At 34.2% G+C, this 144,179-nt stretch overlaps 1 protein-coding gene across 1 annotated transcript; it reads right to left on the bottom strand.

Annotated features, from left to right (window-relative positions):
* Positions 1 to 27,134: 27,134 nt before the first annotated feature.
* Positions 27,135 to 87,128, bottom strand: LOC143640992 (A-kinase anchor protein 9-like). The gene is given in 20 exon segments (XM_077108463.1): positions 27,135 to 27,278; positions 27,756 to 27,896; positions 28,947 to 29,150; positions 30,844 to 31,200; positions 31,961 to 32,053; positions 33,201 to 33,300; positions 43,568 to 43,745; positions 45,449 to 45,662; positions 53,280 to 55,598; positions 55,600 to 55,641; positions 60,040 to 60,237; positions 61,010 to 61,165; positions 62,106 to 62,279; positions 62,647 to 62,700; positions 66,124 to 66,168; positions 66,687 to 66,778; positions 66,781 to 66,851; positions 66,853 to 66,908; positions 84,252 to 84,303; positions 86,713 to 87,128. Coding segments are annotated over 20 exon segments (5,106 nt in total).
* Between the last annotated feature and the right edge of the window lie 57,051 nt (positions 87,129 to 144,179).

Here is a 144,179-nt window from a genome sequence, read left to right on the forward strand (position 1 = left end):
AGCTCCCGCAGCTCAGAACAAGAATGTCATGAAGTGAAGGGGCCCCTGCCAGGCCTGGGGCACCCTGACCACAGAGCTGGGGCTTCCTTCTGCAAACAGCCCTGACTGACCCAGCTGAGCGGCCCTGTGTCTGTGAGCCCAAGGGACACTGCGGCCACCCCTCCTGGCCCCCCAGGCCTCTCTTGCCGCCTCTGACTTCATTGGCCCCTTCTTTCCTGTGACCACCCCAGTCCTGTTTCTCTGTCTCTCTTCCCTCTGCTGCTCCTCCTTCTCTCTCTCTCAGCCAGGTTTGCTTTCTGCCTCTTTCTGTCTCGGTTTGGCCATTCTCTCTTGCATGGACCCTTGCTCTTCTCAGGGTCCTGCCTGCTTGCTGGGTCTGTCTACTGAAGCGCCATCTTGCTGACCCACAGGGGTGCCTGCCCGGCGTCTGACTCTTGCTTTCCATCTCTGAACTGCACCATTTCTCTCCAGCTTTGCTGTCCCTTGGGTCTCCTGCACTCTGGGCCTCTGAGTCACCCGTCTCTCCCTCACTCCAGCTCTCTGGCCCTCCCTCAGTCTGTGCTCTGGGAAGTTGGCTGGGCTGGATTAACATGGCCCTAGCAGCAGGATAGGAGGAATCCTGCTGACAGAGCTTTCTTCTGGGGCTGAGGAGGGGCAGTGTGAACAAGCAGCCAGGGGCCCCAAGGAGAGGGCAGTGTTCTTTCCATGCCCGTGTCCCTTGCCCCAGCCAGCTCAGGGAATGTCCCCAGCTGAAGAAAATGAACAGCCTCCAAGGGGCGGCTTCCTACCATTGCTTCTTTACGACTGATGCCCCCCAGAATAGACACAGTGCACACACTCCACCAGCACCTCCAGTCCAGCACCAACGGAATGGAATTCAGGGGTGTGCTGCTCCTGGCCTGGCCTGCCTAGACCTTGAGAGCAGGAGCTCTGGGGAAAGGAAACAACCCAGGGGCCCCTGAAGCAAACCATGGGCTACAAAGAACTCATGGCAGCTGACCCTCCTATCCCAGATGACACCCTGCTCTTCACCACTCTTCTAGATTTAAAGGCTCTGCTCCTGAGGAGGAAAAGTGTGTGATTTCCCCTCTCACCTATCTCTGAGGCCTGATCCTACTGTGGGTCAGCAGGTGCCTAAGCCAAACTGAAATCCTTCCTGCTGAGGTTCAGGTCAACAGGGTGTGTGTGTGTGTGTGTGTGCGTGTGTGTGTGTGTGTGTGTGTGTGTGTGTCTGTGTGTGTGTGTATGTGATGGGGGTGAGTCCATGTGCCTAGATAGAGTGGAAAAGCAATGGTCAATGTGTGGCTGTGTGGCAGGGACACAGGGAACTCAGAGGAGAGATGATGGGTCCTGTGGAAGAGGGACGGAAGGGACAAGGCCTAGAATGGCAGGAACACCTGCATGAGAGGAAGAGGATGGAGAAGAAGATGCCAAGTGACATAAGGCCAGGAAGTTTCCTGAAGATGAATCAGGGAGATTTGTGGGGGGAGTCTTCTAAACCCCAAAACACTGTAGGAGTTATGTGGGGTGAGAGAGAGTCTTCAGAGACACACAGTGGAACCTACTGTTTGCATGACCAGTTTGTCCCAGTTTGCCAGAGACTTCCGGGTTGGAGAATGGAAACTCCATTTCTTAAGAATCCCCTCAGGCCCCAGTGACCTAGCATGAGTGAGTCGCCCAACTCCCTGCCCACCCTGCCCACCAGGCAGTGTGCCCGTGGACAGCTCCTTACACCTCCACACAGCCCTGGGCCACCATCAGAGTAGGCAGGCCCCGTTTTACAAAAGAGACCATGCGGAGAATGGCTGGTATGAAGTCACAGTCTGTTGTCTGTCTGCATTGGACTTTTTATCCTAGTCTCAAGACCTTCAGGGACAAACTTAGGAACCTCCCTCCTCCCACACACATCCCAACCTCAGCAGTTTCCAAGACCTAACATGAGGCACTGTCATCTGGACCCACTGCCCAAGGTCCCCTGGGCTGCGGCTGGGAAGGGGGGTGGGCTGGGACGAGGGGGGCCTGGGTCCCCTTCAGCCTGAGGCCCATCAGGGCTTCATGTTCCTGTAAGTGCACACTGTATGGTATTCCAGCCTCAAAAAATTTCCCCCAGACACAGAACTTCTTCATCTACCATCAGACACCACACAACACACCCTGGCAACTCCATATGTGGAACTTCAAAATAAGAATTCAAGCTTTTATTTCACATCTGATTCTGTTTCTGCTTCTGAAAGGTCAGGAGCCTGCCCCAGGGCTCCCAGCTGATCAGTCAATACCCATCAAGATGCATCTCAGACCTTAATTATGTTGTTTATTTCTGAACAGGGTCACATTAAGTCACTTAGAGCCTGGTGAAATTGCTGAGGCTGGCCTCCAACATGTGATCCTCCTATCTCAGTCTCCAGAGTCACTGAGATGACAGACAGGGGCCACCATCCCTGGTAAGAGCCCACTTCTTTACATACAAGAGCGTAGGCTCCTACTCTCTGGTGCCAAGAGGCCCTTCCAGAGAACAAGCCATGCCCAGACCAGGAGCTCTGGGAAGCCTGAGGATCTAGCCAATCCCCTTGCAGATCCCAACAACCTCCACCATGTGTCCTCCTTTGTCCCCTGGAAAGCCCGACTCTGAAGGGGAATTATCAAACCCTCTGCTCAACTCCAGCATTTAAAATCAGCAGTTTGAAGCTCAGCACTCAACTGAGCCATTTTGTGCCATCAGGTGACTTCCTGGTTCTCTGCCCAGAAAACACTACAAGAAAAAGATGTGGCTCAGTGGTTGAGTGCCCCCAAGTTAAATCACTGGTTAAAAATAAAAAAGAAAAGAAAAGAAAAAGAGATGCATTTCCCAAGCAAAAGAGACTTGAAAGAGTTCAAGGACAATCCCAGTGACCAGACCCCTCTCAGGACTTTCCCTTCTCTCTAGCAAGGATGATTTTCATTCTAGAAGTGTGAGTTTGAGATCAGATTTTTTTCTTAAACACACATATGACCCATGTCACTAAACAAAGACTAGTTAAAATGTATATTCCATTTGGCTTTGACCTGAGGTTCATCCTCTTGGGCAGCAGAAATCAATGAGAACACAAGGACCTTTCCAGTTCCCAGAGGTCCGGCCCACAGCATGGCTCTTCCTGCCATCTTCTTGCTTTTGATGAACTCTTCTATGATGTCACATCCCTGGTCACTATTACAGTGTTTCAGTGGGGAAAAAATGCAGTCCCTGGTCCAAATGATTCACAGACTTGTCCAACCAACCCTGGGTTCCAGCGCCCTCCAGGCACTGCGCTGGATGCCCCAACAGTGGAGGTGAGAGAGAAAAGACTGCCTGGCACAGTGGCCCACACCTGTGATCCCAGGGACACAGGAGGCTGAGGCAGGAGGATGTCAGTTCAAATCCAGCCTCAGCCAAAGTGAGGCCCTGAGCAAAACAGAGAGACCCTGTCTCTAAATAAAATGCAAAATAGGGCTGGGTAGGGGCTCAGGGGTAGAGGGCTCCCAGAGTTCAATCCCTGGCACACCCCACCCTCCAAAAAAAGACATAGACAAGAAACCAGAGACTTTTCTTTGGCCCTTTCTGTTAATAGGAGGTTCTGAGGCCACAGTCACAAGCTCATATAAATTGCAGGTTTTTGTAGCTGCTCAGCCTCCAGGGAGGTCACAGGCCATGACTCTAGAGTCCAGCAGCTTAGAGGCAATGGAGTGAAAACCCCCAGCTGTCATTACTAAACTGGGTGGCCAATGGATGTGCCATTTTCTTTTGCAAAAATAATAATAATAATAAATACCGTAAGTGCTGGGACTTGGTAGAGTTCCCACTTAACAAAAGCAGACCTGACTGGTAAAAGGATGTTTGGTCCGGGTGCAGTGGTGCTGGTCTGTCATCCCAGGGCACCTGGAGGCTGAGGCAGGAGGACTGCAAGGTGGAGACCATCTCAGCAGCTCAGCCAGACCCTGTTTCAGAGTAAACACAAAAAGGGCCGCAGTATGGCTCCGCGGACAGAGCCCCTGGGTCAACTCCGAGGACCAAAGTGACACTCAGTTGGTGCAAACGCGAGGATGGTCTCCACGCCCCCATGCCCCCGTCCCCCATCCCCCCATCCCCCATCCCCCCATCCCCCATCCCCCCATCCCGGCGCCCCCCAGCCCCGCCCACCGCCCCTCTCGCGTGTTCTCCTGGCCAAGGAGCCCCATGGTCGCCTGCTTGGCCAGGGCGCTCTCGTCAAGCCCCAGCCCATTCTTGTGGCTGTGTGAGGTAATACGGGGCATCTTTGTCATGCTCTCCACCTCCTCAATCTTCAAGGAGCCAACTGGAGTGCAACCCACGCAGGAATCACTACCCTGCCCCGGCCCAGGGGTCACCAAGCAGCCATTACTAGGGCGGCTCACAAGAGCCCGCCACAATCGGTGCCCCATTGGAAGATATTGGAACACCCCACTCTCCATTGGCTCAGGCATGTGCTCATCCAACCTGCTGGTAGAGCTCCGCCCACACACTTCCCTCTGTGTCTCTGAATTGACTTCCCTGGCAACAGTACTTTCGGCACTCTGGGGTGTGATTGCCGAAGGATGGAGCCCTGGAGTTTTGCTCCCTGGCTGAGGAGCTGAGCCCAGGCGGTGGGTGGCCGCAATGAGCATTTTTCTGGGTGTTTGTTTGGTACACAGGATTGAATCTAGGGGCTCTAAATCACTGAGCCCCAGCCCCAGCCCATTTTTGTATTTTATTTAGAGATCGGGTCACACTAAGTATCTTACAGCCTTTCTAAGTTGCTAAGGCTGGCCTCCAAATTGCAATCCTCCTGCCTGAGCCACCAAAGCCACTGGAATTAGTGGTGTGTGCCACAATGCCTGGCACCTACTCAGAATCTTAATAAATGAGTAAGACTTTGTCAGAAGCAAATGGCATTCTACCATTTTGCAGATGAAGAAAACCCATCCAGAGGAAAACAGAACTTCCGGAGATAAGCGAGCTCACTGGAGGGAGAAGACACGCCTGAGGTCCAATCCAGCTGTGGGGATTGCTGATGCCCATGCGATTTCTTTGTCCTCTTCAGTCTGACTTTTAAATCTAATTATTTTATTCTGATCATTGACATCATTATTGAGTCGATGTTTGCCTCTTTCCCTCTACTGCTTTACATTATGAAGGTGGAGAACACATATTTACCATTTTAATTTTAATTTTGGAACATGGTACACAGTCTACAAAACAGCTCCTAGATAAGACTTTTTATGAATTCAAAGAAGGTTCTAGAAACACCCCCCCCCCCGCACACTCACACACACTGTTGAATCCATGTTCTTTATTTTTATACTATGGATTGAACCCAGGGGCACTTTACCACTGAGCCCAATCCCCACTTGTTTTTATATTTTCTTTACAGACAAGGCCTCCCTGAGTTGCTTAGGAACTCACTAAGTTGCTGAGTCTGGCCTCCAGCTAGCGATCCTCCTGCCTCAGCCTCTCAAGTCACCAGGATGACAGGCATATGCCACTGTGCCTGGCTTCAATTATATTTTTATCCACTAATAGATACTAAAATGCCAGATCAATGCAATGAAACATACACCAATAATCCTATGGAGAACTACCTTCCAGAACCATGCAATGGACAATCCCATCTCTGCCGCCTCTCAGTTTCTCAGTCCCAGCAACTTTCACCTCTCCATCCCAAGACGGATGCCTTCAGTCACTTAGTTCCCAACTTTTCTGCTCCCTGCCTGCCTTGACCTCTTCCCCATCTGACCTTTGAACACCCAAGCCCGGGGTCAAGCCTGCCTTTTCTTCTGTACTCGTGCTCAGGAGGAGAAAGTCACCCAGTGTTCCCCAGGAGTCCTTGGGTCATCATGGCCCCCGACCTCAGCTGAACACTCACAACTGTGCAAGTGATGATCTAATGTTGTATTAGTTAGAATGTTAGTATAACTGCATTAACAGAGAGACTCAAAACAATAGTGGATAGAGAAAAATAGAAATTATTTATTTTTCTCAGTTGGGCACATTGGCACATGCTTGTAATCACAGAGCTCAGGAGGCTGAGGCAGGAGGATGTCCAGTTGGAGGCTCAGTAACTTAGTGAAACCTAGTCTCAAAATAAAACATTAAAAGGGCTGGAGATGTGGATCAGTAGTTAAGCACACCTGGGTTCAAGCTCCAGTAACAACAAAACAACAACAACAAAAAAGTTATGGATAGCTGCAAGGGATTTCCAAGAAAGAAAAGCAAAGCTCAGGAACTAATGGCTTGACTTGATTGTGAATTCTATGGTATATTTAAAGAATGAACACCAGCCAGGCAAGGTGGTGCACTCCTGTCTTCCCAGCAGCTGGGGAGGCTGAGGCAAGAGGATTACAAATTAGAGGCCAGCCTTAGCAAAATTGAGGTCCTAAGCAACTCAATGAGGCCCTGTCTCTCAATAAAATATAAAAAGTGCTGGGGATGGGGCTCCGTGGATAAGCGCCCCTGGGTTCAAATTCTGGTACCAAAACAAAGAATAAAACCAAATGAATCTCAAACTCTTACTAAATAAATAAAAAATAAATAAATAAATTAATTAATTAATAAAGAAGAAGAAATGTTTTCTAATATGTTCCCATGAAGCAAGTATCATACTGGTAACAGCATCAGGTAAATATTCTACAAGGAAAAACAAAACAAAACAAAAACCCAGGTCAATATCCCTGTGAACATAGACACAAAATTTCTCACAAAAATCTGGTATTAGTAAACCAAATTTAGCAGCAGGTTTGCTCATTGATTTCGGTCTTAGGGAGGGAACCCAGGGATGCTCTACCAGTGTACTGTATCTCTCGCTCTCTTGGTGTTTTTGAGTTACTGTCTTACTAAGCTGTGAAAGCTGGCCTCCTACTTGCTTGCCATCCTCCTCCCTCAGCCTCCCGAGCCACCTGGATGACAAATGAGCACCACTGTGCCCTGCTTGAATGAGATTATGCCACTGCATCAGACTTCCTCCACCTCTGATTCAGTGTGGCATTAGCAGAACTTTTCACTTCTGGGGGTGACAGGGAGCTCAGCTGGAGGCCTGACAGTCTGCTCTGAGGTTGGTGTATGACCCACTAATGAACACACAGGGTTAATGGCAATTGCTGACAAGGTAAGTCCCCTCTGAGAAAAGAGAAATTTCTATTTCACTCCTGAAAGCATCTTTAAAACCCAAATTACAATCAAAGGGGAAAGTCTAATAACTTCCTCTGGGCAAATTTATAATGAATCCAGGATTAATTGGCCTTCATGAAGTTGAATTCATGATTGGCTGTTTGTAAAGAACTCTGAACCACCTTGCTTTCAAAATGGCACTGAAGACACAGAAATAAGCCAGCATCCTATGACCAAGAAGAACAAATTCCAAATCATCCAGTTCTGCGGGCAGTTTTCCACCAGTCATGTCCCCAGGGACTGTGACCAGCAGGGGCTACTGAAGGGGACCTCAGGAGTGTGCTGTAGAGGAAAATGCCTATATAGGCTAGTGTTCTGAGGGTGAGTCCCACTCAAGTTGGGGTCATGCTACATTTACAGGTGTCCATGCAGACTCAGAGCTGGGTATGGTGGTGCATTCTTTCATCTCAACAGCTCAGGAGGCAGAGGCAGGAGGTTCAAAAGTTGGAGGCCAGCCTTAGCAACTTAATGAGGCCCTGATCAACTCAGCGAGACCCTGTCTCTAAATAAAATACAAAATAGGGCTGAGGATGGGGCTTAGGGGTGAAGCATCCCTGGGTTCAGTTCCCAGTACACAGAAAAAAAAAAAAAAAACAGGAAAGAAGACCAGCAGCCCTCAGGACGTGGGTGGCTTCAGGAGGGCTGACCTGTGTTCTAGCCTCCATACTCAGTCCCGAGGCTAGCTTTGAACTCAGGCACGTGGCCCGTGTGGAGGGACATGGGGCCAAGGAGGGTCTTGGGCACATCTGGACGACAGGTGGCTGTAGAGATGTCCTTACGAGCCTGCTATCTCCAAATGACAAGAAGATAGAGAAGTGTTGACAGAGGGCTCCAACTCCAAGTCAACACTTCAACAAGCTGGGAACCATAAATGGTTGCCCTTAGTTTCTAACTCTGTGAACTACAGCCAAGGACAGGAGCAGCCCTGCCTACTGAGAAGTCTGTTGGGTAAATTACAGACTAGAAAGTATGGAAATACTCATGAAGCTTTAAAGGACTGTTCAAATTTGGTGACAGGTAGAGATTCAAAAATGTCTGCCAGGTTTTGCTACTGTGAGTAAAAGATGACAATATATTTTTCCATCTGAGTCAGAGAAGTCTGTTCAGTTTTACTGCCCACCATATTCTGTTGAGATAGGCGCAGAATCTCACACTCATTATTCATGAATATAAATCAAGGTTTCTGAGCATGGGAGGAGCTTATCCAAATTCCCACAGCTCCTCTGTGATGGAAATGATGGCACATTGCACTCTGCCATTGGGGATCTTGTAGGATTTGGTACAAAGTCCTCTCTAAAGAGTCAGATTGACAAAGCTGGGTTAGGAGCAGTCTGGGTGTGATGTCACATGCCAAGAGCCTTGGCTTTAAGTCGATTATTTCCAGTTTCTGAGGCTTGAGTGTCTCCTTTTCCCTTTCCTGTTTACCTGAGATTTACTTGTGTCTTCAGAGCAACATTCTGTGCTCTGCCTTCTCTGCTATTTGGCAATGCTGTCCTTGAATCAGGAATTTCCTCCAGGAAGAAGCCAGGTGGTTTCATGATGCAAAAGATAAACTCTGACTTTAGGGCCAAACAGATGCAGTTGGATTCCCAGCTTCACCTTTTATTAATATGGGAGATTGCACAAGCCATGGTTTCTGAGCCTCAGTTTCCTCATCTGAACTGACTCCTTTGAGGCTCTGAGATGCTTTAAAATTTAATGAATTAACAAACCCAAATGAAAGAGCCCAGCCTGGGGTCCAAAACTGAGCCAATGCTCAAATAGAGGGGGCACCTTTGTCTTTCCCCCACCACGGAAGAAGTTTCTTGGGAATATAAGATCAGTGTGTCCCAGGGAGCAGACAGGCAAGACCTTACTAGCTCTGGCCACCAGGGACCTAAAAAAAAGCAAAGATTCAGTGAGACAAGTCCAGAGAAGGTGGTGTGGAAAAGTTCAGAAACATGTGACTAAGATTTACCTGGGAGAAGAAGGAAAAGTTGCTTATTGAAAAAAATCTACATCAAGAAAAAAATCCAGGGAATCTTAGGAACAAACACTATTATGTGCAGAGTTGATAGGGCCTTGAAGATCATCTTATCCACCTCCTTTGACCCATGTGGAAATTGAGGCACAAAAAGAAGAGGTTAGAATTGGGGTCACAGAAGGCGTTCATGGAAAACTTCCAACTCCATCTAGTGTTCATGACACCTCCCATGCAGCCTGGGTGGGACTGGAAGAGGGCCTACCTGTGTCATGGAAAGGGACATCAACCCTGTTCCTATCTTTTGGTGGTCAGAAGAAGAACAGGAAAGAAGGTGGGTCCATTGGCAGCATCCAAAGCTTGGACCCCAACTTTTCTGTCCATGCCTGGGGGCCTTGCAATGACTCTGATCTGCCAGTGGAAGATTGCTGGCCAGCCCTACCTGTCTAGAATCCTTCCTGGCCCATCCTGCCAAGAAAGAAGTAATTCTGCACTCAAAGTGGGTGCTGGGGCAGGCAGGATGTCCTTGGAGGTCCTCAACACCTCTGGAAGTCTTCACACAGGGTCTCTGGAAAAAATAAGAGGTCATGTGCCTGCAGAAGAACCATTAGAAACTTCTGTGTGATGGTGACACAAACCATTTCTTCTTCCATAATTATCCTTGCTATAGCCCTGGCTCAGGTCAGACAACCTGAAATGCATGCACTCTATTTTAAAATACCTCTTGATTTATCTATATCTATATTTATATATCAATCTCTCTCTCTCTCTCTCTTTCTATCTATCTATCTATCCATCTATATATATATCATCTATCTATCTATATCTATATATCTGTATATCTATATATCATCTATCTATCCCTGTGAATTCCTGAACTCCCTATCAGAAGAAAGCACTCAATTCTCTCTTTGAGTGTGCTGATGGTGATGTGATTTCTCAAACAGAACCCTGTGAGCTCTGCAGCAGAAACAAGCCCCCTCCTGATATAATTTAAAAGAATAGCCTCCCAATTTTCTCATCTCTTTGCTGGATACACCTTATCCAAGGACAGGATAAGACAATGTTTGGTTAAAGAGTTCAGAAGTTAATTCTCAAGAGATGTGAGAATTTTTTCTTACATTCCTCCACTCTTAGAGGGAATCTGGTCAGCTCTTCTTGCTGGATTCACAAGGCTACCTTTGGCCCACGTGTGCCCCACTCTTCAGGCCTTCCCACCTACATTCTATCACTAAAAGATAACAGAACAAAGGACAGGAACACTGACATAAATGCAGGAAAGCTAAAAGAAAACCTTAGCTATAAAAAGAGGAAGACATCGCCCTTCCATGGATACCATCTCTTGGGTCCCCTTCTTCCTCTGGGAGAAGTCTTTTCTGCTGTCCTTTAATAAACTTCTACTTTCCACTCTGACCTTGCCTTGGTGTGCTTCTCTGGTGTTATACTTCAACATTGGAGAATCAAGGACTCATCACTGGTAAACAACGATAACACTGGTGTCCGAAGAAGTGAGGATTTCTGTCTTTTTTGTGTGTTCTAGTCTTCCTTTGTTCTCCTGTCTTTTCTTCTTATTTTTCTCCTTCCTGAATCCTTGACTAGGCCCAGAACTAGGCCAAGAAATTCTTGGTGGGGTGGCCAAAAGGTGGAACACAGGTGAGCTGAAGGGGGAAGGGCAGTGCAGAGAGCCAAAGACAAATGAACCACCTTAAAGCTTCCTGTAAAGAGGGGCAATTCTTGGGACAGATTACCTTGGTTACAGGTGGAGGTGTGAGGTTCTTGAAAAGGGTCAAAGAAGCACTCTGAGAGAGTTAAAATTCTTCTCTTATGGGACACTCTCCAAATGATTGGAATCAGTCAAAAGAGATCTTCTTGATCTTGCCTGACTCAAGTTATGTATCTGTACTGACTGCCTGTCTAATTCTGGCTTCATGAACACATTTGCTTTTCAATTTTCAGTATTTTTTATAGATTATTCAAAAGATTCCTTGTGCCCATTTGCAACCACTCCCACTATCTATATTTTCTCTATATAGATTTGTTTTTTCTAGACATTTCATATGATTTGAAGCATCTAATATGTGATCTTGTGCATATAGTTTCTTTCAGTTAGCATATTTCCTTGTCATAGCATGTATTATGATTTTATTCCTTTTTATCAGTGAATTTACAGTATTACATTGTATGGCTGTCTCATGTTTTATGTGCCTATTCACTCATTAGTTGGTTGACATTTGAATTTTGGTTATTATTAAGAAAACTGCACTGAACAATCATGTGCAATATTTTATGTGGACATATTCTTCATTTTTCTTGAATAGATACCTATAAGTAGAATTGCTGAGTCATATGTTAAGTAGGTAACTTTTTACAGTAGCTGTCAAATTTTCCAAATTGGGTGTACAATTTTATATCTCTATCAGCAGTATGAAGGGGTTTTCTGTTTCTCTGTATAGCAGCATTTATTATTGTCTTTTTGATTGTAGCCATTATCAGTATACTTAACTATAGGTTTAATTTACATTTTTCTAATGACTAATAACGTTGAATGTCTTTTCATATGCTTATTTTTCCCTCTGTAAATCTTGTTTGTGAAATGTCTGTTCAAATCTTTTACCTATTTTTAAATTAAATTTTCTCTTACCTATTGAGTTGTAGATGTTCTTTATGTACTACAGATAAAAGTTCTTTATTTTTACAATATTTCCTCCCAATCTGTTGCCTAATTTTTGAAAACAGAATTATTTTAATTTAGTCTCCTTTATTCTGATTATTAGTATTTATTTATTTTAAAATATTTATTCTTAAGTTTTAGATAAACACAATATCTTTATTTTACATTTATGTGGTGCTGACGATCGAACCCAGTGCCTTGCGCATGCTAGGCGAGCACTCTACCACTGAGCCACAACCCCAGCCCTGATTATTAGAAACTCAAACACAATTTGCTGGAGAGGACTTCTAAAACTTTTGAGATACAAAAGTATAATTGAATCAAGAGACAGTATTCTCTCACAACCAGTATATGGGCAGCTACCTTGGGCTTTGCTACAGAAGTGGTACAATCAGATGGATGTAAGGAGAGGCAACTATGGGTGGGTTCAGAACTGCTCAGATAAACTATGTAGAACGCATTATAGCTTACTAATAGAATAAATACAAAAAAAGGCTTTAGAGGGAAAAATACTGTTGCTTTGAATAAAAAAATAAATCTGCCTTTCCTTGAAAATCTATCTTCCTAGCTGACATCACCTTTATTTAAATGCTACTTTAAAATTAGCAGTTATAGTAACTTCAGCATTGCCTTGTGTCCTGTAGCGGTTGAAAGATACATTCAAAATTGGTGTTTGTGACTTAAATTTTATTTTACATGGTTAAAAATGGCATAAGCTATTATATGGTTTTCCTCTTACACACAGCTGCTGTTTCTGATATTAAATGGAGGCTATGTAGATTGAATTCTTCCTAACGGACTCAAATTCTTTTTGATTCTGAGTCATCTTCAGTAGTTTAGAGATTTTGTTTCACAGAGAATTTGTTTCACACTGAAGCTTTTGCCCCTATTTTGAGAATACTTAGGGGACATAAAAAGAACAATGATATGTTCTAGGTTCCAACAATCCTATTACTTTCTAGAACTTTAAAGAATGGAAGAATATGGTCTAGCAGTAAACAAAAGTACCAGGCTTTTATAATTTTATTTAAATCTTAAACCTCCTAAAATGTACTGTTAAAATTGCTGTAATTAAAATTAGAGCTCTGGAGAGCTAGTTCTTAGAAACATGTTTTAAAGACAGTAGTTACAGATTCAGGACTTGCTTTAATTGATCTTTAAATAAAATATATTTGAGTATCTATAAAAAAAAGTATTTAATTCAGCCCATAGATGCTGATTAAAGACATTATAAGCCTTAGAGTTCCATTCATTCTTTCTCAGAGGATTATACTTTTCTATTTTTTTTATCATATTTCTTGAAAATCAATGGCAAGGTATGGGAAAGAGAAGAGTGTGTGTGTACATTTTTTAAAAGAAATTTCCTTATTTTTTATAGACACAACATACCACCCTATATTTTACTGTTATAATGCAATAATGGCAAAAGCAGTAGAACTTCAGGTCAAACAACTCTTGCTACTAATGTAAACTCATTCTCAGAAAACCATTCTTACATGGACAGTGGTTAGAAAGAAGTACATGAATGTGCTACAAAAATAGAGCCACAAGACTTCTCACAAGTAAAAGAAATTTCTCTGTATAAATCCACAGTTGACCAAGGTCCAGCCTCCTTAACAGTGAGCAACAGGAAATATGCTGCCAAGTCACCATCTTCAGTTCTGAGAGTGAGTTTACATGCTTCCCCAAAAGCACAAAGTCTCATGACAATCCAATGAATCAACAGACACTTGGGAAATATTAATAAACAATTTTTATGAACTATTACAACAAAGAACTTCAGCAAGAAAGAAAATGAAGTTTATGATCTTTTAGTAAACATTTTTAGCATAACAGTCTCTGCGACCAGATATTTAAAGAGAAAAATCAAGCTTATAAAACACCATTTCTCTGTTATCAACTGGAATACACTAAAAATAGGATAATGGAAATACATGTTCTTAAAGCATTTCCACAGGAAATGTCCATAATTATGACATTCTAAATCATTTAGCAATTGTATATGCTACATTAACTAAAACAAAGGTATTCCTTATTGCACATTTTAAAGTTGGAAGGATACTCTAGTTTAACTGGGGGATATTTAGGGGGAAAATATTTTGGCTCCAAATGTATACTGCGCCAAGGCAGCTTCATTCTAAAAACATAAACCATTTAAAATAAACTTTTATATTTTGAAGCCAATAATCCTTCAACACAATGAATAGTTCATAGTCCACTTTCTGACTAAGTGTCAGAGGTTAATTTTATGGGCCCTGTTTTAAGGCCTGTGAACAGCCTTCACTACTCTGAGAATTGGGTGTAGGTGGAGGTTCATTTTTAAAGCCTGAAGACATTAAGTCTTTTGCAGCAGGTGGTGGCCCATAGTCTTGGGGACCATGAGTTGGAGGTGGTAATGAGGCACCAGGAATGAAGTACTCTCTTGGGCCAAATGAGCCTAAAGGTCTAAATGGTGCAGGTCCTGGAATAAAATCACGAGGGTCAAAAGGCAAATCCCGTTGTCCAGGTGGAACACCTGGTGCATATTCTCTGAAGCCTATTGGTGGACGCATACCAGGACCTGGAAAATAAAAAGGAAGTTATGTAAATACCCAGAAATTTCTGAACTTGGGTGATTTCAAGAATGTTAATATAGTCTTTAATTTCTCCCAAGCCTAGAACATCAACTGGTGAACATCCTGACTTGCCAGATGAGGCAAACTGAAATGGAACAAGTTTAGGTTACAGCCTGGCCAACCAGCCATGAAGCAACATATTAAGGATTTAAACATGGCTCTACCTAGCTCCAGGCTTATCTTTTTTCTTTCCCTACTATATAATTGCAGAATTATTTCTATCTCACAAGAGCTCCATTTATATTTGAAAGTACTATATCACCATGACAAGATGATAGATTATGAAATGAACTTTACTACATCAAAGAAATTTTGATAAAAGGAAATCCCACTATTTATTACTGTATCCATTAAAAATTCATGAAGTATTTCAGCATGGCCTTTCACATGCCATCAGAATCAAGGTGCATGCCCTCCTGGAAAAGGCCTTCCACAACCACCTAATTAAATCAGCAACATTTATTAGGTCACTGTTAAATCCTCCTCTTTAACACTTCCCTCTGACTTTTCTCAAGGTAAAGAGGGTTTGACTTTTCCTTTTCTATATTCTATAACCTACTGCTTATGCTTCCATTATGGGTGATTACAAACTTTATGCTATAGGATTTTCATATCTGTGACAAAATTTTAAGTTATGGCATGTGTCTCATCCACCTTTCCATCTATTGCAGTGCATATCAACATATTTTCAACAAACATCTGCAGAAGTAATATTTCTGGCTTTTCTCTATATAGCCCCTTATCCTTGTCTATGAGATAGCTATTGCCTATCTCAGTATAAGATTATATAGTGTCCCATATGTCCCAGAAAACTGGAGGAAAAGTTAAAATGTACTCAGCTGTATCCTTTCATTGTTAAGACCTGAGATAGCAACCAACTGTTTTAGCAAGCAATAGAAATGAAAGATGAATGTGATTTATAAGTCAATCACTATTGTTCAGATCATCATACCAAATGGTGGAGGAATTGGCCGTGGCCCAAAAGGCCCACTGAGCTGAAATGGCGGTCCATACCAAAAGGGAGGTGGTGGAGGCCATCCCATCGGGGGTCCCATAGGGGGGCCCATGAAGGGTACCCTTGAGAAAGGAGGGGGCCCTTTCATAGCCTTATTAACCTACAATTTAAGATTTGAAAGCAGTTAAAAGTTTTAAAATTCCTATGTATTAAGACAAAGTACCAACACCGATAAAAGCTAAAACCCAAAACAGGCACCTGTCCAGAGAACACCATCAGTGCAACAAAACTCTACCCACCCCTCCTGTGTATTCCCACTGACAGCTTACAGAAGTTAGAAGGATTCCACAAGAGGGAGCAGGTTGTTACTGATTATATCTGCACAGAAAAGGGAAAGGCAAGAGGACTGGCAGAGGTTATTAACAGGTGATTTCTGACCAGTATGTCATGCTATATTCACTACAACCTATTTCAAAGGGAGTCCCCCGCCCTCCCCATCACTTCCCTTTCATCACAATAGCTCATTATTCCATATTAAGAATGAACAGAATAAAATGAAAAATTAATTCTCTACCCATGTAATAATAGCTACTATTCAGAGTATCTTCCGTAAGTCTTTCATATATTATTCAACCTCTGAGATCTGTAAGTATACTGTCTTGTTTTAAATAAGAGGGAACAAAAGCAAATGGATTATCATAATTTGTTGAAGGCCACACTGCATATTAAAGGGTCTCAATCCCAGGTTTGCCTCCAAACCATGCTTTTCCCACCTCTACTCCTCTCTAACAACGGGTCTTTGCTCTCTTTTAAATCTTCTACTACAAAGGGGTTTGGGGTTCTTATCTAAGCTGCCCTTAGATTGCTCCAGAGATGTATATTCCTGGAATATGTATACACTGGAACTTGAGAAGTATTTGCCAACACAATGCTATATACACAAATTAGGAAGACAAGGCTTTAATATTTACTTTCATTTACTGTACACCATTTGAGATATTGATTTATCATTTCCTATGAGTAGTGGGTTTGAAACTAAACAATTAAAATTTTTTTTTATTATAGAGCTGCAGAAGACCTACCAGATATAATAGCAACACAGTTACAAGAGAATGCACTTATGTGAACAAATGAGACCATTGCTTGGGACTGGCTCAAGAGGTCATTTCAGATTATCATTGTTGCACTGAAACAGTATTTCACTTTCATAAAATCTGATACCAATCTAATTCAAATCACTCAAAATAGGGTTTGCTCAAATGGAGGAATTCTTAAATAGCATTCTTCCAAACAAAAATAAAAATGATGAATTATATAATTTATAATGAATTTACTTTGCCTTAGAACATTCAACACAAAACACCATATAAAGTTAGAGTGATAACTTTTTACATTCTGTAGTTCATTATAGATGTACACACTTAAGCCACATTTCCAAGTTAAGGAGAAAAGTAAGCTCAATATTGCATGCAGTTTAAAGCAAACAAGATCAGTGTCATGCTCTGAATATCCTTCCCAGAAATGCACAGAATAAAACCCAATTAAGTTCTCAACCTCTAAGTACTTACTCCAACTGGATGCTCAGTCAAAGAAGTAATGGTAGAAACTGAGGGGCTCTCAGGTTCTTGGGGAACAGTTTGCTTTTTAAAAAACAAATGGGATTGTACAAATAGAACACAAAGAAGGATAAAGCAAAGAACAAGTACTGTAGGAAAGCTACATGTTCCTGCACGACCACGTGATTCACAGTAACTACAGAACTTACCTTGCCCTCATCCATCACCTTAGCTGGAGAAAAACTTCTGGAGCTGCTGTTCATGTGAGCTGGACCACATCCTGGGTCTGTTAGAGATCAAAGAATGGAATCAGACTTATTCTAACTTGAAAAGAATAAAAATCCTGCATCCACAATTACAGATTCTTTGAAATTACTTGGTCTCTTTACCACAGGCAACGGGATTCCCAGATGCCTCAGAAGACCATTGAGTACGAGGTAAAAGTCCATCCATTGACCCTTGGGAAAGAAAGATCAGAGCCCTTGTATGTATTTTTCAGAAGAAATAAACCACTGGTGGACAGGTCAGGGTTCAACAATAACTAGAAAGCAACATTAAAAATGGGTTGCCCAGGGGTTGGGGTCGTAGCTCAGTTGTAGAGTGTTTGCCTAGCATGTGTCAGGCACTGGGTTTGATTCTCAGCACCACACCATCTACAATTAAAAATATTTTTTTAAAAATGGGTTGCCCAATACATAAATCACAATTTATGAAGAGACTTAAGTAAAATAAAGAACTGCCTTTGGTTGATAGAACAGCAAATTAATACGTACTGGTCCTAAACTTTAAGCTATAGACTTGAAGTATGTGTAGGTTGGCTTTTATTTAGTCTGTATAACCTGACTTCCAATCTTACCAAGACTACAGTCCTATTTAGAATTGGAAATAAGACTCAGTATTTTATATTGGAAATATGTATGCTACATAAAGTTTAAGGCTACTTTTAAAATATTTGGGAAAGGAACACCATAGAGATTTAATTTAAAGATAAAGGTTTACACTTCACAGTGTAAAATTTAAAAGAAAAAAACAATACAGGGACCTCCAGGAAAAAAAAATGTTTTCTATTCTAGAACAGATTTTACAGAAAACATTCACTAAGATAAAGTAAGAAATTATCTTCTATATATTGTACAGGCCCCAATTCTATGTTTTCATTAGAATATTCAAAAGGGGAAAAAAAAACCAAAACCTTGAAGCAGTTTACTATAAAGCAACATGTGAATGCTCACCAAATCCATTTCTAGGCATATCTCTTTGATTAAGAGTAGCAGAAGGAGGTCTCCCAGCTGGCTCTGCTGTCAGTGGAGGGGAACATTCTCCACCACTCACGGGGGATGGACCAAAAAAGCCATTATGGCTCAGTGGACCTAAAGACAACAATGCCGTGTTACTACTTTAAGGCAGCCTTCTCCCTGACACCAACCCCCACACCTCCCGCTTTAGCAAATCATTCAGATAATTTCATAACCATTACACAGAGAAATAAAAAGTAATTTACATACATTCTGCACCAAGAAATAAAATAGCTTCTTTTACAAAGTGGCCCCTACCTCTCTGAGGAGGATTTTGTAAATTTGGTCTCCCCGGCATTGGTTTTACAATCACAGGTTCATCTTGCCGCATTGCCATCTTTTGGGTCATTTCCAGTAGTCTTGAATATTGAGAAAGAATGGGCTGAATTATGAAACAGCAATCATAGATAATATCTAGCATAACCTTAAAACACTATAAAACATACAGTAAGACACAAAAATCACATACTTCTGTCTCAAATTAGCAGCTTCCCTTTTCTCTTCAGCTATAGCTCTTTCTGCAGAACGAGCTTTGAGCTATTAAAGAGAAAATATTCAAATTCAGTTGCGATAGGCAATGCAAAAAATAAAGAAAAGGGGGAAAAAAATCTTACCCAATTATCATGAGCTTTCTTCTCATGCATAGCAATCTGAAAAAGACAACACATTAAAAAGATGTTTTTAGGGACTCATTATAATAGCCCATAATTGTCTGTATTAGATATCAAAGAATTCTGCAACTACAGGACAGTATTAATTACTACCTGGTTTTTAAATGAGCACTCAGTTTTCTGTAATTCTTCTTCCATCTCTTCAATTCTCCGCCTAAGAATTACAACAATTGAATAAAATTTGAAACATTCTGACCATTTTCCCTTTATTCTATCAGCTATACTTTTAAAGACTTTTATCATACATAAGCAAAACATTTCTATAGTTATATGAATCCAGTGTGATCAAAACTAATACTACAGGCCAGGTGCAATGCCACATGCCAGTAATCCCAATGATTGGGAAGCTGAGGCAGGAGGATCACAAGTTCGAGGTCAGTCTCAGCAATTAAGTGGGAACCTATGCAACTGAGGCCCTGTCTCAAAGTAAAAAAAAAGGTCTAAGGATGTAGCTTAGTAGTAAAGCACCAAAAATAAATAAATAAATAAATAAATAAATAAAAATAAAAACTTAATACTAATAACTTCTTTATCATTTAATTGCTAGAGATTCTGAATTGATAAATTATAATTTCCTTAACTGTTCATCAGTGTGTTCTCAAGTAATTCTGCTGGAAATATCTTCCTCCTTAAACCTTTTTTCCTTTTTTTCAAATTATATCCATAGAAGATTTCCAAGGTCTATCAAATGCCACACTTTTGTGGGTCTTGATATAACACAGCAAACTGATTTCTTAAAGAATTACTACAACATACAAAACCCCCAGAACTGTTTGCATTGACCAAGTTCCCTATGGTCTTGCCCATTGGGTACAAGTAAATTTTTGTTAACATTTTTTATTTGTTAAGTTGAAATTCATTTTTTCTCCTGTGTGAATTGAATGTGTTCATATCCTCTCGTTATTTATACTTCCATGCTATTTTCTTCTATCTACATAATGTAAAAAAAAAGATTAAAAAGAAAGCTAACACTAATTCATTAGACATTGACACCCTCCTTTAGAAACTGAACTCACTTGTAATTTTTAACTTCCTGTACAGTGGAAACCACCTTTTCATCTGCAGCTGACAGCTGATGCACTTTTTCTAGTCTCTCACATTCTTCTTGACTCAGTTTCCTAAAATAAAGCCAGTTATCAAATCAAAAGTTTCTCTTTGTGAATATCACTTCCCACAATTCTATACAATGCTTAGGCACATAAAATAGGAATTCAAAACTGCAATTTCATAAATCAAACTCTGGCAAATCACTTACATTTTCTAACTTCTCCTCTTAATTCTCTACTTACCAGTAAATAAAATAAATGTGAAAACAACATGTGCCCCAAGGGCAAGTCTCCTGTGTGTAAGATAATAAAAACTCACTTTACTTCAATGTGGAAGATCAGGACTGATCAACCTAACATAATTAAACATATTAGGATAAAGCAGGGGATAATTCTTTTCTCGTTTCTGCCAAGGGTAGGACACTAAGTATATCTTTGTCATGGAGAAACTCTTTTCTCAATCCAAGACTGGTACCATAATAAAGATATAGTCAGTCAAAGAAAAAATCTTCTAGAATATGTCTTTTAGCTATGCAATTAACCACAGAACATTTTTCACACTTTAGATATCTATTTTGAAAGAATTGTAAATTAAGCAAAAAGACAAATCTGAGTTTTGATAATGTCTATCAACCAGAAGAAGAAGCCAAACTGACCCACTATCAGAGTATTATCTACTGACAAGTTTTAACTCTGATCATGAAACTCAAGATGTTCATCTACTGACACAAAGGTAGCCACATTTAATGATTTAAAAAATACTATTTTCTGCTATCCTTGTACTACTTTAGCCATAGTTCCAATTCAAAAGATAATTAGCTTGAAACTTAATTCCCCATAAATCAGAAGAACTACAGTAAAAAAGGATTACCGATACCAAATAGAAAATGGGGATTATATATTCTTATATAGCTTCTCATTTAATTCTTCAGAAAGTATTTTATGAGTGGCTATAATATACTAGTTACCTTGTAAGATGCTAAATAATAAAAGAGCTCACTGTTTCAGGTATAAATGATGCCTAAAGGAATATAATAATTTTCCTCACTGGCTTAAGATGGAATATGGAGAAAACTGAATCTTGAAGGACAGAGAGAATTTTGTTTCCAATTATCAAAGAGTTAGTCTGAGAGCACTAAGAACAATCAAAACATCTTTATAAGAATATAAAATTGTGTTTGAAGGGATGCAAGCTAAAAAGTCAGTGAAGATATATGTATGTGGCCAAGATCCATTAGAACAAGGAATCTCAGAATTACAAGTAAGGCTGGCACTTTAAGGTACTTTTCTCCTATTGAAGATAACACAAAGATATGAGTCTGAATCAAGCCTTCATTAAATTCCTGGGCTTAGAGGAAAAAAGAGGCTACCAATAAAGGGACCCTTAATAAAAGCCCTAGCCTTTGAGTTTAGATTAGAAAGTACTGCACACTTAAGTGATGAACAGGCAAAAAATCCAAAAGGAACAATACTGAAACATTAAAAAGACAAGTCATTTTTGAATTATCTTAATTGCTGACTAAGTTTAAAGTGACAATCTTACTCAAGTAACCTCAACACTTTTCTATAAGAAGATAACTTCGTCTTAGTCCTCAAATTTCATCTATAATTATCACAAAAATGTTGGCCAATCAAAACTGACCAGGCTCTCCATAAGACAAAATTCTGTGAGAAAAAATCCCACAGAAAAGGAAACCACCTAATGGGGTTATCCACACGTTTTAAAATCACTGTGGTTTATATAGTCAAAAAAGTAAAGTCAAGATTATGAATTTCAGGGCTGGGAATATAGTTTAGTTGGTAGAGTGCTGCCTTGCATGAACAAGGCTCTGGGTTCAAACCCCAGCACCACAAAAGAGGGAAAAAATTACGAATTTTGTCAAAGGATTAGAAACTAAAATACCAAGAAATAGTTGGGTGTGGTGACCTACCTACAGTCGAAGATACTCAGGAGGAAGAGGCAAAATTATGAGATTAAAGATAGCTTGAAAAGCAGTAAGACCCTAGTCCCTTATGAGAAAGAGCAAGGAGTCTGGGGAGGTAGCTCAATAGTAGAGCACATGGCTCAAGGTCCTGGGTTTGAGCTGTAGTACTGAAATAGGACTGGGGTTGTGGCTCAGTGGTGAAGCACGGGCCCCACATGTGTGGGGCACTGGGATCAGTCCTCAACACCACATAAAATAAATAAAATATTGTGTCGGGCTGGGGATATGGCTCAAGCGGTAGCATGCTCGCCTGGCATGCGTGTGGCCCGGGTTCAATCCTCAGCACCCCATGCAAACAAAGATGTTGTGTCTGCCAAAAACTAAAAAATAAATATTAAAATTCTCTTTCTCTCTCTCTTAAAAAAATCCTATAAAAAATAAAATATTGTGTTCATATACAACTAAAATAATATTTTAAACCCTGAATTTTTTAAAATCCTAAACTCAATGAATGATTTTAGCAGCAGATTTGGGAAGTAAAATAAATCCTAGTGCTTTTAAGACAGGTCAGAAGAAAATATCCAGAAGAAGTAAATCCAGAATGTAGGAGGCAGGGGAAATCAAATTCTAATATGCATTATTATAATCAGAAGAGAGAATGAGGTAAAATCAACATTTAGAAAAAGACTCGAAAATTCAAGAAGTGTTTAATGGTCCCAAGCAACATAACTGCAAGAGGAAAAGTGGGTGGGGTGGGGAAAACTACACCTAGGCACTTCCCAATACAACTGTTAAAAAAACAGAGAAAGGACTACAGAAACTAGGGGAGGGATAAGACCAAACAACAATGATAATGGACTCCTTAAAGAAAAAATTTAAAACAGATGGTAATTAATTGGATATTTTTAAATTGCTAAAACTAAGTAACAGTCAAAATTCAGTAGCCAAAAGAAAGATCCTTTAAAAATGGAAACTGGTTTTAACTCTAATCATGAAGTTCATGTCAACCTAATACAGATTATAAAGGTAACAATATTTAGTGGATAAAATACTATTCTCTGTTTATCCTTGTACTACCTTTGATACACTAATCAAATCTGTCATTAAAGGACAATGTTCAAATAGAATGAAAATAATTTCAAATAAGAAACCAACAGTGTAGAATGCAGAACTACAGAAACTTTAAATATGTGTATAAATTGAATGAATGTCTTGTGGAGTTCACAGTATATGAAGTACTAACATACAATGCCACAACAGTTATCTAATTCAGGAGCTACTTAAAGCCCATAAAAAAATAATAAACCTATTAATCTATGTCAGGTTTTTATTAAATCCAGAATATATACCATGGCCTTTAAATTATGAGAAGATGAATAAAATTATAATTATATAATTATAATTCCATTATAATTTATGATTACATCAAGCTTATAGAGGGGATGAGGAAAATAATTAAAAATATTTAAATTATTAAAAAGATACAAGGAAGAAAAAAGAACACGTCATCAAATAGAAAGCAAATTCTTCATAAACCACAGGCACATATTGACATGGAGAGGCTTATATTTTAGAAAGTCCACTCAAGCGGCTATAGAGAAAACTACTAAGGATTTGAAATAAGTTATATACAAATATAAAAAATGGAGAATGAAGACAGATGATTTAGGTTAGAAACAGAAAAGATGACACAGGCATGAACTAACATAGTACCTGGAGATGAGTAAAAAGAGTACAAACCACAGATGACGACTGAATGAATTTTGGAGGAGTTGAGAAAAATAGTGCTACAATTTAATAGCATTAGAAAGAAAATTAATTGTCATTTAGGTCATTCAGATTACTAGTAGGGACAGAGAAAACAAGTGTTCTTTTTAAAAAATTGATAAAATGAGAAATGTTTCCTTGAAACAGGCCAGGAATTTAGAACTGGCCTGAACAAAAATTTGAGATTCTAAAAAGGTCACTTGGAGATCACAGAATTTTAGAAAAGTTAATGGAAAGGTTTCAATATTTAATGCATTAATTAGGCAACAAAAGTCAAAATACCTAAAAATAGTTAGATCTGTAAGAAGGTCTGTCTTTGCTTTACAAGATATATATATATATATATATATATATATATATACCAAAGAGTAAAATCAGGTGCAAACAAATAAAATCTGACACAACCTATTTTTAGAGAATTCAGGTATTTTTGTGGATTAAAAACTTCAAATGAACTTTCAAAAAATAACTAGCTCCACACTAAGAAGATTAATATATAAATATATTCTACAAACAAGTACTTCTGTAATCATAACTCCTAAGGTCTTTGCCACAGTCAATTTTGTGTGAACATCTGAGATATTCAAGTCCAAAACTTGTACCATCAATAAGTAAATATTATTCCTTTTTGAAGTTTTTATTCTACTAAAACATGTCATTCCAAATCACTCAGTATTTTTAAAGGTCCAGAGTTAGAGATACAAGTTCAAAACATTAGAATTACATAAGTGATCACAATGAAAGGTAATTAACATAAATATGGGGATCATAGAAAGGGTCTAGAACTTTGAGAGGTATTTCCACATCAGTGACTGTTAATACCATTTTACCACTTCCTGCCTTCATATGAATTTGACAATTGGTTACGATGTCCTCACAGCCTTAGTTTATGGTTCCAACTACCTCAGGACTCTTAAGACTGACAATGGAAAGAAAAATGCAACTTATAGGAAACAAAACACAAAGGAAAAAAGACAAATCTCTACTTATTACAACTAGAAGAAATTGTAAATAATCTCAAGAAAAGATAAAATTATCTATTAGTTCACACAGCGATAACAATAACAAACAATGAAAATCTTACTTTTGTAGTGCTATCTCATTTTTCTGATAGAGTTCATTTAAAATCTCCACTTTCTGCCTTAGAGTTTTGCATTCCTCTTCCAGTCCAACTTTAGAAGACTGTAGTGAATTGCAGTCACCTTCTAATTTCTTTATTTGGTCTATAAAGAATAAAACAGCTTATCTCTATATGTGTACATGGACTTAAGAACTTGTTTGAGGGAGTAGTGCCAAGAAAAGTAAGAAGCATGAAAGCAAGAAACCATTCTTTATCTTTCCAATAAAATTTTAAGTCTTTCCAACATGGCAATTTCTTCTCAAGAAGAACCCACCTTCTAGATTACATTTTGTGGACATCGAGGCTCTTAGGTTAAGTTGTAAAAGTTTTAGATCCTCTTCAACTGCTGATATTGTAGTTTGTGTCTAAAAATTGCAAAAAGAGAGGTATTCTTAAAAGTGAGGCACAGGAAGAATTCACAGGCACTATGGGACTCTTACAAAGAACTATACCTGAGAGACATCCATCATCTGCTTAATTTGATCTTTGATCTTCTCATTCTGATCACCTAAAAAACAAAAGACTTTAGCTTCTTCTTTCCTTACTTTTAACTCTATATTCTCCTAACTTCCCCAAACTAAATAATGATTGTGTTCAAACACCAGAAGAAAAAAAATCAATTAAATATCTAAACTGATTAGACTAATGACTTTTTAAGAGAATTGCAAGCTTAGATTTAAAAAAAAAAAAAAGAGAGAGGTGAATTTCAGGCTGGGGTTGTGGCTCAGTGGTAGAGTGCTCACCTAGCATGTGTGAGGCACTGATTTTGATCCTCAGCATAAAAATAAATAAAAGTACTCTGTCTGTCTTAAAAACAAAACAAAAAAAGGTGAATTTCTAGTTTGCACAACTAAAATGTTATCTATGCTATTCTTGTAAGATAAAAGCTTTTCTTCTCTCTCAGATCTATCTTCACCTGGGCAAGTAAGTGTCTTATTTAGAAAGATTCAATCCTCTATTTTCTCCCTGAATCTACTAACAGGTGTGGTTTGAAATACTTGCTATGTAAGCAATATCCAACTTGGGAGAAAACATCTGGAAATATTTTCCTCATCAGTAAACACTGTTACACTCCCTCTCTCTAGCTTTCTGATAGTCTCTAGCCTCTGTTCTCACAGCCTTAGTTTATGGTTCCAACTACCTCCAGACTCTTAAGACTGACTGTGGACCTTAAAACCACAGAGCCATAGAGATGATGAGTATCAAAATCAACTATCATCTGCATAAGTTAAGAAATAAATTTCTCTTACTGTACAATGTTCAATACTTAGAGGTATAGGATGAGACTATTGTAGCTGCAGTGTACTTACTAGTTTTCAATGGGATAGAAAAAGTCAGTGTTCTTCACATGCCTATTGCTACATTATACCCCAGAAACCCACCTCTGCCAATGCAACAGACATATCTATAGATCCAGTGATATGTGTCTACAACCCTGAAGCTTAAGAAGAAAATCAGCCAGCTGAAAAGTGGCATCTGTATAAATACTTAATTAAAGACAGGAAAGCAAAAAAAGGATTCAACCTCCCTGAGACTGATCTTACCTGCTACCTCTCCGTTGGTTAATTCATCTGACTCATCTTCTCTATTTTGATCCTCAGATTCAGATTTACATTGTAACCGATTCAACTGTGTGATATAATTAGTCAAAGCCTAGAAAAGAAGCAAAAGGTTGGAAGACTCTTGATTTTAATTCAGAAGATTTCAGGAGAATTCATGAGATGAAACATGTATTTGGAGTATAAACTTACATTAATAGTATCATTTTTGTGATTAAGAGCTACAAGTAAATCTTTCTGGAACTTCTCAAATGATTTGATTTGTTCACTGAGCTCAGCGTGTGATGCACTCCAGTCTTTGACTTCCTGCTGCAACTGAAAAGTCAAAACACATGAATTCCTATGGGTTAGGGAGGGGTTTCTGCACTGGATACATCAGGACTACAAGACTTAGACAAAGAAATAGAGAACCATACTCCTCCGTGGCCTGTCTCAATCGAGGGGGTTGAGACCTTGGTTAAGGAAGAGGGCGGAGTGGCCCCAACTCTCACAGCTGCAGTAAGAACATCAGAGCTCTCAGGAAGTTGACCCTGTTTATTGCATTCCCCAGAAAATTGCTGCCAATTCAAATAATTTACCTCCAGCAGGAATGGCTGGGCACATATGACTGTCTCCTAAATTTAGACTCCTTATCATGTAATCTTCCCTTGGCCAGTGAATCAGTAACTACTCAAAAGAGGATTATAAAATACTTAATTTTCTGGTTTAAAAAGTTTCTTTGAGGCTATGAAAGTTAATAACTGATTGACATTTTAAGAAAATACACATGTACTAGATAAAAATCAGGATGAATAAAGTTTATTACATTTGAACAACCATTTTAATTGACTTTGCACTGAAGAAATACACATTTTGTATAGCTTTCACTGGACAGACTATCAGGAGGTACATCTTCAGGTTTTCTGTCCATTTCCTTTTCTTTCAATGTCTGTTCCTCAATTTACCTTTGGTTTTCATTTTCATTCTGTTTAAGTTTGTGCAACGGCAGAGAGGACAAGACAGAAAGAAAACCTGTCATCTTAAAAACAGCATATCATTCTTCTATACTGGTATGATGTGAAACAGAAAGTGCTTGAAATGATATTTAACTACAATTTATCAAGAGATCAGCAGTATCAAAAAAAAGGATAAAACATTCAAGTGTAGAGATGAAAAATGTTTTAATGGCTTCAAACTAATATACTCTATATAGTGTGGCAATAAGGATTGTCAATAAAGGTTGCTCCTTGGTAGAACAACAGTTTCTCCTACAGCAATGCCAGATTCAAATTATCTTAAACAGAAAGCAAGGCATTTTGACTCCATCTACCTTACATCTAAGTGATCACCAATATGTTAAGCTTCGTAACTATAAAAATACTTCTCCCACCAACAATAAAGACAAACAAATCCTACTGCATTGTTGATCTACTGTTCCTAAATGCACCAAAGTCAATACTACCTGTGTTTGCGTACTGCTGCTACGCAGCTCACAACACAGCTTCTAACTTCCAGCTAAAGACAGCTGCTTTAGTGCTTCCAATTCCTCTAAAAGCATCCTTTCTCTTTCTGAAACCAGGTTTTCATTGTTTAATGAGGATCTCTAAATAAGAAAAGAGGTCATGGAAGAATATTGATTGCGATAGAGGTAAAAAGCAGAAACATCAAGCAGATTTCTTTTAACCCCTTGGGACCAAGAGACCTTGGTTCTACCTTATGATTCATATTTCATTATTAGGGATTAAAAGGCACATATGAAGTTCAATGCAAAATTTGCAACTTTAGAAAAAAGTTATTTAAACTTAAATATTCAGGAATTTGTATAGTTCAAGTAATTTTTTCTCCGTCAATTTTTGCATTGAAATTTTAGAAGAGTAAATTCACAAAATGCAATGAAGAAAAGCAAAACTGATTTTTCAAATGATATATTTTATTCTCAAATATCAATTTCCCTATTATTTTATATTTAAAAAATACACGTTTTAGTTTTCAAAATTAAATTCAATAAATTTGTTTTCATAAGAACTTTCATGTAAATATTTCTTGCTTTTCTGCAATAATTTTGTGAGTATATTTTATATAGCAGTTGACAAGAATATAGCTCCCAAATACCATGAGATATTTAAATTTAGAAAAGAATGTCTTATATAAATTTGAATTTCTCTAAACAACAAGAGATGTGTCCTTGGAGAGAGTTCTAGTAACAGATTACTTCAGAAGATTTTCATTCATGATTAAAAAGATGGATTAAAGATAGATAAAGATAAACCTTGGAGATGGTAATTGGTAGACTCACAGAACTATAAATGAACATTGAAAAAGTGAATGACAGCAACTGTATACTCAAGTACCTCAGTATAATATTTCCAAAACTCTCAAAGTGCTTTAGCTATGTATGGTCAATAGAATTTTTAAATTTATATTGTAGTCACATTTCCAGTGCCTGAAAGGCAGTTAAATAAAATGAAAATGCACATTATATCAGTTGAGTTAGGTGTGCCTAACAAGGTCTAAAGTTGATCCCAGGAACTTCCTGATGTTAAGTATTTGTAATTTATTTGTATCTAGGAAAAATAATTTTGACTTAAAAAAAAGCCACATTAAAAATACCATTATTTCAATTGAGGAGAAAAGAGACTCTAAAGTTCCATACCTGGGCTAACTGTCTATTAAGTCTCTTAATCTCTTCTTGTAGCTGCTCCATGTGTCTCATGTGTGCCTGCCTCAACAGTTCTGTGGCCTGTTGATGTTCTTCATACTGTTGTACAAGTTCTTGCCTCATATCTTCCAACTGTTCTTCGTTTGACATCATTTGTCTAGAAGCATCCATGCTTGATGTCAACATCTTACCATGAATCTTTGATAGGAAAAAACACAAGCAAAAAACTCAATCATAACATATTTTGTGGCAATTAGTCAGCATTGATACTCTAACTGAATATGAAAACAATTCTATTAACAACAAAAAGCATCTGAGTTTTAGTTTTATTATTAAACAAAAGCATAAATCACTTTTTTAAAAAAAATATTTTTTAGTTGTAGATGATCATAATACCTTTTTTCATTTATTTTATGTGGTGCTGAGGATCGAACGTAGTGCCTCACCCATGCAAGGCAACACAACCCCAGCCCATAAATCACTTTTTTAAAAAAAGTATTTTTCTTATTTATAATTCCAAAACAACATGAAGTTAATTTATTACCACCATATATGTTATTTTCCAAAAGGAAACAGCTACTTACAAGATAGTTTAGCTAAAATCTAATTCTAACAGAGAAAAACAAAATACTCAAGATTATTTATCCACCCCCTCCAACCCCCACCCCATCCACTGTTTTTTCCGCCCATACTAGAGATTGATCCCAGGGCCTCACACATGCTGGGCAAGTGCTCTACGACCAAGCTACATCTCCAGCCCCTTCTCTTAATGAAGTTATAACTCCTTTATATCTCTTGATATTTTATAATGGGGAAATAATATAAAAAACAAAAACAAATATATACACACACACATACACACACACACACACACACACACACACACACACACACAAAGTTTATAGGACCAGGGTTGTGCCTCAGTAGTAGAGTGCTTGCCTAGCATGCATGAGGCACTGGGTTCAATCCTGGGAACCACATAAAAATAAACAAATAAAATAAAGGTATTATGTCCATATACAACTAGAAAAATATTTTTAAAAATTGAGTTCACAAAATATAAGGAATTTTGCCTATTTAATTTTTATTCATTGGTCATCACAGTATGATAGAAAACTGCTTATTCAAAAAAAAATTATAATAAATTTTATTTGGAAATAAATGCTTTACATTTATGAGTTTCTCACACTCTTGACAAGTCAATAGGTTCTATGAATACTTCAATCCCTTAAGATACTAATTAAAATCATTCTGCCTTGAACAGCTACAGCTAAATTAGTTTTCATAAACATTTCACAAGTTTTGCATTACATAAAAAGCTGACATTTTTATTTGAATACTCCTCTGAACAAGATATATCTATCCTGAACACATAAAATAAATTTGAAATTCAGATAATTTTAAAAGAAGTAGAATTTATTGTTTTCTAATAAAGGCTGCAATTCGTTGGGGTAACAGATCCTCAACTAACAAGAAAAAAGAATTAGTATATAGATAATAAGATACTTTGAATTGTCTTCTTGAATTCGTAGCAATTTCCTTTTATGTTCTTACATTTAATTGAGCAAATCATTTGGCCCCAGGTATTACCTAGTTATAATATAATTAATCTTCAATTAGTTTAAATAAAATTAACACAGGTATAATTTACAATGAGAACTTAACATGTACTATGTCCATAAGACAACCAAGAATACTATGACCTGACTTATTTTATACTTCACACAAATATTGTTTCACTTAATCAAATACCTTATAATTAATAAAATACATTAAATTCAAGACTGGACTTCGTACTTTCATTCTCTATTAATCAGCATTATTGCTACTGTTTTAAACTGAAGATATTATTATAAATTTTTCTTTTTTATATTCAAAGAAGCATACTTACAGATTTGCTAACTATAAATGTTTTGTCTTTGGAGAACATTTCTTCTGAAATAGTTAGTTGGTGGACCTCTGATTCTACTATATCATCAAGATGATCACTGTTTGGTAATAGAACTTCTCCATCTTCTCCTAACTCTTTACTAAGTGGCTTAAATTCTTCTTTAAATTTCATGTCCAATGCATCAGAGGTCTAAAGATCAATTTGATCCTGAGATAATTTCATTTCATTAAAATAATGTTTTTCATTTTGCTGACAGGAAGTAAGTGCTTGTTTTGATGACATAGTATTTTCTTTTCCCTTTGATAGTCTAGATAGTTCAGTTTGTTGAGCAAATGCAATGCTCATTGACACAATGACCTAAAGAAAATCAATCAAACAAACAAAAAAGGATTAGATTGATAAATACCAGCTGGATTTAAAAAGTGGGTGATTACTCAAAATTATATGAATTAGAAAAAAGCCTGGCCTCATAGTTTGAAAAACAAAAAATAAATCCTCTGATAAAGTGATACAGAGATAGGCTATTTTTCAATAAATTTAACATCAAAGTGTTTTACTGCCTGCCTTTTAAAATAAAACAAGCAAAACTTTTCTAACTATAACATCAATAAATGCTCAGTACAAAAATAAAAAATAAAATTAAAGTCTTTATATTTCTTCCTTCCAAGAAAATTTACTTGCCCATGAGTGATAATGTTCTGTGACAATCCTCCATCAGTATCTGTAGTTATTATCTAACATTACAATAATTTATCAGGGTAATACAACTAATTTTTCTCTTCATAACTTTTCCCTCATTTTTAGAATGCCAAACTCCTTCACAAGGTAACTATTTACAATGTAACACATATATAAAAACTTGTGGCATTCTGAAAAATTGTAATTACTATTCTATATTAAGAAAAAAATGTTCTTTTCAATGAAAAGCCCCGCAAAACATTCTATGAAGCAGCAATAATAGTTGATGCTGTTACACAACTGTTCGATGGACTATGTATGAAACTTACAAATAAAAACAAAGTACATACCATCAATATAATCCATGCTTTTTTTGACAGTTCAAAGATCAAGAAAATCTATAAACCAAGAAAAACTTGCAGATGAACTATAAACTTACCTTAGCTATTTCTTCTTCTAATCTTTCTTGGTATTGTTTTTCCAACAATTTAACCATATTTGTTTCTTGTTTCATTCCACATTCCTTAGAAAACTAAATTGAAGGGTGAAATATGACAATTTACAATGATTTTATACCATTAATTTTAAGGATGTAGTCAATATTCCAAAAATACCACTATTTTTGGACACTTTCAAATAAAAATAAATTTCAGTTATCTTTTAACTAAAAACATTTAATCTAATAATCCTACGAAATAATTACACTTACTATAAACTTAAAGATGCAAAGAGAGAAATATATTTACATATCTGTAATTATTAGCATAAATTCTAGGGTGGGTTAAGGACACTTAAATATAATTAATAAGACATATGTATAAATGTATATTTATTTTAAGTAAAATGTTAACAAGTGGCTATGTTTGATAATGAAATCATGAGCAAATTTTCTTCTTCGTATTTATTAAAGAACACAATTTTCCACATACAAATTATGTTTATCAATTAAAAAAATAAATCTTCTTTTAGAAATGTAGATATAATGTCAACATGAAAGTATTTGTTTATTTACCAATTATTTGAATTTCATCCAACAGACATTTAATAAGGGATGAGTGTGGCTCATATCTCTTCTTAATATCCAGAATGAGAATGGGCAATAGTCAGTGATTTTAATTTTTACTAGAATTTAGAATTATTGAGTGAAGATGAAGATGCAGTTGGGGGTTTGAAAAAAGTTTTGAATAATACAATGTTGAGGACAGGCAGAGAGTGGTTCAGTGGCAAGCACGGTAAAAAAAAGTGTTTTTCTATCATTACTTCTGTTGGAAGATGGCCTGATCCATTATTCCAGCCCTAGCACCTTGGATTTTAGGGAATCCTATACACCATTCTGAAGATACCCTCTGCTTCCATAAGGGGAAGAAAAGACTATGTTGGCCATGGTACTGAAGCTGATTTGTTACACAGTTCATAAAGAAATGTTACAAAGAAAAAATTTAAACTTGTAACAGGGGAAGAAAATTCTCAAATTTAACTTTCTCTGTGTTTTTCCTATGCTATGAAAATATTTCTATAGACATTCTGGATCTTTTACATAAGGTATTATCCTCATGCTTTATGCTTAATCTTAGCCAAATATTTACTACATAATTACAAAACTGAAGACATAAAATTGATAGTAAGAAAAAGTATCAGTTTACATAACTGTTTAAAAATGAAGATTAAAAATAACATACCTCTATTGCATGATCAATATTCTTTTTTAGACAACTTCCAGGATGTACTACTGATTTCTGTACATCAGATTCTTTAATTACCACTGAATCAACAGAGAAGCTAAATATAAATAAAAAAGTATAAAAAAATTAGTGTTGTGTGTTTTATCCAAAGTTTCTACCATGCATAACGTGTACTGAGGCAGTGGGGAGACAAGAATGATAGTTCCCCCAGGGTTACAAGTATTGTAACTTAAAACATTTTTGACTAATTTTTCCATTTAAAAGTAACAATGAATATTATGTCATTTAATGAATTTCAGTATAAATGTATGATAAAAAATTTATTATGTAAAAAAAACATTTTTAATAAGTCTTTTAAAAATAACATCTTAGATATGCTTATATAGCAACAGTGTACATAATATAACATACTATATACACTGATACTACACACTACTTATATACCTAAGATATATGATACATATTATTCATATTACATGGCTATATAAATTACACAGACACAAAACATATAATAATATAGAATATATTATATTGGATTAAATATATTAAAAGAGCCAGGTACAGTGGTGTGTGCTTGCAACTCCAGAAATTTGGAAGGTTGAGGCCGGAGGATCAAAAATTCAGGATGAGCCTTAGCAATTTAGTGAGACTGTCTTTCAAAAAAAAAAGGGGTTGGAAATGCAGGAAGATGACTGAATAAAGTATTTGCTTCCCTGACAGATCTGTGGAGTGAACCAAGAAAAGCAAAAAGGTCATTTTTTTCAACAAGATGGGTGAATGGTCCAGAACTAGGAAGGACTTAACTGGAATTTAATACTGGATACTCAAAACAGATCATGGACTCAAGAGATCTTGTATAATAAAATAAGGGGGAAAGATCCCCAGCTCCAGAGCTGTAAAAGAGCTGGAAGGACAAACCAGAATAATCCCTATGTGAATGTAGTAAAGCAATAAAGGAACCCCCATTCCTAGGAAAACAGAGGTGTTTTGCTGTATGGAGAGCTTAAGAGCTCAGAGATACTGCTCGAAAAACAACAAACAAACAAACAAAAAAACCTAGTAAGCTGTGCTGCACAGCATCTGTGTACAGGAGGGAAGCCACCAGCTTTCTTGGTGGCATGCATGGATGACAGCAGAAAGAACCCTTGAGAAGCAGTGGCTGGGGGGCCTGCAGCTAGATGAGTCAATTATTGGCTGATTGAAGTCTGGCCCCAAAAATGTGCAAGGCATACAGATGCTGTGTGATAGAGAGTGTTCCAAAGTGACCAGGAGAAAATCAAGCATGGAGGGACATTTACACAGGAGAATACTGATCAAGGAAACCCACCGGGCTTTCCCCTCCCCATCCAATCAGCTGCTTGCAGTACTGGCTGGAAGAGAAGTGCCTGACTGTGAATCTGAAAGGACCGGCAAAGGAAGAGATCAAGTTTGGAGACCAAATGACGACCAGGGTTCATGGGGTCTGCAGGCAAAGTAGTGGGCAAAGAACAGATTCCTACATCACATGCGTAGAACCTAAAGGAGATTCCTGAGGTACGGTCTTCCAATGTGGACAGACAATTGCTGAGCCTTGGAGGTGTGATGAATTAAAATCTTCAGACCAATAGGCACGCAGTAAAGAGATTGGAACGTACCTAAGCCTACACCTTGGCTCTAGTAGTTCCGCTTCCAGGACTAACACTCTCACCCTAGCAACCCTAACTACCCTGAGGGTAGTGCTAGCATCAAATTCCAGACAACATACCTAACTGCTCAGAAGAGAAGCTGAGAAACTTGAACTGCAATGAAAAAAAGTGTTCAATTTTTCATCCAGATTCCTTTTTTTTCTTCTCTCACATGTCTACCATATTTGAAACCAAGTATTTTTCATGGATCATTTTATTGAGGACTGGGATATCTGAATAGTACATTACAGTTTTGTTGTTTATTATTTTCTTTTAAAAAATTCTCTCTCTCTCTCTCTCTCTCTCTCTATATATATATATATATATATATATATATATATATATATATATATATATATATTTCCCCTCTCATTTATCGGTTTCCTTGGATTCTCTTTCTCACTTTTCTCTTGCTATCACCAAACCTCTATTAAGTTCTCCCTTCATTCTTCCTATAATTTTTAAACTTCTATCTTTTCTGATCCTTCCTCATAAACATCACACCCTACATGACTTTTGTTCTCTCTTTGTCCACCAATGGAAACTGTAAACTTTTTTGCAAACTTACTGTTTATATTGTGGACAATAATTGAACACATCATTTCAGTTTACTTGAACAAAACTGTGGATGCCTTAATAGGAGCTATTTGGTTTAAGGCTGTATATTGTTTGTTTTTGGTGCAGTTATTATTTGTCTCTTCCTTAAAGGTGAGGTACTAGAAATCTTCAGGGACACTATGAATCTACAGGGTAGACACTGTACTGCCTGAAATCTACACTGCTAGAAGAACAGACATAAGAACAACATGAGAAAACAATGGAACAAAGTGGCCCAAACAAACCAAGATGATCCAATAATTAAACCCATAGACAACACAGTAAAAGAAATGTAGAAAAGGAATTTAGAAAGTACATATTAGACTGACCTGGTACATAAAGAATGATATAGGGAATAAAATCAGAGATAAATTTGAGGAGGTAAAAGATCATTGCAGAGGCAGAGATTCTCAGAAAATGACAACAACAACAAGCCCAGAAATCCTCAAAATGAAACAATCAATAAACCAATTAAAAATTCAATGGAAATTATTATCAATATACTAGACCATTTGGAAGATAGAACCTCAGGCAATGAAGACAAAATATATAATTTTGAAAATAAAGTTGACTACACAGGGAAGATGGTAAGAAACCATGAACAGAACTTCCAAGAATGATGAAATAACAAGGAAAGACCGAATTAAGATTTATCGGGATAGGTGAAGGCATAGAGATTCAAACCAAAGGAATGCCCAGTTTTTCAATGAAATAATATGAAAAAATTTCCAAAATCTGAAGAATGAAATGGAAAATCAAATACAAGAGGACCTCAAATGTACAAGATCACAACAGACTCACATCAAGACACATCATAAAGAAAAAGGTCAAATACAGAAAATAAGGATTGAATTTTAAAGGCTATGAGAGAAAAAATATCAGATTATATAAAGAGGGAAACTAATTAGGATCTCAGGTGATTTTTCAACCCAGACCCTCAAAGCCAGGAGGTTCTGGAATAATATATACCTAGTTCTGAAGAAGACGGATGCCAACCAAGAATTTTATATCTAACAAAATAAAACTTCAGATTTAAAGATGAAATAAAAACCTTCCATAATAAACAAAAGTTAAAAGAATTCATAACTAGAAAATCTGTGCTATAAAACATTATCAACAAAATATTCCATGAAGATGGAAAAAAAAGTCAAAATCAACAAAGGGAGGAGCCATACAAAAGGAATAATCAATCAAAGGAGAAATTAATTCAAAGTAAAAAGTAGAAATAAACTAAAATGACTGGGAACACAAATCATATCTCCAAAATAATGTTAATGGTCTAAACTAATAAACCCAAAAGACATAGATTGGCAGATTGGATTAAAAAAACAAAACCCAAAAGTCTGTTGTCTCCAAGAGACTCACCTCATAAGCAAAGACATCCACAGAGTGAAAATGAAAGGACAGGAAAAAACATATCACTCACATGGACTGAATAAACAAACAGGGGTTTCTATCCCCATGTCAGATAAAGTGTACTTCAAGCCAAAAGTTAATCAGAAGGGACAAAGAAGACATTTCATACTGCTTAAGGGAATTATACATCAACAAGACATAATACATTAAATGTTTATGCCCCAAACAATGGAGCATCTACATATATCAAACAAACCCTGCCTCAATTTCAAGAATTAAATAGACCATAATACAATAATACTGAGTGACTTTAACAAACCTTTCTCACTACTGGATAGATCGTCAAACAAAAACTAAACAAAAAAACTATAGAACTTAATAATATAATCAATAATTTATACTTAACAGACATATAAAGAGTATTATATCCATCAACGAATACATGTTCTTCTCAGCAGCACACAGACTCTTCTCTAAAATATGAGATTATACCCTACATTCTATCAGATCATAATGGAATGAAATTAGAAATCATTGATACAATAAAAAATAAAAACTCCAACACCTAGAGACTAAATAATACGCTATTGACTAACCAATGGATATAAGAAGAAGTCAGGGATGAAATTTTTAAAATACTTACCGGAGATAAATGAGAACTGATACAACTTGTCAAAATCTCTGGGACACTATTAAGCTAAATTCATTAAAAGAATGGAAAGTCAATGAGTAAATGACCTAACATAAGATCTCAAAGCCCTAGAAAAAGAAAAACAAATCAACACCAAAAGCAGTAGAAGACAGGAAATAATTAAAATCAGAGCTGAAATAAATGAAATTGAAATAATCGGAACAATTAAAAAATTAACAAAACAAAAAGTTGTGTCTTTGAAAAAATAAATAAAATTGATAAACTCAATCATGCTAATGAAGACAGAAAACTCAAATCACTAAAATTCATAATCACAAAAAATATTACAACAGATACTGTTGAAATACAGTAGAGAATCAGAAGCTATTTTGAAAATTTATACTCCAATAAAAATGAAAAATTTAAAGACATCAACAAATTTCTAGAGACAAATGAGCTACCCAAATGGAATTAGGAGGACATACACAATTTAAACAGATCAATTTCAAGCAATAAAATAGAAGAAGTCATCAAAAGCCAACCATTTAAGTAATGCCCAGGATGAAACAGATTCTTACCCAGTTCTACAAGACCTTTGATGAATTAATACCAATAAGCCTCAAACTATTTCATGAAACAGAAAAGGAGGGAACTCTTCCAAACTCATTCTATGAAGCTAGTATCACCTGATATCAAAATCAGACAAAGACACATCAAGGAAAGATAACTTCAGACCAATTTCCCTAATGAACATAGATGCAAAACTTCTGTATACAATTCTGGCAACTCACATATAAAAACATTAAAAATATAGTTGTTATGGTTTGGTTGTGAGGTATCCCCAAAAATTTCACATAAGACAATGCAAGAAGATTCAGAAGAGAAAGGACTAACCTAATCAGTGAATTAATCCCGATCGGAATTAAATGAAGTGGCAGGGTATGGCTGGAGGAGATGGAAATTGGGGGGATGGCTATGGAGTATACATTTTTTATCTGGAGAGTGGAGTCTCTATATGGGGTATATATTTTGTATCTGGAGAGTGAAGTCTCTGTCTCTGTTTCCTGATCACTATGTGAACTCCTTCCCTCTGTCACACTCTTCTTCCAGATGTTCTGCCTTACCTCAAAGCCCAAGGGATGGAGCTGGCCTTCTATGGACTAAGACGTCTAAACACCATGAGCCCTCAAATAACACCATGAGTCCTTTTCCTCTCTTAAAATTGTTCTGGTCAGATCTTTTAGTAACAGAAATAAGAAAGCTGACTAAAACAATAGTGCATCATATTCAAGTGGGATTCAAGGTTGGTTCAACATACAGAAATAAATAAATGTAATTCATCACATCAATAGACTTCAAGAAGAATCATATGATCATTTCAATTGGAGCACAAAAAGCATTTGACAAAATAAAGCACCCTTTAATATTTAAAACACTAGAAAAACTAGGGATAGTAGAAACAAATCTCAACACTGTAAAAGCTATACATGCTAAACCCAAGACCAAAATCATTCTAAATGGAGAAAAACTGAAGGCATTCCATCTACAAACTGTAGTAAGACAAGAATACCCTTTTTTTACCACTTTTATTCGATATAATCCTGGAAACTAGCCAGGGCAAGTAGACAGAAGAAAGAAATTAAAGGGATACAAATAGAAAAAGAACTCAAATTATTACTATTTGCCAACAATATGATTCTATATTTAGAAGACCTAAAAAATCCAACAGAAAACTTCTCGAATTAATGAATGAAATTCAGCAAAGTAGCAGGATATAAAATTAACAACCATACATCAAATGCATTCCTATATATCAGTGATAAAGCCACTGAAAAAGAAAGTAGGAAAACTACCCCATTCACAATAGCGTCAAAAAATAAAATAGAATATTTGGAATCAATCTAACAAAAGAGGTGAAAGACCTCTACAGTGAAAACTACAGAAAACTAAAGAAAAAATTGAAGACCTTAGAAGATGGAAATATCTCCCATGTTCTTGGATAGGCAGAATTAACATTGTCAAAATGGCCATACTACCAAAAGCATTATATAGATTTAATGCAATTCCTATTAAAATTCCAATGACATTCTTTGTAGAACTAGAAAAAGCAATCATGAAATTCATTTGGAAAAAAGAGACCCAGAATAGCCAAAGCAATCCTTAGGAAGAAAAGTGAAGCAAGAGGCATCATAATACCAGAAATTAAATTATACTACAGAGCCATAACAGCAACAACAAAAAACAATGGGATGACACTGGCACCAAAACAGACACATAGACCAATGATACAGAATAGAAGACATAGAGACAAACCCATATAAATACAGTTATCTCATACTAGACAAAGGTGACAAAAATACTCACTAGAGAAAAGATAGCCTAATCAACAAATGGTGCTGGGAAAACTGAAAATCAACATGAAGCAAAATGAAATTAAACCTCTATCTCTAATCTTGCACAAAACTCAATTCAAAGTGGATCAAGGATTTAGGCACTAGAACAGAGACCATGCATTTAACAGAAGAAAAAGTAGGTCCAAACTCTACCATCTCAGCTTAGGAAATGACCTCCTTAACAAGATTTCTAGAGCACAAGAACTATAAGCAAGAATCAATAAAAAGATTCAAACTAAAATGGTTCTTCACATCAAACAATCAATAACATGAAGAGAGTGCCTACCGAATGGGAGAAAACCTTTACCACACATACACCTCAGAGCATTAATCCCCAGGATATATAAAAAACTCAAGAAACTTAACACCAGGGGCTGTGGTTGTGGCTCAGTGGTAGAGTGCTTGCCTGGTATGTGTGAGGGACCTAGGGTTTGATTCTCAGCACCACATATAAATAAATTTAAAAAATAAAGATTCAACAACAACTAAAAAAAGTTAAGAAACAATAAAAACACCAGAAAAACAAACCAATCAATAAATGGGCTAAGGAACTGAACAGACACTTCACAGAAGACATACAATCGATCAACAAATATGTGAAAATACATTCAACATCTCTAGCAATTAGAGAAATGCAAATCAAAACTCCAATGAGATTCTATCTCACTCCAGTTAGAATGGCAACTATCAGGAATACGAGCAACAGGCCTAGGGACATAGCTCATTTGGTAGACTGCTTGCCTCACATGACCAAGGCCCTAGTTCAATTCTAAGCACCACAAAAAAAGAAAAAGAAAAAATATGCAACAATAAATGTTGGCAAGCATGTGGGGGTAAAGGTACACTCATACATTGCTGGTGGGACTGCAAATTGATGCAACTACTATAGAAAGCAGCATGGAGATTCCTAAGAAAACGTGGAATGGAACCACCATTTGACCCAGTTATCCCACTCTTAGGTTTATACTCAAAGGGCTTTAAATCAGCATAATACAGTGATGCAGCCACATCATGTTTATAGCAGCTAAATTCACAATAGCTAAACTACGGAACCAACCCAGGTGTCCTTCAACAGATGAATGGATAAAGAAAGTGTGATATATATCTTCCCAATGGAGTATTACTCAGCCTTAAAGAAGAATGAAATTATGGCATTTGGTGGCAAATGGATGGACCTGGAGAATATCATGCTAAGCTAAATAAGCCAATCCCAAAGAACCAAAGACTGAATATTTTGTCTGTTATGCAGATACTAATTCACAATGGGTTGGGGGGGGTAGGGAAGAATAAACATATTTTGGCAATGAGGGGAGGGGAGGGTTATGAGGGAAGAAAGAATAGTAGAATAAATCAGATATTATTACCCCAGGTACATATATGATTACATCACATATTCTACATCATGCACAACCAAAGAATGAGAAGTTATACTTCATTTATGCATGATATGTCAAAATGCATCCTACTGTCTTAGATAACTGGTTAGAAGAAAAAAATTGTTAGAACTAAAAAAATAATTAGTTATTAAAACTACATATATAGAAATAATAGTTCATTAAATTTGATTTGTCTAACATTACCCAACTGGTATGTGGTAGATCTGAACATGAGTTATTTTAAACAAAAACAGTAGTTCTGAAATAAAAGAAGAGGGGTGAGGATGTGGCTTGGTGGTAAAGAGCCCCTGAATTCAATCCCTGATACAAAAAAATATATAAATATATAAAAATATGTGTGTGTGCATGTATGTATGTATGTATGTATGTATATATATATATAAAGATATATCTAAGATATATTACTGAGTTAAAATAGCTTGTAAATTCTCACTTGCCTTAAAAGCCTGTTTTAACATATATGTCTATATAAATAGGAAAATGTCTGAAAGAATACATATCAAAAGTAACAATGATTGCTTATATTGGAAATGCAGTGTGACAACAGGAAAGAGAAGGTTCTTAACTTACAGTTAGTTTAATTTTAACTTACAATCAGTTTGATTTTAATTTTATCTACCCACATATCTTTTGGTATGTATGTCTGAATTCTGTATTGTTATATAAGCATTCACTACATTGTAACAATGTTTTCTTAAAATGTCTATTCTTATAACAATAAGGTAAGATTAGTATTTAGAAATCATGTGGATTTAGAATACATCAGTGACTTAAATAGACAAAGATAAGCTTAAATTCCTAGGGTGGGGTTGTGGCTCAGTGGTAAAGTACTTGCCTAGTGTGTATAAGGCACTGGGTTCAATTCTTAGCACTGCATGTAAATAAATAAATAAATAAAATAACAACTAATAAAAATTTTTTTTAAAAAGGCTTAAATTCCTTAATCAAAAACAAACAAAATAAAAAATACTTCCTCTAAATTTATATATATTTGTATATATAAATTACATACATACATTATTTATATACACATATATATGCACACACACAATGATTATAATGTATGTGTACATATAAAACAAATAATTTTAAGAAAAAATGAAGTAGAAAAGTAAGACACAGACTATTTGGGGACGATTTTAATTTATGTAAGAACATGACATCTAAGTAAAGATCCAAAGGAGATGAGGGTGTGGGCATACAAATACCTGGAGAATAATCATTCTAGGTAGAAGAAAAAGCCAATGAATCCCTAAAGCAGAAGCATACTGATATGTGATATATTTGAGGATCACAGTGGGGGATGTATGAGGTTTTTTTTTTTTAATCTTTTAAAATTGTTTTTAGTTGTCAATGGACCTTTACTTTATTTATTTATATGTGGTGCTGAGAATCAAACCCAGGACCTCACACAAGCCAGGCCAGCACTTTACTGCTGAGCTCCAACCCCAACCCCATGGGATTATATGGTTTGAGAACAGTAAGTGATAAGAAAGTCAGTAGGAAATGGAAGTCAAAGATGTCATGGTCCTCAGGACTAGTGAGACTGTAAAGAGCAGAAGAGGATTAGAGTAACATGATGTAACTGAAATTATAAAAGCAAAGGTTCTGGCACTTGTGTTGACTATATAGAGAATAGACTGTAAACAGAAGTTGTGTAATCCAGGTGAAACACAAAACAATAACAGGGACCAGTGGAGCAGTAAGGAGTGGCACAGTTTTGATGTACTTTGAAGGTTAAAAAAACCCAAGATTTTTTCATAGAACGGCAGAAAGTTATGACAGAATGGAGTTATGATGGATGAATATGGCTACAGAAGGAGCAAATTTTAGAAGATCCTGATCCAAGAAAACATACATAGTGGTAATTGAAGATCATTTCTTCTCTTCTCATAGATCAGGGTTCTATTTGGAGATGATGAATTTGAGCATTAGACAATCAAATGGAGTATATTCAAGTCATAGTGGAATGATCATACTTAGACTATTTAAGTATTCACCACATCAACATATCAAAGCCTAGGCATATAATAAACAAGTAAATGTCTACTACCTGACTTATTTTAATTCAGAAAATAGATTAATAATAACATCTTTATAAAAGTATAAGTAAAATTCCTATAATAAAATGTCTTTGGTTTATACCAACATTTATTTCACACATTTCAAAGATACAGAATTATCTCCTGCTCTTATTTCTTAAAAATGTTACATCCTATCTCTTTGTTAAAGTTATATTTTATTCTTAAAATAACCATTCCAGATGATACTATCATTGTTACTAAGCTACAAATACTGCTGAATGAAGTTTTAAGTAAATAGATACCTTGGGTCCACCGTGGTCTCACTAATGGCTTGAAGCTTCTCCTGTAGAGAATAAATTTCTGCCCTATGATTTTCTTCAGTTTCTTTCAATTGTTTGTGCAAAAAGCATATGAAGTTTTCTAATTCTTGAATTTGTTCTTCAAGTTGTTTAATTTTTTTGGTATCTTTCAGAGAAGATAACAGGAAGAGAAGACAATACACATTTCAATACAAACTTCTCAGTGAAATAACAATCATTTTATTTCAATGTATAAAAATATTTATTCTTTGAAAAATGTTTGGAGTGAAACTCAGGTTTTAATTTGACTCATTCTGACTGATGAAAACAAGAAAACAGTGTGATTCAAGATCATTTCTCCTATCCTTATGGTATAGTATCTCTAAATTCAACAATTTTATATCTTTAAAACAATTCAGAAACATGAAACAAAAGAAGTGTTGAAAAGGGACCAGAGGAGAGTAGTTAACACCTTTCACTTTCCTCTTTTATTTTGATTTCTTAAAAATGCTGATAATTAATCACTAAACTAACTTTTTTGCCATTTAAATGAGCCATTAGTTAACATGCAATTTGGGAAATAGTGGACAGACTACCTCAAGAAGATATCAATTTAAAAAAATACAAACTTAAAATATTACTATATTCAAAGAACTCCTGAAGTGAAAAAGCATGGTATTATCTGATATGCTTGAAATTCTATTCTGTTCACCAAAGCAATTCCAATAATAAAACTCATTCCTAAAAGCAAAAGTGAAGGCCTAGAGATACCTTGAACACAAGAAGTCTAGTTAACTGGCCAAATAATCATGAAAGAAAAACATTAACTGTGACTAATTGTTTATGGTTCATTGTATGGTCCCTTAACATTGTTACTTCCCATTATGCCATCTTGGTCTTTTAACTCACTCTCTAGTTTCCCCTGATAACTCATTCTTGTCTTTGACCTCTTGTCCTTGACATTCATGCTGATTATAAATCTTTACCTCATAATTAAATTTTTCTCCCAGGTTTCAGACTTCTATTTTCAACTAACTCCTATATATTTTTTCAAAGTCAATAAGTATTCTATTCTTAACTCAATATATTTAAAACTGAATTATTATTTTTTCACAAATTGGTTTCTTTCTATGACTAGAACCATACTCTAGTTTCTTAAGCTAGAAACTTGGGTATCATTCTTAATTTCTGCTAACATTAATGACAAACTAGAACCTAACTCTAAGTGTTGAACTTAACTTTCTATCATACTCAATTCAATCTGGCTGGTCTTCCCATCAATAATTTCATCCCTTCCAACAGATCCTAATGGTATCAACTTAAAATAAAAATCTTATTGTTACTCCCACTATTTAAAATCCTGCTGTAGGTCTTATCACCAATAGCATAAAACATAAACATGTTTCATTAGAGTACATAAAACCTTTCCTGATCAAGCTCCTTTCAATCTCTCCAGTTTTATCTAGCTAACACAACCTGAACTCCCAGTTCTCCCAAATGGATGCAATCTTAGATAAAGCTCAATGCTTAAGACTCCATAGCCTTCCCCAAATTTCCAACCCAATTACTCCTAACCATACCCTCATCCTACTCATCTCCCCAGGAAAGACAAGACTCTTTTTTTCTCCCTCCATTCTTTACATTTCAGAAATTTTCAGTGTATTTATATATGCTTTCCCAATGGATTATAATTTCCTATGGGAAAATGACTCAGTAATTTTAGTTTTCTCTAGCACTTGAATGAATATCCAATGATTATATGAACAAATAAGACTAGGGCTTAGATACACATGTCACCTTCCCCTGTGAGTTCTAAGGACAGAATTATGAAATGGTGGACTCTAAGTGATGCTTCATGGTAATTATAAGTCAGAAACTATTTACCTGTTTCTTGTGTTTTTACATTCTGTAGTTCTAACTGGTGTATTTTCTGAAGTTCCTTGATCTTTTCCTCTTGAGTAGAAATAAGCTCCTTTTTAAGATTGCAAAGAGCTTTATCTTTATCATTTTCCATATATTCACGAACCTGATCCACGTGAGCTGAATAAACCAGTGAAAGGCATATGCACTGAGCTTCCATCTGTAGCCTTAAATTATTCTGAAAGTGAATATATATTAGAAAAATTTAAAATAATTTACTATAAAATAATTTGCTTTTGCATATACTAAAACAAGAGGAGAAATAAATTATAGTTTAAAACTTCATAAGAGAATCAATGACATTTTTTCTTCATTCTTCATTCAGTTATACTGAGCTACTTCTTTTTTCAAGGACAGTACTATCATTACCTCAATTTTAGAGCAAATTCTGATATTTGGTATAGCTTATGATTTGTCCATATTGGAGAGTCTTTATTCTGACTGTCCGGGACTGCTCCCTACAGGAAAAAGTTGTCTCTGCAGGAAACAGCCTAGAGCCTCAACATTTTAGGATATTTAAAGGTGAAAACCACATCCAGATTGACTTGGCAACCAGCAAGCAAGCAAGCAAGAAGTAGTACAGAAGCTGAATAAAGCCATTAGTGAAACAATGCAATGTCTTAATCAAATTTTCATCTCATTCATTTCTCCTGGGATTTTTTCATAATCATAATCAAAAGAGAAATGGATCAAAGTGACCCTAGTTGAATTCAAATTAAAGAATGGTTACTAACATCTAATCAATTATTCCACAGAAAGGTACACTGCCCAAGGAAAGTGGGAATCAAAGAGAACAATTTTACACTGTGTAAGAATTGCTATTCTGTATTGCAAGTAGGCTATGCTAGGGAATTAGTAATGTGGTACAGTGATGGGGCTTTCCTATGGGAGAAGCTCTTCTTACGTAATATGGAGTCTCAGGGTAAAATGAAGTCTGTTTGGTCATTGCTTATATAGCCTGGCCTATAACATTCCCCACTGGTTTTATGGAACTAATCAAATCATTAATTAATCATCATTGGTTTACAGCTACTGTAGTGAGTATGGAGGACCATCAGTTTTACAGAATGTATTTTTTGTTTTATATATCTTATTAAATAAACAGTTAAAGATGCAGGGTCCAATTAAAAACCCTAAGAGGACTAACAGCAATGGATCGGCTACAGCTGTGTAAGAGTAGTTAGCCAAAGAGACCAGGAGAACAAATTTTCATACCAATTTCTCTCATGTTGTCTTGGCTCTTCCTTATTTTTCATTTTTATTTTCAAATAATATTTTATTTTCATGGCACTGGGAATTAAACCCAGGGGTGCTCTCTACCTGTGAGCTACATTTCGAGCCCCCCCTTTTTTTTCAATATTTTCATTTTTATGTGGTACTGAGGATTGAACCCAGTGCTTCACATATGTGAGACAAATGCTCTGCCACTGACCCACAATCCCAACCCCAGCCCTTTTTGAGGCAAGGTCTCAACAAGTTGCCAAGGTTGGTCTTGAACTTAGAACCCTCCTCTGCCTTAGCCTCCCAAATAGCTGGAATTACAGGCATTCACCACCATGTCTGGATTTAAAATACTATTTTAAATATGGAAAAATGCAAGCAATAAACTCAAAACCCAAATTAACAAGTACTATAACATTTTCTCTATTTTTTTCATTCCCTGTACTCCCCATAAACTTCTATGTTCTCATCTCTCCTTTCTCACAGGCAACCATAATCATAGTTTGGTACAAATCCAGTCCAATTCTTACATTATCAGTTCTCATTACAATACATTTTGCATTCTCAATGCACTGTATATTTTGTATTTTTATGGACTTACACAAACGATATTAATTTTACAAATTTATTTTCTCATTCAATATGTCTCTGGTATTATTCCATGTAGGTAACGGGGGGTTTAATGTCCAGTACCACAAACAAACAAAAAATTAACAGCATGTAGGCAACAGGTTAATTCATTTTAACTGTGGTATTATGACTATACCAAAATTTGTCCATTTCCTTTCAGGAGATAAATTGGTTTATTCCTAATTTTTGGATAAATGTGCTAATTTCTTTCTAATTAGTGGTTCTCAAATGTAACATGCATCAGAATCACTTGGAATGCTTATTAAAACAGGTTACTTTAGGAACCTAACCCCATCCCCACAGTTTCTGATTCAGGAGAGGTCAAAGAGCTTTGAATTCTAACCCGTTACCAAGTAATGCTGTGCTTCTGGTCAGGAACCCCACTTTGAGAACTACTTAGAAATATAACTGCTAGGTCACAGATAGTGCATTTTTAACTGTGCTAGATTTGATCAAATTATTTTTATATAACAGTACTAATTTACAATGCTACCAGAAGGTTGAGTACTTATATACTCACATCCTCACCATTCTTTATATCAGACTAACTTCACCAACCTAATGGGTATAAAATGTTATTTTATTTTTACACTGAATAGTAAGGTTGAAAGAATATTTTCATGTTTATTAGATACTTTGATTTCCTATTCAGGCACATGTCTTTCACATCTTTTGCCCATTATTATTTTGTTTTGGACCTTTGTTACATTAATTGTTCTTTCTATATTCTTGATAGCTTTTGTTTGCAACTTACATTCATGGCAAATATCTAGTCCCAGTCCTCAAATCTGTTTTACATTATTGTTTTTAAAAGATACAATAAAATTTTAAATCTTTCCCATGCTTTGTCTTTATTAAAAGTTTTCCCTATCTTAAGATTCTATTTTCTTCTTATGTGTACATTTTTAACCAACCTGATTTTTTTCCCTAAAGCGACAATGATCTAATTCCCTAACTTCTAACCTCTAGTATCAAAAGTCAATTGTGCTCAAAACAATTTTGTTTTTTTTTCCTCCCAAACAATTTTGAATGCTCTAAGCTTATTCTGCTATTTTGGTTTATTTTTTGATTTCCTCTGTCTCTGCTCAAATATCATCTCACCAAAGTAGTCTTCCTTGACCTACCCTATGCAAAAAAAGCCCTACACTTAGGGAGTTCTTATTCTTCTTATCATACTGTAATTATATTCATAGCACTTAAGACCACCAGAAATATTTGTCTGTATTTTCTAATGTTCATTTAAACCCTAAAAAGTAAACTTTATTCTTCCTTGACCATTTTTATTCACTGTTAAATTATGAATGACTTGAACAGTGCCTGGAATGTAGTAGAGATTCACTAAGTGATTCATTGATTTGTAGGGCCTTCTTGCTAAATTTTTACAAGATACAGATCTGTTCTGGGCTTTTCATTATTTTCTACTGATCTACTTAACCATCCTGGCATTAAACCATATTGTTTATAATGATTTTGTAATAAGTTTTGATAACAAATGCATACTTTTTAACATTGTCTTGAGTATTCTTGGCTATCTACTCTTCTATATCAATTTTTGAATCAGTATTCCACATTCATTAAGAAACCTTATAGTAATTTTGACTAGAACTATTAATTAGGAGAGAACTGATATTTTTCTTTGTATCTTTCCATTATGGATATGATATGTATTAGCACACAGTGAGGTCTTTGTGTCCTCCAATATTTTATAATTTTCTTAACAAAAACTCAAAACATCTTATTATCTTGGGTTTAAAGTTTTGCCTGATCTGTTCATATTTTTTCTCATTTTCTATTCTTGTCATATTGCAAGAACTGGAGAAGCATTCACTAAGAACTACAAAACCATGTTGCAATAGTAATGTTGACAATGGGTATGTATCCTAGTCCTATACTTGATTCTAATGGAAATGCTTCTAAATTTCACCATCAGAAATATAATCTGTCAACATTTTGATGAAAATCAGCATCATGACTAGAAAATTTCCCTGCTATTCCTGATTTCCTAAAGCTTTTTTTTAAACTTATAAATGGGTTGTCAAATTTTTTATGTATTTTTTTCTGATATGCACTAAAATAATAATGGATTTTGTCTTGCTACATAAAAATGTGGAGATTACAGTCACAGATTTTTTTTTCAAATGTTTAACTGTTTGTCCACTCTTGGTATAACTTGCTAATATTTTATTTGGAATTTCTGCAACTACACTTACAAGTTAGATTACTCTACAATTTTATTTTCTTTACAATTCCTATCAGGACTTCATATTAATATTGGCCTTCTAAGGTGAACTGGGTGGTTTTTCTTTCTTCAGTTTTTCTTCTTTCCTTTCTTCTTCCATTCTCTCTCTAATCCTACTTTAGTGGACAATTACACTTTTGTTCTTGGAGAGTTAATAAGAATCACTTGTAAAATGGTCTTAAGTCTAGCATTTTGGTTTGAGATGAGGCAAAAGGGAAAACTTCTGACCACTACTTCAACTCTTTAATGATTACTGACTTATTCATTTCTATTTAATGGTTATTTGAACTTATTCATTTCTATTTGCATTAGTTCTGGTAGTTTATATTCTTCCAGAACACCATCTAGAGTTTGCTTATATTTTCAAATCTATTGGCAGAGATTATTTGTAGCATTATTTATGACTTTTAAAATTTCTTGTGGTACCTGAACTTATGTCCTTATTTCATTCTTGATTTTGCTTATGTGTTTTTCCCTTCTTGGTCATATTTTCGGAGATCTAATACCTGTAAATAATCTTTTCAAATAATAAACCTCCAAAGTTCTTGAAAAATTTTCCCACTTGTTTATTACAAGTTCTCTTATTTTTGCTCTTCATTTCCTTCCTTCTACTTCCTTTGAATGTAGATATTCTTGACACTTTTCTATGCTGTTGAATACTTAACTCATTTCAATATCTCATTTATTAAATTGATAATATTTAAACCTAAAAATTATTTTTTACATATCATGTTACATACGTTCTACTTTTTTAAGAAAATATTCATGTCTCTCCTTGTGCATTTACTCTTCCAGATGAACAATAAACCAATTAAGTCAAATTTCTGTAACTTTTTAAGTTGGATAAATCTAGAGATAACTGAAATTCTATAATATAAAAAATTGCCCACTCAGAAATGAGACTTTTCATTTATTCAAATATTTTTCATTAAAGTATTCTAATTTTATTTATATTGGTCTTACATATTTTTGGCTAATTTTGACATTTATTTTACATTAGGTTTTTAGGTTTATTTGCTTAGATTATTTTTCTCAATTTCTTAATTACACCTGTGAATTATCTACTTTTATTTATGCCATGTATCTTTTTATCTTTGGAATGGTTAGGGCTTATAGAACAATGCTAAATAGCAAGCGACAAAAGCTATTCTGATTTTCATTCTAACATGAAGGCCTATCCTGATTCACAGCTGATTCTTGAAAAAGCGGCTTTGTTTATTTCCCTTATTCACCCCTCATTCATCCATTCGTAAAACATTATTAACTGCTGATCATGTGCAAAACATTATTCTAGGTACTAGGGATATAGTAGCTGTCTATATAGCCTATATAGTAGTGTGTCTTCACTCACAGAACTGATATTATGGTTCCTCTTGAGGTTTCTAAGCTCCAGTAGATGTTTCTAAGCTCAGTATCTCTTCCAATACCAATAATTACCTCCAATTTTAAACACACACACTTGAATTTATGGCTTCTCTCAGCATCAATAACTAGCCAATATCTATAATGTTCCTGCCACTCCTTATTTCTTGCACCCCAATGTTGAAAAGACTCTTTGATAATCTGGAATTATACTCCAAAACTATTCATTTCTTTCTTTTCAGTTAAAAAATTATTTTTTTCTTTTTCTTTTTTCTTTTTTGGTACTGGGGATTGAACTCAGGGCACTCGACCACTGAACCACATCTCATCCTTATTTTGTATTTTATTTAGAGAGAGGGTCTCACTGAGTTGCTTACTGCCTCAATGTTGCTGAGGATGGCTTTGAACTCACTAGCCTCCTGCCTCAGCCTCCCTCAGCTGGGATTATAGGCATTTGCCACTGCAGCTGGCCAGTTAAAAATTCTTAACAGCCACATTTATTTTGGTTTCAGTGAGATATATCTGCTCTAATTACTAAGTTTAATACTGAGAGTAGGAGTATTTTGTTGCCTCTGCAGTATTTCAGACAAGTAAACAGTATCACTATGTAAGTCACCGCTCAATTTCTTCTGTGAGCTTCCCTCCACCTGCGTACATACCTTACTCCCCCCTCTGTATCAATGATGGGGTTTATTTTAGTAATGATAAATGGGAGCAATTTACAGACTTGCTTTTCTTCACTTTGTTTAGTTAATTTCAAGGAGAGAGTATCTAAATACCATTGCAAGTATCTTCAATACAGAAACAAAATTCCTATTAAGAAAATTTCAACAATTTGACAAATGTGCTTCAAATTCAGGTCTTCTTCAAATAATGCTTTTTAATAAAATTTAAATTATGTCTGACATTTTTTAGGAGTAATTACCACCATTTATAGTTTTAAAAACAATTTGCAATATTTAACATAGCAATAGTAGTTAAGCAATTTGAATTTCTTGGGTCTATTCAAGTTATTAAAAACATAAAGTATGACCACATTTGATAAGATCATCAACATGAACATGTCATTAGAAATAAAAAGAGAAAACTTTCCGATGACTTCCTATTGTACTTAGGGATAAAAATCTAAACTTACAAAGTCTATAAGGCTCCCTATGATTGAGTTTCTTCCTTCTTCAAACTCTTCTCAAACTCAACTACATAGGCCTTCAATTCGGTTCCTCAAATTTACTCATGGTACTACTGCCCTAATTTCCATAATGCAGCCTCTTCCCTCTCATTCGAATCTCAGTTCAAGTGTTAATTCCTCCAAGCTCCAGACCACCACCCACCTCCACCCATCATTCTCAGTTTCTTTTGTGAGCTTCCCTGTTTTATTTTATCACAATACCCTGTTTTATTTCTTCATAGACTGTTAACAATATTTCTGTCTTATTTTCTCATTTATTACCTGTCTTCCTCACTGAAATATATACTCCTTAACTTCTTCTCTCTTTCAACACTAAACTCTTATATCTGCAAAAGATATTTATTACCTAAGTTTTAGAAACACATAAGTTTATTTAGCAGGCTACAGTTTTGGCTCAGTGGTAGAGAGCTTGACTAGCATGTGTGAAGCACGGGGTTAACTCCTCAGCACCATATTATAAATAAATAAAATAAAGGTAAAATGTCCATCTACAGCTAAAAGATGTTTTTAATTATAAAAAGTTTATTTAGCATTATCATACTGAAGATACACATCAGACTTTTCTGTTATTTCTAATATGAATAGCTGACATAAAAGGAAGTAACCTATTATTTTATGTGTTTTATTTCTTTAGCTGTACAGAGAATTAATACTATTTTTTTTCCTCCTCAGGTATAAGACTCAAAAAACTCTAGGCTGTGTTTTTCTTGCACAAAGGAAAAAGAATTTATAACTATTGAACAACTGCATAAGGTTCTAAAACACTCAAGAGTTTGTTTACAATTGTTTGTTTACAATTGAAAAAGACCAGTATGAAATAAAAACTCTAAAAGTCTTTGAAATTGCAACAAAATACTGTTATAAAATCAATAACTTTTGTAAAGTTGAGATTCTAAACAATATTATTTAAACTATTGTCTTTACAAAGAAAATATTGCTTTATTTCCTGAGCAGAATATATAATAGATTAGCTAAAAGAAAAACAGTTTAAGAAAAAAATAGGAAAATTAAATGATAAATGATAGATCCAAATGGGAATTACATGATTCACTTTCATTTTCTTTTATAAATTTGTTTTAAGAAGGTGAAAACTCTTTTTAGCATGAAATGTACATTTTCACTGTGCTATACCATATGTAAATAAGTAAACATACCTGTTCTGATTTAAGTACATAAAGTTCCTGATGGAGTTTATCGTTTTCACTTGATTGATCTGTCCCAGGTGAGGACTCATTTGTTACTGATGGTGAAAATAACTGTTCTTGCTTGCTTTCTCTTCTAATAGCCACATTTTGAAAAGAAATTTTCTCTTCCACTACTGTTTTTGATTCTTCTCCAAAATCTTCACCTACATTAGATAATGATCCTTGAGAATCCTTGTTTATAATAGTTACTATTCCATCTTGTAAAGAACTTAAATGAACATCACACATGTTTATATTTTCTGCTCTATGATGGTTAATTAGAAGTTCTAGCTCTTGACATCTCAATAGAATTTTCTCTTTTTCTTGCTTTAAATATTTGACTTCTTCACTGAGAAAATTAACCTCACCATGTTTCTGTTTTAATTGTTCAGAGAGATCAGACGGTTTCTCTGACAATTCTACCTTTTTTTGCTTGGTTACCTCAAGTTTTTCCATAAGTTCTGTTGTATCTTTCTCAACAACTTCACAGATTTCTAATGGCTCTGCGACAAAAGCTTTGTCAGTATCAAGCATGGCACTTTTCACTTTGATTGTAGCTGGATTTATTCTTTGTAAATGAAGCTCTTCATTAAGTGCTTTAAGTTTACTTTTATACTCTAATTCTTGTTTGTTTTTGCTGTCTTCTAAATCATCTTTTACCTTGAGAAGGCAAGTATACTCTTCCTGTAACTCTTGATAGTTAACTTCAAAATTTTTTTCAGCAAATGAAAATGTACTTCTTTGCTTTTCAATTTCTTCATTTAGCTGAATACACTGTTGCTTGAGGGCCTCATTCTCTTTTGTAAGCATTTCCATTTCTTTTTGCCAGCTGCAATCTTTGGATATGGACTTGCTGGAGTCAATGAAAATCAATTTTTCTTCTTGTTCAGCAGGAACATAAATTTTCAACATGTCCTCAAAAGCTTTTTTCTCATTTTTAAGAATGTTATTTTCTGCTTCAAGTTGTCAAAACTTTTCTTTAAGGTCATTCTCTTTTTCCTTTATTTGTTTCTCCAATAATTCAATTTTAAGTTGTAATTCCTGAACTTCTTGTTCAAGCGTACCTTTTTCTTTTTTTTCTTGTCTTAATATTTCGATTTCCTCTTGGAGTTCATGCATCTGAAGGGTCATTTCTTCTGATTTTGAATCCATGATGGACTTCTGTAAATCTTTTAGTTTTGAAATTTCCAAAACCAACTGATTCTGCTTAGTTATCAAATTATCTTTTTCAAATTCCATTGTTTCCATCTTTTGACTCATTAAATTTTGTAAGCCATCTATCTGCTGTTTATAGTGAATGCCTAAGCTATCTTCAAGTTTTTCAATATTTATTCGATGTTCAACTTCTAAATCATCTTTTAGTTTTGAAAGTTCTTCTTCATGACTAAATAGGAGCTGTGTTCTCAGCCTCTCTAATTCAGCTTCTTGTGATTGAGCCATTCTGTCTAATACAGCATTTTTTTCTTTTTCAAACATTTCAAGTTTTATCTTGTAATTTGTAACTTTTGCTTCATGTTTTAACTCTAGTTCTTTCCTAGATTCAGATGCCAGAACAATCTCAGTTTTTAAAGCTTCCACTGTACTAAGGGACTTACGTGCTTCATTCAGTTGACTTTCTTGTTCAGCTATTATCATTCTAGCTCTCTGAATTTGGTCCCTTAAAAAGTTCAATTCTTCAAAAAGGTCATCAAGTTGTCTCTGCAGAGTAGATTTTTCTGCTGAAACTATTCCTAGTTCTTCTTGGAGTTTTTCCTTTTGCGCATTAGTATCTTGTAATTTCATATTCAGTTCATTTATTGCCACGTTCATTAACTTTATTTGATCTTTATTAATTGTAATATTTAAATGTGATTTTAAAACACTCTCAATTTCTTCCTTATGTTGTGCTTTAAGTTCCTCTATCTGTGACATGTGTTGCTTTATTAACTCTTGTTTCATCTGTACTATCTGTTGCCCATACATTTTATCCATCTCTGCTTGGAGATGTTCTAATCTTTTCTGAATTTCTTGTTCCACCATTCTCTGTACCACATCAGATTCAAACTGGCTATCTGTGTAATGATGTCTTTTCTGAAGGTCTTCAACTGTACCCATTAATTGTTTTATTTCTTCAGAATATTGTCTTTCTTTTTGCTTAGAATTAGCCAGCTCTAATTTCATACTTGCAATTTGTTCTTGTACTTCTCTCATTAATTTTTCAGTGGCTGTGACTTGATCCTTTAGTTCAAGATTCTTTTTTTCTTCTTCAATTATTCTTATATTTAATGCCGGGATGATTGCCTCCTTTTTTTTGAAATTCTTTTTTATTTGACTTTTCTACTTCATCTTGTTTCTTTAGAAAGAAAAGAAAAGGAAAATATAAGAATAAAATTTTTAGGTTCTGGCAACTTCTTATGGGTGTCTCCTTTTTATAAAATTCTATAAAAAGCAACTGTTGGGCCTGCCCCCCCCCCTGTTTTTCCCAGTACAAGGAGACCTAGGACTTTTCTACCTGACAGTACATATGAGCAAACAATATAACAATTTTACCCTTCTTGGGAAGAAATTTCTCTTACATTGTGCTGTGATTAAATATTTAAATTTCAAAATGAAATCTAATTTGCCTAGCATGTGTGAGGCCTTGGGTTTGATCGCTCGCACCAGCAAAAAAAGCAAAACAAAACAAAAACCAGTCTGACTAAAATATCTATATAAACTATCACATTTTCATTTTTCTTATTAACTGGTCAATATTCTAAATATAAGTATTTCTGATGGCTAGTTATAGTACTACATACTATCTAGACACTCTCAGAAGACACAAAAATATAAAAACCGGTCCTCCCCTGGATTCTCAGAAGAAACAAAAAATAAATAAATACCGGTCCTCCCCTGGATTCTAGTGATTTGAAGGTATTTCATGGACAAGTGCTATAAAATGATAACAACAACAAGAACTAAAGTGGATTCCTTTAAGTCTTCCTTAACTTCATTCCTGGGGTTTTAAGTGAATCAGAAATTTAGGGATATGCAATGCTTAAGTGACTGAACATCAAGTGACACCTAAGATCACTACTGTATATTTACAGCATACCAACTTGGGCTTAGACCCACAGTTCAAACAGAAAGATAAAAGACAATCAGATAATTTTCCCCAGTTCCTATCTGGGGACTCAATTTTGGAACTGGAGATTAGGCTAAGACAAGACATATTAACACATATTCATTAAACAGTTAAGAGCTGTAGTCCCAAAGCCAGGGAAATAAGTGAAATCCATATAACTGGTGAAAATATAGGTAAGGAAGTAAAGTTATCTTAAGGGGACATGAGTCCTTGCCAAACAGGACTTCTAGGTGCCTTGAATGAATGTACTAAGAAAATGTAGGCATTGATCAATTGAGTATAGTTCTTGGAAAAAGACCAAAGCACCGTCAACCTTTGAGAAGTCTGATCCCTCTAGAAAAACCATACTGAATGCAGAAAACAATGTTGGGAGTTACAGCAAGGAGCATTTAAGAAGTTTAGTCTACAGACATGAACATTACTACTCTGAGATGGATGTAACAGTTTATCTCAACCTCATGCCACTGAACATCTGATTCATCTAACACCCTTTCATCTAATACTTAATAAACAACTTTTTAAATTATTACCTGGCTTTTAAAATTCATCTGTCCATAGAAAGAATATAAAATCCAATGAGCTTAAAATCTGAAGTTTGTGATAATTATTTCTCATTGTAAAGTCACAGTCTTATATTTAGACTTAAACATTCACCTCTTGAACTAATTCACCTCTGATATAGCTCAAGAAAAAAAAATATATGACTTCTGAGCCTAACAAATAAAGGCCAAATTTTGCACTACATAAACCAAGGTTATCTTGTGCAGCCTCTTGAGTGAGACTATGAGCTGTTGTCTTAGTGTCACATATTCCTTTTCCAATTACATCATATGTTATTACCAAGTGCTGAGCCTTCTTAATTTCTACATTAGAATGCAACATTAGTAAATTAGTGTAATCTATTAATCCTGGTATTTCTATCTGTACAATAAAGATAAATTTTCTCTATCTCCCAGAATGTGTTTGAGGTTAAAATAAAACAATTAAGGTATTTTATTTTTACTAGAAAGAAATTTATAAATCATTTGGAACCTATATAAAATGTAAAATCAGGACTGGGGCTGGGTCTCAGAAGTAGAGTGTTTGCCTCACACACATGAGGCACTGGGTTCAATTCTCAGCACCACATAAAAATAAATGAATACAAAAAGATATCGTGTCCATCTACAACTAAAAAAAAATTTTAAAAAGTAAAATCAGTTCATGATGGTCAATTTTAGCTAAACTGTTAAATAATAACTAGTTTTGAAAAATGTTAACATTGATAAAAAAAATCTGTTATAATTTTATTTCCTGATTTTCTATAAGATGAAAGGAACACTCCTCATAAAAGAAAATAACTAAATTCAACACTGTCCAACACCTAATATGATAACCATAATTCTTCATTCAACTATTAAACACCACAAATTCACAGTTTTCTTTGTTTAGCTTTTTTCAAATTACATGATTTTAAATCACTTGTTCTATGTTACAAAACTGAGAGCCCTTCAGTCAAGGAAACCTCTATTTTTAGAACTACACCTGAAAGAGTGGGGAATAATATACTTCCTGTTTGTGATTACTATAACACAGGAGGTTTGGAGGATTAGGATAATGAGCCTTTGCTATCAATATAGTTACTTCAGCTGCTCTGACAGAACTACTTCTCAAAGGGATTAAATTTTTTGAAAACTGAGAAATTAAAATATAATAATAAGAACAATAAAAGTATTATTGCTAACATTCAAATAAACAGTTTATTTTCATTACTAAAATGAATTACATAAATTTTAGATAATCTGAAATTATACCGCCTAGTGACAATGAGAAATAATAAAATTCTAGATCCGGACACTTTCAACTTAGGCCTCGATTGTCTTTCTACTCTTACCCTCCAGAAAGACACTTCCAAAGCCTATTGCTTTCTAAGTAAATTACTTTTTGCTCCCTATACATTTTCAACATTTCAGCCTGGGTCTTTATGCCCACTCCACACCCCGCAAAGAATATCCTGCCCATCTCTATTTGTCATGAATTTATAAACAATTCTCTTGATTACCAAATAGGTATTGAATAGCTGTTCCATATATTATGTTCTATATATTATACCAATTTATGGGTAAACAAAATATAAATAACACATTATTCCAATTTATAGATCTATCTCAAATATTACCTCCCTGCTGATGTCTACCCTGATTCTTTTCCTCATAAATCAGACCTCGTCAAAACATTCATAACACTTGTTACCTGCACTTACTTTTTATTTTGTGGTAACTTGTGTACATGCCGCACCTCTCCATGGGTTCAGTGAAGAAAGGGGACATCTTAAGGTCCGTCATATATTTTTTGCAAGGGTTACTACAGAATAGGTATTCTGTAAACACTTGCATAATCTTTAAATTACCTTAGTTGAAAAGCATACCCTTCTCATAATTTTAATTTGTACATTTCCTATTTATCAAAGAGGAGTCTCTGGAGTCAGATAGCTGAGCTTTGAAATCTGGCTCTATCAATACATCACTTCTGCACCTGGATTATTTCCTTCATCTTGCATTATCTTGGTACCATCATTTGTAAATGATAAAGGTACCCTTAACTCATGGGGTTGTAGTGATGATTCAATGCATTAATATGTGTAAGAGGCTTTGAATACTGCCTGTTATAGAGTAAGTACTTAATAAGTGCTAGTTAATGCTTTTGTTATCCAAAAAATATTTTTTTTCTTGGTAATTTCTCAACTTCCTGTAGAATCTTCTAAGTTTATAAAATATGCTGTATTATATGTATTCTCCATCTTCATTATTCCCAGATTCTGTATTTGCCTACTTGCTCAAATTTATTTGAAACCCACAAATCCATATCAATGGTGCTTTCATAGACATTTGTAGACACACACAGAGTGATGGCAAGAAATTTGAGTTACTGTAAAATGATGTTCAGCTACATTCAAACACAATGATCACACTGCCTTGTTTCAGCTCTCACAGAGCAAAAAAGAGGACAGAGATGGCAAGGATCAGAGTGCAGTGTAGTGCAAGGAGCTCAGAATTTCAACTCTGGTACCTGTTAATGGGGCAGCTTCAGGAAAATCACATCTAAACTTCAACTTCTCAAAAAAACAAACAAAAAAATGGAATCTGCTAGCATGAATTGCTTTTAAGATTAAAGATTACAATCCATGTGATACATTTCCTACCAGGAGTACTTATTGACTAAATAGTTCCCCCAAACTGGAATATAACTCAAGTGAATAAAAAGAATCAACCACATTTTTTTCTAGTTTAAATTTACAAAATTTCTTTTTCAGAATTTTTTAATCATGGCTAAAATAAGAAGAAATACACTTAGTTGTAGGAAAAAGGATAAAAATCCTAGTTATAAAAATAGATTCTCCTGAGACTTTAGTTTAACATAGGCAGATCACTTTTAAGGAGCAGAGTAATGAGTAGTATCATCTTTAAAACTATTACTACGAAATTCTCAATGTTTTTGAAATATATTATTTTATATACTCAAAGAGTTTGTCTCAATTATGAAATTTTGGGTGCATATGCATAAAAAAAGATAAACACCTCCATTAAAAACTTTAAAGTTAATTACAAAGCTGCTACAAGTAGGTTGACTTCCTTAAGATACACATACCATTTCATATACTTTAATTTTCTCCTGTAAGAAATCAATTTGCATTTTGAAGTCTTCTTTCTTTTTTTGATCATCTTCTAATAGATGGTCTTGTTCTTCAAGCTGTTGTTGATGAATGAGAATCTGTTGTTTGGCTTGCAGTAAATCTGCAGCTGTGTTACTGTGAGTGCTGTTTCATAGAGTTTCACTAGCCTGTAACTTGAAAATAGAAAGAAACCTCAAAATATTAAATTTTGAAGTGACACTTTATTGTACCCTCAGCCCACAGGGGTTCTCTGGAAACTATGCTCACTTCATAGGCTTATGATCTCAGTCAACATGTTTCCATGCTGTCAACATGCTGATAGGTCATGTGCACTTTGGGTAATGAGCCAAAGAATTTACATTTCACATTATAAAGCTGAGAAAATAGGAAAAATAAGACAGGCAGACAGGCAGAGAAAAATGTGGACTGAAAGTTCTTCCTGGATTCTTGATGACTTTTCAAACTCTAGTTCCAATTTCTCTCAGAGTTCTGATTGTATTTCTGCCCTTAAGTTCTATAAACAAGCCTGTATTCTTACCTTAAATTCCTCCCTTTTGTTTAATGCAATTAGATTATAGTTCCAACTAAAGATAAATGGAATATATCCAGTTGTCAGTCTAGTTATAATTGAGAACCTAATTAACATAAAACCATACCAGGGTTGGAAAAAGTAGGGTGTAACTGCAGGTTAAATTTTTGCAAAAATACACCTGATAAGACTTTGTAGAATTTTTAAATAGAGACAGGGAAGAAGTACAAAGAAAACAACAGCAAGAAACTACCCAAGAAGTATAAATTAAATTCTTGATTAACATAACACTTATTCACTAGTTTTTCCAGTACGAATAAGCAAATGGCTTTATAACAGATTTGTTCTAGAAAGTGAAAAAATTTAAAAATTCGTTATAAAAATCGAGTAAGTCTTGTTCTACTTGTAATACTTACTTGTTGGAATTGAATCTGCAATTTTTGACTTTGCTTTGTCAACTCTAAAAATTCTCTCACCGTTTTGTCCCTTTCCCTTCTTGCCTGTTGTAAATTGGCGGTGAGCTGTGTGATAATACTATCTCTTTGTTTAAGTGCTGCTTCAAATTCTTGTAACTAAATGAAATCAGTGAAAATAATTACATTCTAGGCTTATATTTTACATAAAACTGATTATCATTGTTACAAGCAACTTTTTAAAAAATATGAGATTCAAAACACATTAGTGGAATTCTTACAATTTGTATGCTATCTCCCACATTTGAAAGCTATGAGCTTTAAGAAATTTGTTTTACTTCCAAATCAATCTGAAAGAAATTAATGTGCACATGCAAAAAAATTTCACTTGTTCTGGCTTTTCTATATATCTAATTCTAGAAGCAAATGCCTTTATATTGGGGAGCTCCCCCAATCTGTTACCAGGCAACACCACCAACTTGTTTTTGGAAAGGATAAAACTGAAATCTATTCTGTCATCCTCATTAATATCCCATTTTCATCTTGATTCATAACTGATTACTTACTACAAGAGATGTCACTCTAACTGCAGATAATATTTACAGGGACTTGCTAACATTCTTAATGGGTTTGTCATCATTTTTAAAAAAATATGATTTATACCATAATTTTCTTTCAGGCTCATTAGAAAAACATCTGTCCTGAAATTACTAAAGTTATTTTACTCTATCTTATTAAGTTAAATAAACAAAGTAACATACATGTTACCCCTATTAGTTGAATTCTAGGTGTAAAATGGGATTCTTAATACTATGTGCAAGAACCCCATTATTCTCGTGAATGAGATAATCTTAAGTTAACACCTGTAATTCTCATTACATAAGTAAACTATCATTAAAATTTCCTGGAGGGCTGGGGATGTGGCTCAAGTGGTAGTGCACTCGCCTAGCATGCGTAAGGCACTGGGTTCTATTCTCAGCACCACATAAATGTAAAATAAAGATATTGTGTTCACCTAAAAAAAATAAATTTTTTTAAAAAAAATTTCCTGTTTTTGTTTTTGTGAGTAGCAAACAAAGGCCACAGAAGGTAAATGTACCTGATGCAATTCTTTAGTCCCATAGGTGGCCCTCATTTCTTTCAGTTCTCTGCTCAGTTCTTCGGGCTCATGTTCAGGTTTCCCAAATAATTTGTTTTCTATCAACTCTAGGCGAGTCTCACAATAGTGTGCGCCTTGTTCAGAATAAGAATCAACGACACCAAATTCTTCTTCCTAAATCAATCCAATATTTTTAATAATTCAGTACTAGCAACACTCCTGAGAGAGGAATTCGAATATTTAATTCCATAGCAAAATCCACTTTAAAACAGCACTCTTCACTTTGAAGTTCACTTCTATGGCAATCTGGTTTGCTATTAATGTGATATTACCCCTAAACAGCATATCTGCAAATTTTGTTCCAATTCCATGTTATAATGAAAATGAGGTAACTTTGTTTTGTTAAGCAATAAAGAAGATCTAGTAACTTCTATAAATCACATACAGAAAGAATTACATACAGGAGAAAGCTTGGTTAGTAAGTCAAATGGTTTTAAATAATAAAAAATATTAGTATCATGAGTAGTTTTATATACTGTACCATTAATAAATTGGTAGGCTTTCCTGTTTTCACCGCATTACAGCAATCATTTACCTGTATAAAAACAATTTCCTGATATATTATGATAGACCAAATTTTATTTACCTAACAATAATATTTTTACTAACTGTGTATCTTTTACATCTAGGGAAAATGCCTTAATAGCAAAACAAATATGGTAATTATATTTAACTGAAGTATCAAAGAGGCATATCAAATGTCAATCATTCCTCAAACATCTAAGTTCTTACAATGCAAAAGACACTTTCATTTAAGTTAACTGAAGTTCTAAGTGCAGTTCCTATTTAGTCTCCAGAAAGATAACTAAAAGCTTCAAGTTACTAGATCTTCTTTTACAAAATGCTTCCTTAAAATTAGCTAAATATATTTTTAAAATTAAGCCTTATTTATTTTCAAATAAAACCATTTACTGGTATAAATTTTATTAAAGGCTAGTAAGCAAGCCAAGAGAAATAAAGAGGTAAAGAACACTCCCCTAAAAACTTTCCTCTGGGGATAGTACTACTGCTAGTCATGCCAATCCAGACAGATGTGGGGGCTTTCTTTAACATATCACCACTTGTCTGTAGAACAGATATTTTGTAGTAAGAGAAAGGAGGATGATAGAATATGTATATAGGGTTTAAGGAGTGGGAAATTAATTTCTTATCAATTAATCATTTAATTTCCTTTTTACCACTAAGAGTACAAAAACCAACTTCATTCCTGCCCATATCTTAAGCCTTCACAATTCTATGTTAATAGAACCCAGGAGAATAAAATTGTTAACATTGAAATATGTAGGACAGACTAGTCAGAATGTCTAGAGTTAGGATTAAGTCTGTATGAGCCATGACACATTAAAAAGTAAAAATCCTAGGACTGAAGATGTAGCCCAGTTGTAGAGCATCTGTCTAGCATGTGCAAGGCCCAATACCCACAACTGCCAAATAAAAGGGGGACAGGGTCCTACCTAAGAGACTTTTAAAAAATCAGTTTGATTCCTCTACTTTTATTCTAAGAATAATCTCTGAGAAATAAAGCTAAAGGGAAGGCAAAAAAACAAGTTTTGTTAACACATTATTGTAATTGGTGAAAAACCACAAGAATGTAGAATACTACTTCTAGATATAAAGTCACTTGTGATAATTTTCAAATTATAATACTTCTAAATTTCAATTAGTTTTTCATGACTCAGAAATGACACATTCTAACTTTAGTACACACTAAAATTTCTATTTTGAAGTAACAGTGTAATAAAATGAATATTTGTAAATATCATCAAAGATCATGTCAAATATCATGTTATCAGTATTACATAAATTATTTATCCAGTATAATAGTTATGTCTAATACCTCTATGGCAAATATTCAGTTAGTTCTCCTCTGATTCAGTTTAAACATATTTATAATGCCCCACAATGAGTTGGTTAGGATCTATCTCCAAGTACTTTCTAGCCATCATGTTGCCCATTGTAGAGTTGTCTTGAAGTGCCTGGACTGTTATGATCTGCTCTGAGTTCACTGTTCAGCCCTGAGTGCTAGTCACAATGCAGCAGGTTGAAGACAGCCTACTGGAGGATTGTCACAACCTTCATTACTAAGATTCTCAACTTCTTTTCTAAGATTTTTTTCATAAGTTTGCAGAAGAGTTCTCAAACTTCACCTCACTCTCCTCCATTTCATTCTTCTCATCCTCATCTTTAGTTAGTTGCAGGCCTTCCCACCAAATTCCCCAAGCTACAGCATACAATACTCATCAATATACAAACTGAAAGCCCTGTTTCTCCACTTCACAAAAGCAGAGTTGCTATCTGATCTTTGCTCTCATCAGTGATGAGACCTGAATCTCCTTCAGGCAACAGACATTTTTGACAGAAAAGTGATCTCACCTCCAGACTGGGAGGTATGATAGTCAAGCAGCTCAGAAAGGCATCAGTAGTTATTGGGAGTCCTCAGAGCTTCTAGGTTTTAGAGAGTTTAAGAGAATGCCTCTGACATTTTTTTCCCTGTAGTTTTCTTTATTTTGTGCCAGCTCAGAAAAAAGCTCAAGGCAAATTTTAACAATGTCATTGTGAATGACTTTCAAGACTTTACTCTGCTGGAGCATTTTCTTGGGTGATGTTCAGAGGCAGGTCCTCAGAGAACCACACCATGGATAAAGTTGAGATAATTCTGGTTTGCAAGTACAAGGCTAGCCTGAGCAACTTAGCAAGTCAGTTTCAAATAAAAACAGCTGGGAATGTAGCTCAGTGGTAGAGCGCCCCTGGGTTCAATCCCCAGTAACAAACACACACCCACACTCAAACAACAAAAATAAAAACTGTAATATGTTAATTTAAGAACATAGTTTTTTGAGCTGGGATTGTGGCTCAGCGGTAGAGTTCTTGCCTAGCATGGGCAGGACCTGGGTTCGATTCTCAGCACCACATTAAAAAATAATAATAAAATAAAGGCATCGTGTTGTGTGCATCTACAAAAAAGATTCATATTCATTCTCTCTCTCTCCCTCTTAAAAAAAGAACATAGTTTTTCTATTAGAAGTCTACAATAAATTCAGACTTATGAAATATGCTAAGTTGCTTAAACATTCAGAGTAAAGAATAATTTTCCATGTACTCTAAACTTGGGAGCAAAGAAATGACAATCATATCTAAAAAGAATAAGATAACAAAGTGATACTTATTGCAGACATATAAAGAAGGCAGGTATTTCTTAAGAGACCAATGCCTATTCTATAGTTTATCACCTAAAATAAAAATCATCATTGTCAGGCATGGTGATGCACACCGTTGATCCCATCTTCTCAGGAAGCTGAGACAGGAGGATCACAAGTTCAAAGATAGCCTGGGCAACTTAGTGAGAATCTATCTTAAAATAAAACTGAAAAAGGGCTGGGAATGTAGCTTGGTGACAAAGTGCTTTCCTAGCATGTACAAGGCCCTGAGTTCAATGCCCAGTAACACACATGCACATGCACAACACTACAGCAACATTAATTCCAATAAACATTTATATATATATATATATATATATATATATATATATATATATATATATATATATATACACACATACATATATATACACACACTAGTATTCAAACATTTGTAAAAAGCATTACTATAAAATCATAATAATTATAAAATTTTTACTGTGCTAAATGGCTATCTTAAAATGGTCATGGATCCTAGAAATGCAGACTCACTTTCCTAAAAACCAAAATAGGGCTGCTATATAATTAAGGATAAAGCAATTCAAACAGTTAAGACTTTAGCTAACCACTGGAAAAAGATACAGCAGTAAAATATAATTTTCAGTGATTCAATCCATTTATATTATATTATGTTACCTTAAATTATATTAAATATATACAGAAGCATATAAATTTATAAGTAATAAAGTACAAACAATCAATAATTTCAAAAAATATAAATTTTATCTATGACATTTTTAATTGGGATATGTTAGTCGTACCTCCGAAGTGTAATCATCTGCTGTGGTTGAAATCTCACTTTCCGGCTACAACAAAAGTAAAACATGATTACAATTATGACATTTTTCCCCTGCTAAATATCAAACTTTACAAAAAAAAAATCCTGCTTACTAAGACGTTGCTGTTAGTAACAATGATAGAAAATTCACAAAAATACTATTAAAAAACTAGTAAAAATTATCCAAATCTTTAAAAATTTTATTTCATTATGAATTATAATGACTTATAATAATGCATATAAAATTAACACAAGGCATTCTTATAAATACAAAAGTACCAAGAACTTTTACATATATAGTAGATGTCATCTGTAAGCCAAAAGCATCAAAGACACCATTTCTCTAATTCATGTAACTCTTTTAAATAAAAGTAAATCCTTAACATGCCATCAGAAAAGTTCAAGTTCTTTAAAAGAATTATCAGTTCTTGATGCTAAAAAGTCGATGACTTTGTCAAGCTTCCCTCAGGTGGATGTTAATGACTTTTCACTGCCACTACTTTCTAGTTAGAGGTAGAATGTTTTAAAATCTGGATGAATACTTACATCAACAGAAAACACATGCTCATGCTTAAGCATTTCTTTATTGTTTAGAGTTCTCATTATTGTGGATTCAGGCATCACGGCTGATCCAACACCTCACTCTTTGATTGACCAATATTCAAGCCATGAACATCATTTTTACTGCTTGAGATTTTCTTCTTTTTTTGGCTTCTTATGAGGGTTTTGTCCATCCAATCGAGCTCTTCTTTGTCAAAACTGGGTAAGCTACAGGAAAAAAGTATCATTAATATCAATGATAATTTTTCTTTGGGATCACTTTCTTTAAAAGATCAAACTATCACCAAATTATAATGATGATAATAATATAGATGACTTCACAGTTTCAGAATAACTATTGGATTGAATATTCGGGTTGTAAAGGTTGTAAAACTAGGTACTTGTGAATGAACTTATTAAAGGGGTAAGAAATGAACATGTCAAGTCTGAAGAAGAGAAAATTAGCTGAGTTAGGGGAAAAACTATTCTATAACTAGAATAGGGGAATAGAGGGACTCTCATTCACAGTATAATCTCTGGATTTAAGATTATATGAAAATACACAAAAAAAAACAAGGAGCTCCAAACACACTTGTTCTGGTCTACTACTTTACACAAACGATATTGTCTATAATTATCTTTTATACAAAAAAAGATAATTAGCCTATTAGCTATACAAATGCTCACTGCAACCATATTTATAGTGGGAAAAACTTACAAGAAACTTAAAATTTTAAACAGCAGTGTTTTCTACCCTTTATCATTTGTCTGTCATCATCAGAATTTGTACCAAATCCTAGTCATCGATACATTATCATTTACTTAACATATTTTAAACAGTGTATTTTCTTTAAATTTATTTTAAAAGGAGATGTAATCTCTGGCATAAATTGAAAGTTAATATCATTTGTTATTTCTTTTAAGAGATAAGTTGAAAATAAAAGAAATGATAAATCTATTATTGAAATTTTAGTAAGAAGTTGCTGAAGGCTATGAAAAAAATGGACAAAATAAAAGACTGTTAAAGAGAGACAAGCATCAAACAGATTTTTGTTATCATAAGCAGAAAGAAAACTGAAAAAGGTAAAAACTTTCTTACTTACTATCCAAAGTTTTTTAAGACCTAAAATATTTTCTTACCACGTAAAATCAGAAGTACACATTATATACCAGGTAACACTAGAACTAATTATAGTGAACTTATATTAAAAATGCCAATGCAAGCAATTGCTAGTAAAGACTTTGTGATGTAATAGCATGTATAAAGTAGTATTGTAGCATATCTATTTCTTTTCATGAAAGGAAAATTACACTTCATTTTTTAAAAGATAAGGCAAGTCTCAGGCTCATAGCTTTCAATGATTATATCCAAGATGAATTTAAACATCATTATATTCATAGGCATAGGTAAATTCTGGAAAACTACAACCTTAACAACTTTTGTTTACATTTGGAGTTCAGATTACAGGTACTTTTCCTATTGCTCACTTACATTTTATTTATTTATTCTTAAGATTTTTTTTTTGATGGGCACAATACCTTTATTTTATTTATTTTTATGTAGTACTGAGGATCAAACCCACAGCCTTGTATGTGCTAGGCAAAGGATATATTGCTGAGCTATTACTGTATTTTTTTAAATACAGTAAGTTTTCTGATTTTTATATAAAGCAACTACTGACAAAGACTTAAATTTAATTTGAGCTCCTGAATCACTCTTAAGAGGAGAAAAAAGAAGACCTCATGTAAGTTCCTTTCTGCCTTAAAAAGAGGAAATATATGCCTAGAATTACCATAACTCTTAACCAGACCAATTACAAAGACAGCAAATAAATTTCTTATTATCTAAAGTATTAAAGCAATCATGCTAATGTTACTATCAAAATATGTGGCAAATACATTATTTATAAATAACATTTTATACTTAAATTATCTGCTGTAGATGAAGAAAAGCATGTAAACAAGTTCTATTCCCTTAATAAAGATATTTAATTCATAAGTCAGAAATAGCTCATGATTATACTTACAGAGTATAAAAATATATCACATTTAACATTTTTCCCAGTTATTTAGTAACTACCCAGTGTGTTGAGGAACAGGTGCAAGACCAGTTGCCTCTATTTTCACATTATTAAGCTGCTGGAATGTACTTGAACTACTTGGAGCATAGCAGATCATTTTTAAAAATAAAATAACTAGAATATTGGCAAATACTTTAACTATAAAAAGAATCAGAAATCCAGGAGCATTATTTAAAAACATCCCTTAGAGAGAATGCAATGCCAAAAAATAAATACTAATAATAACATTTATAATATTTATACTCAATTTCAGAAACTTCTTGTAATATCACGTTTCTGCATCAGAATATATTTAGTCAGAAAAATTTATCAAGGCAAAGATGAAGATTTTGCTTAAAATTCCAAGTGTTAGATTATATCAATAATTTATATCTAATATTTATTCAAATATAAAATATATAACAAAGGAAAAAATTATTAACTTTGCATTATAGAAAGAATGACTTAGATCTGGGGATGTGGCTCAGTGGTAGAGTGCTTGCCTAGCAAGCACAGAGGGCCCAGGTTCAACCATCAGCACAAAATGAAAGATAGATATATAAAGAATGAAAAGTTTGATTTAAACAATAACAACAACAACAACAACAAAATAACAAAAAAAAAACCTCCAAAATACGAATATCTGTTACTAAATGCAAAAAGAAGCACACAGATATGGAATAAAAAGTAGAAATAGTTCCATTATAGTATTTAGAATGAATCACTTCTACAAACATGATTAAAGATACTCTTCTAGGTCTATACTACTCATTATATGAGTCATATTATTTTTTCAGAAAAATTAATAAGAAGAAGGTAAACCCCATGAGGGCAAGGACTTTTTTTCCTCCCTACTTCTATATATTAAAAGCCTAGAGCAATATTAAATAAATATATGTTGAATTTTTTATCTATTTTTTTAAAAAGATGTTAGACTCTGTAAACAAGTCTGGATGGGCGCCTGGCATTTTGCCAGAGGGATTGGTTTGTGAAATAATGCCAGGGAGCCATTAAGTGTGGAGATTTCTGATTGGTTGACTGCTGTATCTAGTTTATGTTAATTAGATAAGCTGTGTGGAATGTATAAATACCGCTCCTGTCCTACAATAAACGGCTCCCATTCCTGCTGTATCAACGTACACAAGTTGTTCATCATCCCCCAGCTAGTTTGCTGCTGCCGGGCTGCGGCAAAAAAGAGAGAGAGAGAAAGAGAGAGAGAGAGAGAATTTTAATATTTATTTTTTAGTTATCAGCAGACACAACATCTTTGTTTGTATGTGGTGTTGAGGATTGAACCCGGGCCGCATGCATGCCAGGCGAGCGCACTACCACTTGAGCCACATCCCAGCCCCTATTTTGAATTTTTAAAAAGATAATTTATCTTTTATTGAAAAGTCACCACACTAAGCAAGATCATATAAAAGTCATACCTAATTCTACTTTATTAAAATGTTCCATGGTTTCAAAATTAAAATGAACAATTTTCAAATTACTTGAATCACTCTTAAGAGGTGAAAGATAAAAGAATGACACTAAGTGAATTTCTTTGTTCCTTAAAAAGAGGAAATATATGACTGGAATTACTGTAACTATTAAATAGACCAACTACAAAAATGGCTAATAAATGAATAAGAACATAAAAAGAATCCTTCTCACTATAACCTCCCTCCTCCACCAAGAAAACCAAAACAGAACAAAACTTTTCTCATAAAAAATAATATCCATAATAGCTTTCTGGTAAGACTACTGTTTTATAAAAATGTGAAACGAATAAGATTGTATCATGTATTCAATCATTTATAACTATTTAGTTTTATTTTAAATTTGAAAAATGGCAAGCTAGCAGATAAGCAAAAAAACTGAATCAATTAGATAACCATCTGATACTGAAATGATGCACTTTAAATTACTGAGAAAACATTTATTCTAAAACATGCTGAAAATTCAGACTACAGCCATCTGTGTTTGTCATTTGGAAGCCAATTATAAAAGTGTTAACATACGTAGTCACAGAAATAGTTGCAAGATTTACTGGAAAGATATTATGTTCACATATTTATCTTTCAAAAGTAGACCAGATCACAAGTAAATGTTTTATCTTGACCAGAACATGAATAAACAACTGAATATAAATATATTGAGTTCCTTAAACTCAATATTTATAATTTTATAAATGATCATTCTCAATAAAACAATACATTTTCAAAATGTCATATATAAAAACATGCCAAGTTTTTATGATGTTCCTTCAAAAATAAATGACTAATTGAAGTCTGTTTAGGTTTTTGTGTGTACATTGACTATTTACTACATGCCAGGCACTGTGCTAGACATCAATGAAACACATGGCCCCAAAAGTAGAACTTTGGAGTATAATGCTAAACTCTCTTATTAAATGGAGTGAGAAATAAGAGTTAGAGCACAATTTCTTAAGCCTGGCAATCGTTCATATATACATATATGGACAGTGAGAAGAGAGAGAAGAGGTGTATTGTGTTATAGGAAACTGTATTGTCCTGATTTTCTTTAAAAAGGACTTCCGAAAGAGATGTGTTGTAGTTTTATGCCTGGAAAGCATAAAAATTGGATTTATTTCAGGTTGTAAGTATATAGTTCAGTTATTTAACAAATACTTATTGACTGCCTATCGTGAGCTATGACAGGGCATGTAGTGATAAATAACACATATGAACTCTCATGAATTGTAATCCAGTAAGAAAGATAATATTAAACAAATAAAGAAATATGTACATTCAAGTTATAAAAAGTGCTTTGAAGAGAAAGTATATAAATTAAAGACAGCATACAATGGAAATTCAATTTGTGGGACTGTAGGGAGAGGTCAGAAAATAACTTACTGAGACAAAAATGTAGAAGCTGATATATAAAAATCAATTTGTTAGGGGCTGGGGTTGTGGTTCAGCGGTAGAGTGCTCATCTAGCACATGCGAGGCCCTCAGCACCACATAAAAGTAAATAAACAAAATAAATGTATTATGTAGAAATAAAAAATATTTTAAAAAATCAATGTTACCTGATCAATATTATAATCAGTGGCAAAACAAAACAGAACTAGAGTATCTGACTCCAAATCCAACCTTTCATTATACTAATTTGCTTTCTATGTATTTTTAGGTCCTTTTTCATTGTATTTCACAATCCTAGAACATTAATTTTAAAGCATGAACAAATGAAATTGCCAAACTGACAAGTGTTTTTTGATGACAGGAAAAACAAACGTGAAAATGCACATACCTCAAAGAGAATGTTACAAAAATATGTAATCTGGTAATCTCTATAGTATTTAAATATAACTATAAAAAGTGATTTTTATGTTTTTCCTGTAGAAAATGGAAGAAATCCCAAATAATTCTAATTATGGTGACTATTTGTTCTTTGCAGGGCTGTCATTAAGCCTTTTTAATATTTCTTTATGGATGATAAGCAAGAAGCTATGTAAACTATCACAGAAAAACTTTGGTGGCCTAATCATGGAAACAAAAAGATTATAACGACTAACCTAAAAACCAGCTGAAGAAGGGCAAATGAGAGCAAAGATAAAAGCAACATTTTAGGATGCTCTGAATCATATATTCCAAAATAAAAAAAGGTACAAACCAGGCCTAGTAGAATGCCTGTAGTCCCAGCTATTTGAGAGGATGAGGCAGAAGGACCTCCTGAATGTAGGAGCTTGGGGTCAGCCTCAGAATCAGCAAGACACACCCCCCGTTCAAAAAAAAAAAAAACCTGTAAGAAAAAAATAGTACTAAATAAAACTAAGGAAATCAAGAATGGAAAAGACCATAAGACTTTAAATCATTGAGCAACCAAACCTATTTATAGCCTATAATCTCATTCAATTCGATCACCTTCATGTTTAAAAAGAAAACAGATTCTGTAGCTTAAGGAATCATCTTAATTTTGTGTACTTCATGGCCTGGCTATACAGACAACCCAAATATTTCTTGAATTTCAAAACAATATGGACTACATATAATATAGTGCTGAGCTGTCATATAGTACTAGCTATGTGACAGTGGACAAGCCACTTAACATCAGGAGAATTCAGTTTCTTCAACTGTATAATGAAGAGATACATTAGAAGTATCATTTAAAATTTCCTCCAGGTCTTGGGGTTTTTTGAGAAAATTTTTCAAATATTTTCTTTCCTTTCTCCTTTCTTTACCTGCAATTCTAAGGAAACCAGCATTTTACTTATGAAAATTGTAAACTGTTGCTTGAAAATACAAGTCAACAAAAAGTATATAGCTATTACTAAATAATCCCAACTGAAAAATAGTACAGGATACAGAAAAAGTGGAATGATTCAGTGTTCAGAACGAATCACATCTAAGTACATAAAATTACCAAAACATTATTTTATTCTCATGTTATTAAGTATCATTCAGAACAAATTACTAGAAAGTTCCATAAAGGAGGGGACTTTTAATAAAAATCATTCATTATACACTCCAAGTCTAGAACAGTGACTGCATATAAGCTCTGAATAATTGCTGAATTTTTAAAAACTGATTTTTTGTGAAAGAGGCACCTCTAGGCATTAATTATAGGCATTATTTCTCAGAACTTTAGAACTCCTACATAGTTTCTTTAACCAAAAACAAACAAACAACAACAACAAAAAAAAACCCTAAGATGATACATTCAGGTCCATGGCTACACATGGCTATAATTACTTAATGCAATGTAATGTTATGCAGCTGTCAAAAAATATTTTCAAAAAATTCTAATGTGGGAAAATGTTCTCAGTATAAAGCTGGGTAAAATAAGAGCACAAAACTGCATAAAGTGAATCAAGTGGAGTTTTTAAATATATTTGTGCATATAAAGAAACTATTAAAAATTAAAACAAATTATTAAAAATAATTACTTGTAGATTATGAGACTACAGGTAATTTTTTTCTTCTTTCAAAGATCTTTACTGCCTTCTGCCCCTACACATCTTTAAGGAATATTCACTGATAATATTATCATGGCTCCATGTATTACTATAACTATTTTTTATGGTGCCTATGTTTTCCATTTACATCTGCTTATTTTATACATATAGATGCATGTAAGTATATGTGCATACACAGAGAGATCTCTGTATCTAATATGCACATATAAACATATACAACAAAAATTTAGGTCATGAAACAATCTTTTTAGTTTCTTCCATGAATCAATACAATGATATTAGCACTAGAATACCAAGACAGAGTGAGGAACAAAGTGATAAATGCTAAAGCAGTGGCTACAGTTTTATATTGGAGTCTCATTTCATTATACTATCACATTGGTTCCTATGTTTATGATGAAAACCAAGAGTGTTTTCTTTTTAGCCTGAAGTCAACTGAATCCAGTACTCCTGGCTCTAGGGCAATCCAAATCAATGTGAGAGTTTCATTTCAGATGCTTGATAGAAAATGTCTAGCAAGAATATCATTTACAATTGCTGCTTGGGATAGTATACTCAGTCTTTGTATGTTTATGTCTCAGGCTGTCTTCTCCTGCCACTGTCATTCCACCACCATTCCACCTTCAATAATAACTATTTTCTTAAAGAATAATAAAACTATATACCTACTAGAAATCACATCCAAAAGAGTATTATTCAGATACCACCTACCTCTGCTTCATTTCACTGTCATGCAGGCTATTTTATTATTTATTAATTTTTAAGTCTAGATTATAAATGATTCCTTCTGGTAAGCATATAGTTTTGGCAGGAAATATCAACTCAAAATACAAGAACTGAGTTGGGGTTAGCTCAGTGGTAGAGCACTTGCCTTGCACGTGTAAGGCACTGGGTTTAATCCTTCAGCACCACAGAAAATAAAGATATTGTGTTCATTTACAACTAAAAAAATAGAAAAAAAAATAAAAGAACTGCTACCTCTGTTCAGGTCAGTGATCCATGTTAATGGTCAATGGGTATCCAGTGTTCATCAATAGTTCCCAGTGATGTCTGTTTGATGATTTATATAATGAAACCATGTGGATAATATTAACAAATACAAGTTTTGCTTTTTTCATTTTTTTTTATTTTTTAGTGGTAGATAAACACAATTCCCATTTTATTAAGTTATTTTTATATGGTGCTGAGGACTAAATCCAGTGCCTCATACCTGCTAGCCAAGTGCTGTACTACTGAGCTACAACTCCAGCCTCACCAGGTTGCTATTGATTTCACTTCCTCTTTCTACCTCATTTTCAAAGACACTCTCTAGTACTCAAGGATTAAGGGAACACAGGATTCATGATTTCTATCCAACTCTAAACCCTTGGCACTTGCAGACATAACCTAACACAATAGAAGTATTTGTAACAGTAACAAAACTGGAAATGACCTGAATGCTCACTGATGAGAATGGACACTGAGATAAATTTCTATAATGGAATACTATTGCAGGAGTGAAAATGATCTAATGATATTGAACAAAAGGAAAATCACTGAAGACTTCACATAATGACACCACTAAGTTCAAAAACAGAAAACTAAGTATAGTTTATGTACACATATGTGGTATAAAAAGCAAGGTGATGATAAATTCAGAACTATAGTTAGCTCAGGTGCTAGGGGTGGAATTAGATAAAGATTTTAATGCATTGGTACATGAATGTTTTTAATCTAAGTGATAGATGTAGAGGTCTTTTTTTCACTTGTTTTAATATTATATATATATATATTTACCATGCATTCTTTGTAGGTGAAACACTGAAGTACTTTTAAAGTATGTAGAACTTCCTTCTGAGGGAACTGGCCAGTACTTACAACTTCTACCATCCATGACATCTGTTTTCACCCTCTTTTGATAAGAGGAGTGAATCAATTAGATTCTTCTCTTGAAAGTAGGGAACAAGGAAGTAGCAGAGCTGTCCAGAAAGGTTATAGAGAAGAGATATCTTTTATGAAAGATTCTAAAATTAGTTCATAATTTGATCCTCATGTAATTACAGCCACACCACTAAAATGACCTCTAAATTAGAGTACACATGATCAACCTACAAGATAAGTTGCAGCCCAAGACACTTTTCTCTATATCCAATACAGCCAGTTTTCCTTCTGGCATTAAATAATCCTTACAGAAGCACACCAAGTAAAGTACCTGGCTTATAAGAAGTCATAATATATAATCACTCAAGTATTGCAAAATCATGCAAAGTGGCTCTATCAATGGATTTTAAACTTTTCTGCTCTTTGAAAATCTTTTTAAAATAGTGAAACTTTCTGATTTTGGCATGGGGTGTGTTCTAAACATTAAAAAGAATTTTTAAAAAGCTTACCAGGAGCTTCGAGTGTACAGCAAAATTTTGGAACCACCAGATAGTGGTTTATTTTATGAGATTTGCTTCCACTGTTTATATATTGGGGATTTTTTTGCCTTTTAAAAATTTTTTTAAAAATGTATTCAATGGGAAACCATTCCACTATATAGCATAGGTTTGGAAATTCATCCTATAATTTTTGTTCATTCACAAACTGATGTGTAAATAAAGGAAGTTAATATACAAAAATATGGAAATGAGATAAGAAATGGTGGCAAGAATGGCATCAATTTTCCATGGCTTTTCAGATTCTCGGAGGCCCTACTATACTTCTCCATCCTTCCTCTGAAATCTCTGCATTTTTACAACAACCCTCTCTTACCTCATCTTAACTAATCTTAGTTTTTGTTTTGAAACAAGGAAGTCCTACCAGAATTAGACTGTTTATATTCAGCGATCTTAATCAAATCAATACTTCATTTTAAAAAATGATAATTTTATTGCTTCATTTGTACAACAGTAACACATACCTACCACCTGGTGGCAGCATACCTACCTAAAAATAATAAATTATTTGGAAAGAACACTTTCAGAGGTTAAGATATAACACACTTAAAAAAAAAGTTTTCTGCTATATTTAGGTTAAAATTCATACTACTTTTAAGTGATACATACAGTCCCTCATTATCTGATCCCAGCATATTTCTCTACTCTAGTTTTCTGCTATATAGTGTTAATCTTCTAAATTCCAACATGACAATGATTTTAAGAATGGCTAATAATTCTTTAAGACTTTTTACAGCATGACAAAATTCTAAAGTATTTTATACTAGAATGCTAAATCTTCACATCAACCCCAGTATCAACATTTACAGATGAGTTACTGAGTTACAGAGAGGTTAAGTATAACTTCATAAAGACATATAGCCATAAATGACAAAGTCACACTTGATCCCATACAATCTGGGTTAGCCACTATAGGTTATACTTTTCTCAAGAAAATTTTTGAAAAATTCCACTCAGATGTCTCATAAGGAACTTCTAATACAAAATATTCCAAACTGATTTCCCAATCTTGCCTGAAGTCAACAACTGAAACTGTTCTTCTTTTTCTCTTAGTGATAACACCAACCTTCTATCCATGTTCTCTCCTTTACCAACCAATCACATTCTGATTTTATCCTCTCTATATTTCTTGATTATCCCTACACTTTCACTCTTATTTCACTGTCTCAATTGTAGTTCAACAGCCTCTAAATAGTTTTACCCTCAAGTCTATCTTCCATACAGCTGCAAATTGGATCAATCTGAAACTCAATCTTTTTAACTATCAGTTAAAAATAATTTTTTAAATGCAAGAATTTAAATGAATAAATGTATATGTAACCATATTACTCCTTGTCTTAAAACCCATCAACATATCCCACAACCTTCAGGATAACAATCTGCTTAACATGAAATTCAAGACCCTCAGGCTAGAGCCCAGACCTACCTTCTTTAGCTTCATCTCTTGCCCTATCTTGCTTATACCTTTATATTCCAATAATACCAAGCTCTTGTACACCTTCCCCCAAAAAAGTCAAACTGTTCTACACCTCGGTGCTTTACTCTTCCTGTCTCATTTTCCTGAAGTTTCTACCCACACCTCTCTCCTTTTTCACCAAGTTTTTCTCAAAACTTCAAGGCTTCATTCAGAGTTTATCCATGCAAGAAGCCTTCTCTAATTGCCAAATGGAATCAGATATTTCTCCCTTGTGTTTTTCATAGAGCCAGAATTATATTACATTCCTAAATTTATAAATATCTGTTTATATTTCTGCCTACTACTAACTAAATGAATCTTGTATTTAGCAGATTCCATGTCTTTCACATTCTAAAGTCTAGCACAAGATATAACAAGCAATAAGTGCACAAATGTATTTATCAAATGAGTAAATAAATGATTATCTGCACTTCACTTACTGTATCGTGGTTGACTTTCTACTCTATTAGAATGTGAAAATATTAGGGGCAGGCCTGTGGGGTTTTTTTATCTCTGAATCTACACCAACTTGCATGGAGGTCAAATAAATATTAAATAGATTAATAAGACTGAAAATACCCGAGTAACAAAATGAAAGGAACATTTTAAGATCAAGACAGTGACAATGTACAGAATCAACTTGAGAAAATTAACAGAGTCAAAAAAAAAATCACATAAAAGGTGAGTTAGGCCTGATTTTTTTAGGGTGTGAGATAGGAATAGAATGAGGCAGATTTTGAATTTAAAAAAAAATTAGGTTTGGGATTTGGCTATGAGTATAAAAAAATAATTCCATAATGTTCAAAAGATTTTTCAATCAAGATGCGTCCTGAAATAAACACTACTGTGCATAGAAAATTTGATGGTGCATGAGACAGAGAAAACTTAGAACATTAAAACAATTTAAGTTCATATCCTAGGAAAAACATAAGTATAGACTCTTCTTTTATAAAATTAAAATCTTGAGGCCTATATAAAATATTATTTCATCCTTTTAATTTACAAAATAAATATCATATACAAAAATAAATCTCAAATTAAACTTTTTCTGTCAAACTTTATTTTAAAAATTGGTATTGGTTGTTTGAAGCAGAAAAATGAAAGTCATTAGAAATACTCAGACATGTAGTTCACTAAAAAGGAATTTATGCAAGTCAAAAGTAAAGACTAGTTTGACAAATATAAAAGATTTCACACCAAAAATATTTATCTATTAGTAGAATATAGAATTTCTGTGACTTTTAGCTAAAACCCATTATTTCATTTAAAAAATGTCCTCCTAATGCACATTTGTTAATGCAGTTTTTACACCTTTTCTAATACCTTGATCTTTAGAGCATCTACTAATTTATTCAACTTTCAAGGAATCAACATATACACATGCACTCAATAAAATATCAATGATGCGGGAAGTTAACTGAGAACATTGACCACACCTATGGCAACAACAACCCCCCACATCTCCCTCACACACTTTTCACACATTAAATTTGATTCTTGAACTAGTATTTTATTTATAATTGGTTCCTTTTTCTATCTTCCCTGGGGAAAACAACTAGTAAAAAAACACCAACTTGAATAAAACTGAGACCTCTGAGGAATAAATAAAACCTAATTACTGAGCCCCCTCAGTGAACAATCCTTAGAAAACAACAAGGAATTTTATAGTATATGCAATATCAAGAAATAGAAGGCCTAGCATGCATGAGCCTCTGGGCTCAATCCCAGGGTTGTTGAGGGGCTAGGGAGTGGCTAGAGAAAGAAACTGTAGATCTTGTTAGTTTTTCAGAAATCTGTAAGTCAGAAAATCTAATCAATCAATACAATTTATAAAGTCAAATTTTTAAATAGGACTTTGTATAATATATAGATTAGTTCTGAATCATCAAAATAACTTGAGGCTCTAAAAATGATCTCTAAAAGAGGAAACACATCAACACACACACAAAAATCTTAGAATTACACAAAAAAATTTAGATTACATAAAAATCAGAGCAAACAGTAACCCAAAAGAGGACAGCAACTGCAAACAAGAATTACATTGTTCATGTAAGATAAAGGAATTTTACATAGAACAAAAGAATATAGATTTAAATAAATAACCTAGGCAAAACTACTCCTGGAACAATGCTAAATTTATGAACAGTCTTAACATTTAGCACTTTTGAACAGTGTAAAACCCATGAACAAATTAACCAAGCTTTAGGAGGTGTACCTAAATGGGCATTAAATATCCTAAGTTCTATTTTAGTGAAAAGTACCACAAAAAGTAAAAGGGGAGTTGATATGACAATAAAAATCCTTTGTACTAGGTAGAATACATACACATGTCTATCATGTTCACACAGAAAAATGACAGGGCTTTTTGTTATGGAAGACTAAGTCATTTTTCCCCCAAAACTGATATATATTGGTAATGATAAAGCCAAAAGACCAACAGGTGCCCATTTGACCAGCTGGTCAAGGAATGGAATGACTCACTGCACCACAAAAAACTCAAACTTCACCATCACGCTGTAATCAACTCACCAACAGCTTATTCAAAGGAAGTACCAGTTTAAATTTTGGTGAGCCATACAAGCTTTACAAAAAAAAAAAAAAAAAAAAGAGAGATGGAAGATAATCCCACTGGAAATATGTATTTCTGTCTGCTTCTCTCTTGTACATGACCATACATGCTCTCTCCCTTGATGTATATATATATATATATATATTAATAATAATATGTAAAACAAATTTCTAACAACCAAATTACAAGATAGGTAAAGGACTTGAATAGTCTGAAGATCTACAAATGGCCAAAAAGCATACAAAAATGACATTCAGTGTCATTAGTCATCAAGAAAACAAGATTAAAACCACAGTGAGAAATCCCTTTATCCCCACTAGAATGGCTATGATTTTAAAAAAAGAAAACAAATTTGTTGAGATACAGAGAAACTAGCATTATCAGTGGGTATGTAAAATGAAATGGTACAGTAAAATGGTAAAGCCACTATGGTAAGCAATTTGGAGATTCTTCAAAATGTTAAATGGAATTACTATAAGACCCAGAATTCTTAATCCTAAATATATGCCCAAGAGAAATGAAAACAGGTATTCAAATGCTTGTATACAAATGTTCAAAGCAGCACTATTCACAATAGACGATACATAGAAACAATCTAAATGCCGATCAATGGATTAAAGTGTGAACACATTGCTGTATATACACACACTGGAATATTATTCAGTCATAAAAGGGAATGAGGCATGGACACATGCTACACCATGGCTGAACCTCAAAACATTACACTAAGTGAAAACAGCCAAACATGTAAACACCACTGCACGTGGCCCTTTTTATTTATTATTTTGAGACAGGGTCTCACTACGTGGCCTAGGGTCTCACTAAATCGATGAGACTGGCCTAGAACTTGTGATCTTTCTTCCTCAGTCTCCTGAATCACTGGATTACAGGCATGCATCACCATGCCTGGCTCCCAATTACACGGATGCTAACCAATTAAATAGAATGCCTAATTTTAATTTTATTAAAATCTTAGTAAGAAATAAAAATAATGTCCCTTATCACTAATGTTTCACAATTTACCAGAACTTTTTTCTATTTGTCATATTAGAAGAAATTTATTCACATTTCAATCATCAGCAGCCTAAATTAAATGTTTAATAGTCATAGTTTAGCTCTTTCTACAAACCTTTTTATTTAACAAAAATAAGAAACGTTTTTGTTTTAAAAATTTTTGTCGCACTCTTGTCATAGTCCAATCCTTTGGATGAAATCTATCTTTTTTGTTTCCTCGTTGCTGTGGGTTATCATTCAGTAAGGATATCTGTGGTGTTCTGTCAATAAAACTGAAAAGTGAAAAGAGGAAGTAAAATAAAAGACACATCCAAGGGACTAGATGAGAACAGGAGTGGGATAAAAATTGTTCTCAAACAAAATTATCTCTTCATTGGATTTTACTGATGCTCTGTTTTCCTGCCTAAGAGAAATTTCTTTAACATACATTTCAAGAAGCCTGTCATGTCTATTCTTTCCTCTCAACACCATGTTTTCTTTTATTTCAGCAAAGCCCAAAAGTCATGAATTAGTTTTAAATCACAGGAACGCACCAGTCTCTGATGGAGGCATCAAATTGCTATATCCAGAAAAAGCTTAAAAAATTGTACGTTGTAAAACTGTTATCAAATGTAACTTTGAAAATTAAGTAAGACCTGTCACAAGTATAAAAAACTAGAAAGCTTAAAAGAAATCAGAGAGGGAGAATAGCTTTCTTCACTGTGGAGCAGAATATCTGAAAATGCAAGAAACAATTTTATACCATAACTAGCTTGCCTATCAGAGCAGCACAGTAATTGAAAAATCCTATCAATAACCTAATAAGAGAGCTTACACAGAACATTACAACACTGGCCTTACTCTACAAACTAAAAATGCTTGTTAAACAACAACAACAAAAAAAAAACTCATATAATTCCAAGTTACTGAATGTAGTAAAAATTTTAATTATTCAATAAATAATGACAATTATATAAAATGCTATAGAAGTATAATACTTTGCTTTTGCTGAATTCTAATACATTTGAAGTACTTTTAAAAAATATAGCAAAAGTGATTTATAGGACTAATTTCATTCTAAATACACAACTGTCCTTTAATTTTTTTCACTAATAATTAACTATTTATATAATTATAAATAATTTTACTTGGAAAAAATGAAGTCATTTAAAATGGAGTTGAAATAGTTTGGTTGATTCACTACAAGGATAGCCTATGTGGGGCCATCTCTGTCAGGAACTTGTAAATGAGGTCAAGCCCAGCTCTGAAAATATTTAATAATGTAGTTAACATCTCCAAGTATTGGGCTTCTTGCAACATCAATACTGAGGAGATAGTTGAGGACCCAACAGCAAACCAAAGAACTACCTAGCATCAGAAAAACTGAATTGCCGCGAAGTCCTTTCTACTAAGTTCCATTAGCCCTTGATTCTTACAAATCATTCCATTAACCTCAGTTTCTGGGTTCTTTTGTTACAACAAATCTAAAGCAGCAAGTTAGGGGAAAAGGCAAATGAGAAAATACAAAGCTGGACAAGCAAGTTCATAGGAAAAACCAAAAAACTGACAGCAAGGAAAATGGATAAGAATGACAAAAACAAAAAGGCAATCCATAAATGTCCAATAATATAGAATTCTGACTACATAATACAAGCGGTACTGGAGTAAGAATTAGAGTTCCAGGACTACACTAATGTACGAGACCTAGTTATTTTGCATTTCATATTCTTGTTCTGTATGAGAGTCATACAACATTAACCTGTTTATCATACTGCATGTAATATCTTTTTCTTAAAAATGATACCTGGGGCTGGGATGTTCCTCAGTGACAAAGCGTCTGCCTTGCATTCACAAAGCCCTGGGTTCGACCCCCAGTTCCAAAACAGACCAAAAAAAAAGAACCCCACCAAAAAAAAATGAAAAAAAATGATACCTGACCTGAACATTGTGCCTGATCATAAAAGAATAATGTTGTAGAGAATTTGTAAAATAAAGTATAAAAAAATTAAAATACCTATAACCCACTACCCAGAGACAACCACAACTGACATCTTGGTGCATGTTTTTTCAGATGTCTTCATATATAAATACTTACACGTACCTTTTTTTTTTTTTAACCTGACATTATCTGTGGGCATTTTCCCAACTTGAAAAGTGTTTGTAGAATTATTTTAATGACTACATAAAATAATTCATTCTCCTATTACTGCAGATTTTGGTTAATATAAAATACTTTACAAAGTACACTTCTATACTGTAGGGGTTGGGGTTGTGGCTCAATGGTGGAGCACTTGTCTAGCAACTTGTGCAGCTCTGGTTTCAATCCTCAGTACCACATAAAAATAAATAAATAAAATAAAGGTACTGTGTCCATTTGCAACTAAATTTTTTTTAAATTATACTATACTGTATACATGAGAATTTTAAAATGATCATTTATTATAAGGTCTTGAAAAAGGAAATTTAGAGAAATCTAGAGAGAAAGAAACAGAAGACCAATTACCAAGAAAAAGATTAAAAAGTTGTATGTTGTAAAACTGTTATCAAATATTAACACTTAAGTCTTATGAATAAATGAGATACTTGGAGAACCAAGTCTCTGAATAAATTTTGGGAAATGATCATTTTAGGTGTTTTTTGATACCAGCAATAAGAGACTTCTGATTAAGAAAATTCTGGATTACTCTTATTAAATTCCAACCTAGCTGGTAACACTACACTCATTTAGAACTTATTCTGTCATTCTGCTCGTTCATTCAAGAAGCAAATGTCAGGGACTGCCCTGTGCATGAGCTAAGCCCCTCCAAAAGCCTTGAGTAAAGGGGATATTGGACTGGCAACATACGCCTCACCATGTGTTATACCAAGAAAGTGGCTTTTACCCCCACTCATCAAGAAAGAGCCTCAGCTCTGGGCTTGAGCAGTACCCAACAGAATTGTGCAACCCCTGCTGAAACACTATCCCCTGCCTTATTGGGGTGGAACATTCTATCAAATGTCTTTTCCCTAATAAACAGAGGGGTTCCAAGTGCACTTGCTCTCTTGCCCTCTTGCCTTCCAGCGTGGAAGAGGACCCTTGAGGTGGCAGAGCAGCCCCACCCTCCACCTGAGAAACTGGTGTCCATGGGTTGCATGATTCTTTGCTGTTTCCTTACTTCAATGTTGCAGCCAGCTCCTTTGACCAGCTCATCTTGCCAGCATGCATACCTGGAGAGAAGCAAACACTTATTGAATACCTGCTATTTGAAAAGCAATATGCTAGGTTGCATTTAATTGATATTGAGAGTTTTTCTTATAAAATATTCTAGAAAATGAGTCAGTAGCATTTTAAATATTTTAACAAAATGTTGTGGGGGGGTAGGATCCAAAATCCAACCTCTCACTGTACTTATTACCCAGGAGCATCTGTCTCTCCTACTTTGGAAAGCAGAGACTGTTGCCATTTCTCTATTTCCACCTCTTGATCTAAGTTTGCTGATTATGTGTCTGTTCAAAGTTAACTATGTTTAGTAGAACTGCTTTATAAATTTTGTTTGATGTTGGGGACTAAACCTAGGAACTTGTGCTCTACCATTGAGCTATATCCTAGCCCATGAATAACTATATTTATAATAGTTTTTCAATCCCATTATAAAAGCACATGTTTATACAAATGAAATAATGTACATACTTTGTTTAGTTTTGTTTTTGCAGTAGTGGAGATAAAGGGCAGTAGTGCTCTACCTTTGAGCTATAATGTAAGCTCCCCCCCTTTTTTTTCCCCTCAGACAGGATCTTGCCTCAGCCTCCTGAGTAGCTTGGATTACAGGTGTATGCCACTGCAACATCTAAACTATTTCTGATAATGTTGTTTTCACTCTATTTACCATGTCCCTCTCAGCCTTAATCCTTTTAATGATTGTATAATATTCCATTGCCCTTACATGGCTGAGGAATCATGACCTCAGTAAAGTATTTTATACCAGATAGCTAATGTGACAGCAAACATATGTTGCCTTAAAGGCCTCAAGGATCTCTTACTGGAAACTGGGTTCATTTCTAGGGGAAAATAAACTACAATAAAAATTAACTTACAAAGATTTTTACCCCATAGGTAGACTTTTGAAAGATAAAGAAATATATACATAAAGAAATCAAAATTCTACTTTGCCAAATCTACTTAGAGCAAGCAATTTAATTATTATGAAATGTGACTGTTCAAAGTTAACTATGTTTAGTAGAACTGCTTTACATACATTTAAGAAAGATACATTTGGTAGAAGGCAGTAAACATTCTTAGGTAACAAATAAGATATCTAACCAGAACTTCCATGCTTTTGAAAAGGTACACAAAATTACTTTCAATTCCTTAGATGCAGAGTGTTTGCTTAGTCCCTTGTTTAGTCCCTTGGGTTGCACAACTGTAAGCAATTTTGGGCTTCTGAAAATGCCAATGTTCCTTCATTTATATATCCTAGAGTAAAAAACAAAATCTACCTGTTTACATACAAGCATTTAAGTCTTAACATTAAAAGGGGGAGATTATAGAAAAGTCAATTATATTTTAGCAATATGAAGCTGGTTAACCTACACATTCCTTTAACACACTTCTGATGAACATCTACTACTGCATCTCTGCATTAAGGCCTTTCTTTCATTGATTACTGAAATAATTGACCTGGTTTCCTTTGTTTATGTGGAAGAATGAAGAAAGAAAGGAAGAGAGGAAAAATAGTTAATTGTGTTCCAAGTATGATTGTTATCCATTAGCTCTAAAAAGAATATCACCTATAAAAAGTAACTCATTGTAGGGAGGAAGGGGGCCTTTCAGGCAAGCCTAAAGAGCTGCTCAAATATATAATTTTTTTAAAACAATGCTATTCAATTTATATTTTGTCTACGTTAAATTTTTCATGATGCCCCAAGAAGGATATCTATGCATAATACAATTTTGTAATGTTTGCGTTACAATTTCCATACATATACACACGCACACACACATAAAATCAGAACTTCACTACACACACACACACACACACACACACACACGTAAAACAAATTATTTAAAGCAGGAATTCTAAAGCTTTGTTCTGTGGAATCTTCCCGTCTTCAGAACTTCCAATCCACAGGATACAAAACCAACTGCCATGACAAAGACCTCCAAACAGGAACGTACAAAGACACGCTTTTAAAAATGCCCCTAAAGCCAAGTTCACAGCCAGCACTTGTGGCACACTCAGGCCACTGCTGAGGCAGCTGTCACAGGCCAATCTCACACACGTCCTCGAGTGCCAGCGTGCCACCTAAAGAAGACAAGCTGATGATCAGCGCACAAATTCCCCACTGAATTAAAGGAAAGCTCTAAATCCCCGCCCTGGAAAACACAATGCCTGCACCACCCATAAAACTCCCTTTAAAAGTAAAGGGCTGAAGTTTTAAAGGCTATTAATTACCACCTAATTATCAATATGGTTTAAAGAAAAAAGAGAGAGAGGTGTTTTATTGGGGCAGTCGTGAGAAAAGAGCCACACCATTCAATCACCACCGAAGTCTCCTCAGCTAGGTAGCAGCACCGGGCTTTACACGTCCTAGGAAAAGGGACAGGAGGGAGGGGAGGAAACCCAGACCCTGCAGTACCTCCCTCCGAGGGCAGCGCACCCGGCGGCCACAAACTCGTTCCCCAGGCCTCCTCCCACCCTTTCCCGGCCACCGCCTCCCACCTCTGGACCGGCGGTCCCCGGCTCTCCTACCTTCGCTCTGCCAGCTTCTACCTTTCTCCTTCTTTCTTCGTCCTCCATGGCTTCTGCGGGGTAGGCAGGGAAAGAACATGGAGGGGGTTGGGGGTAGAAAGGAAAAATCGGTTCAGACAGAGGTGGGACGGCTAGCTCCCCGACCCAGGCCGCAGGGCCCGGCCGGGAGCTGCCTCCCCAGGAACAAAACCAGTCAGTCGCTGCAATCACTGGCGAATTGTCCTGGTCCACAGGAGCACAGCAGTCGCCACCGCCAACTTCATCTCCACGTAAACACAGAGTGAGGCGGGAGTCAAGACACATCACAGCGCGCAGGCGCCTCGAACACCGTTGCCTGGCAGGTGCGCCTGCGGCTCCGCCCCGCCCGCCTCGGGGGCGAACGTTCTAACCCAGTCCTCAGCGCGTGCCTAGGGGCTCCAGCCTGCCGGACAACCCCCACCGTCCAGGGGATTCAGTGCTTCCAGAACACTGAAAAAGTCCATGGGAAAGATGGGAGGGAGGAAGCGGCGGGATGCTAGCCTTCAACCTGGACTGACTCTCCCTGGACTCAAAGGATTGGGGGGAAACAGCTCTGTTACTTTGTTAGCCTGAGAGCCCCGCCCTTTTCCCCCCACACTGGTTCCCGCCCAATTTCGGGTTCATCCTTCAAGGCCCACCCCAAGCGCCGCCCCCAGATCGCTCTGATTTCTTTGTTCTTTGCAGGGTGACTGGGAAGTGTCCAGCCAAAATTTACTCCCCTCGCACACCTCTTAGGGGCGTCCATTCATCAACAGTGTTCTGAAAGAAGCCTGAACTTTGAAAAATAGGCAGGAAACAAAGCCGATCTATATTAACTTTCTAGCTTTAGTGACTTAAAACAAGTTACCTATCATGTCTGACCTTACATGAAATTTTTGGAAGTGTTGTTGGTGTATTTGACTGCCCCTGGTATAGTAAAACATCTGACTTAATGTCAGTTTGTTTTCTCTCTCCTTGTAGTTTCTTCATTTACTCTGCATGTTTTTAAATAATACTCCAGGGCTCCCAGTTTCTTGATGACAGAGACTTATCCTGAGTCATTTCATTATTACTGAAATGATGAGCCTACTGCTTTGCATGCAAGAGACACTTGTTGGCTTGAAATGAAACGTGTTTATAAATTGAGCATTATTCTTCACCTGATCCCTTAATCCTTCTGTTTTTCTCTGTACTCTCCAATCCTCCAATCCATTCCTAGGGTGATCTACACATTGCATTGTCTCAGGTTGATAGTTTCTCCTTTTTTGAATCATGAGTTCAATCATAGAAGTAGTGTGGAGTGAAAGTTGGATTTAAAAAAGAAAAAAGGAGAATTTAAAGAACTTAAATGTACATAATCAGAGCTATTCTGCAATAGTCCTAATTTTTAAAATTTTTAAATTTTAAGATTTTGTTTTCTCAAGCTCCCTCATTGCCAACTTGCCCTGTTATCTCAACCTGAATTGAGAATTGGATGAGGTTAGACAATTTACCATAGAGAACAAAGAATTGATACCAAAAAAAGAAGTTATTTACTCGGTCATATTTCGAACAGTGCAGAGATTTAAATACTGCCTAGACTAAAGGATTGTGTTTGTAGATTCTGATTGCCTAGACGGAGGAAGCCCCAGGATATTTGATAGATATTCCTTTTTGTTAGTGAATACTGTTTTCTCAGTGGCTGAGGAAGTCAACTATTTGTTCTGGTGTGTGCTGAAAATATTCAAGAACATCTGCTAAAGCAACAAGTTTATTTCAATATTTTCCTTCACTAATAGCAATCAATCAAATACATTGTTTTACATGTAATGGGTTCTTAATGAATATTGAAAGTTGTGTGTTGACTTCTATTAAAAGAGGAAGCATATAAAATTGGTGCTCTAAGTCTTATTTATAGCATCTGTTCATTCATACCATGTTATACCATTCACACATTTGTGTCATGACACATCATTCATTCTCTCAAGTCATTCCCTAAAAAGATGATATTTCATAAAGAACTTGGAAAAGATGAAAGAGCCCTGGAGTTAAGTGAGGGAAGAGCAAATCCAAAAGCTAGAGTATGACTGATATATTAAAGGAAAAGCAGGAGGCAAGGGTGGGTATAGTGGAGTGAGCAAGGAGGAAAATAGTAGAACAGAGAGGAAACAGGGCCAGATCCTGTGTTATTCTGGAGGTTATTGTAAGAACTTTGGCTTTTACTGAGTGAGATCAGGAGCCATTGAAAAATTCTTAGCAGATAAGTGACCTGACCTGACTTATGTTATTAAAGGACATCTGGCAACTATTAAGAGAAAGAACTCTGAGGGTTATATTTTGTTCTTATTGCAATAATTCAAACAAGAGATAATGGGAGTTTGAACCATAGTGTAGTAGTAGTAGTAGAAGCAATGATATAGGATCAGATTCTGAATATAGAACTAACAGTGCCATAGAAGTTGTAAATTGAATGTGAGGTTTGAGAAAAGAAGAGTCAAGGATGACTCTGGTGTTTTGTGGTCTGAGCTACTAAAGTGATGTAGTTGCCAGTAACTTGGAGGAGGGCAAATTTGAAGATCAAGAATTCAGTTTTGATACAGCTTAGACATAAAAATTAGGCATCCAAGAAGTAATGTTACCCTTAAAATCTGAGTTTGAAATTCAGGATGTACACACAAGGCGTAGTCTCTCTTCTGTGTGTTCAAGTGTTCTCCTTATCTTGTACTTTTAACTTTTTAAAAATGCACTGGGTTGGGGTTAAAAATCAACCACCAAATGGATCCCAACACTAATCTGTAGCCCAGGAGCTCCAGGATGCCAGGTGTTCACATGTCTAAATCCCTTCTCAGCACTGACAGTGAGTCAATTATCTTTTTATAATTAAAAAAGCACAAAATTGAGTAATATTACATAAGAGTATCAGAAACTGCCTAAGTGGAAACCCACTATTTACATTTAAAACCTGTAGCTAAAGCTGCATTCATGACAATGGGGAGGTCCTGTTTGTTGGCAAACACTAGTAGGAGGTCCCTCCTAGCCTAGCTTATCTTTGGTGCACTCTCAGGAGCTCCTAAGGGCATCCTTCACAAGTTGTCATTGCTGTCTACCACAAGATCAAGCCTTGGGCATCCTGGAAGTAGTGATATGGTAGCAGGAGGATCTTGCAGACCTCACATGCCCCTGTGATGAAGCTGGTGTTCTAGTACTTATTGGTCTTCACATGAAAACCTAGGTGAGAATGGTGGTCATGATTTCACCAAGCTTCAGTTTGTACATAATTGTCATCTTCCCTCCAGCATCCAGACCCACCATGAGGATGCACATCGACTGGCAACTTCCCTTAGTAACTGATCTCAGCACAGTTGCTTCTCCAATACCAAGTAGCTACCCCAAAATCAAAGATTCTCATCCTCTGCCCTTTGATCTTTTTTCTTGCCAAACCATGTATTTCTATGAGCCAGGGCCATTCTAGCAAATTCCACTTCCGTGGCCCCAATTTTGAAAGAGATAGGAAAAATCCAAAGTCTTTTTTTCTATTCTCATACAAAAAATTAACACTCATGGTCACCAAAATATATGGGAAAATGAGTTTTACTTAACCAGCAACCAATTTTTCAGCAGACAACAAATAGTGTTCCATAATCCATTTCAATTCTGATGTTCTACCTAGAGTTAAAGTGTGATCCCTCAGAGTAAGCCCTCAGTCCCACAAGACTTCTCCCCACACTAATTAGTCACTTGTCACCTATACTTCTGACTAACTATAAATTAGTGTTTCCACTAACCCATCCTTGGTTTCAATTAATATCCTAGGATAGCTCACAGAACTCAGGGAACACATTTTCAAGATTTTTTATATAGCATATCACAAAAGATATATGAAATAGCTAGACAAGCAACCTTCAAGAATACTAGAGGAAACTGAACCTCATCATTAGCCACAACCCTCAAGGGCAAGGGCACCCACCCCTTATCTGCAAAGAGAGGACCATAGGGAGAGTTTTTTTGTTTTGTTTTGTTTTCTTATTTTATGGACCAATTTTCTTTGAATGGTGCAGAGTAGTTAAGAACACCATTTCCTGGTGAATAAAGATGACATTTCTCCATTGTTTTCCAAGTGTGGTTGCTTTCACTTTTGTAGCCTACACAGTATATTTTTGTCATTAGGTTATCAAATCACACAGGGCAGGGCTGAAGATTTGTTTGACCTAATCTCATGTATTGTTGATCTTCTTGTGAAATCATGATGCTACAAATAAATAAACCATGCTAATTATTAATATGATTTATTAGGAAGGCACAGGGAAGTCTTCCTTCCCACATGTTTTAGCCAAGTCCCCATTTGTCATGCACCCTAATGTAATGAACAGGGCAGTTTCCAAATAAACAAGTATTGCTGTAACCATTGGAGAGGCAGCTGATATTATTATTAGGAACACACATGCTGAAGCCTGATTACCTAGTTACATCCAGTGTTACTGATTTACCTCCTTGTGACTCAATTTTCTCATGTGCAACTTAAGAACAATTGTAATACCTCTTCATGGAGGGCTTGTGAGGATTAAAAGAGCAAATACATACAAAGTACTTCTAACAGTGCATGGCACATATGTTCTCCATAGGGGTATTAACTGTAACTGTATTTTATCAGGAACTAAAGGAAATGTTTATGAAACCTTGATGAGGTAGGGAAGTGGGGGTTGTTAGGAAGTTACATCAATTGGCTTTCCTGCAGACTTTGAGATAAATAGATTTTAATAGGAATAGAATATCATGGCTTCTCAGATGATCTAATCACCAATGCTTGAACTCAGGGGCACTCAACCACTGAGCCACAAATCCAGCCCTATTTTGTGTTCTATTTAAAAGCAGGGCTTCACTATTGCCTACCTCCTCACTTTTTCTGAGGCTGGCTTTGAACTCGCCCTCCTCCTGCCTCAGCCTCCCAAGCCACTGGGATTACAGGTATGCACCATTGCACCTAGCTGTTTGTTTGTTTTTAAGACAGAGTCTCATTGATCTCAAACTCCTAGGCTCAAGCAATTCTGTCTGAGTCTCCTAGAACTATTGTTGCATGCTTCCATGGATGGCTTTCAATCATCAAATTGTTTGCTACAAAATATGTTCCAGGAATTCTTCATTAAGCATTGGAGATTCCTCAGTGAGTGAGAAAATCAGGCAATAGAAGATGTGGATGAATATTCTAATGGAGGAAGATCAGAAATAGCTACATAAATACCTCATTGACTGATTCAGTCAAAATACTGTTCCAGTCACTGGGATTGACATACAGTCCCACCTTACAGGAAATTTAAGTCTCTGTGGGCAGCCTAGGAAGGCACAGGAAAAGCCATTCACTGAATGCCAGTATTACTTTGTGTGCTGGTGAAGGGACTGAAAAGGTTGAGAAGGAGACTTCTGGATTCAAGAGGGTAGCACCTAGTGGGTTAACATGCTCCAGGGTGTGGTCCCCAAGCTTACAGATTCAGAAGCTCAGTTTACTCATGAGCATCAACCCTGTTCAGAATCTGGACTCCCAGTAATCTTATTCACAAGAAAAAGACATGTAAGTCAGTATACCCAGTGTTTATGAGGGTATATTCTATTTTTTAAATTTTTTTTATTTATATGTGACAGCAAAATGCATTACAATTCTGATTACACATATAGAGCACAATTTTTTCAAATCTCTGGTTGTATACAAAGCATAAGTGCCCTTGAGCCATGTTATTATCTCAAGGTATGTGAGAAGGTGAGGGAGGAAGAATGGAGCCTGAATTCAAAGTCAGGTGGGTACTTAGTGAGGTGAAATCAGACAAAAATAGGTTATTTACAGGCCAAAAAGTTTTGAGAGTCTCAAGTAAAATTTCTGTACCATGAACCACTCCCTTCAAGAACCTGCTATTTCCTATGTTCATCACATTCATATTCTGTCTTCCTGGGCTGAGCTGATATCCACTCTCCTAATTTTAATTCCTTCTTGTCTTTGCTACATGATGACCATTCTGTTTGTATTAGAAGATTCATGATTTAATAGCTTTGACTAAGCAATTTTTGCCTGATTTCTGTTTCATACCTTTTTCTTTTTCTTTCCAGATCTCCTTCAAGGTAATGTCTGCTAATAGACAATATTACATCTTGGTGGTCTTTATGAGTTTAACATACAAAGAGGATACAATATAGACCCCTGTGAACTGCCTATCATGAGATAGTTTGGGAAATCACTGGCCTGGGACAGCCCTAGAAAAATGCCACAAAGGGCCTCTGTTGAGTGGGATCTAGACATACACTGACATGAGTAAAGAGAAACTTGCATACAGGAGGAGCACTCTGAGGGAAGTTGGGGGACAGGAAAAGAGCATGACTCATTTCAAGAACAGAGTGAAGTAAATTTCTGACAGAGAACAGATCATAAAGGGAGTGTGACTCAGGATAAGAGGCAAATAGATAGGACCCCCAATGGTGGCTTGAACTTTGAGTCATAGAACTGAGATTATACTTTAAGAGCAGAAGGGATTTACCAAAAATTGCAGAAGAGGAAAATGTGACATATTAAAAAAAAAGTCCTTGGAAAATTAATTGGGGAATAAGGCATAGAGGAGTATAGAGTTAGATTTGGAGAAAAGAAGATATGGTAGCAAATGACTCTTCAGACCTAGAAAAAGGAGAAGGCAGGATAACAAAGCTCAAATCCATTCACAAGTCCTTATATACTTATCTCCCTAAATAATTATATTGACAGAAGTGGGCAGCGATAATATTTAATTTAACACTTCTCCTAATTTTCACTTACCTAGAAATTATTAAGAGTCACTGAAAATTGGCCGTTGACCAAACTGGGCCAAGCCCTCTCATTTTCAGTTTCCTGTCCATAAAGTCTCTTTCTTACTCTATTCAAAAGTTCTCAAACATACACAACATAACTCTTTTCCTTCCAGGTAAGTTCATGTGGAATAGACCGTGATGTCTGGGAGAGAAAGAACTGAGTGAACAATCTATGAAAGGGTGAGGCATGTTGGTTATTTCCTGCTAAACTAATTACCAGAGATAATCAGCATCTGGGTAGAAGTCATAGTCGGGAAAGTTAACTGAGTCATCAAGTTTTAGATCTCATTATGATTTTCCACATTAGTCCAATAAGAAATCTTTTAAAAGAATTTAACCCTTTTTAAAATTTTATTGATTTTTTATGTGGTGCTGAGGATTAAATCCAGTGCCCTATCTATGCTAGGCTAGAGCTCTACCTCAGCCTCAAAAATAAGAGATTTGAGGTCAATTTCTGGCATGTATATTCTAGATTCCATACATTTTAGGAATTTAGGCCACATCTTCAGACTGGGGTCAGAAATATACATTTATTCATCTGTTTATTGAACAAATGTTGAGAGTCTACTATATACCAGACATTGGGTTGAGATGTGGGATGTATAAAGAAAACATTGTTCCTACCGTCATAGGATTTATAGTCTAGTGGGTGAGAAAAAAAATAATAAACAAAACTTGCAAACGAAACAAATACCATATGATCAAGGTAAAGGTTGGGAAAGAATTATCTAGTTTAGGAAAGTAGTAATAAAATAACTCTTTGAAAATATAACATTAATCTGGAGGAGCCAGAAAAACAAATAGCAAAGGAAAGAGCTTTCTTGACATCTGAACACTACTACTAATGGCTTAATTTTTTTTTAAAAAAATAGTGTAATAAAGAGGAAGATAAAAGGGGAGGAGGAGGTAATAATGACATTTACCAGACTCTCCAAATCTTCTGCTGTAAGGTTTGCAAGCATGATCTCTTAGCTCTCACAATTTTCTTATAGGTAGGAAAATAATATTCCCATTTTGGAGAATAAAAAAAACTGAAGTAAAGAAGTGAAGTTCCTCTCTCATGGTCATATAGTAAATGCTGGGGCTGGAATTGGTCCCTAGAGCAGTGAATCTCATGCTCACACTCACAACCATGATGCTTGGGATCTGGAAGACAACAGTATGGCTAGAGTACAGTACACCAGAATAATGGCAAGAGGTTAAACTGAAGAGATAAATAAGGGACAGGTCATGAAGAGACTGAAGGACTATAATAAATCATTTGATTAGGTGCAGTGTAAAATGAGAAGCACTAAAGAGTTCTATGTGGGAGATTGGTGTAGAAAATTTTGCCTATTAAAAGATCACTCTGACTGCAGGTCATAGAGGGGAAAAAGTCTGGCCTTGGACTAACAGCATGATCATCACATGAAAATTTATTAGATACGCAGGATCACAAGCTCCAAACCAAGCACATTGAAGCAGAAGTAAGTGCTCACCTGAGAGTGCATGCTCATGAAAATTTGAGAAAAACTGGATTAAAGCAGTGATTCTTAATCCTAGAGATACATCTGAATCATTTCCAGAATAATTCCCATGAGATTTCAAGATATTTTCCATTCAAACTTTGAATCAAAATTTCTGGGAGTTGGGATGAAGATATTTATAGGTGGTTCAATGTGCAATTTAGGCTGAGAGTTAGTAGACTAAAGGACACAAGAGGAAGAAGAAAGACCAATTAAGAGGCTCTTGCACTAGCAAAAGGGTTGGCATCATTGCAAATGGATAGAAGTAGCTATGCTTACGATTTCTTTTGGAAGCAGAATTATTGGAATATGTTGTGCACTACATATGAGGATTAATGAGAGAGAGGGATGAAGAATCAGAAACTTAATCTATGATTCTGAATTGAGTGGTGAGCATGATAGGGATGACCTTTGGTAAAATGGAGTAGATATAGAAGAAAGGTTTGAGGAGAGAAAGAAAGAGCCTGGATGGAGTCCTGCACCACTCCAGGTTATAATGACTAGAGAGAAAAGAATAAGCCCATAAGGAAGACTGAGAAAGTGTAGCCAGCCATTAAGGAAGGAGAGAAATCAGGAGAAGGCAGAATCACAGAAACCAAGAGAGGAAAATATCTCGAAAGGAAAAGAGGTATATGTTGATGAGTGCTGCTGAGGTAACAAATAAGCTAGACAAAGATCAAGTGGATTTGGCAACAGGGAGTGTCTTAGTTTACTGCCAAAACAAAATACCTTAGACTGGGTAATTTATAGATTATAGAAATTCATTCTGCACTTCTGAAGACCAAGATCAAGGTGCATCTGATTCTGTGGTAAGGTCTGCCCTCTGATCGCTGATGTCACATACTAGTTGCATCCTCTAGAGGGGGCAAATACCATGTCCTCACTTAGGAAGAAGAAATGGAAGGATAAAAGAGCTAGGAAGCTTTTCAAAGCCTCTTGAAGAGGGGCATTATTCATACTCACAAAGGTCTTATCACCTTCCAAAGTCCCCAACTTTCATTATCATAATCTTGAACACTTTAGGTTCCAAGATGAATTTTGTAGGAACACATACATTCCAGTCATAGCAAGAAGGCCCTGATGACTGAGAAAGAATATTCTAACAATTCTAATATTCTAAGCTCCTGTCTTTCTTTATTGTTAATATTCTCTTTGGTTCAAGGTATTGGATCATATTCCAATACCAGTACTGCTACTCATGCTCATAATTATTTTGACACCTATAGTGATATTATATTATTTCTTTTATTTTTAATTATATAAAGGAAGTCTGACATAGTATAAGGATTACAAGCACATATACATTTATACACGCAGAAGTACATACATAAGCACATAAAGTAACATATGTATTAATATTATTTTTAAATCTAATGTTTAACAATAAGAAAAAATACTGTTTATTTCTACTGTTGATAGATATTATATTCTGAACGTGTCCTCCAAAAAAATCTTACCTTGAAAACTTAAACTCTGGTATAATGTCAGAGGCAATGGGGACTTAGGGAAGTGACTAAATCTTGAAGGTAGAAGTCAAGACTGGGACAAACACCCTTATGAAAGAGGTTCCAGAGAATTGCCATGCACCTTCCACCATGTAAGAAGAAAGCTAGAAACAGCAGAGCATGAACTAGAGCCTCGTACTTCACCAGACTCTGATCTTAGACTTTCAGCCTCCAGAACTGTGATAAATAAATCCTACGGTTTATAATATCTCTGATTTAGAGTGTTTTGTTGAGGTAACCCCAAAAGACTGAGAAAGTGACTATAATTCATCACTTTCAAATCATATGATATTTGACAGTGTAAGAAGTTACCAATCCAAAACTGAACTGAATGTGAAACACAAAGAAGAAAACAAACATAGAAGTAAACTTTATCTAAATATGTTCACCAATCTAGATTGTTTTTAGAGTCCTATGGTACAAAATAAATATAAAAAGTCAGTATCTAAATAAATTATTTTTATCCTAAATAAAATATCCTTTTCCCAAAAGAAAAACAAATAAACAAAAAAAAAAAACAACAAAAGAAACCTGTGTAAGTGTAGGAATATAACAAAATGCCTGAATAAAGATGGATTTTTCACAGATAAAAATAGAAATGAAGAGAACAAGAAAGATAAATTTTTGAAAATTGTAAATTATAATGAAAATGTAAAACAATAATTTGGGGGGACTTAAAGCTTTGAGTTTATAAGCATATATATATATATATATATATATATATATATATATATATATATATATATATATATCACTATCTAGATAGACAGGTGTTGGGCTTACAGAATATGTAGTGGAAAAACACTACTTTACACAGAAGGAGAGCAAGGTACCAATTTAAATTTTAATGTGATAATTTAGTGAACAGAAATAGAACGTGTTGTAAATATAAAGTTAATTTGTGAGAGAATTTCAATTATTATACATAATTAATATTAAAGAAAGCAGGAAAACAAAAAAAATATAAAGTAAAAGCAAAAAGGTGGTAGATTAAATATTCCAAAATATCATCACTTATTTTCCTAGAAATAGGTGAAAAAAAAACACAAGTTGAAATAAGAATGACAGCATTTTCAAAACATACAGTCTTTTGCACCTACCTGCACCTACATTCCCTGAAGACCTTAAAAGAGCGTACCATAGGGATACTGCCACATCGATGTTCATAGCAGCACAATTCACAATAGCTAGACTGTGGAACCAACCCAGATGCCCTTCAATAGATGAATGGATTAAAAAAAGTGGCATTTATACACAATGGAGTATTATGCAGCACTAAAAAATGACAAAATCATGGAATTTGCAGGGAAATGGATGGCATTGGAGCAGATTATGCTAAGTGAAGCTAGTCAATCCCTAAAAAACAAATGCCAAATGTCTTCTTTGATATAGTGAGAGCAACTAAGAACAGCGCAGGGAGGAACAGCAGGAGGAAAAGATTAACATTAAACAGAGACATTAGGTGGGAGGGAAAGGGAGAGAAAAGGGAAATTGCATGGAAATGGAAGGAGACCCTCATTGTTACACAAAATTACATATAAGAGGTTGTGAGGGGAATGGGGGAAAAAACAAGGAGAGAAATGAATTACAGTAGATGGGGTAGAGAGTGAAGATGGGAGGTGAGGGGAGGGGGGATCGTAGAGGATAGGAAAGGTAGCAGAATACAACAGTTATTAATATGGCATTATGTAAAAATGTGGATGTGTAACCGATGTGATTCTGCAATCTGTATTTGGGGTAAAAATGGGAGTTCATAACCCACTTGAATCTAATGTATGAAATATGATATGTCAAGAGCTTTGTAATGTTTTGAACAACCAATAAAACACAAAAAAGAAAAAAAAGAGTTGGAAGTCATTACTCTGGTTATTAAGTAAAATTAAAAATACTTATTGTATGGGATGGTGTGAATCAAGCAATACTTGGAGGGAAATAATTAACATTATGTGCATATTTTAGAATAAAAGTTGTAAAATCAATAATCTATGATCTCAACATTGGGAAAGTATAGAAAAAACAGTGGGACCAGAAATCAGTTCTTTATAAGACCAATAGAATTAATAACTGTCCAAATTAATAAGAAAAGGAAAGAAAATGCAACAGCATAAGAAATTAGTGATTGTAAGTATCAATCTCATAAATAACATGTAATAGGAATATTTTGAAAAACTTTGTATTCACAAATCTGATGACTTAGGAGAAATGAAAAAAACAAATTCCTGAAAGTTACATTCTAATTGTTTAGATCAGGATATATAGATCATTAGACAGAGCTATACTCAAAAGCTGACCAGGTTGAGAGGTCATGTACAGAGAAGAAAGATTGAGTCAAACAATAAAGTGAGATTTTAACTAAATTTGTGAACTGACAAGAATATAAAGAATGTAAGAAGAATGCAAATGGCTGAGCATGCTATTAATATAGCATCACAAAGGTAATAAAGTTTATTGACATTAATGATGTGTGACTTTACATAGTTTTATTTTCCCCCTTTTTTTAATTTTTTTTTAATTTATATATGACAGTGGAATGCATTACAATTCTTATTACACATATAGAGCACACTTTTTCATATCTGGTTGTATACACAGTATATTCACACCAATTTGTAACTTCATACCTGTACTTTGGATAATAATGATTATCACATTCCACCATCATTAATAAGCCCAGACTCTTTCCCTTCCCCTATAACCCCTCTGCCCTATCTAGAGTTTGTCTATTCCTCCCATGCTCCCACTCCCTATACCACTATGATTCAGCCTCCTTATATCAAAGAAAACATTCAGTATTTGTTTTTTGCAATTGGCTAACTTCAGTTAGCACTGTCTTCTCTAACTCCATCAATTTACCTGCAAATATCATGATTTTTATTCTCTTTAATTGCTGGGTAATATTCCATTGTGTACATATGCTACATATTTTGAGAGAGAAATCAGATCATATATAGGGGGAGATCAATTTGTATCTCAGTAATTTTTTCAACCCAAACCTCAAAGCCAGAAGATTGTGGAACAAGATATACCAAGCTCTGAAAGAAAATGGGTGCCAGCCAAGAATCTTATATCTAATAAAAGTAAGCTTTTAATTTGATTTTGAAATAAAAATCTTACTAAAAAGAAAAATATATTAAAAGAAGAATGTGTTTGTGTGTGTGTGTGTGTGTGTGTGTGTGTATTTAAAATACAAAAAAGGAACTCAACTTGTATGTGAAATACTCAGAAGAAAGTATTTTCTTCACAAGTTACTTTTCATGTTGAATGAGCCAGAGACTGATTCATAGTGGGATAGGGAGAGACAGCATGGGAGGAATAGATGAACTCCAGGTAGGGTAGACAGGTTGGAGGGGAAGGGAGTGGGCATGGGATAATTAATTATGGTGAAATATGATGATCATTATTATCCAAAGTACAGGTATGAAGACACAAATTGGTGTGAATATACTGTGTATACAATCAGAGATATGAAAAATTGTGGTTTCCCTATACAATAAGAATTATAATGCATTCTGCTATCATATATAAATAAAAAAAAATCTTAGGAATTAACTTAGCTTTGGATTCAATAATATATAAGATTGATTAACTCAAAAATAAAACAATTTTTAATAAAAAAAAAGAATAACAGAAAATTCAAACAATACTACTTTAAAATTTAGCAATTCCCTATGGGTTTTTCAACTGAGTTTCTAAGTTGAAATAATGGTACTTATATTTATATATTAATATTTATATTACAAAACAGAGTTTGAAAGAAAATATAAAAATTTGTGGTTATTAAATTTTTCATCTGTTATTCATGTGGACAGATTTCCTTTATTCAACAAAATTCATTATATTACTTATTTAATACATAGAAAAATTATTTTAAGGAATATAGTTACTACTGCACAAATTTATGTAAAGGCATAATTATATACCAATTAGAAAGGTTAAGTAACAAAGATGCACATCGTTTTATTGGGAAGAAATTTGATGCAATGACATTTTTACATATAATCATCTATACTATAGAAAAAAATTATGATATTTAATGTTTGTTGTTATTGTTGTGTTTTATCATACAGGTATGTGAGATATGTCCACAAAAGGGAGGAACATAAAGAGGATATAAATATGAATTGCACCTACACCATTGCTAATATGCTGGAGTTCCAAACTATTTAAAATGTATTTGAATAAAGACTGGACTTCAAGATATTCTATTTATTAACTTAGCAGTGCGTCTTGAAACTTACACCTTTTCAAGACTCAGAATGAGCTGCAAATGCAGTATCCTAGGAAATGAACTGCCTTAGGATCAAACTGAACACTGACATCAAACCTAAGTGAATCCTTTCATCTCTAACTTAAGAAAATGGTCAAATTTTCTCTCTCTGTTCCTTTGGTTAAATTGACCTGTCTTTATGTATCTTTAATAGGAAAGTGAATTTACAAAAAATACTATGAAAATACTACGTTCCAACTTTGTAAGCACCTGAAGAAAAACACAAGATGCATAATCAAGTGAATTCTACACAACATTCATCAAGTTTTGCTATGTTAGGGATTCTTGTTTTTCTAATATATGACTTAAATTTAAATCATTTTAAGTGTATTGCTTTTGATTAGTCTTTTTCTGGCCATTAGAGAAAGGCATTTGTTTTTGTGGGAACCCTGAAAGTTAGTATGAGGAAAAATGCATGTTATGAGGGAGAAGAATTAGGAAGAACTGAGGAAACAATACAGAAGAGCTGAGCATAGGAAAGTTCTGTATCCTCTTCCTTAACATAATCAGTCCCTTCTATGTTGCCTTTGTTAAAAGAGTCATTGTGTTAGCCTTCATTTAGTGAATATTTGTGGACTTAAGGAACACCATCAATGGTTATGTTCACAGCTAAACTAACCAGAAAAAGAACAAATACATGACAAGAAGCACATCCAAACACCAGATAAAGTAGAAATTCAGAACACAAGGTGATTCCCAGAAGATAAACCCAGAAGAAACCTCAGGGAGAGGAGGCATGAGCCCAGGCTTCGTACAGTACCTGGGATAGGAGTTCACCAGTTTAAAGGAGAATCAATGTTAATTTAAACATTAGGCTAATTGAAATAAACCTGATTGATTAAAAAGGTGGGGCAAATAATGTAATTTATTGTTTATAGATAACATAAAGAAAGAAATTGGTAGGGGAAGAACAAAACAATAGAGAAAAAGATGAGAGAGAAATAGTTATTATTTAAATGGTAAAAAAACATTATGAGAAACATTAAAAATTAAGAAATGGTGATAAAATATTGCACATATATTTAATGTTATTTCATTGTATATTTTTTAATTGTTAAATGGAGAATGCCATAAACAAACTCAAGACTATGCAATGTGAGAAAAAAGGATAAATATTCTTCAACAAAAGGTGGTAAGAAAAAAACTAGAAGAAAGATGGAGAGAAAATCTATAGATAGGTGAGAGAAAATGAACTCAGTGTAAGGACCATTTGAGCCTGAATTTGAACAAATTGGGAAAAAAACAAACAATTCAGGATATTCAAATATTGATATTTGATGATATTCAGGAATTATTATTATTAATTTTTAGGTGTTAGGGTTTCACATTTGCTAAAGTCTTAATGTTTTATAGACACCTGAAATATTTACAGATGTATTGATGTAATATGTGAAATTTGCTTCAAAATAATCTAAAGTTGACTAGTTATGATACAGATAATGCAAGATTGGATATTACCTGATATTGGATATTATGTGTGGACATACTTCACTCTAACTCATATATATTTGAAAATTGCCATACCACAATATGAAAAGGAAAATTGAATTGAATAAAAAATCAATTAGAAGAAGTTTGTGACATCACTGATAATAATAGGTAGAAACTCAAGTAATAAAAATAGCTTTGAATATAAGCACTATAGTACATGAAAGATAACATAATTAATCATAAGAATTATAAAGCAATAGATCACATAAAAAACAAAAAGAGCATAAAGAACATTAAATATGTTCTACTTTTAATTTATAGTGCCTTATATTTTTCTGAGACATTTTCTATTGTTCTCAGCTTTTGTGTGTGTGTGTGTGTGTGTGTGTGTGTGTGCATGTGTGTGATTATGAATTAAAGCCACTAAAATCATACTTAGGGATTTTTATGTAAAGTAAATTTTCTTTTCTCTAGGGTAAAAGTTTAAAAACAGAACTGCAGGGTCATCCTAGGTGAAATGTTTGTGTATCTTGTTATGAATTGGCCAAAATGAAAGTGAGCATTACTGATATATTCCCTGTCATGAGGGTAGTCATTAAGTCTTGAACTGTAAATATGATGTTAACTGCAGATATTTTAGAAATATATTTAGATGTACTTTGCTTTTATTCTTATTGATTATAATGTTTTTCCATTGAGAGTCTTTGATTTCTTAAGTTTTAAAAGGTGTGAGTTTTTTCTTTAATATTTAAATGTATGGATATCTCAAGATGGCTTTTTTAAAAAAAGTTTTGGCTTACTTCTACAGTGGAAAACATCCTTTAATTATTTCAATTATTTTAAATTAAATTAGGGCTTGTTGTTGCCCAGAATATTGTATACCATGTTGGATGTTTCAAGCATACTTTTAAAAAAATATGTTTTGCTTGTTGTTAGGTAGACCATTACATAATGTCTCTAGTTTTAGGTCTTTCAATCACTTTCTTACAACTACATTACTTTTTGCTTTTACATACATTCTAAGCTACAGTGCACTGCTATTTGTGATGGTAAGAATTTTTCTCAGGTATTAGTATGAAAAAAATCACTTTGTCTTCAGATTTTGAATACGTTTTGTGTATAAAATTATAGAATTACCTTTTGTGTTTGTATGTGTGTGTACATGTGTGTGTTCTCTAAGAACTCTACAGACAGATTTTCAGCTCTATGAGTGACATTAGTCAGTTTTTCATTTTTTTTTTTTGGCCAAAAGACTTTACAAGAACATAATACAGAATGAAAAGCTTAGTTTTGGCTCATAGTTTCAGTGCTTCAGTCCATGGTTGGCTGATTTCCTTGCTTTGGGCCTAAGGAGAGACAAACCTCAGGATGGAAAGTGTGGTGTTGAAAAGTTGCTTACTTCATAGTAGGAAATTGAGAGTGCACCAGGCAAGGATCTGGGGACAATATGCAATCCCTAAGGGCATGACCCCAGTGACCTCATTCTTTCAGTCATACTGTACCTATCTATAATTACCACTAAGGAGTCCTTTTAAATCATTAATATATCAAATGGATTAATCCACTGATGAGGTTGCAGCTCTTATCAGTGCTTGAAATTCCTACCTCTGACCTTTAATGCATTAGAGATCATGAATTCAAAACATGAGTTTTCAAAGGGACATTTCCAGGTACAAACCATAACAACACTCTTCTAACTTTAATCATTCCAGTCAGAAGTCTGCTGAAACTGTTAGTTACATGTCTTTCTTGATAATGTATCTTTTATCTCTTGTACCAGGATAATTTTTTAAAAACTTTAATTTCAAGTAGTTCGAATAAGACATGCCTAGAATTTTTGGCTTTAAAAAAGTATGTTTGCAATTGTATGACCTTTAACAGTCTAAATTTAAAAATTTTGGTTGCGTGCAAGAGAACTGCATGCAAAGAAATCTGTAATTTGTAACTTATGTGAAACTATGATCATATAAATAGCCATGAAAAGATGAGCAGGAGAAACATTACTATATTTAGTATAGAGCAAGCTGGATACAGGCAAACGGAAACCACAGAACACAGGAAATGTTCATGTGGTTCATATGTGTCAGTGTGGTGGAAAGAGAATAAGATAAGAATGTCTGCAGAATGTACTTTATTGCATAAATAGATGATATACAACTTAGTCAAAATGAAGTAAGATATTTTTTTTCCAATTCAGCCAGAATTGGCCATCACCTAAATTAATGTGCAATAATTATGACACTAAAATATGTATTGCTCAGTCAGAAAAAGGCATCAGAAGATGTTGAAATACATGAGTAAGTTTTGCATGTATTCGGTTCCTTCAGAAAATCATTAGATACCGTGTGGTTACTTTGTTAAAAATATTACAATCTCCCAAATAATACCTAGCTACCTCTACTTAAAAAAAGTCTTACACAAAAAAATGAAGCACAACTCTGCAACCTAAATTATTTATGTATGATTTAGAAAGATTTATGAATAAATTTCTAAAGAAAATCTTGGCCTTATTTCTTTATAGTTCATAATCTCACACAAAAAATAAAACAGTGAGGTCCAAATTCCTAAATGTAGCAGATTTTTCAGCATATCACCTTGTTCAATGTAAATGGACCTCATCTAGTGAATTGAAAGCCTAAATGAATTAACAACATCTTAAGAAATAATTATTTCCTCTGTCTGTCTTCAAAACTTATAGGAATGAGACAGGCATGGTGGCACATGCCCATAATTCCAGCTACTTGGAAGGCTGAGTCAGAATGACTGCAAATTTGAGACACCCTTGGCAATTTAATAAGACCCTTTCTCAACATAAAAAATCAGAAAGTACTAGGAATGCAAGAAAGTGTTAAAGAAGCCCTGGAGTTCAATCCCCAGGTCTGCAAATAAGTAGATAGATAGATAGATAGATAGATAGATAGATAGATAGATAGATAGATAGATAGATGGATAGATAAACAGACAGATTACTTTCAGCAGAAGACACTGTGTGCTGTGTGCTGTGCAGAAATTATTGCTAGAGCACCAATCTGCTGAGCACAGGTGATAGAACTCAGTTGAAATGTTACATTTAATTTTATGGATTAGTAGATAGATAGATAATTTCTCTCTACCTTATTGTATTCTAGCTCATTCTTCAATTTTCTCATGCCTTGGACTTCAAACTAAGACTGAAACTTATACCCCTGGTTGTCCTGATTCTCAACCCTTCATGCTGGAACTGAAACTACCCCCTGAGTTTTTTGTGGTTCTCTGCTTGCTGGTTGTTAATCTCTGAATTCTCAGACTCCATTATCTGTCATCATATTTCCTGTAGTGCATCTTTGTATGGTGTCTTTGTGTGTGCATGTATGCATGTGTGTGTTGTATTATGTTTCTCTGAAGAACCCAGAATAATACATTGAAATAACATAAAGAATTATTGTTGAATCATACTCACAATTCTTGGTGTTAATTTAGGTTGAGATTATTTTCTTTCCTAATAATTCAGGCAATGAAGGGAGTAAAACAAAACAGATACAGACAAGTTGAGGGCATAAGGAACTGTTTACCAGGTTCTTTATTCCCATATCCAGCATAGACTGTCCTATTAGAATAATAGATTCTTTTCATTGTGGGTGTTTATCAGTAGAAGAAAACTAATACAGTGAAGCACTTCGTACTCAAGGGATGTTGTGTCTAGGAATCTGAGCTTCCTAAAATAGTACACAATGAATTTATTTGCTATACCTAACCCTTAGCCAGCATTGTTAATTTAATAATGTTTTATATAACAACTCTTCCTCTTAATAATTGCTTCATTTGCTTTCAACTGTTGGGTTTTCTTCCCAGTACTGGGAATATTGATTACGTGCCAATGGCCTTAAGTCTTCACTCTTGAATTTGTTGATACTAGATCTAAAAAAAAGCATTATGTCACATATTCTATCAGTCAAAACACTCCCTAGCTATTACAGATTCAAGGGAAATAAACATTGACTTCACAATGTCAATGAGGACTACATTAACTAACCAGATTCATAATTAGAAGAGATGAAATTAAATCTTTCAATGACACCTAATGAATTATTTCTGTTATCCTAAACCCAGCAAAAAGCTTTTTAAAAATTTATTTTTAATTACTTTTTATATTTTTACATGCTTATGTTAGGTCAAACTTTAGATGTGATATATCTTAGAACATAATCTTGACAAGTGCGCATTAGGAATAATATAAAATTTAGATTCATGTCCATGGAAAGCATCATTATTTTAATGAATTATTTCATCTATTCATGCATTTATAGGTATAGTTTTTAATGAACTCCTTCTTGATAATGGCATTTGTGCTGGGCAGTGAAATATATATTAAAATGAACAAGACTCAAAAATAATGGAGAAGACTATATGCTTTGTGGTTGGCATCTTGTAATAGGAAAACTAAAGTATATGCATTTGTGGTACTATGCATCTTTTAATAGGAACACATGATGTTAAGGACAAAAAAGTGATACGAAACTAACTTATTATGAAAAGAATTTTCAGTGGAGTTTGGATCAATTAACAATTTCAAGTTAAAACTAGATACTAAAAGCTGGGGATGGTGGTGCATGCCTCTAAACCCACTGTCTCAGGAAGCTGAGACAGGAGGATCTCAAGTTCAAATCCCACCTCAGCAATGGCTGTGAACTAAGCAACTCAGTGAAACCCTGTCTCTAAATAAAATACGAAATAGGGCTGGAGATGTGACTCAGTGGTCAAGATACCCTGAATTCAATCCCTACTACAAAAATTTAAATAAATAAATATAATATAATATAATTAGATACTAAAATATAAGGAACTAAAATATGAGTACAGCAAGTATTTTTTAAGTTTACATTCAGTACTAATTAAATGGGATAAAAGTATAAAGAATTGGTTGATAAGATATTTATCTGATATAGAAGAGATAAATGGTGGCAAACCATGGGGAACCAGGTTACAAGTTGACATATCTGAGTCTAGAACTCATAGAATCAGAGAGAAGTAGGAGATGGGCTCTATCAAAGTTATGCCTGAGCTTCAGCTTGGAAACTAAATGCAATAGAACCTTGTCTTGCTAAAATGTGAGAAATATACAGAGATCAATTGAAACACAGATGGATATTCAGATAATAGTATCTTGTAATTCTAGTAAAAAATTGTGGTTACCTAAAGAAGTCATTCTTGATAGATACAACCTTGAACCTCTTTGAGAGATATTGAGAAGGATCAAGGCGCTCCATAGACTAGGATGATGACAAGAGAAAGAATGATTCTCTCTCTCTCTCTCTCTCTCTCTCTCTCTCTCTCTCTCTCTCTCTCTTTCTCTCTCTCTCTCTATCTCTCTATCTCTATCTCTCTCACAGTCTCTCTCTCCCCCCATACACACACACATACACACACACACACACACACACACACACACACACACAATACTTACCTTCCTCATTTAGTCCACTCAGACTCACAGGCCAATCACTTCTGGAAACATTTTTAAAACATGCCCCAAAATAATGTTTTACTGTTTCCCCAAGATATTCCATAATCTCAGGATATATAAAATTAACCATCCCTACTGGGATTCTGTTATGTTTTATGATGAATTATTTATTCTGGTCTTTTAGGAAGAATGTTTCATTATATTAAATTATATTCCCACTTTATTTTTTGATATTGGGAATATAATCCAGAGTGCTATACAACAGAACCACATCCCCAGACCTTTTTATTTTTATGAGATAGGGTCTCACTAAATTTACTGTCCTCCTGTATCTGTCTTTCAAATAGCTGGGATTGTAAGCATGTTCCCTTGTGTCTGACTGCAATTACTTTTATCACGTGCTGATATAACATATAGTAAGAAATTGTGTAAAATATTTCTAATTAAGGATAACAGAAGATGTGTGGGAGATACAGAAATGCAATCAGCAGAGAAATGATGATTGAAGGTCAATGATGGATATGAATTCATGCAAAGGGAAGGCCCTGAAGGAGAGGAAAAAGAGAAGCCAAACCTTGGAAAGCTCCATATCTTAAAGACAAGCTATATTTGATCAGGACAGTTAAAATTTTTCAAAAAATAAGAGAAAAAATTGATGTGTAGCATAAAATAAATTAAAAGACAGTATTTTGAATTGGGAAATACTTAAGCATACATAAATATTGATGAAAAAAATAATAAGAGAAACAAGAGGCCGATTTTGTATTTGGAAAGATTTTTAGTAAAAGTTAAACACTAAGGAAACACAAGAGATATCCTTTATTGGACAACACAAATTTTCAATTCTCCTTTGGTAAAATGTAAAATGCCATGCAATGTTTTAAACCCTAACAAACAACTTTCCTTTGAAAATATCACACAAGTAACTTAATATTATCTGTAACATAAAAAGGGATGAAAATTTTCTCTAGAGATTAAGAAAGTTTAGATTCTATGTAATCTGAACAAAAGACATTCATTCATAACACCCATACACTAATTTATAATTTTTATTTCTTTTGTGTGTACATCACAAAATAACAGTATAAAAGTATTTTGGAAAGTTACCCTTATTTAATAAAGAAAATATTATTAATATATTAGACTAACATTTTTGTTTCTAGCTCCTAATTTAAACTAACTGCTACATGGCTATAAATAATCTAATCAACCATTTTCCAATTGCTCATAACTTTCACATTTCACTATTATAAATAAAACTAAATTGGTTATTTCTTTATATATACATATATTTATCATTGTGCATATATAGATATTGCTATCAGATAAATTCCTGATATCAGAATTATGTAGTTAAATAGTATGTGAGAAAATCATATGCCAACTAATATAGCTATCAACACATTAATACAATATCTATATAGATACATAGAGCCACTCAACAAGAACACATATCATTAAAATTAGGGACCTTATATACATATTATGTCTGTATTATCAAAAGGATAAGATTAAAAAAACCAAAATAGCTATGCATGTTTTAGATTTTAGTAAGTCAGAAGAAGATGGATGTACTGTCTTGAAGTCTTCCTTATTAAAATGTGTGACAGGACAAATAGTCATGAAATTAATAACAACTACACAGGCACAAAGATATAAGGAATTTTGAAGGTTTTAATTTGTATGGAAAGCTATGAAATAAATCCCAAATAATTTAGTATATTGATTAGTGAACTTCTCTTAGGATACTAGCACCTTACACTGCAAGTTTAAGCAAAGTTATTTTCCATGCACCTCACAGTTAACAGAGTTGAAAATTAAGTGAATTTCAAGTGAAGTCAGGTGAATTAATTCCATATTCATGACTCAAATTCTACCAGACAGAAATAGGATTATTTAAATTAAGAGTTTGAAGAGTATTATGAAGAACTATATTAATGATTTGTGAAATGTGATCCAACAGTCTGAAAATGACAGGAGTAAATAATGTCTATTCAAAATTTAGTACTCATATTGATATTTCTATGCAGAAGAATATTGACTTAAATTGTAACCTGTTTTTGAAGAAGAGGTTCATCTAGAAATGTATGGAAAAAAAGTTAATTAACCCATGCCAACCAATTTATTTTAATTGCACTCATCTATTCCCGTTTATAAATAAATGCTTCTGAGATGCTTCTTTCATTTTTAAATTGAAATCATTGGACATGCAGTCTTAAAAGTCACCCACTTTGCATTATTAACAGCTCAGTGATTTTAATTTTTTTCCTAGTTTAAACCTATGGGCATATAGCATGAGACAATATACCTGAAAATAATATGTGAGTGCATTTATTGAAAGCAATATTTTACATGTCCATAAACAAATACACATCCCCATGGGATTTAAATTCATATTCATATAGTACTTTGGAGGTCAATTATATTATTCCCAATGCTTTTGCAATCACCACCTGCTGATAATAGAAAACTATAAGACTTTTCTTCTTTGCTTGTGCTATTTTAAAATGAATCTTCTCTACTGAACTCATTTTACTCTCTCATTAAAATTTGTGTATTTTTAAAAATAAATTTGGGACCCAACACTTCAGTTCATAGTTCTGGAAATGAGAAAGTGCAGAATAGGGATGTCTGTCACATTCTGTTTCAACCTGTGTCTTGAAATAGAAGGTCAACTTGTTACTTAGTGTGAAGAGATGAAACAGAATGGGCTCTATCCTGTGATAACAGCTTTGCTGCAGAGTAACTAATGCAAGAACTCACTCCTCTAAAACTAGAGTAATCTCTTATCAAAACCTCATCACTGATGGTGGTAGTTTAGAGAAAGGGTACACTTTCCAGCAGTTGCATAGCCCAAGATGGAAAACGTAGGACGACTGTTCCTCAGTGAGGAAGGCAACTAAGGGGAACTCACTGAAATTCAGTATTGAATGGAAAAAGAGGCCATGGACACAAAAAGTTAGAAAATTCCAACATAAGAAATAAAGTGAAACACTGTTTGACTGGTGGCACAGGTGACACCAGACATAGAAAGGTTGTGTACAGGCAGTGAGAGAGGAAAGCACTTGAAAATACATACATACATACCTACATAAATGGTCTGGTGGAACCTGTGTAATACGAAGTAAGAATGATCTTTGTTGTTATTCTTCTAATTAGTTGCACATGACAGTAGAATGCATTTTGACACATTGTACACAAAAGGAGCACAACTTCTCCTCCCTTTGACTGTATTTGATGCAAATTCACACTGGTAGCATAATCATACATGAATATACAGTAATTATGTCCATCTCATTCCACCATCCTTCCCAACCCCATACCCTCTAACCTCGCCTCATTCCCCTATGCACAATTCATAGTTCCTTAATTCTTCCAACCCATCCCCACATTGCGGATCAGCATCCGCTTATCAGAGAAAACACTGGCCTTTTTTTTTTCTTTTTTGGTTTTGTTTTTTTGAGTTTGACTTATTTTGCTTAGCATGATATTCTCAAGCTCCATCCATTTACCTTCAAATGGCATAATTTCATCCTTCTTTAAGGCTGAGAAGTATTTCATTTTTTATATAGATCACAGTTTTTTTTGTTATTGTTGTTGTTTTTTGTTTGTCAATTCATCTGCTGAAGGGCATCCATATTGGTTCCATAGTTTGTCTATTGTGGATTGAGCTGCTATAAATAATGATGTGGCTGTGTCACTGTTGGATGTTAATTTTAAGTATTTTGTGTATAAACTGAAGAGTGGGATAACTTCGTCAAATGCTGGTACCATTCTATATTTTCTGATAAATTTCCATACAGCTTTCCATAGTGAAAACATTTTCAACATCTTGATCAATTAGAGAAATAAAATTAAAACTACTCTAAGATTTCATCTTACTCCAGTCAGAATGGCAAATTATCAAGAATACAAGCAATAATAAGTGTTGGTGGTGATGTGGGGGAAAAGGTACACTTATACTTTTCTGGTGACCTTGTAAATTGATGCAACCACTAAGGTAGACTGATCTTAATGGAATGAGAGTTGGTGGGAAAAGTTGTTGAGTGAAAGGCAATCAAAACAGCTTGGCTCATGGGCACATCAACTAATGGGAACCAGGGTCTCCAGTAGAGAGAAGCATTGATAAGCATCACATGACAGTAAGCAAAGGAAGGTGATCTGAACTTCATTAAAAAAGTTGCTATCAGACCCAGCAGTCACCCCATAGTTGGTTTGAACCAGCATGAGAGAAATAGCATAAAGAAAATTGTGCCTAGGGTATGCAGACTCTGCATACCAAAGAGAAAGAGCTCCCGTTATTGCTTACACCTCATAGGAGATATTGTTTGAAATACACCAACAAGAGCCAGACAGAAGCATCATCATCCCCAGGGTGGACACATGATAATTCACATCCACAGCAAGGAATATGAACCCTTTGGAGTTGTAGACCCTACACCATAAAAGTGGTACTTACCAGATGTTCAGCAGAGATCAGCAACTCCCCTTGCAAAAGGGAATATGGATCAAATCTCAGATATCCTCCAACAGAGTTCCCAATTTCAGCCAAGATTAAATCCCAATCACTACAACTCCTAATTTCAAACTTTCCACCACCCATACTACTGGAGTACACAATTTGTAAATTTGTCAGAATTCACCAGTCTATTGAAATCTATACTTAAAGACAGGAAGCTGTGGCAGAGTCTCTCATTCAACTTTACAACCAACTTACAACCAACTGGACAATTTAGTGAAACAGCATCTCAATAAATTACAACCAACTTTGGTTCCTACTCCCAATGGCTGGCAGCTAAGTGAGGAACACAAAGACATTGGACTTAGTAACCATGTATTCTTGAACCAATAGATGCAGAGTTCTCTAAAAATACAAAGAATAAAAACCCATTCTTGCCAGTAGGTTTTACCATATCAGCATAAATAAGTCCTTTATTTCTCATAAAGATTTTTTTAAACTTTTTTATGACCCGCCCATGCCTTTCTTTTTACTCTTTTTTAAAATTTCAACATCCATTATTTTTAAATGTTCATTTCCTTATATTTTAATATGTTTTACTTTATTCCATCTGTGAGGCTGTGTGTGTTCTCACTCTATAGATAGCTTCAAAAAAAAAAAAAAAAAAATATATATATATATATATATATATATATATATATATATATATAGAGAGAGAGAGAGAGAGAGAGAGAGAGAGAGAGAGACTTCATTTTGATTGCTTCCTCCTTAATCTTCTTATTATTTAGTCCTGGTTGGACTTAGGTCAAATACACTTGCATGTGGGTTTGACTTGTTTCAAACTCATATTCTTTGTTCATAACTTGCTTTTTTCCCCTGTTATTATCTCTTCTTCACTCACTCTGTCCTCCACCTAAAAACTAAATTCTTCAATTCCCTCTCTCTCTTTCTTAATTTAATTATTTTGTTATTGTTTTACTCCTCATTCTTCATAGCCATCATCTGTTATCTGTCTTCCACCCCTCCTGGGTGGAAGATTTAAATATTTAAAGTTTTCTCTTCACTTCCAAATCTATTTTCTCTTCACCTAAGAAGCTATAATCTGCCAGGCATGATGGTGCATGCTTTTTATCCCAGTGGATCAGGAGGCTGAGGAAGGAGAATCACAATTTCAAAGCCAGCCTCAGCAACTTTGTGAGGTCCTAAGCAACTTAGTGAGACCCTGTCTCAAAATCAGAAGGCAGGGAACAGCTGCTGTGAATATGTCTCAGTGGCCAAGCACCCCTGGATTCAATCCCTGGTACAAAAAAAATAATAATAATAAAATAAAAAAAAGTTATAGTCCCAGGATTAGATTCATTAATATTGTAAAAATGGTCATAAAACCAAAAGCAAAATGCATATTTCTTGCAATCTCCATCAAAATACCAATGACATTTTTTATAAAATTTAAAAAAGCAGTGTTTAAATTCATCTGGAAGAATAATAAACCCAGTATAACCAAAGAAATCCCGATGAAGTAGAGTGATGCAGGAGTCCTCACAGTACCTGATCTCAAAGAATACTACGGAGATATAGTCACTAAAACAACACGGTATAGGCATCAAAATTGACTTGAAGACCAATGGAATAGACACTTTGAAGACAGTTGAATAAGAAAGTTGATTGTAGAACTGTGGGTAGCAATGAGGAAAACCCCAAGGAATGGAACCTCAAGTTAGGGGAACCCAGAACAACTCCTGCCAGCAGCTTCTATGAGACAGGATAGGAGACCAGGGTACCAACCACTGTAGTAGGAGCCATGGAAATTCCTACCCCTGACCTCTCACTGCTCTGTATGCAGTGAGATGACATCAGACAGGTGATGGAGGACAGCCAATGGGAGACAGACAATGAAATAGAAGACTCAGAGACAAACCCACTCATTTATAACCATTTGATACATGACAATTGTGCCAAAAAATTATGCTGGAGAAAAGATAGCCTTCTTTTTCCTATGTGTGTGTGTGTGTGTGTGTGTGTGTGTGTGTGTGTGTGTGTTTGTGTTTTTTACAAACAGTGATGGGAACCTGGACATTTGTGTGTAGAAGAATGAAACTAGAACCCTGTCTCTCACTCTGCACAAAAGTCAAATCAAAGTGCATCAGAGATTAAGGAATTTGACAAGACTTGGCAATTACTAGAAGGAAATATAGGCCTTACACTCCATCATATTAATGCAGGCACTGATTTCTTTAACAAGGTTCATAAAGCTCAAGAAATACAACCAAGGATCAACAAGAGAGATGCCATCATATGAAAAAACTATGCACAGTAAATGAAATGATTAAGTACTTGATGACAGAGCCTACAGAATGAGAGACTCTGCCAGACATACCTGTGACAGGGGGTTAATATCTGAAAACATAAAGGACTCAAAAACTTAGCACCAAAAAATCAAATAGTCCAGTCAATGGGAAAAGAGCTAAACAGGCATTTCTCAAAAGAAGAAGCCCATATGGCAAGAAATAAATGGGGGAAAAATGTTCAACATCTTCTTTAAATAGGGAAATGCAAATTAAACTACACTAAGACTTTGTCTCACTCCATTCAGATTGGTAATTATCAAGAGTACAAATACTAATAATTCCTGGCAAGAGTGTGGGGAAAAAGGAACACTTGTGCATTGTTGTTACTGCAAATTTGTACAACCACATTGGAAAGCAGTATGAAGATTCCTCATAAAAGTAGAAATGAAATCAATGCATGACCCATCATATGAAATCATCAGATATTCTACTCTTTGTTATTTATCCAGAAAACCTAAAATTAGCATATACAGCCACCTATAGCAATACAACCAGCTCAATGTTTATGGCAGTGCAATTCACAACAACCAGATTATAGAACAAGCATAGGTTGCTTTCAATAGATAGATAGATTAAGAAAATGTGTGTGTGTGTGTGTGTGTGTGTGTGTGTGTGTGTGTATACACACACTATGTTTTTTTCTCAGCCAGAAAGAAGAATGAAATTATAGCATTGCCTGTAAGTGGATGGAAATAAGAATATCATGCTACATGAAATAAAACAGATTCAGAAAAATAAGAGTCTAATGTTTTCTCTCATATGTGGAACCTAAAGCAAAGTAAGGGAAAAAATGGTAGTTGGCTATTTTCAAGGTATAGGGAATATCAGAGAAGTTGAAAAGAGATAAAGAGGAAGGGAGAAGTTACAGGAAAGGGGAGGAAAATATACCACAGGTAATTTATTGTATACATAGAAAAACCAATAAAAATGATTAAATGAATGTAAGGATAATCAGTAGAAGAAGGCAATAAGAAGTGGGGAGGTGGGGAGGAAAGGGGAGAGGGAACAAGGACTGAAATGGAAATTCCATGGATGTATAATTTTGTCAAAATTAACCCAGTTGTAATGTATAACTAAAATGATTCAATAAAAAATAAAATAAATTAAAATAAGACATTTGGTACACAATTCTTCAGATAAATTTTAAGAATTTACATATTTTTATTTAAATAGTCTTTACCAAGTTGTTATCAAAATTATGAAAAATGCAAAGTAAGAAAAATATTATTGGGACTTCCATCATTCAGCAACAATATAATAACACCAGTTTGATGCTTTTATTTCCAAATGATATTTCTGAGAGGGTGTCAATATGTACATGTTTTTAATTAAATAAAATTTCAATAATTTTGAATAAATTATCTCTAATTCTAATGCATAGCATTAAATTCATTTTTTTTCCTTCAGTTGTTGACTGAAAACATGATTTTCATAACTGCATAATACTCCAGTGTATACACAAGTCATAAAATATGATACGAGGAGATTTTGTGTACTTAAATTGTTCTGAAAATGTTGTTTAGAAACAAAATGGCACAGTTGTAATGGAAAGATAGAAATCTTGGTTTGAATATTCATATTTCTGCCATATGATGGTTCTTTGGTTTTGAACAATTTTTTGTCATTTAATAAATAATAACATTGCCATTTCTAATCATATTATGCCATTCTTTCTTGAAGAATGTGAGCCCTTAATGAGAGGGACTGTCCATTTATTTCATGCATTTATTCATTTGTTTATTTAGGGTAGGGTACCAGGAATTTAATCCAGGGGTGCTTCACTACTGAACCACATCCCTAACTCTTTTTTAATCTTATTTATTTATTTATTTATTTTTGAGACAGAATTCCTAAGTTGCTTAGGGCCTCACTAAATTGCTGCAGCTGGCCTCGAATTTACAATGCTTCTGCCTCAGCCTCCCAAGTTACTAGGTCACTGTGATCAGCCATTTATACTGTTTTTCTCAGTCCAGGATTTAGCTTAATTTTCCATAAATGTCATTTACTCAATGACCTTGCATTATTTTGTTGAAAATCTGTACGTAATTCATGATAAGTATGACTTTCATCACATGCATGCTTGTATGTTTCATGATCAAATAAGGATTATCTTTTTAGGGCAAAAAATCAATGAATTTTTCATGAATATGTCAAGAAGTCATATAAATAGTAGGAAGTAGTCTTTTCCCAGGAAAGATAATATTTACTGCATTTTTTGTCAATGTACAAGACAGTACAATGAATTATCGGAACATGAAATATCATGACTCTTTCACGATTTCTAAGTTATATTCATTTTTATTTTAATTACAAATTGAATTCTATAGGCCAATCCAGAAACATCTGCATAGAGTACCTTATTAAAAACTGAAAAGCAAAGTATCTCAGTCTATTTACTTTACTGTTTTACCTCCTGTTTCAACCAGTATGAATGTATTTTTTTCCTCTATAGAAACATGATAGGAATATCTACCTGTCATTTTCAGTTATTTTGTGGGCGTCAAATTAGAGGATAGAAGTGAGTATAATCATGAACTATTATTTCTTGTAAATGTTTTATCTTTATTTACTGGAGGAAATATTATAATCATGAAATTAACTACTAATAAAAAAATTGTGCATTTGTACATCTCTAAGATATCATGCTTAATAATAGTATATCCATTACAACCTTGAGAATCAGAGCTGGGTTGCTGAAGTTTTCCTTAAGTCAACTAAAGTGGTGGCAATGACCAAGAGCCCATGGGAAAAAAATAGAGAAACACTGAATAAAGTGGACAATGAAGATCTTGACCTTGTTTTGCCTGAATAACTATTTGATGAATAAAGTAAACCCCATGAGACATAAAACACAGTTTTTCATAAAATAAGCTAGAATAAACTGTAATCATTAAAACTCTGAAAATGAGAATGGATATTCAAGAGGCCTAATACAGAAATTTAAGAAAAAAGTTCATAGTATACAAAAGTAAAACTTAAAGTCATTAAGTGGCTGATAATTATAATGGTAATTTATCATTAAAATATCTTACAAAAATATTGCTTCTCAAAATATACAACATTTAGAATTCTAGTGAAGTAATTCTGCACTGACTGTACCCTTCAAAACTATAAAATATAAAAATCAAATAATTGGTTTCAAAAGACCAGCAAATATTTAATGACACTAAATTCATTATAATTATTCTTGATATGCAAATATTTCAGGCATATAAAACAAAATGTTGTAGGTCATGTTCAGAGACCATCAACCTGTGAGGTCTTTGAAAGACATATGTGGTTTAGATAGGTATTTTTAATGAAAACATAATAGCACAGGTACAAACTAAATATTTTTGAGAATTAAATAATCACTTTATATCAGTTGTAGAAATTAATGATATCTAAAATAGGGATAAGAGTATAAATACAAAATAGTATTATTCCAAGGAAAGTGCCCCACATGTAAAATGTTCTGATCTTGTGAACTCTAATCTTCTCAGCATTTATTTCCCCTGATTTAAATCTGTGATACACGGTTGAGACCTAGGATTTTATGCTTCGCAAATAACACACATAATCATTTTGATTGATTGATTGCTTTTCCGTATGGCCTGGCACAGTTAGTTAATCGTGTCCTTGTTACATTTAACAGTTTTCTAAGACTCAAACCCTCATAAAAGTTGTTAAAATGCCATTTACTCAGTTGGTAATGAGTAAGTCATCATTAGCAAATTCTTGGTACAGACTGACACTTGGCGATGTTTGAAAAAGACTTGCCAAATGAAGACTTCAAAGGATTTTGTGTCATTAATGAGGACATTATTTCAATCTCTGTTCCATATGTGTCCATTTATCAGCTGAAAGAACAAGATAACTTAGTGAGAACTGGTGTCTATGAAATGATGCACAGTGACTATGTAGCATGACTTGTATATTTCTAGGCTGTGAAATTACTGAAATGAGGATAAATAAAGAAATGTGTGAAGACAGCAAAGTTGACAAGCATGGTATTGTGAACTCTTTGACAAGAAACGTTTTTAACATGATAAAAATATCTGCTCATGTAATTTTTATTTTAATCTTGATGCTACTTATTTTGAAATTTATGATAAATAAAAGATGACATTGGAGGAAGTCATTACAAAAACTATCTATCTGGGATTGCTTCAGTAATTAGGACTTTGATTCTTTTCCATCATTACATATTCAACTCTACATGATGGTGATGATGATATTGATGGCAAAAATGATTTACCTTTTTCTCAGGCATCCTCAAACAACCAAAGATCATTTACATGTATAGCATAGATACAAATATCTAGCTTAGTCTAGGATTTATTCAACTCTTCTCTTAGAAATAGCATATTCTACACTAATTTTGGTCTATAATTATACCTCTTTGAAAATAAGTCCAATATTCTATAATATTATAAAATAAATTCAAATATAATTTATAGTCTTTTATAAAATCAATTTTATTATAAATATTAATGTGTTTGATTATAATAATGCTCAGGATCTTATCTGAGCTTTCTGAAATTCATGAAATGTGAATTTAATTTCTAAAATTAAGATAAAATTTAGTTTCTGAAGCACAACTGGACCTGAGGATTTTTGAGTAAAGAACAGTAGACATTTAAAACAACAATATGTGTTTTAACAGGGCATTGTAAGACTGCAGAAAATGTCACCACCTGTGAGGCCTCCTCTGTGCTGATTACTGAAATCAAAGGACATTGGAGACCAGTAGATGCTGTAGGAGGCTTTACACTTTTATTCCTTATCTGTTTAAAAGACTGGCTCTACCATCAAACACAGATGGCTCAGCTCCACTACCTGCAGTTTCATGAACTAATCTCATGGTGCAGAAAGGAAGACTGAAGGATGCAACAATGTCTAGACAGACTGTCACAAGACTTTTCTTTCTCCCCAGCTAATGAATTCTTCTAAGGAGAACTGCTCATGAACACTTGGCACCTCCATTGCCCCAAGAATTATGTGCTAATAAGTTCTCACAAACCCCCATTTTTTTCTCCCCCATGAGGAAGGAGATGTTAGCAGCTGAACCTCACTGTATTTTTTGCATCACTGTCCTGGGATTTCCCCTGGGCTTTTAAAATAACCCTTTTTTCTCCTGATAACCTGTTGTCAGTTCATTTCTGAGAACCTTTGGAGGGAAAAGGGCAAGCATTCTAATGCTTGAATTGTGCTATCAATTGATAATGCAAAAAGAAAACACTGTTTAATATACTCCATACAATCATGGATTGAACATGTACATGTTTCTCAAAATCTCTCACATTGACAGTATCATCAGTAATGTTTAAATTTTATTCTTGTCAAAGTTGCATATTTAATGATTTTAGATGATTGTACAAAGGAAAATAAAATTATTTTGATTTATATATAAATATACATTTTTAAATGTTATAATATGAGGATCCCTAGAGATCGAATGCTTAATTTTGCATTAACTAGAAATGATTTTTCCTTGCTTAGTAGTTCCCCTACTCTGTAGGAAGTGCCACTCTCTTCACACTCTTGGAATTGGAATTGCTATCTTCATAGAGAATGGGAATTTTATGTCATTCCTATTATTTGTGTAGCCATTGCAAAGGGGACTGATTTGAACAACAAAACAGAAAATTACATTAACAATGTTTTAAAATTTTGTTGAAAAAAATCAAAATTATACTATTAAACCTGGTCCAAAGAATAAACATTTAACTTTATATTTTGGTTGCTATCTCTTGTATGATTTCTTCATCAATGTAGGGTTATGAAAATAGATAGAAGCTCCCAAATTAATTTTACTGTAAGATCACTTGAGTTATATATATTTTTATTCTGTATTTTAAGATTTTGATTGCTGCCAGTGATTATGTGTGCACCTCACCAGGTATAAGAGTAAGTCAGCTCCACAAACTTGCAAGTCTATATATGATGAAATATAATTGAGAAATTAAATATGATTTAAATTAAATATATAATCAAATTGAGGTATAAATGTATATATAATATATTACATATATTATGTATATAATATACAACATGTAAATTCACATAACTTTCTTTGGTTACTTATTTTCATTTCATATTACTCTGAAAGGGGGGATAACAAGCCATTGGGACACAAGAATGTACCTAAAATAGTTTTTCATAGAAAATATTATGATTATGTGAATATTTATTGTGATTATTCACTACCTGCTATGACTTGCATGTGGATTGCCCCACCAAAACTCATGTTGAATCAGATGCCCAGTGTAATGGTATGGAAATGTGATGGGAATTATCAGAGGTGATGAGGTTTTGAGGAGAGATCAATGTCCTTTTCACATGAGTGAGTTCTCACTCTCTTGGGTTTGCTTTAATTACCCACAAGGAAGTTGTTATCACATCAAATAGCCCATTCTGTTTTATCTCTTCAAACACACCTGCTTGACCTTCCATTTCTGTTCTAAGTTGAAACAGAATGTCACAGACATTTCTGTTCTACCTTTGAACTTCCTGATGTCCAGAATCATTAGCCCAAATAAACTTTTTCCTTACAAATCACCCAGTATCATATATTTTGCTACAACAACAACAAACATTTTGAAAAAGCCAAAATTTAATACCTAGAAGTAAGATTGTTACTGAAAAGATGCCTGAAACTGAAGAAGTTAGAAGAGTTTAAAGGAACAAGATAGCAAAAGCTTAGAATGCCATAAACAGCATAAGGAACCATTCTTTTGAGGGCTCAGAGAATAATAAGGGAAAGTCTGAAAGCTGTTAGAGATGACTGAAATAGTTCTCACCCACCAGAACACTGATAGAAATGTGGATACTAAAGAGTGTTCCAATGAGGCCTCAGAAATAAAGAAAATTTGTTGAAACCTGGGATAAAAGACAACCTACTTATGCAGTTAACAAAAATCATGACTGGGTGAAGTATGTCCTGGGGCTTTGCAAAAAGGTCGAAATTCAGAAGGATGAACTGGAGTATCTGGTGAAGTAATATCTAGGCACCCCAGCAGTAAATCTTCTGTGTGCCTACATTAAAGTGCACACACAAAGATGAGGGAACAAAATAATTATGTAAAAGTGAAATTTATAATTAAAAGGGATGCAGCACCAAAAATCTAAAAATATCACAACCTGGCCATATACAAAGTGATAACATGTACACATGTTCAGCCAAATAACCACATGCTAAATAAGTTAGCACAAAGAGAAGAGAACTTTTCCTATCTTTCAGGATGACTATGGAATGGCCCTAGTGGCTCTCAGAGATAGTGATACCTCCCATTGGCTCAAAATGGTATGACATTAATGGCAGAAAGGGTTTACTGCCCAGTGCTGGCTGAGCTCTCTGCCCCCTAGCTCCTGGTAGCCACCCCAGCAGTAACTTAAGCAGTCCCAGGCGTGGCTCATCTTGCAGCTCTGTCAAGTGCAAAGTGTAAACTTGGCAGCATCTCTGTCCACACCGTGTTAATGCTCAGGCATGCAGAATGCAAAAGGACTGGAAGAACAACTCCAAAGAGTACAGCAAACTTCCTGTGTGTCTCAGTAAGAGTTTGCTGTAGGGATTGAACTATCATCTCATATCTCCACTAGACTGACCATCATTGGAATGGGATTGACTGCCTTTGGGACACCAAAATGGTATGGCAGAGTCCTTAAGAATGTGAAACTCCAACCCAAGAGATCTACTGTACAGAGTCTTCCAGCAAAGTCATAGGTTGGGGATACCTAATTCTCTAGAGAACAAAGTTTCCCAGCGTGATCAGGAAGAAACACAGGGAGTGGAAAATTACACTTCAGTTTTAGGACATAATGTCTGCCTATTGGTTTTTAGATTTTCTTGGGGTCTGTCACCTCTTTTCTCTGGCATATGTTCCCTTTTAGAATGGAAATATGTTCTAAGGACTTTGCCTCAACTGTATGTTGTAAGCAGATGCTTTTTGTTGTTGTTGTTGTTTTTTAATGTCATAGACCCACAGAAGGAAGGAATTGCTTGACTTTTACATGAGATTTTGCTTGTTGTTTTTTTTTTAATGTCATAGACCCACAGAAGGAAGGAATTGCCTTGACTTTTACATGAGATTTTGCACTTTGGACTTTTCCGTTGATCCTGCAATAAATTAAAGACTTTTGGAATTACTGGATAGTATGATTATACATTTTACATGAGATGGACCCCAACACACATGTGTATATGTGTGTATGTGTGTGCTGGTAGAGCAAATGATTGGTATGCTCTGATTTGGATGTTGTTTGTCTCCACCAAGACTTTTGTATTGAAATTTCATTCTCAATGTAGTGATGGTGAAAGTTATTCTAGGCTTAACATTTTTTTAAAACAAGTATGAGTAAAATTTAATATAATGAAAACATTTGCAACACAGTGGTTATAAAATTTAGCTCATTACATAATTAATCTTTTCTTGTGGGAATGAGCTTTTACTCTTGCATGATAGGATTCATTATTGTGGATGCAGGTTGTTACAAAGTGAAGCAGCCCCTCATGTCCCTTCTTTTCTACACATGCCTGTTCACTTTCATGATCCACCATGAGTCAAAGTAATACAAGGTGGATGCCACTTCTAGGTCCCTGAATTTATCCTTCACAACTGTGAGTCAACATGCAGACATGCACTACATAATCACATTTCAGTCAATGAAGGATCTTGTCTATGAGTGTGGTTTCCTAAAATCATAATGGAGCTGAAACATTTGTAATGCCTAATGATGTAAGGACTATTGTGATGTTGTAACACCTGTTGTAATGTTGTAACACATTTGTTAGTAGTGATGCTGGTGTAAACAAAGTGTATTCCACACTACCAGTTACATGAAAGTATAGCATATGCAATTTCGTATAGCACATAATGTCTAGTATAGAATTAAACAACTATGTTGCACATGTTTTCATTATATTAAGTTTTACTCCTACTTATTTAGTCTGGAACAACCTAGGCAGGCCCTCATAGACTGTTCCAGAAAAAGGCATTGATTTCCCAGGAAATGACAGCATGTACATGTTCCTGACACTGAAGACCTTCTGACCTTCCTGTGTCACAAAATGTAGAGGTAAGTCAGTGACAGTGATGATCCTGAGACTATGTTGGTTTTGACTATCATGTATATTTTTTAAATCTCAACTTACAATAAGAGCATTCACAAAAATAATAATAATTTTTAATTTAAAATGGATTTTTTCAAAATAAGAATACAAAGAAAATACTTCATATAATATTCAATATATTTGTGTTTTAAACTGATATTTTTTTTAAAAATCACAAATTTAAACATAAGTTTATAATGTAAGAAAATTACAGTATACTAAAGTAATTTATTATTGAAGAAAGAAACATTATTTTATAAACTAAGTGTGGTCAAAGTGTACAGTGTTTCTAAAGTCCACAGTGGTGCTCAGTTATGCCCTATGTCTTTGCACTCACTCACTGACCACTCACTCGCTGCCACCCAGAGCAACTTCCAGGCCTGCAAGCTCCATTTATGGCAAGTCTCCTATACAACTATGCCATTATTATTTTATCTTTTGTACCATACTTATACTGAAAGTTTGCTACATGAAATGTTTTAAGGTACATAAATACTTAACAATACATACTTACAATTGTGTTATAATCCCCTCCAGAATGGTTTTGCAACATTAGGAGATGTGGTCAATTACATACAGCCTAGGCATAGTGGGCTATACCATCCAGGTTTGTATAACTACCCTCTGTGATGTTTGCACTAGAATCAAATTTCCTACCTATGCATTCTCACAATTGTGTCCATTTTTAAATGGCCTATAAGTGTCTTTACTTTAAAATTACTCAGTCACAGGTATTTTTTAATAGCAACAGAAAACAAACTAAAGCAGTATCTCTATGGTGTTTGTAGGCAAATATTTTGTATGAATCTGATATCTTAAAACAAATTGTTTTATAAAAGTAACTGCTTTTGATTTTATCAAGGATATTCATTGCCATTGTTATTCCCACTTTTTGTGATAATATTCACATACACATGCCATCTATTCTAATTATAACTTCTTCATATCTTTTATTGCTTCTATATGGCTATTCTCCCAGCAAATATTAGAAGGAAATGACATAATATTGTTCCTAATTTAGATTTTTTAAAATGTAAAGATCTAAATGTATTAATAAGATGGTTCATTCCAATTCACAAAGTTAGAACTTGAATGGTTAATCCGAATTCATACTTAACATAAGTGCTTAAATTGACCTGAATGTTGTTTTGAACATTAAACAGATGACCACTTGAATTTGAAACAACTAAATTATTTGAAATGGAGTACATAGAAAAGGTAATAATTAGAATAGATAGCCAGACAGAAACAATATATTTGATAAAATATTTCCTTAAAGAATTATTTATACTTTGAGCAAAGTATTTCAATTTGTGCTTTTTAATTCTATGGATGTTTTATAAATAATTTGATATAAAGAATTCAAGGAAGTTATGTAATTACTAATTTCATGCAAACTATGTACATGTATGTGAATCACATGTACAAATCTTTATAGGTATTATGAAAATCTAATTATCTATTTTATCAGAAATATAGATATTTTACTAATATCAAGAATTTTACTGGGGCTGGGGATGTGGCTCAAGCGGTAGTGCGCTGGCCTGGCATACATGTGGCCTGGATTCGATCCTCAGCACCACATATAAACAAAGATGTTGTGTCCGCCAAAAACAAAAGAATAAATATTTAAAAATTCTCTCTCTCTCTCTCTCTCTCTCTTTAAAAAAAAAAGATTTTTATTGTTGTGGCTGTAGTTGTAGCTCACTGGGAGAGCACTTTCCTAGCATGTGTGAGGCACTGGGTTTGATCTTCAGCAACACATAAAAATAAATAAACAAAATGAAACTATCGTGTCCATCTATAACTATTTTTTTAAAAACAGGATGCTGGTTGTTTACACTTGGGTCAAATGGTGACAGCAAATTATTTCTCTCACCAGCAATTTTACTCATATAATTTTGAATATAGAAGCTGTAACATGTTCATCCAGAATTGTTTAATCTACAGAATGTCATTCTCAAAGGGAGTTAATGATCCACTAACGGTTTTTTCATCATAATGGAACACCCATAAATACCGAAAAAATAAAAGCATAAGATTTGAAAGCAGTGAATATTTTTTATTTTGTTACATATAATTTTTTAAGAGAGACAGAGACAGAGAGAGAGACAGAGAAAGAGAATTTATTAACTTTATTTCTTTTTTTTTTCTTTTTAGTTTTTGGTGGACACAACAACTTTATTTTTATTTTTATGTGGTGCTGAGGATCGTTCCCAGGTGCCCCACGCATGCCAGGCGAGCTCATTACTGCTTGAGCTACATCCCTGTCCCCTATTACGTATAATTTGTATCATATGTATTTACATTTTACTAAAAATATTTTGTGAAAAAATAAAACATATTACAGCTTATATTTCATATATAAGAAGTTCAAAGTTTTGTTTGAAGAACATTTAGTATCTTTTTTAAAAAAAATCTTACTGGATGTTTTTGTTTTATTTTTGTCTTTACATTGAAATGAGAATAAATGAATGTGCATAATATATAGCCAGACTTCACAGAATTAACATTTCCATAGCAAGAGAAAGGCATTATTATTTATATGCCACAATGATTATACAATGATGATAACAATAAATTTAATGCCAAATTTTTAAATTCATCATTAAGGTATTGCTGTAATAATAGGAAAATGATGTATTTATCATAAAATATAGTAAAATGTTAAAATGATAATATATTTACATTATAAATTATTTAAAATGACTTATGCCTGAAACTAAGTGGTTTATGTATCTTTCCAAGCTATGCTTTTTAGGTTAAAAGCAAGACAATCAACTATAAAATACTAAAAAGTTTTATGCTTCTTATGGCAGGGTTGACTAGATAGACTGAAGAGTATTTCAAAATAAGAAGATGTCACAGAAAGGATCGTTTATTTTTAAATGTTTCCCAAACTGAAAGAATGTTAAGTTTCCCCAAAAGTGAAGTAACAATAAGAACAACAAAAATAACTAAGAGCTGAAAGCAATTGAGTAAGAAAATGTGTGACCAAATATCAATATGTTTAAGCTTGTGCAACTGTATCACAGAATGGTAAATTAGACTTTGTATCATTGTGAGGTGATACAAAGTCTAATTTTGACAGCCTAAATAAGGGTGGAACACCCTAAATAAAAGGTTGAGAAGCAAAAACATCAGAAGAAAAAAAAGCCTTTTATTCTCTAGTTCTTGAAGTAAGAGAAAAATATAACACTCATTTCCTGAGAAAACCTAAACCAATAATTTTATAATTTTATAATTTTCATAGATTTCTATGAAACACGATGAGATTAACAGTAAGTAAAAGAAAAATATTGGGAGAAATGCCCCAATTGCATGGAGTATAAACAACATATATACAAATATTAAATTACATTAGTAAAGAAAATTCTGAAGATACATAGAAACAGAGTGAAAATTTTAAAAGCATAGCATTCCAGAATTTGTGGCACACATTTAAAATAATGACTAGAGGAAAACATATCTCATTGAATGCAAGTATTAAAAGAGAAGGAAGCCAGGCACAGAGTCTCACTCTTGTAATGCCTACTGCTCAGGGTGCTGAAGCAGGAGAATTGCGAGTTCAAAGCCAGCCTCAGCAAAAGCAAGGCTCTATGCAACTCTGTGAGACACTGTCTCTAAATAAAAAAAAATAGGGCTTGGGATGTGGCTCAGTAGTTCAATCCCTGGTAGCTGTGCATGCCCTCGTCCTGCCAAAAAAGAAAGAAAATTTAAAGTATACTACGTTTCTCTTTAGGATAGCAGAGTAAAAAGAAGAAATTAATCCAAAGTGAGAAGGAGAAAACACAAATATCAAAAATTAAAGAATAAAAATTTTAGATCAGGTAATCAAAATATAAAATCAATACATCTAAAGCTGGTTATGTTAAAAGATAAATAAGTAGCCTAAAGCTACTTGAAAAAAAGAACATGATTGGCAAGTATGAGAACTGGAAGAGGTGATATAACTACAGTCACAAAGGACATTTAGAGGATAATATTATAAACACCTCTATGACCACAAATTTCATAGATGAAATGGATTAATTCTTTGAAAGACACACTCTGCCAAAACTTAGGGAAAAAATCTGAATAGGCCTATGTCTCTTTAAAAATTGAAACAATAATTAAGAACCTTCCAAAAGAGAAGAAACAAGAGTTCACTTGGGTTCATTGGGGAATTATCGCAAATATTTTAGGGAGAAATTATACCAATATTCTGCAGTTTCTTTCAAAAAACAAAAGCTGTTGTAACATTTCCTAGCTTATACTATAGGGTCAGCATTGCCCTAATGCACACCAGGAGAAAGAATTACAAATAAATAAATAAAAGAACCTACAAATAATAGTTCTGTAGAGAAAGAAAAAAGAAAGTTTTACAGAACAATAGTTCTCATGAACAGAGCTGTAAAAACTCTTGACAAAGTGTTATTTAAACAATTATGACAATGTCCAAAAACAGTGATACACCACAATGAAGTAAGATGTATCCCAGGTATGCAAAGCTTGTTCAGTATCTGAAATTAATTTTATGTAATCTCTCAGAGGAGCAGTCTCTAGAAGAAATATACATAATCACATCAATAGATAGTGATATTGTTTCATAAATTTCCATGCCCATTAATTGTTAAATCTCAAGAAGTAATAAACAGCATTGTCCTCAATTTGATAGACAATGTGTGCATAAAACTTACAATAAATGTCACACTTAAATGTGGAAATGAGAATTTTTCTCAGAAAGACTATTAAGATCAGGAAAAAGACAAAAGGTAAGAGGGAACTTCATTCCTACCACTTATTTTTATATCTTCCTCATAGTCCTGAGAATTACCCTAGGACCTTGCACATATAAGGCAAGTACTCTACCACTGAGCTACATGCCCATTCCTTTTTATTTTACTTTATTTTGAGCCAGGTTTCACTAAGGTTTTTAGGATGGCCTCCAATATGTGATCTTCCTTCATGAGCCTACTGAGTAGCTGAGACTACAGGCCTGCACCACCATGCCTAGTTCCTGACCATTTATTTCCAATATTGTACTCATAGTCTGTGCTAAAATAACAAGACAAAAAATGGAAGGAGAGACAAACTGGGAAACAAGAAATAGAATTGTTCTTTTTTCTTTTTTCCATAGGATATGTCACGTCTGTAGAAAATGTAAAGTAATCAAGGAAAGAACTGATAAAATTAAGTAATTATATTTAGATTGCAGATTACAAAGTTGATATGAAAAGTAGATTTCTTTCCTATATACCAGCAATGAACCAGTAAAATTTGAAATTACAACAAATTATATTACAAAAGAAATGCTTATATATAAATTTAATCAAATATGCATAAAATCTATGTGAAGAAACTATAAAATGATGGTAAAAGAAATGAAATAAGACCAAGAAAAATGGACAAATAAATGTCATCTTCATAGTAGGAAGTCTCAATACTGTCAAGATACCAGTTCTTCCCAAAATGATGTACAGATTTGGTGCAATCTCAATCAAAACACGAGCAAGCTATTTGTAGATAGTGACAGACTAATTTAAATAATAAATTAAGAAGGCGCAAGGCCCAGAGTATTCAGTACAAGGTTGAAGGAAAGTAAAGTTGTCAAACTAATTCTATCCAGTTTTAAAACTTCCTATAAAATTCTAGTAATCAAAACAATGTGGTATTGGTGAAAGAATAATCAAATAGATCTTGAAAGAACATAAAAAGACCCATACAAATATACAGAAATATTATTTGACAAATAAACCATATTAACACAATGGAGAAAAACGATTCCTTTTAAGAAATGATGCTAGGATAGCTGGACAACCACATGCAGACAAGTAAAGTTAAACAAGGAAATTATGTTTTCTATGAAATTAATTCAAAATTGATGGGTGATCTTAATGAAAAATTGAAAACATTGAAAGTCCAAGAACTTAAGATAGGAGACATTCTAGATTACTTTAGGTCTGGTGATGATGCTTTAGCTATAACACCAAAGGCCTGATCCATGAGAGAACTGAGAATATTGACTTTTTTTAATTAAAAGAAAGTTTTGCTTTGCAAAAAACAATGTCAGAGAATAAACTTGTAGATTGGAAGAAATTATTTGTATAAGTGGTGATGGTGATTGTATAAGCATTGATGGTTACGTTAATTAGTTCTCTTGTTGCCTGATTAAGTAAAAGTATTAAAGGTCTTAAACAGGCAGAAATATAAGAAGTTTAGAAACAGTCATACTTGATAAGAAGCTAATTTTCTACTCAGTGGGTTTACATTCAATTAAAAAAAGTGGATATTCCTCATTTTTGGGTTAAACATTTCCCAAAATCCTTATCTTATTGGGGACATAAGTTGGGGGAGAAATTCTTCCTAAAAGAATGCTTGTTTAAATAAATTTTTAGATAATGCTAAAAATAGAGTAGTTTTGTAAATTCATTATTTATTAATATCTGCTGCACTTAAATAAGACATTATCATGTGTTGGACACATTAGGATATAGATAATGTGAATGATGTAATTACTATAAAATTTAAGTATAGACTTATTCTGTTAACTGATATGATACAATTGTAGAAAATGACACATAATAAAAAGTTGTGAGTTACTTTCCTTTTATTGATCTTAAAATCTAGTTTTTCAAAAGCTAAATTTTCTTACCAAATATTGGAAATTAGATAATTGACAATAAAGGTCTTCTTAAAATAAACAAGTTAACGTACTAAAATTATGTATGCTTTATAATGACTAAATAAATATAAATTGAAACATTATTCTGGAATTTATATATATATTTCAAATAATATCTATTATATTTTTACAAAATATTTTATATGCTTATATGCTTTTTTTTAAAAAAGTGGGCTCTATACTTTTCTTTTTATGATTGTTTTAGAGTAGGAAAATGATTTACCCTGAAAAACTTTAGAAGATTGTTTGCCTTTGAGGAAGTAAAGTCAAGTAACTACCTTCAAAGTAACTAAAGGAACTTTCTGAAGAGACAGCGATGTTATCTTAATAAAGTTTTGATTCCATAGTATTAATGAAACATTCATTGAAGTTATACTTAAGTTCTACAGATATCATTTAATATAAAGTTTCCTTAAAGAAATCTATAAACAAATATTGAATTCTTGCTACTAAATGCATATTGAATTGTTTAGTCATAAAGTGAACTTGCATCTATAATTTAGTTTGAAATGCATCAGAAAAATAAGATGGATTGAGAGATGAGTGAATAACGTAAGTCAAAAACTGTGATAAACTAGATCTGCTATGCTAATTCTAGAATTTGAGGGGTAGATTTATGGATGTATTCCTTCATTATTTCTGCATCATTAGACATTTTTATAACATGTTCTTTTTTTAAATGCAGTAAAATATGGTGTTCTTCCACACACTATTACAGTTAAGATTATTTATAAGAAACAAGATAATCATTTTAGTATTTGACTCTCAGATATCTGCAGTAGAAAAATGTGTTCTAAGTTTCTTACATGTAAGAATATAGATTTCATAATGTTTAGAAGGAATTACTTCTGAAAATCTGTAACTATCTGTTCAGTGCACTCAGACAGAGATGCTCATGTATGTTTATTACAAAGTATTGGATCACACAACTCCGGAGGCCAAGAAGTCCCATGAATTGCTAGTCTGCAAGTTGGAGACACAAAAAGGCCACTGGTGAGGTTAGAACATTTTCACCACTCATGGCAGAGACTGCAGTCCTAGTTAGAAGGCTTGAGAACAAAAATCACTGAGGGAAGAGCCACAGTAGTCCACTCAGACAGACAGTGGGAGAGTGAATTCTCTCTTCTAGGCCTGTCAACCAGAAAAAAATAGGCTGAGATTCATTCACCTAATTAGGGAAGTCTTGGTTTGGATGTGAGATATCCCCAAAAGCTCATGTGTGAGAAAATACAGGAAAGTTTAGAGAAAAACTTACTGGGTTACAAAACCCTTAATCAGTGAATTAATCCCATGATGGGATTAAATGGTAGCTAAAGGTGGGTAGGGTGTGGCTGGAGGAGGTGTGTCATTGGGGGCCTGTGTTTGGAGGTATATATTTTATATGTGGCAAGTGGAGTGTCTCTGTCTGCTTTCTGATCATCATGTGAGCCACATCACTCCTCTGCCATGTTGTTCTGCCTCACCTAGAGCCCCAAGGAACAGAGAGCCTGCTGTCTATGGAACAAGACCTCTGAAACCATGGGCCTCCCAAATAAACATTTCCCCCTCTACAATTGTTCTGTTCAGGTCTTTTAGTCACAGCAGTGAAAAAGCTGACTAAAGACTCAGTCTACAAATTCAAATACTAATGTTTCTCAGAAGCACCCTGAAAGAGAAAGAGAAAAAATTTAATCATACATTGGAGGACCCATGATATAATCAGGTAGACAAATAAAATGAACTAAAATTAATAACTAAATACCTTTGTTTCTTTTTTTAATTGATTTAATTTTTAAAAAATATATGACAGTGGATAGCATTACAATTTTTATTATACATATAGAGCACAATTTTTCATATCTTTTTAATGTAAATTATGTTCATGCCAATTCATGTCTTTATAATGTGCTTTGTTTTTTGTTTTTTTGGGGTTTTTTTTTTTTTGCATTGCAATTCTTATTACACATATATGCCACAATTTTTCATATCTTGGTTGGTATATAAAGTATGTTAAAACATACCTTTGTTTCTATCTATTCATTCATTCATCCAGAGTTGTCATTTTTTTTAGATTATTTTTCTAAAATAATTGGGGAATGGGGGTGAGGGGCACTCAACCACTGAGCCACATCCTCAGCCCTATTTTGTATTTTATGTGGAGAAAGGGTCTCACTGAGTTGCTTAGCATCTTGCTTTTACTGATCTTGGCTTTGAACTCAAGATCCTCCTTTCTCAGCCTTCCTGGCCATTGGGATTATAGATATAAGCCACCACACCTGGCTAGAGTGGGAATTTTTTTTATTCTCTGTTTTTCTAAAGTATTACTTTCCCAAATATGTGATTACATAGCAATTCTAAGAAACAACATGCATATGTACTCTAAAAATAAATGTTGTGGATGTGGTCCCATGACTGGGGTTCCAGCTACTCTGAAGGTTGAGGAGGCAAAATCTTTGTGTCCATGAGTTTGAGACCAGACTGAGCAACATAGCAAGAACCAGTATAAACACACACACACACACACACACACACACACACACACACACACACACAAACACACACACACACACACACACAATTTGCTCTTAGATATCATTTGTGCTTGCTTCTTTGTTTGAGGTGCTGGAGAATAAACAAAGGGCCTCCAAAATACTAGGCCATGGCTCTATACTGAATTTCACCCCCAAACCTGTCTCAGAAATTTAAAAGACAGAAAAACTCTGTTCTTATTACCAAGGCATCAGCTGACAATCACTAACAGAGTTTATTCTTGCTTGTTTGTTTTGAGTTAATCTATTTGTAGACTTATCTCTTTAACTTGTTTTAACAAAATTATTTTTGAGGTCTCTCTCTTATTTTGAATTCAATTAGAAAAACAAGAAAGAACTGTTAGAATAAATATACTATTTTGTTAACATAGTATATATAAACAAAACAAAAATGCCTTATGGTAGAGGTGAAATCATATATTGATCCAGGAGTTTGTGAAAAGAAAAATTAAATGAGTACCAATTAAACCTAGTTTTAGGCTTATTAGCCCTGATGATTATTTTTCATTAGAAATTGGAAGAACATACTCCTGAGAATAGAATGTTTTAAAGGAAGATTCTTGGTTTTGTGTCAATTAAAATCAGGATAAAACTCAGACTGAGAAAAGAAATCACAATTGCTTTTTTAGCACAGGTAAAGCGTCAGGAAGAGTTTCATGGCACTTAATTGCTATGTACAACATTGAGCTAATGACATTTTATTCTAACAATTTATTATTCTGCACCATAAAAGCCCTTTAATATATGTTGGCTACTGAGTTTGGGTTTCATGATCTTTTCTCACTTCTCAAATGTTCCTTATTATTTAGTATTTTCCTTATTAATTATAAAAAGAACAATAAAATAGATTTTTCCTAGACATAAGGGTATAAAATATATGAACAATTTTATTCCCAAATTAGAAACTGTTGTGTTCTTGTCTATTTTACAATACAATAATTAAATATTTTCATACAGAATCGTTGTGTATTTATTGAATAAGTTTTTACTGGACAGATTCACAATATTGTTCATAGTTGTTGTATACATATTGTTAGCTTAGGATTAGTTTCATATATAAAGTAGTATATAAAGTAACACAATAAGAATAATGAAGAAAATTCCTACTGTAAAATATATAAACAATAGCATATTTTGTGGTTTGGGTCCAGAATCTCTTCCAAAACTAATAAACTCATAAGTTTAAGCAAGATTGAAAGTGCAGCAAAGATCAGAGATGGGCTTTTGACAGGATTATATACCATCTGACGTCACTGGTGGAATAATCCACTGATAGCTGAATGAACCACCACAAGTTGGAACCCTGTTGGAGGAAGTCAGTCACTGTGGATGTGTCCTGGAAGGACTTTTCTTCCCTCCGGCTCCCCCCTCCACCATCTCTTTCTCCTTACTGGCCTCCAGGATTTCAGCAGCTTTTCTCCAATATGCCCTTCCTCCATGAAGTTTCTGCCTTACAGTCAGCTCATTATAGATCCAACTCTGAAACCATGAACCAAAATAAACCATACTCCTCTAAGTTATTCTTGTCACATATTTTGGATCCATTGCTGAAAAGCTGGTAATATCCATAAAACTGGTATGAGTTATTAACCAAAATGAAAGTAAATTTTATTATTTCTGTATAACTTTTATTGTCATCAAGAATAAAATTACTGAGAAGGGCATTACTATAAATATAAAGTCAATCTCACTCGTTTAATTTTGTGAAATGTAAGGTAGACAAATGATAAATTATATATATATATATATATTTCTCCTTATGGATGTGCTAAATTTTATACATCATTTATAGACTTCCATGAACCAATAATTACAAATACACTCATTTTAACAATAATGGATTTTAAGATATATTTTAAAATATGCAAAAAATAACCATATATATTCTCCATTATAATCTCATGTTTCTTAGCAAATTTCCTAAGTAAAGGACTTTCTTTATAAAGTTAGTAAATGTTTAAGTGACAAAAAGTGTATATTTGTCAAATAAAAATAATGTTTTGAAATATGTGTACATTGTGGAAAATGATTAAATAAAGCTAGTTAAAATATATGCATTACCTCATATCACATTCTTTCCTCCCAAACTCCAGCCCCCACCCCTTTTTTCTTAATTGTGCAAATACTACAGATCTATTATCTTGTTCTAATTATACGTGATAGTAGAATGCTTTTTAATGTATCATACATAAATAACTAAAGCATAATTTCTCATCCTTCTGGTTGTATATGATGTAGAATTATACCAGTTATGTGATCATATATGAACATAGTGTAATAATGTCCAACTCATTCCACTATCCTTCCCACACCCACATCCTCCTCTCCTTCACTCCCCTCTGTATAATCCAAAGTACCTCAATTTTTTCTAGCCACTCACTCCCCCTTTTTTTCAATTGGCATCTGCATATTAGAGAAAAGCAAAATGGGCTTTGGTTCTTCGGGATTGGGTTTTTTCACTTAGCATGATATTTTCCAGCTCCATCTGTTTACCATTAAAAGCCATAATTTCCTTCTTCTTTGAGGCTGAGTAATATTCCAATAAACCACTACTTTATCCATTCATCTGTTGATAGGTACCTAGGTTGACTCCACAGCTTAGCTATTGTGAATTGAACTAGTATAAACATTGATGTGGCTATGTCATTATATTGTGTTGATTATAAGTCTTTTGGTATAACCTGAGGAGTGGGATAACTTCATTAAATGGTGGTTCTATTCCAAGTTTTCTGAGGAATTACCATACTGCTTTCCATAGGGGTTGTACCAATTTACAGAACCATCAGCAATTTATGAGAATATCTTTTTACCTATGTTCTTGCCAATATTGATTATTGCTCATTGTCTTGATAATTGTCATTCTTTCTGGAGTGAGAAGAGCTCTCAGAGTAGTTTTGATTTGCATTTCTCTAATTGCTAGAGATGTTGAACTTTTTTTTATAAATATTTGTTTATCAATTGTATTTCTTCTTCTGTAAAGTGCCTGATCAGATCCTTAGCCATTTTATTGATTGGGTATTTAGTTTTTTGGTGTTTTAATTTTTTGAGTTTTCATATATCTTGGAGATTAATGCTCTATCTAAGGTGCCTGTGGTAAAGATTTTTCTGCCATTCTATAGGCTCTTTTTTCATGTAATTGATTGTTTCCTTTGCTGTAAAGAAGCTTTAGTGTTTGATTCATACGATTTATTGATTCTCACTTTTACTTCTTGTGATTTAGGAGTCTTAGGAAAGTCAGATTCTAAGCCAACATGTTGGAGATTGTGGCCTACTTTTTCTCCTATTTGGTGCAGGGTCTCTGGTCTACTGCCTAAGTCCATGATCCACATGGGTTGAGTTTTGTTCAGAGTGAGAGATAGGTGTTTAAATTTTATTTAGCAACATATAGATTTTCAGTTTTCCCAGTGCCATTTGTTGAACAGACTGTCTTTTCTCCAATGTGTAATTTTGTTGTCTTGTCTAGTATCAGATCACTGTATTTATGTGGGTTTGTGTCTGTTTCTTCTAGTCTATACCAGTGGTCTATGTGTCTGTTTTTGTGCCAATAGCGTGCTGTTTCTGTTCTGTTACTAAGGCTCTATAGTATAATTTAACATCTGGTATTGTGATGCCTCCTGCTTTATCCTTTTTGCTAAGGATTGCTTTGGCTATTCTGGATCTCCTATTTTTCCAAATTAATTTTATGTTTGCTTTTTTCCATTTATATAAAGTATATCTTTCGGATTTTAATAGAAATTACATTAACCCTGTATAACACTTTTCTTAGTATGACCATTTGACTAGGTTAATTCTGCCTAGCCAAGAGCATGGAAGTTCTTCTCATCTTCTATGATCTTCTTCAATTCCTTTCGTTATTGTTCTGTAGGTTTCATTGTAGAGGTCTTTCAGCTCTTTTGTTAGATTGATTACCAAATGTTTTATTTTTATTTTTGAAGCTATTGTGAGGTATTTTTCTTAATTTCTCTTTCATTGTATTTATCACTGATGTATATTAACATATTTGATTTATGGGTATTAATATTCTATCCTTCCACTTTGCTGAATTAATTTATTAGTTCTAAGAAGTTTTCTGGTGGAATTTTGGGCAAAATACACCACCCTTTAATGCAAAAAAAAAAAAACACTAGAAAAACTAGGAATACTAGGAACATTCTCAACATTATAAAAGCTATCTATGCTAAATCCAAGGCCAGCTTCATTCTAAATGGAAAAAAATTGAAAGTATTCATTTAAGAACTCATGGAATAAGACAAGGATGCCCTCATTCACCACTTTTATTCAACACCATCCTTGAAACTCTAGCCAAAGCAAATAAACAGAAGAAAGAAATTAAAATGTTATGAATAGGTAAAGCAGGACTCAACCCATCACTATTATTCATGTTTACATTTAAGAGATCATTTTTTCTTGATACCACATGGAAGTGATTGGTGAATTATCATCCAGCTTCAGCTTACTACACTCAATCTAAATCTTCCACATTCATCTGCATCTATATGCCACAAATGATAGAACTTCTTTCTTTAAGCTGAATAGTACAAATACCATATTTTCTTTATACTTTCATCTGTTGATGAAAAGTTAAGTTGATTACACATCTTGGCTGAAGTGAATAATGCTTCAGTGAACATGGGAATGCAAATATCTCTTCAGCATGCTGATTTTATGTCTTTTACATACATACCCCATAGTTAAATTTCTGTATTATATAGTAGTTTGATTTTTAAAATATTTGAGAACTCCATATGATTTTCTATAAGAGTTGTATTAATTTACATTTACAACATTGTGCAAAAGGTCCCTTTTCTCAACATCCTCACCAATACTTGCTATATACTTATTTTGATAATAGCCATTTTATCTGGTGCAAGGTCATATCTCACTTTGAATTATTAGCTTATGCTTCTCTAATGATTATTGATTCATTATTATTGATTCTTGATATTTAATATTTTCCATATACTCTTTGATCATTTATGTATTCTTTTAGAAATATATATTCAGTTCTTCTTTGCATTTGTTAAACATTTTTTCTACTTACTATTGAGTTGCTTTATTTTCTTATTTCTTTTATATTAATGTCTTATCAGTTGTATGGAAACAAATATTTTAACTCTTTACTTTTTTTTCCTTTGACTGCATACTGAAGTCTTTGTTTCCTTATCCAAATAATAAAGCCCATTGCAATACATTTTCAAATAGTAATTAATAAATAAATTTAATATATTATTTAAGGGAATGATGTGTCTAAATTGCAGGGGTGAGGAAAATAAATTTAAACCAATAAATATATTACTCTATCATTGCAAAATTGGAAAACAATTATTTAAGTAAACCATATATTTCAAAAAGTTCCTATCCCAAAGCAGTATTTTTATAGTGGTTTGATTTAACACATGCTGTGTGCTAAATATTTTCAATTAAGAAAATATTTAAAATTGTTTCAATCTAAGCATATGCACAGCAATCACATGTAATTAAGTTTTAAAATGTTAACATATCCTATAATCCCAGAGGCTCAGGATGCTGAAGCAGGAGGATCACAAGTTCAGAGCCAGTCTCAGCACCTTAGCAAGGTACTAAACAACTCAGTTAGAGTCTGTCCCTAAATAAAATATGAAAAGGGGCTGGGGTTGTGACTCAGTGGTTAAGCACTGCAGGATTCAATCCTAGTACTAAATGAATAAATGACTGACTGAATGAATGAATAGTTAACATGTTTAAATTACCAGCAGAAAGCAATGGTTGAATGAAATGACATTGCTTCTTGTTTCTAATTGCCCTATGCTGAAAGAAAACAAAACAAAGTAGCAAAAGAGATGCCCTAAAATATATCTCAGAATATTTAAGTGACTTTTTAGAAAGACTTAAAAACTTGAAAAATGTACAGATAATTTCTTTCTTATTAACTTAATTAATGAAACCATAGGAAAAACATTTATTATAAAGTTGTTGGCCCTTCTGGAGCAAATGTTAAGTATTTATTTGTTTTTGGAAAGTGCCAGCAAAGGGCACTCTGAGGACAAGAACAGCAAAGATATTTGGTGAAATACTGGGATAGACTATGCTGGAAAGAATTGAGGAAAAGCCATCCACTCTAACTTATACAGTTACATACGAGGTTTCAACCAATTTATACCCACAATCATTTCAGCATAATTTTTCCTGCCCCCATTGTTTGGTAATACTTCCCTATTTTCATGCTAATCAGAACTGGCTACATGGCCATTCAAATATTTTCTTATCTTTGCCTGCTTGTTTACTACCTGAAGAGACCAAACTAGCCAGTTTGCACATCTTCCAAATCAATTAATCACTTACTCTATTTCTTATAATGTCTTCCTTCCCTGCTGTGATTCAATATGTGTAACCCTGCTGATACTAAGTTAATTAAGAATGGGGAATCTAAATCCCATAGAAGAATAAATTGAATTTGAAAGGGAGCTAAGCTAGTCATTCCTATAATTTTAGACTAGAAAACCATCTATTTTAATAACTATAGGAGACACTATGAAATATATCAAATGCTAGTTTAATGTATCTAACTCATTTTGGAACATGGCACGAAGCTTACACTCCTCAAGGAACTTCCACCTGAGTCCTCTGTTATCTGGACAAGTGTTTCCAGACTAGTGCATGTAGAAAGTGGATTACATAGCATTAATCGGATGGTAACTATAGGTAGGTAGGGTGTGGCTAGAGGTGGGTCATTGGGGGAATGCTTTTGGTGTATATATTTTGAACATGGTGAGGGAGTCTCTCTCTCTCTCTCTCTCTCTCTCTCCTTTCTGATCATTATGTCCATAACTTAATTCCTCTGTCACACCCTACCTCATGATGTTCTGCCTCACCTTGGGCCCAGAGTAATTGAGTTACCTTCTTTGGACTAAGAGTCACAAATAAACATATTCTCCTACAAAATTGTTCTCATCAAGCCTTTTAGTCACAGCACACACAGACACACACAGACACACACACACACACACACACACACACACACAAAGTGAAATAAAATAAATTTAAAAAGATGACTAAAATAGGAAGAATCACTAGTGTATCTACAGTGATACCATACCCAATTCACATTAGTATTTATCTCAGTTCCTGTTTAGTTGGTTACACAGTAATGACAATAAATAGATCAACTTAGTTAAAAAAATGATCAATTTTTAAAATAAATTCTTTATTCCATAGATGAGAACTATTCTGTCATCAGCTCACTATACAGATACAAGATGGGCCACAGTGAGAGGTTGTTAGGCTGGTATTAGTGTTTGTTGAGTACAGTCAGTCTGCAGTAGTACTCTCACATGAACAGTGACTTGAACCATAGAGATCTTTACTCTGGAAACTTACTCTGGAAGATTGACTCATATCTCCTCTCTCCAGAACTCCTTTATTGTTGCTAAAAGTCTCGATAAGAAGATGTCTATATGACTTAATGTCTCTAAATTTAGGTCGCTGTATTTTCAAAGTAATGGTTTGGGTGTATTTGGTTTTGTTTTTTACATTTGCCACTAGACAGCACTCACAAACTCATTTCTTCCAGACACCTGAGGAATTTGAATGTGCAATTTATCTTCTCTAACAATCTACACAATATAACTGCCTTTGAAAATTATCTCTAGAACAAAGACCAACATCATAGACATTTTTACAGCTCCAATTCTCCGTGTAGAACTAATTTGTTTTTTTTTTAAATTTTGTTCTGAAATATTGTTTTATTTTCAAAAGTTTTTAATTATTATAAATTTCTAAAGTTGAAATGAAAATAATTCTTAGGAGGATAATATATAATATCAAGATGAATGAAGTTTTATTAGTTTTGAGTCTCTAATAACTAAATTTATATTTGGAGATTGTTGAACTTTTTTTTTTTCCTTTCTCTTTTTTGACTAGGTATGGAACCCAGGGGAAATGTACCACTGAGCTACATATCCGGTCCTTTTTATTTAGTTTGTTTTGAAAGAATGAATAAGTTGCTGAAGATTTTGGTAAATTTCTGAGACTGGCTTTATGATTTGCAATTCTCCTGCTTCATCCTCCTGATTCACTGGTTTTAGATGTGCCTACCACACTGTGCTTGTTGAACACTTTTGAATACCTGATACATATTTATAACAAATTTCTTCATGCCTATTAAATATTAGTCAGTAAAATTTTATTAAATACATATTTTAGTAGGTTCATAGAATGGATTACAATACATTCACTTCATATATTTAGAGCACAGTCTCACAGAGTTGACAGTTAAAAGAAAGGGTGTAGTATGAAAGACCTGTACAAATTCATACATAGGGCCAATATAAATATAGCCATCTGACTTGTATTTAAAGCTCTTATAATCACTAATATTTGTAAATTATTTGAATCATAAAATATTGTCATATTATAATATTCATTTAAGTATGAAAATATTATCTTTTTTACTTTAACATTGAGAACATAAGCATCATTACAAAATAATCTTCAACATGTAAATAATTACTCTTAACTTGCTATAGGGGTTATTTATGAGAAAGCAAATAACATTAACTAATGACACCAGACAAGGGAATAAAGCCTACATTTGATTTATAATGATATTGTTAAAAAGTAATGTTATTAAATAAATATAAATGAATTCCATTTCACAAACCAAAAATTTAAACTCATCATTGTTAACTTCATAATTATTTATTAAGTGATTAAACTGGATTAGATATTTCTAAGTGATAAAGCTGAATTCCATTGTCTCTCAAGATTCATTTTTGTAATGTATGTATTTTCAAGTCAAAATAGCTCAAACAGTTGAATGACTTTAATTCAGGCAGCATAGGAATACACAGAGTATTGCTAAGGAAATAAATTTGAAATTAATGTATGGCAACAACTTGAAAAGTAGACTTCACAAAATCAAAATGAACCAAGAAACTTTCCTGATCAAAAAGAATAGACTATAATACATCCAGCTGACAATGCAGAAACCAAGTCATCAAGACATTGTAAGGAGAACCTTGAACAGCTTAATAAAATTCGGTACATGACAGCCTCAACTTCATCTACCATGTCAGCAATAGTAGAGATACACACCGTGGTAAATGCAATCAAGCTTAAATTCTGATAAGCGATAGATTCAAAAAGATCAGAAGCCTTAGTACTTAAATAACTTTGTAAAAATTTTTGGAGCCAAGTTGTATAGAAGAGTATTATTTCTCTTTATGCTAAAGATGCATATATTTTACATTAAGATACTTATTATTTTGAAAATTTTTTCATCAGAATTTCTAAATGTGTGTGTAACTTATTAATAACATATATTTTTAAATTTTGGTGAGATCTTTTGTGATTAGTTTGGGTGTTCAGGGATTGAAAATCTGAACCAATTTTGAACAGAGAAGAGGATTTCAATAAACTTATGGATTTATGAGCTAAAGACTTTAATTAATAGCAGCAATTTAAATACATAAAAACAAAATATTTTGGAAACAATTTTTCAGCTCTGATTTTTTAAGTCATGTAATGCTCAGAAATTTCAAATAACAAAAAAAAATTGTTTGGATTTGATTCCCTTTTCTCCTCCTTTAAGCACATTTTACCTGGCTTGGAGATCATCTAGAATAAAGGAGATTGAATAATCAGGTGCCCTCATCCTGTTTTCACATAGAACATATATGCTTTTATCTAACTGAAACTTATACTTTCTAAACTACTCCATTTTAAGAAATGGTTCCTGTGCATAAAGGAAAAGAAAAATTAGTCTCTATTACATTTCAAATTTATTTTAAATAACATATTCTTCCCTTCTCATTTTATTGCTTTTTGTTCTACATAAACTCCCTGTAAAATTAAAAATGGCATATAAATTTTGTCCTCTTTTTCTTGGACATTTCAGGAGACCATTTATAAATAAACATTTCTTATTGCAAGACTCTGTCCTAACATATGCTATAGTTTATAATATTCAACTTATGCAGAATGTTCATATATTTGTTTTCCTTCTTTATTAAACCTGGAGATAAGATGTTTCTAATCTTTTTTAAAGCTTACAGACATAAATCACATTCTTCCCTTGTCTCTTCTCACTGTAAACTTGGGTGAATTTCAGTTTTCTGCTTTATAAAATTTACATAGTGAATGGACATGGTTATGCCTATCACTGGACAATGATTCTTTATCCATTATAAATGTTACTATTTTTCAGGTGTCATTCATAAATTCCTGTATCTTTTCTAACTTTGTTATTTCTGTCCTATCTCATCCCACACTTTTTGTTTTCATACTTTCTATAGTTTGATAAAATGCATAACTGTGTTTCTACTCAATTCCTTTTTTCTCAGTTGTAGAAACGTAGTAAATTTCCTAAATACATCCTAATTTGGATATGTCATGTACACAACAATTTCAATATGTCCAAAGTCAACTTATCATTTTAAATCTAAATACAACAGTTTTAAAAAAATATATTATGACTTCTGATGTCTGTGTGAGCTTTATATTTCAAAATAAGGTTCCTTTTCCCTTCTTCCAGATGTGAACTGGTTTAGCAGTGATCATTTCTACTGCAACAACCAGGTTGAGCTAGGGAATACTTGCATGTCCAATGAACTTTGAAGGTTCTGTCAACAGATTTTCTAAACTATAGAAACTTCAATTTTTACATGCCTTCCTAAAGGAAACTTTATACTCTAGATTATATATGATTATTCTGAATTCACTGTACATGTCACCTTCCATTAATGTAATCAATATCTAAACCCTACACAACTAAAACTTCAATGCTCCATCAATGAATAAATAAATGTTTTTACAGTGCCATACTCTGTTATTTCTCTTAAACTCTGAAGAAGCCCTTACTTTCTGACATTTCTTTACATTTATCTATAATTAAATCTCTCTTTCTGGAAATGAACTCTAAATATTCCCTTTCCTTTGACTAATTTAATGTCCTTTTTCTATGCATATACTATTACACTGTAATTGGTATATACTTGTTCTCTGGTTCATTCTTTCCAGCATGGGTAATGTGATTTTGATTTCCAGCATTTATAACAAAGTTTATGATATAACAAACTCCTAATAAGACACCTAACAATTGAGTGCATAAATTGTTAATATGTAAGTGATATGTGTAAGTAATATTCCTAAACATTTAATAAACTTTCCTGACAATATTTTTTAATTTAAAAATGAAAAGAAAAGGAATTTCAGATAGTTTATAGAACATATACTAAAACACGTTTGGTCCCATATCTCCACCTCCAAAACTTTATTTCTCAAGAGAAAAAAATGTTATACTAGTATCTAGACAGTGTATTTTGGCTCAAAAATAA

The sequence above is a fragment of the Callospermophilus lateralis genome, unplaced genomic scaffold (assembly GCF_048772815.1).
Source record: "Callospermophilus lateralis isolate mCalLat2 unplaced genomic scaffold, mCalLat2.hap1 Scaffold_82, whole genome shotgun sequence".
In the NCBI taxonomy this organism is placed as follows: domain Eukaryota; kingdom Metazoa; phylum Chordata; class Mammalia; order Rodentia; family Sciuridae; genus Callospermophilus; species Callospermophilus lateralis.